At 43.7% G+C, this 102,428-nt stretch overlaps 2 protein-coding genes across 2 annotated transcripts; one reads left to right on the top strand and one right to left on the bottom strand.

Moving 5' to 3' along the window:
• The first annotated feature begins 8,425 nt into the window (after nucleotides 1-8,425).
• Nucleotides 8,426-18,331, top strand: LOC146611147 (uncharacterized). The gene is made up of 4 exons (XM_085345423.1): nucleotides 8,426-8,544; nucleotides 12,910-13,057; nucleotides 16,889-17,412; nucleotides 18,259-18,331. The coding sequence occupies exons 1-4, from the start codon at nucleotides 8,426-8,428 to the stop codon at nucleotides 18,329-18,331; spliced, it is 864 nt and encodes a 287-aa protein (XP_085201549.1).
• Nucleotides 18,332-21,242: 2,911 nt separating this feature from the next.
• On the bottom strand, nucleotides 21,243-73,730 carry LOC146611146 (protein kinase C zeta type-like). Its single transcript, XM_085344379.1, has 15 exons — nucleotides 73,535-73,730; nucleotides 68,281-68,366; nucleotides 57,714-57,845; nucleotides 56,224-56,314; nucleotides 55,251-55,303; nucleotides 54,927-55,121; nucleotides 51,312-51,409; nucleotides 48,841-48,927; nucleotides 46,140-46,275; nucleotides 45,937-46,024; nucleotides 45,386-45,505; nucleotides 40,964-41,043; nucleotides 38,691-38,780; nucleotides 33,226-33,341; nucleotides 21,243-22,105 (listed from the first exon to the last, which is right to left on the bottom strand). Exons 1-15 carry the CDS (start codon nucleotides 73,719-73,721, stop codon nucleotides 22,018-22,020), a joined length of 1,647 nt encoding a protein of 548 aa, XP_085200505.1. The 5' UTR covers nucleotides 73,722-73,730; the 3' UTR covers nucleotides 21,243-22,017.
• Between the last annotated feature and the right edge of the window lie 28,698 nt (nucleotides 73,731-102,428).

Below are 102,428 nucleotides of genomic sequence, written 5' to 3'. Positions count from 1 at the left end.
TATTGCATTTACTTTTTTATTTTGTACTCTGTTCCTTTATTATTACTATATACCTTTATCTGAATGATTTTTAGACTGCTAATAAAATTTTTGCATAATCTTTTGCATAATAACATTTTTTGCATTTTAAAAATTATTATCATTAAGTTATTTAAAACCCAATGAAGCATATCCTGTTACTGCTGCTATATTATAATGTGGGTAAACATCTGGAGCACACAGTTTACACATTGGTGACCAATTTCTCCCCAACTTTTGTCTGCATTTTAACTCAACATGCAGTTTGTTTACAGCAGCGGTGCAGTAATCCACCGACGAAACCCCGACGGGAACGGAATTTTCACGCAAACTAGGAGTGCTCGTATTTACCACATTTCCCGTGTACCCTGAACCTAGCAGAAGAGCTGGGCGTCTATGTGAATCATTTGGTTCACGGCTGCTGTCAAGACAGAGAAAAAAATCGAAAGAGGATGGGTGGTGTTTTGCGAGACAAGACAAATTTAGCTTTGGAAGAGGAAACGCAAATTGCACGGCTGACTGCGGTTTATTTATTTTCCCTTCTGCCTGAATGTGTTAAAACTGTTTGGCAAGAGGCGCCGAGTAAACAAGTTTCATGTGTTGGCGACCTTGAGAAACCATCCTGCTAATGAAATGGCTAGAGTTTTTTTTTTCCACAGACCAGCTATAATAAGTTGTTAGTGGACATTTGAACGTGTACCTGCGCTCTCAGCATCTCAATTGTAGCTACATTTAAAACTTTTCTCATATTTGCTTTAAGTAGCGGGTCGCCTAATATATCAGATCTGTAAATACCAATCATATAAATAGACAGAGGCCGTGCACGGTTGACTTCTTTGTTTTCTCTGAACTTTGCTATAACAAGTGAAGAGGAGAAAAATAAATGGCTGATTCAAACATACAAGCTCAACCTCAGGGGGTCCGAGTCGAAGTTCAACTCCAGTACGAGTTTGCTGTTCCTGTGGCGTCCCCTACCCACACAGTGTTGTAACTGCAACGTTATGGCAGGATCGGGGGTCAAGGATCTCAGTGTGCTGTCTGCAGCAAGACAGAACCTGAGATTTATGACTGCACAGTCATCTGTGCTCTTTGACTGTATGTGTTAATACAGCGAGAGACGGCTTTAAAAGGAATGGGGTGAGTTAATAGACACAGCCCCACCGTTGACTGATTAGGTGTAAAGTTTTAAAATAACCTTTATACAGTGTGCAGCCAGTGGACCTGAGGTGTTGGAGGCACAGGTCTGGGCTCCAGCCCTTACAAATGGCAGATATCTTAACAGCAGGACACCATCCTCTCAGCAGCATACAGCTGTGGCACTGATACTGGCAGACTGTGTTTACTGGCTGTGTGTGGATTTTGTCTTCTCTCTCCAACAGTTTCAAGTGAGATACAAAGCTTTTGTTTCCTTTAGGCTTCTCATTCTATCAAGGCCAAAGCTGTTAGACAGTGCAGAGTGTGTGCCAAGCCTCATTTTCAATGATTCATGTTCTTACCAGCAAGCAGTGCTTGCCCCCCCCCCCCCCCCCCCAAACATCCAGCGAGCTCATCTGTGATTATCATTTACTCATATGTGGTTAGTGAGGTAAGTTCGAATTCAGACCTTCAGTGTCACAACAGTGGCTTGCTTCTTATCAGGGTACATCACCATGGTAACTTGTGCTGTACACTAGCACGCTCTTCAGCAGGTTATTTTTGACAGAGCTGAGACAGTGCTTAGAGCTAATGCTTAAAATCTTTCCTCCCAGGACTAATCCAGAAAACCCCAAAGAACGACGGCAGCCTTTCCTCACACGGTCATGGCTGCAATTCCATGTTTTTGGAACGTAGGCATAACCAATTCCAAAGGCTGCCTCCAGATAAAGTGTCTGGACGACCAATGGTGAAATGGAGCAGATGTGTGGTACAGTGTATATAATGTTACAGTGAATGTTGGAGTAATATGGAACCAGGTTTCAAATAACGAGGTAAGAAAAAAACATGTAAGTGTACATGTTAAAACATACAGACACATAAACCGCAAACACAATCAGCCATAACAACAGACACTGGTTCCAACATGCACACATGCATGCATGCATTGTTGCAAACTATGGCCAAAAATAAAGGGGAGAAGATTAAAGAAAGCCTAACCCATAAAATCCAGCTTTGCTGCTGTGTGCTGCACCAGCTGGAGATGAGCTATGGAGGACTGAGAGATGCATGTGAAAAATCAGTTGCAATAAGACAGAATTGAGCTGTGAGGATCTTCTCCTGTGGAACCAGCTTCCAGTTTGGATTGTGGAGGCAGACATGTCTCTAATTTAAGGATTAGGCTTAAAGCTGTCCTTTTTGATAGAGCATACACCTCATAGACTCTCAACCATCTCTTAGTTATGTTATTATAGTCTGAGGCTGTTGGGGGAACTTCCCACAATGAATCGAGCAACTCTGTTTCTGTTCCACTCTTTCACTCCTCACGGTTATAGTGCCATCACAAAATATCTGCATCCTTCTTCATTTCTTAGTTTTCTGCATATTTGTTGCATAACCAGCAGTTGGGCCACGGAAATAGATCACGGGGGGGGGCAGAGACCATGCAGTTTAGTTTAATATATGAATGTATTTATCTAAATTAATATTAATGGTCCTGGTTCTGTTACCCTGTGTTACCGATTCTCTTTTCTGATCCTTCCAGTTCTGTGTATTATTATATAGCTTGTTTCTTAAGTTTGCTTTTCAGGTATTACTCCAGAACTTTGGTCTTATCTGTTTTATAGGTTACATTTGTTATTTATAGTAACCCTGTAAGTTTGTAATCTGGTTTATGTTCATGGTTGTAGTTTGTTGTTATTTTTGTTTTTCCTGTCTTCCCTGTTTTTAATTAAGTCTCCATCGCTCTGTTATTTTTCCTTGTTTATTACCGTCCATGTTATTTTGATAGTCACATGTCCCTGTGCTTTGTATTTAGTTTATTTCTATGTTTCATTTCATTAGTTACAACTGTATCATGTCCATTTCCCCTGATTGCCTCATTCGTGTATGTGAGGTGTTGGTTTGTCTCCATCCTTTGTTGTGTCGTGCTGTTTGCTCGCTGTGGTTCTTCCTGTCTGTGTCTTCTGGTTTGAGTTTGTTGGATTTTGTTACTTGGTGCTGTCAGACTTTCCATTTGTCTAAATAAAGGTTTGTGTTTTTGTTTTTTTAACTCTGTAAACCAGTCTGTATCTGGGTCCACATCTGCACTCTACATAATACCACATCACTGGAGATGTTGCACTTGCAACATCCATCAACCTCACAGCCCACTTTTTCCTCAAGGCCACAAGACACTCAAAACACATCCACTTGAGACAAAAACATCCACTTGAGACATGCAATCCAGTCTTTCCTAGCGATGAACCCTAGTTTGACATGTAGTAGTGTGACTCTGCCCCTGTGGAACCTGGGGTTCACTACTCAGTGAAGCCAACAGGACCACATCATCTGCTAAACGCAAGCCCAAGTAGCCAGAACTGGATATACTCTTAGCTAAGCCAAGAACTTGTATTCATATGATAAATTACAGACACTAGGCTGGCTCAGTGGCAACAAATTAACTCACTGCTGCCAATGTGAACCAAGCCCTTACTAAGCACTCCCAAAGGATCCCCATAAGAGAGTCTGATGGATGCAGTGATACGCTTCTTCAAGTCCTCAAGTACTTGGGCAAACTCTCACATGAGATCCCCCAATCGAACAAGAAGTATTCCTAGATGTGGAACAGCTAACCCAAAGACTCCAGTGAGCAACTCTTCCTCACATTCAGCAGGGGGAAAGCATGTACGCAGCACACTATTGATCAAACATACTAACAGTGTCTTTTTAGATAGAAATGTTCATAGTCATAGTGTACACTCTGCGCTGTCCCTGGGGCTGCCTCTTAGCAGTTGTCCAGAAGTTGGCAGATTGAGTTTTTTTGTTAAACTGTGACTCCAAAGCTGTTGTTGTGAAGTCCCAGGGAAAAAAAGAGTGAGCTGCAAATGAGGATAATAGAGGAATTGTTACAATTGGCTACAATCGATCAGAAGCTGTGAATAGTTAGTTGTGGAGCGATGTTTTCATCACTCCATAGGAAAACTGCTGGCGGTGTATCCTTCCAAACTATTGGTGCTGCTGCTGAGGCTTCCTCATCGTCTCTATGGAAGCCGAGCACAACACAGCATCATGTGTGAGGAGTGACATAATGTTTCTTTCCAGGCGCCGGGTTACTTCTATGTACCACAGTCCTGGCCCACAGCCCTGCTTTGTGTGTTCCCCCTCTGTGGCTGAGGTAGAAAAAACCATCGTGAAGTCTTTCTGCAATACTCATCTTACAGGGAACCAGTTCAAAAAAAGCTCTCATCTTATTTTAAAGTAGCAAGTTTTCACATAGTTCTGTTTTCCATTATTTTGAATAATGCTGTCTTCTTTCCTTTCTTTGCTTTTCCTTTCATTCAGTCCAGCTTTGCCTCGTCTTTTTCCATTGCATAATTGTTGCCGCTCTCCGTTGGTCCCTGTCCTCTGGCCAAAAGCATAAAAGGCTCAGAAAGTCCCACCACTTCAAGTTTCCACTTTATGTGTGTCCTAGCAAAGGAACAAAGTCTCATGATTACAGTAACATTTCTTATGATGTAATCTTGCACTGAATGAATCCTTGAGCAAGACTGACACAATATTGTTAGTGTATTAAGTGTTGGTGATTAGGTCATGCATTCAAAGGCTGCTTTTCCATTTGATCGATGCTTTAAGTCACATCAGGTCATAATCACATCACACAGTTTGCCTGGATTGTTAAAGCTTACAAACATTTTGTGAAACGAGGATTTTCCTTCCTAAGCGCTGCTGTTTAAGCTTATTTTACAATATCAGTTCAAAAACAGACAAAGTGTAGCACAGAGCTGGGCATGTCCTTACTATGACTAGTGGAGTCTTGCAGTCTTACTGACGACTAATAATAGATTGCAAGTACAGGTGCAGCTTTTTCCAAACGGACATGATGGAGACAACAGATCTGACAGCTGAAGCAACAGCCACCTCTGGACACGACAGTGCAAAAACAGGATGAGTGTAAACAGGTGAGGTATGAAGCCATATAGGGGCCGACCACTGTTCTGGGCTTCCTTCACTGCCTGCCTTCTGCGTCCTGACCGTATGACCATGAAGTGAAGACATAGAATAGGTTATTATAGGCTCACATAATCTGAACGGTTCATTTTGTTCAAGCTGTAAAAATCCAAAGATCCCTTTGATTTTTATCAAGTTCACTTGTCATTTCCAGTGTTCGTTTTTAATAAGCACAGATTAACAGAGCTGACCTTCTGCCAGCTGCATTAAGGACAACAATGCCAACTGACCTTAAAGGAAATGTTCTATCTTGGTTTAAATCATATTTCTCTGAGAGGTCGTTCTCTGTCATGATGGGAAAATATTCCTCTTCTTCTGCCCGTTTTCGCTGTGGTGTGCCCCAGGGCTCGGTATTGGGTCCTGTGTTGTTTTCTCTGTATATGCTGCCCTTGGGCTCCATTTTTGAAAAACATAATGTCTCTTTTCACTGCTATGCTGATGATATTCAAATCTACCTCCACCTGACTGGGGATGTTTCATCTTCACTACATCCTCTGTTTGATTGTCTGAGCGATGTCAAAGACTGGTTATCACGTAACTTTCTTACTTTAAATGAAAAGAAGACAGAAATTATTGTTTTTGATAGAAATATGCCTCTGGGACAACTGACTGGCACATTCGGGCCTGTTGCTAACCACCTCACTGATGCTGCTAGGAATCTTGGAGTTTTCATGGATAGTTCCTTCAAACTAGATAAACAGGTCTCTACTGTGGTAAAAACCAGCTTTCACCAACTACGCCTAATTTCTAAGGCTAAACCTTACATACCACACAGAGATCTGGAGAAACTCATTCATGCTTTCATCACTTCAAGACTGGATTATTGTAATTCTCTCTACTTGGGCCTACAATCTTCTCTTCTTCAGCATTTGCAGCTGGTCCAAAATGCCGCAGCACGTCTCTTGACCGGCACTAGAAAGTACGATTCTATCACCCCTATTCTGGCAAATTTACACTGGCTTCCTATTAAATACCGAATTGATTTTAAAATTTTATTGTTTACTTATAAAATTCAAAACAATATGGCACCTGACTACCTAGCTGATCTCCTCTGTCTGTATAGCCCTCAGAGAGCACTAAGATCATCGGGCCAACTGCTCTTAGTGCAACCTAGGTCTCGGCTGAAGACCAGAGGAGACCGTGCCTTTGCCGTTGCTGCACCCAGGTTATGGAATACTCTTCCTCTTCATATTCGCGCATCAGATTCCATTCAGTCTTTTAAATCACGTTTAAAAACGTATTTGTTTAACCTGGCATTCAAGGCGAATTAGGGTAATTTACATCTGGCTTTGCATTTAGATTATGTAATTATTTTATATTTTATTTATATCTGTAATTTATATTTTATATTGTGATTTTTATCTATATCATGATTTTACTGGAAAGCACTTTGGTGTACTTCGGTCTTTAAAAATGTGCTATATAAATAAATTTTGATTGATTGATTGATTGAACTGACCCGCGTGGATCTGCTCCTGCTGGTTTATTGACAAATACCTTAAAGACTATTATATCTTAAAGAACTCATTGTGTCTTACAGTCACAACAGAGCACTTTTTTATGAGGCCACCACACACCAGCCTATGTGAAGTTTAGTACCCACTGGAAACAAACCCAGTCTGCTGCAGTAAAGCCTGCAGCCCAGGCTCTCACTCTGGTTTACAGGGACTAAAGAGCACGCAATAATGGACCAGATATTCCACTCTCCCCAAGTGGTTAAAGCCTTCTCCATGTAAACAATGAAATGGATAGACTCTCCTCTTCAGTACCCTGCCATTAACCTTACCAGGGAAGCTGAGTGATGTGAGCACCCCCTTATGAAAGATGGGAACCTCCATTTCAGCCTATCCAAAGGCACTGCCCCAGATCGCCATTCAACATTGCACAAGTGTGCCAACTAGGACAGCCCCACAACATCCAAGGCTGAATCTCATTCACCCCAGGGGCCCTGCCAACAAAGAGTTGTTTAACCACCTCAGTGAGCTCGCCCCCCCATTCATGGACGAGTCTTTTTTCTGTCATGCCATGAAATTTGTCCATTTTCTTTCCTGTAGTTTGTGCTTTGCTTCGGTCACGATTAGCAGAGGCAGATCGTGTGAAGTTGAGGTGTGGACCCAAAAGCAGACGCGTGGAACAGAACTTGGTTTTAACAGAAAGCGAGCCGTTTAATAAGGCTGGTAGAAAAAACACAAAACAAAGGGCAAAGGCTAAAAACTGAGTAACCTCAAATTAAACACGAAAACGCCCTGAACATGAAACCTGGAACATAATGACAAGACAGGCGGAAGCAAACTGAACATGTGACACAAGACTGTCAAAGTCAAACAGGAAACACACAGACTTGACATGGTGATGGGGAAATAGAAACGGGTGATGAGACACGGGAACAAATACAGAGAACGTGACAGCTAGGTCGAACACAGCTGACAGACTCGAACACTGAAGGTGCGACACCATAACCAACATAGTGGAGAAGACACAGACCTGGGAGGAACCTAAACAGACCTAAACAGGAAACAGAACTAACTGAAGCCTAAACCAGAACATCGTAACACAAAAAGGCATGAAAGGCATGAGTCGAAATGCTAGCTCAAAAGCCCCAGAACCATGACAGCTCCCATGTTTCTGCACACATCCCTGTCTCCACAGTTAGAATGATGTATGCGAGGATGTGGATAACTTTCCATAAGGTGTGTGAAGGTGCTGAAAAATCAAAAAATCTCACATGTATGTTATTCTTCTCTGGGTCTTACTGAGTCAGAGTACTTCTAAACAACATATCTATTACTACCTGTCTCATTAAGTTTTGTAACTTTTCTTTTTATGCCATTAATATTTGTAAAAACAGTATGCTGGTCCAGTCCACTTAAAACACACATGTTCTACAAGTCCCAGCTTAGCCCAGCCCTAAATAGTTAAGACTACTTAATCCGAGGCCAGTGATGTAAGTGCCACAGCGTCAGTGAAGCTTCAAATCCATATTTTTCCCTCTCTCAGTATCTAAAGTAAAGCCAAAGTAGAACATTTTATTATTATTAAAATTCATAAATCTGTGAAATCCACTAAGAAGAAAAGAAATCTTTGAACGAGCCCTGATATCACTTCTGTATCAGTTCGTGCAGGATTTTCACGTGACTGCTCCGTTATCGTTGTAGAATTCTATTGGTTCGAGTTCTCGTGGGAGACGTAGCTGATTGGATGTACTCGAGTGACGTCAGGTTGCGGGATACGGAAGTCGTTGTTAGAATAACTGGCGGGGAGCTGTGAGTTGTTGTGAAACGCAGATATGGAAGAAAATCACTTGAAGTCCAGACTGAAGCGAAAGAAGTCAACGGTCGAAGCTTCCGGGGGAGCACCGAAGAGGAGCCCGACAACGTCCAGCAACAACCCGGCAAAGAGCGGTGGGTGAGTGTGTTTGCACCGACAACTTTACCTTAAAGGTTGAGAAAACACAATCTGGGCCGTTAACGGTAGTGATGGGCAGATGAAGCTTCATGAAGCACTGAAGCTTTTCATCTAATTGGTTCACCCCAGCGCAAAGCGTCTTGAAGCTTCATTTGCTCTAGTAGGACACCTACTGGACGTGAAAATATTAGTTGGCATGAATTTGAAGAGTGTGGCATTTTTGCACACAGCCTGTAAATGTCAACAACAAAAGGAGTGTGTAAAACATGTATATTGTAGTGATGCAGTATACTGTGTATATTTATACTGGCAGTATGGAACATGATTATTTGGAAATGCTTAAAGTGGAAATGATCATTTACTGTGAGGTGAGGTGTGGTTGGGGTGTGGACAGTGGTTGTGCTTTAGTAACGTTGAGGTATGGACAGCTACACACTGAGGCTTTGAGCCTCAGTCCTGCCTGTTCACATTTTATTCTGTAAAAACTAAATTTTCGATTATGAACTTTTTAGTGGGGAGATTTAATGATTTAACAAATCTTTTAAATCCTTTGTCCTCCACAATGCTAAATGGCTGGGAGTCCTCAATCACCATGCTAACCAGGTCTTCATCTATTTGAGATTGTTCTCCTGAGGAAAGACAATAAAGATAAAGCACAAATATAAATATCACACACGTAACTTATAACAGTTGTATAATATTGTTATATCATTTAGTAACATTACTGCATCCTATATTATCATTGCATTTGATGGCTCACCTGGTCTTGCTCCACGATCGGTGTCCCCCTTATTCTCATGCAAAGCTCTGTAGTGCCTAAGCATGGATGAGGTGTTGTTGTTATATCCCAGCTCCCTGGCACATAGCAAACACTTCACCTTGTACAAAAGTAAAGACAGCTTAACATAAATTGTATTGCACCATCAGTATTATGAAAATACATCTTCTATAGAAATTTACATACCTTGTTGGGAGGAATAAGATCAAATAATAAAGTATCCATTATTATTATTATTATTATTAAATGTTCCCACACAGGGGAGGACATCCTCCTCTTCGTAGCTGGCTCCATTCTCTCCTGACTTTCTCTCCTCACTCTCATAAACCTCCAAACTGTCTCCAAACTCTCACTAACCGCAACTCTCCATCAAACACCCACATTTTGAATGAAGTCTGCGGGGTTTATATCGCTGTCATAGCTCGCGGCAAAGTTTGAACCACTTCCTGAACCAGTCACGTGGTACAGCCGGGCAGCGAGGCTTCGGACGTCATCATTTTCAGCTCCTCCCATAAATGAAGCAACGCAAGCCGAGTAACGCGAATCACTGAACTCTGCTCATTAAAGTATGGAAGCCCGTTTCCGCCACTAAAAAAAAAAAAAAGGATCCATAACTCAAAATTTCGAGTTATTTTCTCGAAATTTCGAGTTATTATCTCGAAATTTCGACATATTAACTCAAAATTTTGAGAAAAGCAACTCGAAATTTCGAGTTAGCGCTGCCAATCAGTAATCTACGTGAATGACGTCATTTCCATGTTACCCGGAAGCTGAAGCCCTCAGCTACAAATGCTACAGCTAAGCTACTGGTATTACATCCAGTCGTGAATGCACAGATTGCTGAGTGTTTTCAGCCTGGCTTCACAAATGATGAAATCCCTGTGTTATTAGCTGAATCACATGGTGTTACTATCAGCAAACATACTTTAATTTGTTGGGATCCGTTTTTGAGTGCGCGGTCCTGCGCCATATGCTTCCGGGTAACAAGAAAGCGACCTCATTCACGTATATTTTTGATTGGCAGAGCTAACTCGAAATTTTGAGAAAAGTAACTCGAAATTTCGAGTTATATTTCTCGAAATTTCGAGATAATAACTCGAAATTTCGAGAAAATAACTCGAAATTTCGAGTTATGGATACTAGCTTTTTTTTTTTTTTTAGTGGCGGAAACGGGCTTCCATATTAAAGAGCAACAAAGGCACATTTTTGTTTATGGTCGAAACGGTTCCTGCTGCCTGGAATAAACTGTATGTAGCTACAACCTGGGCCTGTAGGAGAGTCAAACATAAGATGATAATAATGAGAAATATATGATATATGAAAGCTCTTTGAAGTAACCATGCACCGATCCGACTTTTTGCATTTCCGGTACCATAGCTTGGCTTTAGATATGTGTTGATGATGCTGCCAACCTGTTATCAGACTTCAATGACTGAGCGGTCCTCATGGAGGACAGGACTGAGATCTGTTACTGTAACGACAGCAGGCTCCACTCAAACCTTCTTTTACTAACACTCTCAAATTAAACGGAACTAGTCGGGATCCAAGTTAAATGAATGAGTTTTACTAAACAAACAGGCAACAGAATTCCAGTCAGTAAAACGATCTACTTTTGTTTGATTTTTACAGTAAATGTAAATTTCTCCTTCTGTGTTAAATCAAAGTATTTCATAACCACAGAGCTTAAACTCTGCTGTAACGTGATGTGCACCTCCCTGCACCCGAGACTAGGTTTGCACCCCCTATGTTAAAGAGAAGACCCCAGCAATCCCCTCTGAGCAAGCACTGGGCCCTTATGGGGAGGAAGAGTCTGTCTTTTAATGGGAAGAAACCACAGCAAGGCTTGCAGGGAGGGGGATGTGTTGGGGGACAAGGACAAAACAGAAATAAGAGAAGACAGAAGTTATTGACATTGGGGTGGCTGTGGCTCAGGTGGCAAAGCAGGTCAGCCACTAATCAGAAGGTCAGTTCGATCCCAGGCTGCCTCCTGGCTGCATGCCAAATATCCTTGGGCAAGATACTAACCCCATGTTTGCCTACTGGTGGTGGTCAGAGGGCCCGGTGGCGCCAGTGTCCGGCAGCCTCGCCTCTGTCAGTGCCTCTGTCAGTGTAGCCACAGCTGCCCCAGGGCAGCTGTGGCTACAATGTATCCCATCACTGTGTGTGAATGGGTGGATGACTGAATGTAGTGTGAAGCGCTTTGGGGTCCTTAGGGACTAGAAAAGCGCTATACAAATGCAGGCCATTTACCTGCATTCGTATGGGTGCGAGTGAATGCTCGCACCCTGAGCCCTGCAGCAGAAGGGCTGGCTCAGGGTCACGTCTGAGCTGCAAGCTTTATCCAAAGAAAGCAAGTTTGGGTGTAATCGTAAAAGTAGAGAGAGGCTCTGAAGGCTTTGCTCCCTGATCTACTTTTAGTCTGAGAGAATTTTACATTACATTCAGAATTTAACAGGAAAACAAAGAAGAGAAGCCAGGGTGGGAAAAATCGTCTGTTTTTCTAGCCCCTGTTTCTGCGTCTAATGTAGCATTATTCTCAGACAGGATATTTCTCGTTTCACAAAGATGATAGATATCAGCCCTGCGTGAAGCACATTTCCTGCTCAAAAACTGCTTTAGAAAACGTCAGTGTTAGTGGAGGTCATCCAGATTATCTGGTTCGACACTGAGGCTTTCAGGGCAGAGAACAATAACAACAATAGTACAGTTTTACAGAAGAAAATTATAGGTGTTTAGGACGTGTCTGTAGTTTAACCAGCTGTCATCTGTGGCTCCATAGACAAAGATAACTAAGTATCAGTTTGTATATTATCATTGGTCACGATTCAAGAAAGAGACAACAGCGACACATTAAGTGTCCTCTCACATCCTGAAGAGCCTCAATACTTCCAAAAAGGTTGTGTTAAAAGGTATTTTTGCATGGCGTGGTTGTGATGTCTATGGATGTCATGTGACAGCTCGTATCCATTTAACTGCTCGAGGCTGAGACATCGGAGCGTGTTGATGTCATCCAGGCATCATTAAACCGGACTGTCTGCTCGATTTCACCGCTGCCGCCTTTGGGGAAAATTTATTTCACTGAAAAAAATATGACTTGTTGTCCTTGTTTATGTTTTAGTTTTGCTGAGTGGAATTCTGGTATTTTATTAGTCTGTTGGGGTTTTTTTTAGTGTCTGATGTGATGGCTGGAGTTTGGTAACCAGTAAAAATTCAACATTTTTAATTGAATTTTCTTTCTAATGGAAACAAACAAAGTAAAAAGGCACACTTACAACTATTTACAGTGAGGTGTTTTTAATGCAGTTAATTAAAAACCAGCTGATGTGAAGCTTTGCTGTGTTATTAAATCTGTTTTGTTTCGTTTGCAGTGTGCACCAGATCAAAGAGCAGCTTCAGAAATAATCTGATTGACTAAAAATTCCTACAGATTGATTGATTAATAAATGGAAAAATAACAAATGTGTGTGGAAACATTCGAGTCAAAGTTGTGTCGTATTTGTTTAGTGATGGTTTGTATGGAGATGCATGCATGAGGAGCGATGTGAGGAGAATGCAGCAGTTCACAGTGTGGATGATCTGCTTCACAGGCCGACGCTTCCTGCAGGAGCGTGGTGGAACAGACAGCAGCTGCTTGCTGTGGAGAGCCTGTGGGCATTCACGCTCCAGGCTACTCTGCCATGCCTGGAGGAGCAGCTCTGGGACCAGGTTCCTGATCTTCCACATGCATCTGCAGCGGTATGTTACTGCATTACACAGCTCCTGCAGGGAATATGATGAAGCTCCCAACAAGACACGAGCACACAAAGTGCCAAATGTTCACAGTTCTAATATTCCAGAGTGTTCCTGCTGTGTACTCTGTATGACAGCGTGTCCACTGGCCTCTGACAGGTGGAGTTTCTCTGTCAGACACAGGAGCCTGTGTGCTGTGATGCTCCTGTGCAACTTGGAGACAACAGGGAGAACATAGTGATGTTGCAAGTTCTCAGTAGGCAGTGTGGAGAAGATGGGGTGGGAATTATCCACCTCAGGGGTTCATTTCAATCATTGTGATATTTTATTGTGATGCATTGCACATTATAGAGATGTCACTATGATACAGTACAAACAAAAAGCCATTTGACGTTAACATCTTCTTTGTCTTGTTTTTCGTTTGATAGTCGCCACTGTCAGAAATTTTTTCTTTTCCCGAGATCTGATGTGTTTTCTTAGTGTTGCTTTCATTTTTTGAGCAGTATATTTCTGTATCCATGTCTTGACCCACTCCTAAATACATCTCAAAGGATGCTGTACTAGATAGGATGTAAAATAAGGCCACCATGTATGAATGTATGAACCCCAAACATGTTTCATTGTGTCAGGAGCATAGAAGTTGTCAGAAAAGACTAACAAGCTTGGTAATTAGGCTGCATCCATAAACTGCATTGTATTGTACTGATGTGTGTCTGTATAGATATAATTTATAAATATATGTGGTAATTGGTTTAAACGAACAGGAGGGGAAGAGAGAGAGAGAGAGAGCCAGGAAGCGAGCAGCCTTCATTGCCAACCCGGAAACGGGCAAAGTGATTGGTTGAAGTGTTCCATAGGGGAAGTGATTGGTGTCCTCCTGGACACTTTGAAGGATGCTGAGGAGGTGATCAAGGCAGCTTGCTCAGCATCTGTTCCAGGCATACAGTGGGGCAAAAAAGTATTTAGTCAGCCACCGATTGTGCAAGTTCCCCCACCTAAAATGATGACAGAGGTCAGTAATTTGCACCAGAGGTACACTTCAACTATGAGAGACAGAATGTGAAAAAAAAATAATCCATGAATTCACATGGTAGGATTTGTAAAGAATTTATTCGTAAATCAGGGTGGAAAATAAGTATTTGGTCAATAACAAAAATACAACTCAATACTTTGTAACATAACCTTTGTTGGCAATAACAGAGGTCAAACATTTACTATAGGTCTTTACCAGGTTTGCACACACAGTAGCTGGTATTTTGGCCCATTCCTCCATGCAGCTCTTCTCGAGAGCAGTGATGTTTTGGGGCTGTCGCCAAGCAACACGGACTTTCAACTCCCGCCACAGATTTTCTATGGGGTTGAGGTCTGGAGACTGGCTAGGCCACTCCAGGACTTTCAAATGCTTCTTACGGAGCCACTCCTTTGTTGCCCGGGCGGTGTGTTTTGGATCATTGTCATGTTGGAAGACCCAGCCTCGTTTCATCTTCAAAGTTCTCACTGATGGAAGGAGGTTTTGGCTCAAAATCTCACGATACATGGCCCCATTCATTCTGTCCTTAACACGGATCAGTCGTCCTGTCCCCTTGGCAGAAAAACAGCCCCATAGCATGATGTTTCCACCCCCATGCTTCACAGTAGGTATGGTGTTCTTGGGATGCAACTCAGTATTCTTCTTCCTCCAAACACGACGAGTTGAGTTTATACCAAAAAGTTCTACTTTGGTTTCATCTGACCACATGACATTCTCCCAATCCTCTGCTGTATCATCCATGTGCTCTCTGGCAAACTTCAGACGGGCCTGGACATGCACTGGCTTCAGCAGCGGAACACGTCTGGCACTGCGGGATTTGATTCCCTGCCGTTGTAGTGTGTTACTGATGGTGACCTTTGTTACTTTGGTCCCAGCTCTCTGCAGGTCATTCACCAGGTCCCCCCGTGTGGTTCTGGGATCTTTGCTCACCGTTCTCATCATCATTTTGACCCCACGGGATGAGATCTTGTGTGGAGCCCCAGATCGAGGGAGATTATCAGTGGTCTTGTATGTCTTCCATTTTCTGATGATTGCTCCCACAGTTGATTTTTTCACACCAAGCTGCTTGCCTATTGTAGATTCACTCTTCCCAGTCTGGTGCAGGTCTACAATACTTTTCCTGGTGTCCTTCGAAAGCTCTTTGGTCTTGGCCATGGCGGAGTTTGGAGTCTGACTGTTTGAGGCTGTGGACAGGTGTCTTTTATACAGATGATGAGTTCAAACAGGTGCCATTCATACAGGTAACGAGTGGGGGACAGAAAAGCTTCTTACAGAAGACGTTACAGGTCTGTGAGAGCCAGAGATTTTCCTTGTTTGAGGTGACCAAATACTTATTTTCCACCCTAATTTACGAATAAATTCTTTACAAATCCTACCATGTGGATTCATGGATATTTTTTTTCACATTCTGTCTCTCACAGTTGAAGTGTACCTCTGGTGCAAATTACTGACCTCTGTCATCATTTTAAGTGGGGGAACTTGCACAATCGGTGGCTGACTAAATACTTTTTTGCCCCACTGTATGTTAGGTCTACAAATGTTGCCCAGAGCTTCTTCAGCATGTATGGAAGACCTTAAAGATGACTTGATGGGAAGGTCAGCAACCAGTGGAGGAGGTTTAGATTCCCAAAGAGAGGAACTCATCCAGTTTGGGCAATATTGCTGTTGAGTGTTGGAAGGAGGATGTTTTTAAGCACTGTATTATGAAAACTGAATTTTTCCAAGAACAACTATATCAACCCCTTTATTGAGAAGTGTGGGATTCCTGGTTGTGTATGAAGTTGATTAGGGGGTGGTTCTCGTACACCAAGAGTCAGATTAAAATGCTAAATCTATTCAAATGTTCAAAAGGTCCAATCAGTGAAGTTAAAGGATGGATGATAGCTTATATTAAAGCTGCTGTGCCCCTTCCTTCCAAAGTATAGTAACACTTGTTACCAGGGGGAAACCACACCCCTGACTTTGAGAAACACCAGGCACTAAACATCCTTAGTTCAGCTGTAAAGTTGGACATCAGAAGATGGAGGACCTGCAGAGCTGCTCTCCAGGGTGGCCGTTAGAGCAAGCGTATTTGTTTGGCACTTCTGTCTCATTTTTGAGCCCTTGAGGTTGAACCAACACTTAGTTAAACACTGACACTATAGAATAAAGTCTTTTTTTTCCTTTTTGAAGGGGATATAGGGAAATGTAACTTCTTTTGTAGACGATCGTGGGGCGATCGTGGCTCAAGAGTTAGGAGTTCGTCTTGTAATCGGAAGGTTGCCGGTTCGAGCCCCCGGCTTGGACAGTCTCGGTCGTTGTGTCCTTGGGCAAGACACTTCACCCGTTGCCTACTGGTGGTGGTCAGAGGGCCCGGTGGCGCCAGTGTCCGGCAGCCTCGCCTCTGTCAGTGCGCCCCAGGGTGGCTGTGGCTACAATGTAGCTTGCCATCACCAGTGTGTGAATGTGTGTGTGAATGGGTGGATGACTGATATGTAAAGTGCTTTGGGGTCCTTAGGGACTAGAAAAGCGCTATATAAATACAGGCCATTTACCATTTACCATCATGATGAAACTAATATCTTTGGACTTTTGGTTGGTTAAAACATTCAAAATGACACCTAAACAACTAATTGTAATTTTTTTTTCTATAATGTTAGAGCTGCTGGCCTATTTCCATTGGTGAGGAACATTTACATGACACACACACACCTGTGTATTCATGTAATCATCCAAAGATCAACTGTCCACAGCACGCTCCGCATGACTGGCTGAAGTTCCACACACCCGTTGTCAGACCCTTATTCCTGTTTTCTCCTTGTTTTTAGAGACCTGCGGGACTTTGGGTGGAGGAACAGGGGTGGTGCGACCTCAGCAGTGAGGTTTCTACCTTCCCTGAACCGTCTCATCTTTCTCTGAGACCGTCACAGATCCCAGATCCTGTCGGGCTCAGCTCCTCCCCGGAGGACCCCACAGCACACACCAGCACGGTGCCAGAGCCACCTGTCAGAGGCCCGTGCTCCCACAGCATGGAGAGCTCCACTCACTCTCCTCAAACCCTCAGCAAAACACGGCGGCCGTCCCTGCACAGCTGGGTGGAGGCGCTGCCATCACCAGGATTTTCCAGTGCTGGGAAGGAGGAGGGGAGGAAAGCGACTGGACCAGTCAGTAGGAAGCTTCCAACATACTGGGTGAAGGTATCTGACAGAGTTCCTCTGCAGAATGAGGTCGAAGCTAAAAAGGAAGAGGAGGTGCAGGGGTGCGGCAAAAAAGATGGAGGAAGAGGAGCAGATGGAGGAGCAGGGGGAGGACTGCAGAGTTGTCCCATGTGTCTCCAAGTGTTCCCTGCTGGGTAAGAACTGATTGGGTGTTTTCTTTCTTCATTCACATCAGCATAGGGACTTTTTTCCTTTGTGCGTTGTTGCTGATTTTTATTAATTTATTTTTAATGATTCTTTATGACATCAGCGACCAGCCAGATGGCATCCAGCTGAAGCTGGTCACCAGTTAGATGTTTTCAGTGTGTGTAGCTCTTGTTAGTTAAATGGATAACGACAAGTAAACAAACTAGTTTAAGTTTTAGAGTCGGGGTGTCAAACTCAAATACACAATGGGCCAAAATTCAAAACTGGAACAAAGTCGCGGGCTAACGTTAATATTTATTGAAATATATTTATTCCTTCAGATATAAGAATGAATCTTTTCTTATGGACTCAAACAAGTTTTGCTGAAAAACTGAATATGGAACAAGCAAAGCTTAATACTAGACAATATATATATTAGCTGTATAATACCAGTAGGCCAGCTCTAATAGTAATTTAAATTTTGCCCGCGGGCCAGAGTTTGACACCTATGTTCTAGAGGTTTAAAAGTGACAGCATCACAAAGCTGACTGCCCAGCCTCCAAAGGATCAACATTACCTTACAGCAGAACTTCCATATATGTTTTTATTGTGCAGGTCTTGCATAGCATCATCCCGTGACCTCTGCTTTCATGTCAGAATCAACATGACATAATTACATAAATATAAAAATGTTTATATGCTGTCTGAGGTGCAGTGCAGTTTCAGCACAAGGTCCAAACAAACAGTTGTCCAGATTCTGCTGCATAAGTGGTGCCCACAGATGGAGAGGTCCAGGGTTCAGTCAGGTCCAGTTCACCACATCCAGTACAGTCTAGTTGTTCTTGGTTCTCCAGGTTCACCCAGATGGACTGCGATGGTCACCTGGCCCACTGTCTGTCTGAAATGAATGTGGACATGACCTGGTAAGCTGAATCGATGCCGACGGTCTACAAGGCGCCCGGTTGCTGCTCCGGGGTCGTATCGCACGGAGGACGACGGTGCAGACAGCAGCCTGTGCAGAGAACTCTGCTGACTGAGCTGCAGTGAGATGAGGAAACTTCTTCGGTGCACGAGCACACCATGTTTTCATGGCTGATTAGTCGTACTGAGTGTACACTTTACTTTAAAACTCAGTAACAGACACTGTAACCTGTGTGTCTTTTTTTTCTTGTAAAAGTAACTGTAATCTTTATTAGCTTTGAGTTCAAGATGATCCGGTCGGCTTCATTCATGACGGCACTGCAGTGCACGTACACCCACACAAGTAGAGCTGTGCTCGCAAGGTCACCCACCCTGGTATACTCTGCAGCTATCTAATGCAGTTCTACAATGTCACGTTCTTCATTTCTCTGCATTGATGGTGTGACTGCAGTGTAACACATGAGCCTGACTATTCTCATTCAGTCCTGATTCTTGCTGCCTGGATTTCCAGCTGCTGTATCTATAGTCCCAGGGAGCAGGTGCAAGCAGTGCTTTTACTGGACAAATGTACATGATGTATGATCCTTACTGCTCTTTTTGCATTGTGCATATGTTTTGTGGGGAACATCCAGAGTTCACCACAATAATATAAATATGGCAGTAACAGTGTGTGCAGTCTTTCATTGGTTAGGATGAGCCTTGGTTTTCCCAAAATCCCGACGGTGTTTGCCATCTCGTTACACACCTGTTTGTTATGTGGTTCCCATATAGGAAAGACCTTTTCAGTGGATACCTTATCAACATCTAGTTCCACATTTATATACATTTCTCAATTTAATTTACAAACAACATAAATTTGGTTTGGGATAAATTCAAAGAGAACTTCTTTTTGATCAAACCAACATTTATCAGTTTCTTCACTGACAACCTCCAAGAACGGCTGTATCATGTGCAACACAACAAACCTCAGTATGTCTGTCACTCTACACATGTCAGTGATACACACAGGAAACAGTCTGGGACCCAATACTGAACCTTGTGGGACACCACAGCTAATGTTCAACCACTTATGCAAACCTGCCTTTTCACAAAAGGCAGATCTTAATAAATAAATAATATAATACTCAGATTATTTGTCTAATATTAAATTATTTGTTAAATCAGGAAGGGGCAAATCATTTTTCACCGAGTGTGACTGAGCCCAGTATCGTTAGGTTCAGGGTGACTGTGCTTCTCTGCATGAACAGAGCTGAGGGCTGATCAGAGGAGCTGTATGAGCCCAAGTGTTCACTCGCATAGAAATCTATAGCATCTGCACAGATCTTCCTGCTGTTGTCGGCACAAATAAAGGACGTCAGTGAGAGAAAAAAGGACTCGGTTCACAGAAAACCAGTTTGATTTTTAATAATTACACATATTTACAAAGATGCGATGAAGCTAAATGAAGCAGACCTGGCCAGCATTATGTAAAAGCAGAACTGTAGTTCAATAATCCTTCATGGGGTTTGAGCGGCCTTCATGTTCTGTAAGGTGGAGTCAAGAGCTTCCAGTTTATCCATTGGTCCCTTAAGGGGAAAAACAGCATCACTAATGTATCACCTGTGTGCAGGTAATAAAATACAGTCTGTGAGATGGAGTGTCGGGGTTGGAGGAGGAGGATGCTTCTTTAGATTAGAGGTGTGTATTTTCATTGTGACTGGAACTTCATTACGCCGTCTCCCTGCCTGTACAGGGCCTGCAGCTAATTGAGGCCCTGTGACTGATCAGCTAATTAATCCTATTATGAGGGTATTAAATTAGCGTGGGTCAAGTTTAATCACAAACAGCTAACTGAGAGCTTCTCCTCCCTCAGAAGAACATGTATGCAGATACACACAGCCTGCATCAGAAGCACTGAGTTGTGTTGGAGACATGAATGTGTGCTCACTGATGTCCCAGCATTAAAACATCAAAGCTTCAGTTAGGTACTGATATGTTGCTTGCTGTGTATAAAAGGAGGCAGTATACAGAGTTAAAGTGTCCTGAAAACTTCATTATATAGTAAAGACAAACTCATGGCTTCGTACTGGTTTTATAGCTGTTGTGCACCAGCAGCTGCATGATGGAGGGCATGAATTATAATAGTGACCTAATCCTCCAACCCCTGACTAACACTCATCCACAACATTACAGCTGAGACTGGGAATGACCCACTTTTCTTTCTTTAGCGCCCCAGCAGTTGTCTCAGGGCACTTTTTTACAGTATCTCTAGTACTGTAGGCATAGTCCTCAACAATCAGATGATCCTCTATAAACAGAGCTTGGCAACAGTAGGGAGGAAGAACGCCTGTTTAATGGGAACAGACCTCTGCCAGAACCAGGCTCAGGGAGGGCGGCCTTTGCTGAGATTGACTGGGCGTCGAGACAAACTCCAAAGTAACACACCTGGAATTTAACCCAAAAAAGCTTTGTTCCCCCACACAGGGAAGACCCACTAATGTCTGTGAAAACCACGGAAAAGCTCTCATGGCTTTTCTGCTGTTCTCCCATTTCATTTAGACTTGCAAACAGATTTCCAGCTGTCGTTGCAGCAGGTCACTGTAGACATGGAACCACACAGTGAGCACATAAAGGAAACGGTGACCAGTTTCCCCCAGCAGGTCACACAGATGGTCACGCAGCAGCACCTGGTGAGGAGGAACCCAAAGCTGCATTTACTGTGGAAGCTGAAGCCAACGTCTGACAGCAGGCATGGGCCAAGTCTGTCTGCTGCTCCTCACCTATGTGACGATAACGCGGACCTTCACTGGGAAATATTACAATTACACATGTGTAAGGAAAGAGGTCAGGTCTCCTCCCAGCTGCTTGTGTCAATTACACATTCACAGGAAATGTTGATTATTTGAACGATTCGTTAAAAATAAGAAGGTTTGTTTGTGTGTGGGGACTGAGGCAGCTTAGCGAGCTCCATACGCTGGACGAGAGTTCGGACATACCCTGGCAGAGTTTCAGCTGCGTTACCTGCTGCAGCCGTAACAGGTGAACAGATAGAGGTGCAGTCAGAGACACGGGAAATCATTTGATCTTTGAGGCACTTCTTAAATAAAAAGTTGTCACCCCCTTGTTTGTGAAAACAACAGAACACAAAGAAAAGTTTGTGGTTATGGAGGAACATGTGCCGCTTGCATCAATAAAAGGCATCATCAATTTTGGATTCACTAGCTACATCATAATACACAATAACAACATTTTCTCCTTTGTCATTGTACATTCTTGTGTGTGTGAGGCGTGGCCCCCCTACCAAGATAGAAAAAAAAAAAGAAGAATAAAAAATTGCACGTAAAATTATTTAAAGTTGTTCCGTAGAGCCGTCGTATTCATCCAGGGCGTGAGATGGGCTGAAACGTGTTGATGGTGGCAGGCACAGAATGAAACGCTCACACAGCCAGTCCTGCTCTGACACGAGGATGGACTGACAGGGACAACAGGACCAAACAAAGAAAAGGAGAAGACAGCATAAAGTCAGGGAATGTTCCTGTAGTCTGGCGTCCGGCTCCCCAGGGAAAAACTCTCCCTCCTCCCGTTTGCCTTGTGGACAGGTCCAGGGGGAACTTCCTCCTTGTTGTCGCCTTTCTGAGTTGAGTTGGCTTGCAAGTTTGTTTGTTTGTTTCTGTTTTTGAACAGCAGCTCGGAGGAGGACGCTGGTTTCTCCTTCATACAGACTCTTCTGTGGCTAGCAGCAGGGGGTTGATGTATTCAAATCCCTCAAACTCGGACTGGTCTATTCTCTTGATGACGTCCCTGAGGAGAGAAGGATGGAAAGAACAATTAGAGGACTTGTTTTACCACAGAGCTACTGAGAGTAAACCAGGTTTGCTCCTGGCGTCTCTCAGGTGAGCGTCACCACATCTTTTTCCAGGTTTGGAATCTAAAGGAAGTAAAATGATGTTTTTTGGAGGGGTGGGGGAATGTCCATGTTGAATTGCAGACCATTGTTTAGAACATTTTCAGGCTCTGTACCCACTGAGTTATGGTTCTGTTTTCATTTTCTTGGCAATCAGTGCAGGTATCAGTAGAACGTACCTACTGATACAAATACCACTAAATTTGCTTTAAGAAATGATTGAAATGATAGAATGTAGCAAGGTGATTGACTCAGTAATTCAGAAAGTGTAGCTCTTCTGGGATTTTCCACACAATCATCTTTCTGGTTTTAGAGAATGGTTGAGGGAAAAAAGAAAATATGAGTGAGCGGCGGTTCTCTCAGCACAAATTGTTGATGCCAGAGGTCAGAGCAGAATGCACAGACCACAGTGTATGCCCCCCCTGTCAGCTAAGAACAGGAAACTGAGGCTACAGTTCACATAAGCTCACCAACACTGGACAATAGAAGATTAGAAAAACGCTGCCTAGTCTGCATTCTTGTATTTTGCTCGTTTGTGTTGTTGTGTTTGCACATCTCTGTTGCTTGTGGGGCTCGCACAAAAGAATTTCACTCGCATGTGCTGTGCCAGTGTGCCTGCACATGTGATGTGACAATAAAAGTGATTTGATTTGATTTGATTTGAGTCTCCATTTCTGCTACAATGGTCACAAAATGCTAATCAGCATAAAGCATGGATCCATTCTTCCTTGTAGCAGCACTTGGTGTAATGTGGTGTGGAAGACAGTTTTTTGGCACAGCTCAGATCAGCCTGAACTAGTTTAAACTGGCTTGAACCTTTCAAATGGATTCCACAATGACCAAATTTGAAATGTGTACCATGACGACTCTGTAGCATCTGTGTGATGCTATCATGTAAATATGGACCAACACATCTGAGCAATGCACAAAGAATTAGCAGAGTTGTGAGGATGAAGCGAGGTCCAAGCTGTTAATATCAAGGTTTACCTAATGAAGTGGCCTGAGCCACTTGTTGACCTTGATGCCTAAAGTTTGGCATTTGTCCATGTGCCAGCCTGTCCTATAAGGTGAAGGCTGCAGCAGGGTGGGGAGTGTGTGGACAGAAGAGTGCCCACACCAGCGTAACAGAGATCTGAAACATGCCCTGCTGTTCTTACTCTGATTGGGATAAACGTCGTGCTGCTGAAAATGATTTTAAAGGAAAATGCTGACGTATGACATCAGGTTTGTTTTTGGAGGATTCATTAGAAAGACTGCAGGTCTGTGGATCACACTGTGGATCGCTCTGTGGATCAGTGTGTCCACGGCTCTTTCTGCACTCTCTCCTCTTCGTCTCCATCTGGTAACGCTTTCACGTTTTCCAAGTCAGCAAAAAGAACCATTTACATTGGTTGAACACACTGTTTGTTTTGGTCGTCTCCCAAACCTTCTCCACTCTCCTTTGTGTTTCCCCCTCTGTGGTCTTTCACTCTGCCTCCTCGTTCTCCCTGAAACTTGAAAACAAAAAAGCCCACTTTCTAAATCTAATGGCGTTATTGTTGCTTGACCTACTCCTACAGTGCGAGTCCTTCACATGAGATCAGATGGAGAGAAAATATTTGCTTCATCAATATTCCAGTCTGCACACTCAAAGACACTATAGCGTTTCATTCACTTGTCCTGGTGTTCTCTGTGGGTGGGATCTGCAAGCTATCTGACAAAGCGGTGGCCCTTAAAGTGAGACTCCCACCCACCTGGTGGAGCAGGGAGAGGACCAGTGAACGTGTCTATTGTTTTAACTTCAAAGCCCCCTGCTCCGTGTCTGCAGCGAGAAAACATCTTGGCCTTTCCCAGCAAGAGGCCTCCCCTCGGCAAGAGCTTAACCATGCCCCGCTCCCTTCCATTGGCCAACACAACCACACATGTACACACACACACACACACGCGCACACACACACACGCACGCACACGCACGCACGAGTAAACAGCCTGTTGCTGCAGTAGGGAGAAGGCGGTAGTGTTGCTAAGGGACTGCATTTTTTTTACCCAGCTGCTCCTAATCCACAGTTTATAAAGTTCCACCTGAGATTATTCCTTCGTTAGTGGAAGAAACAAACACATAAAGCATTCAGCCAGCTCCTGATTCATCTGCACAGTGGTTTTTGTTTTTCTGACATCATGTCATGGATATCGTCTTACAAGGATGGAAGGATCAAACGAACCAGCAGTGTGGAGGCTAACACAGCTCAAAAACACATCCTCTGTGGAAACGTGCAGCTGAGCCATCAGCTGATGTGGGCTGAGATCAGTGGTTATTAGGTTACATTAGGTTATTCTTCAATACTCTTCAATTCTTCAATACTAACCTTACTAACCTCAGCTGTGAATTGCATTTTTGTGTGTTTCATTGCAGAACTGATCCAGAAGTTCATATGACTGAATCGAGCCAGATTTACCATCATCACAGCACACAAACAGGTTTCACAGGAACTGAGGAGCCTCTGGGGTTCAGTTTGGCCAAAACTTGAACTCAAAGTTTTGATTAGTGCAGTGGTTCCCAAACTTTTTTTGCTAGGCCCCCCTTTGTTTTACAACAAAAATGTCCCCCCCCCCCGCACAAACACATCTTCCAACCACACACACCCATATTTTGCTCTATTGCGGTTTATTTCACACCTCAAACATTTAGTAAACAATTAAGCAAATACAAGTAATCTGCAATAAATTACAGGTAGTAATAAAATAAACTATGAACTCTTTTACGCTATGTCCACGCCTTAGCTGAGTAAGAATGTGTCGTGTTGACAGTGGTGACTTAGATAGCCACACTTCATTTTAGAAACAGCCAAATACAAACGTGTTGCTCAAGTTTATGTCTGCATCGTTTCCTCAAATTTGTCTCATGTCCATCTCAGTCACAGTTGTAGCTGAGCACTAAGCTAATTCACATACTTACAGGTGTACACTACCAGCTGTAATTCACACAGCTGTCTCCATTAGGGAAATGAAAGCTGCGGTGTGGCCTGGACATGTTTCCCCAACTATAAATGGAGCAGCTGAGCCATCGGTGATGTGGGCTGGCATTCAGATCAGTGGACCGCTCTGTAGTGCAGCTCTGCAAGTGTAGCTCTGTGGTGCAGCTCTGTGGTGCAGCTCTGTAAGTGCAGCTTTGTAGTGCAGCTCTCTAAGTGCAGCTCTCTAAGTGCAGATCAGTGGACCACTCTGTAGTGCAGCTCTGTAAGTGCAGCTCCGTAAGTGCAGCTCCGTAAGTGCAGCTTTGTAGTGCAGCTCTGTAAGTGTAGCTTTGTAGTGCAGCTCTGTAAGTGCAGCTCTGTAAGTGCAGATCAGTGGACCACTCTGTAGTGCAGCTCTAGTGCAGCTCTGTAAGTGCAGATCAGTGGACCGCTCTATAGTGCAGCTCTGTAAGTGCAGCTTTGTAATGCAGCTTTGTAATGCAGCTCTGTAAGTGCAGCTCTGTAAGTGTAGCTCTGCAATTGCAGCTCTGTAAGTGCAGCTCTGTAATTGCAGCTCTGTAGTGCAGCTCTGTAAGTGCAGCTCTGTAAGTGCAGCTCTGTAAGTGCAGATCAGTGGACCACTCCGTAGTGCAGCTCTGTAAGTGCAGCTCTGTAATTGCAGCTCTGTAGTGCAGCTCTGTAGTGCAGCTCTGTAAGTGCAGCTCTGTAGTGCAGCTCTGTAGTGCAGCTCTGTAAGTGCAGCTCTGTAAGTGCTTTTAGCGGAGTAAGAATGTGTCGTGTTGACAGTGGTGACTTAGATAGCCACACTTCATTTTAGAAACAGCCAAAGCAAATATCCCAGTAAATGTCCCAGTAAAAGAGTTTCGTTTTCTCAGATCTAAAGGTATATTACACTATGTGCGACTTCATTATCATCATCCATACCATTATTGAGTTGAATCTCCTCCCACCCTCAGAACCATTTTAATTCTTAACAGTGAACACAGTGGTACATATACACAGCTTTAATACTTTCTTACTATAAGCCTCATAGACACACACAAACACACACACTCTTTCACCCTGACTCTTACACTTGCCCTGGATGCATCTATCACACTGTGTGAGTGTGTGAACAGGTGCTACCCCTCAGCCTCCACGTAGCTGTGCGTACAGTTACATTTGAATGTCCTTGGTGACTTCCTGCTTCAGTTATCACAGTCACAAGAGTTTCAGAAAGCTTGACCTCTGACCTTGAGGCTGAGCTCACTGAAATTCAAACTTTGAGTAGCGGCACCTTTGGTGTGAATTTCAAAACCCTGCATCGTCTTCTCACACTCACAGTCGTGTCAGACACATTTTAATTCAATTCCGTTTTGCTTCTATAGTGCCAATTCACAACAAGGCGCTTTATTGTAATAAGCTAACAGTCGGCAAAGGTAGGAGGGAAAAACAGCCTTTAAACAGGAAGTTGATCAGAACCAGGCTCAGGTGTGGCAGCCATCCAGTGCGACCTGCTGGTAAGTGAGGGAGAGAGCAGAGACAGGACAGAAGAGCCTCACAGTTTGAAATATGACCAGTTTATCCTTATTAAAGGCTTTAAGGTGGTGGTAATGAAACAATTTCAAAGTCTTCCTTTTCGTGGCAGATGGCTGCCCCTGAGTTGAGACAGACAAACCACTCACATTCACACATGTATGCAATTACAATCACCAGTTAACCTCCAATAACTGCTCATCTTGGACTGTGGGAGAAAGCCACATCAGTCGGAAAGAAGCGAGGAAAACATACAAGCTCCACACAGATGGTGGATTCCAACCAGGACCTTCTTGCTGCGAGGCATCAGTGCTGAGCACCTGGTTATTTCTCTGTGTTAGCCCTGTGACAGACTGACAGCCTGTCCACAGTGTACCTGGCTCTCCCCCTGTGGCACTGAATTCAATGCATAGATAGGTGGACTCACCAAGGGCTTGCTGATAGCAGGTTGTCTGATTGTTGGGGTTTTTTAGCTACGATGTGGTGACTGTGAGCTAAGTGAAGATGAAGTGAATATATCAGAGATTTAGTCCATAATGATACAACAGCATCACACAGTTGGGGCTGGATGTACATGCATGATTCAAATTATTCGTGCAATTACTAAAACAATGAAACTAGCTGCAACACCTGCCAGTGAACATCACAGACAGACATGCAGCATCAGTGAATGCAAAGTAACGTAGTGAAGAGTATGACTGCACAAGTCTGGAAAGATCTGTTCATCCAAGAACGGGAAAAAAGGATTTAACGAAAAAAGTGAGCTGCTGCAAACACGTCACCGGCTCTGTGAGGACGTGCCACACTAAAGCAGTACTATAGTCCTAGCTGCTATATATTCAGGCTCTTGAAATCCATCACTAAGGATCAAGGCTAGTGAAGACAAAGGCCTCGTTTCCTAAGCACAGGCAGAGCTTGGCCATTTTCTAAGATAGGGAGCTGGCACAGAAAGCCTCTCCTGCACTCCTCTCACACGCTGCCGAGGGCCCCCAGCCATCCTGGCTTTTAATGTCGCAATGTAAATCTCTAACATGGAGGGTTTACCCTTCTCTCTCCTTTCATGGCTTTCACTTCTCTTTCTTCTTGTGCCAAAGCCATCATGAGTGGGAGAGAGGGGAGACTGGAGAGCTTTTGCATCACCCCCTCCTAGCGAGAGTGGGCAACGTCAGCCCCTCTCCTTGGTAACAGGGAAGAGGAGGGGGTGGGGAGATAAAGTGCGAGACACAGGGAGGAGCCGTGCATCTTATTTTGACGTGCTGCAGTTTTTGATGCCAACTTGCTATCTCTGCTGCTGAACTGGTCACGTGCTCCCCACCCCGTTCTCTCTCTTCTCACCACTGCACCATTTGGACCTCTTCTACGATCGTCTTCCCAAGAGTTAGTCGCAGACTCCCGTCATCAAAGTCTGACACAAACGAGCTGGGATGAACTTCAGAGACATCTCGCTGCAGCCCTTTAATGAGCTGCGAGCCTCAGCCACTCCAAGGCTGGTTTTGAACATTGATATCTGCTGAACAGCACAAACTTCAAACTGGATGCTTCCCAAAGACATCTGCCGTGGGTGCAGATCATGACGGGCATGTAATAAGGCCGCCAAGTGCAGCACAGTCAACAGCTCTGCAGTGATAATACCAATTAGTGACAGCACGAAGGGCGTCATTTATTTTGGAGTGAATTCCAAGTCAAGACACTGCGGAGGTACAGATTATCACAAGCCATGACAGACAGACCCCCGGCAGGCGGACAGCTCCAGGAGTTACACAATCTAGAGGTTTTTCAGCCATACTTTGTAAAATTCTGCTGAATTCCACATAAACTGTATATGAAATATGGAGGGAGCATGAGCTATGTGGTGCTGCAGTGGGCACGCATTGTTCTTAAACACGGTTTAACGCATGTTACAACTTCACTCTGAAAGACCAAAAACAGCCCAAAAAAACCCAGCTGTGTGTAGCACGCCACCAACACCCACATGTCCTTCAGTTTTCAGGCCCCTCTTCTGTGGAACCAGCTGCCAGTTTGGATTCAGGAGACAGACTACAGGGAGTGCAGAATTATTAGGCAAGTTGTATTTTTGAGGAATAATTTTATTATTGAACAACAACCATGTTCTCAATGAACCCAAAAAACTCATTAATATCAAAGCTGAATGTTTTTGGAAGTAGTTTTTAGTTTGTTTTGAGTTTTAGCTATTTTAGGGGGATATCTGTGTGTGCAGGTGACTATTACTGTGCATAATTATTAGGCAACTTAACAAAAAACAAATATATACCCATTTCAATTATTTATTTTTACCAGTGAAACCAATATAACATCTCCACATTCACAAATATACATTTCTGACATTCAAAAACAAAACAAAAACAAATCAGTGACCAATATAGCCACCTTTCTTTGCAAGGACACTCAAAAGCCTGCCATCCATGGATTCTGTCAGTGTTTTGATCTGTTCACCATCAACATTGCGTGCAGCAGCAACCACAGCCTCCCAGACACTGTTCAGAGAGGTGTACTGTTTTCCCTCCTTGTAAATCTCACATTTGATGATGGACCACAGGTTCTCAATGGGGTTCAGATCAGGTGAACAAGGTGGCCATGTCATTAGTTTTTCTTCTTTTATACCCTTTCTTGCAGCCACGCTGTGGAGTACTTGGACGCGTGTGATGGAGCATTGTCCTGCATGGAAATCATGTTTTTCTTGAAGGATGCAGACTTCTTCCTGTACCACTGCTTGAAGAAGGTGTCTTCCAGAAACTGGCAGTAGGACTGGGAGTTGAGCTTGACTCCATCCTCAACCCGAAAAGGCCCCACAAGCTCATCTTTGATGATACCAGCCCAAACCAGTACTCCACCTCCACCTTGCTGGCGTCTGACTGGAGCTCTCTGCCCTTTACCAATCCAGCCACGGGCCCATCCATCTGGCCCATCAAGACTCACTCTCATTTCATCAGTCCATAAAACCTTAGGAAAACCAGTCTTGAGATATTTCTTGGCCCAGTCTTGACGTTTCAGCTTGTGTGTCTTGTTCAGTGGTGGTCGTCTTTCAGCCTTTCTTACCTTGGCCATGTCTCTGAGTATTGCACACCTTGTGCTTTTGGGCACTCCAGTGATGTTGCAGCTCTGAAATATGGCCAAACTGGTGGCAAGTGGCATCTTGGCAGCTGCACGCTTGACTTTTCTCAGTTCATGGGCAGTTATTTTGCGCCTTGGTTTTTCCACACGCTTCTTGCGACCCTGTTGACTATTTTGAATGAAACGCTTGATTGTTCGATGATCACGCTTCAGAAGCTTTGCAATTTTGAGACTGCTGCATCCCTCTGCAAGATATCTCACTATTTTTGACTTTTCTGAGCATGTCAAGTCCTTCTTTTGACCCATTTTGCCAAAGGAAAGGACGTTGCCTAATAATTATGCACACCTGATATAGGGTGTTGATGTCATTAGACCACACCCCTTCTCATTACAGAGATGCACGTCACCTAATATGCTTAATTGGTAGTAGGCTTTCGAGCCTATACAGCTTGGAGTAAGACAGCATGCATGGAGAGGATGATGTGGACAAAATACTCATTTGCCTAATAATTCTGCACTCCCTGTATCTCTACTTTTAAGATTAGGCTTCAAACTTTCCTTTTTGCTAAAGCATATAGTTAGGGCTGGACCAGGTGACCCTGAATCCTCCTTTAGTTATGCTGCAATAGATGTAGGCTGCCGGGGATTCCCATGATGCATTGGGTGTTTCTTCTTCACTCACTATGTGTTAATAGACCTCTCTGCATTGAATCATATCTGTTATTAATCTCTGTCTCTCTTCCACAGCATGTCTTTATCCTGTCTTCCTTCTCTCACCCCAACCGGTCGCAGCAGATGGCCCCACCCCTCCCTGAGCCTGGTTCTGCCAGAGGTTTCTTCCTGTTAAAAGGGAGTTTTTCCTTCCTACTGTCGCCAAAGTGCTTGCTCATAGGGGGTCATGTGATTGTTGGGTTTTCTCTGTATGTAGTATTGTAGGGTCTACTGTACAATATAAAGCTCCTTGAAGCATGAACATGAACCCTGTTATCATGGTTCCGAATAGGTAGATATCTTCAGCGTCCTCGATCGACAGTCCCGCCAGGCACACGGTCCTCCAGTTCTGCCACCCGTCCATCGTGTAACCGGCAGGGAAAGTCCCTCCAGGGCACTCAGGCTCTCCCGAGCCCCGACTTCTCGTTGAGAAAAGGGTGTCAATAGCACTCAGGGACCAGTTGATCAAATCCATAATTCTCTTTTAGGTTTAGAGAACGACAGTGAGAGGCTGTTCCTGGGAAAGTATGTTATTCACATAAAACAAAGACAGATGCCAACAGGAAACAGGGAGGGAAACAGTAATGAAGAGCAGTGCTGTTAGGAGGGAAACAATGCTACCAGTGCACATGCTCCAGGAAAACCGTTCACAGTGTACACCGACGCACGAAACAAGTCACCAAGGCCACTGAAGTGTGGCTCGATCACACGTGCTGACAGGGTTTCCTACTCTGCAGTGACACTTTGTTTAATACTGCACTGTCATATTTTGGTTTTGGTGACCTCGGCTTTTTGTTGCTGCACAAACGTCTTACTCCATCCTGTAAGAGCCTTTAGTCAGTCCACCATGTAACTGTCACAGCCAGACAGTAACACCTCTGTCCGTATTATCAACTCGGACTTATGTGAACCGTTCCATAAAGGCATTGTGTTCCTGCCATCATGATCACAAGCTCCATAAATCCTCAGAAGGGGAAATTCAAGTTTTGGAGCATCGAGAATCAAACCAACATGATGTTTTCTAACATTGGCTGGGATAGATCTGCTGCCAAAGCCTTATGGAATCTATTTAGTGACACAGAGAGGAAAACAGGATGATGTGTTCCTTCAGTGTGTCCGTGGTTGTGTAATATCTTTAAGCCTTTTCTCTTCAAAGTTCAGCCTTAAACAAGGGCTCCACTCAGATCCTGGAGCTGCATGTTTGCATTAATCAAAACAACCCCCCAACATTGGAAACTCACATGGGGGCATTCTTTATTGGATGCAGGAGTCTGTTGGGAAGATGGTCCACCCAGTGTTTGTGTGACGTTACAGAGTGAGCTCTGTTTTTAGGCTCTGTGTGACCAGGACAGGATGGACTGTTGTCTCCACTGAACACCTCTATAGTGGCTGCTGCACATCTGTATGAGAAACACAGGAGCAGCAGTCCTGGGACTTACATCTTTCCTCTTCCTTTCATTTCTAATCCTGTCCATCCCGGTCAATTCCAGTGAATCTCTCCCACCTCCAGCTCATTACCATCTTCTGAATATTTGCTTTCACAAATCACCCATGATACTCATCTGCACCTACTCCACTCTGCCTGCACGCTCTTCTTCTGTCTGTTGTTGGATGGTTGACTACAGGCATTTAAACTCTTCTCTGCTCCTTGTAGCTGCCCGTGCCTCTGTCTCATTCACACTCATTATTCTGTCATATTCTGCTGATTTTCATTCCTCTCTCTCCAGATCTTACCTCCACCTCTCAACGGTCTCATCCACCTGTATTAGAGCGATTAGAGCACGCTGTAGGTATTACAGGTACTGCGCTGCAGTGGTTTGTATCATATCTATCTAATAGACTTCAATTTGTGCATGTAAATGGAGAGTCCTCTTCACACACTGAGGTTAATTATGGTGTTCCACAGGGTTCAGTGCTAGGACACATTCTGTTTACATTATACATGCTTCCCTTTGGCAGTATCATTAGAAGAAATAGCATAAATTTTCACTGCTATGCTGATGACACCCAGCTCTATCTATCTATGAACCCAGATAACACACACCAATTAGTTAAACTGCAGGAATGTCTTAAAGACATAAAGAGCTGCCTTCCCACCCTCATCAAAGTGTTTGCTCATATGACTGATGTATTACTGTAGGGTCTACTGTACAACATAAAGCACCTTGAGGCGACTGTTGTTGTGATTTGGCGCTGTATAAATAAAACTGAATTGAATCTGATTGATCCTGCTCCCTGCTCTGGCAGATCCCACTGTCCTTTGGGAACATCAGTGTCTATGGATAGTTGTGACCTCACTAGCTGTCTATCGCTGCTGCAAACTAGAGGAGCTCAGAGCCGACCCCGATGTAATCCCACCCACACCTTGAACCATATGTTACTCCGTCTATCATATGGTATGATCCACAAAGACACAGGACAACCTGTGTTTAAGCTGTGATATTATTATGTTTTCACTGCTGCACACAGCGCTGAATGCTCCGTATAAGAAAAACAAAGACTTATTCTGAACTGGGAATCATGCAAAGCTACTCTAAGGGAGTCCAAGAACAAAAATATGGAGTTATCTGTGAGAACCCTCCATACAGTTCTTCTGAGTGCTTGATGATGGCAGTAACTGATCACAGTAAAGAGTTATCATCATGTACTGACAAAACAACAGTCATGCTTACGTTAAGACAGACGTGCAGTTCCACACATGAAACTTTATTCACATAAGCTTGACTTTAATAAAGGCTGTGTTTGAGCTGAAAAGCAGTACTTACTCATCGTCTGGTGTTAGCTGCACTGGTTCATTAGTAAACTGCGTGTCAAAGTTTTCTAGGCCGTACTCATCAGAGATTTGAGGTTTGAAGGGCGGCGTCACTTCTTTCTTCTCCAGCTGAGTGAAAACAAACAGAGTGTATTACATATAACAGTTGCTTTTACTCACTGAGAGTGGAGCCATGAAGTCAAATAAAAAAGGCACATTTTCACAAGTGTAGACACCCCCACACCCACATTTCCACAGTGGAGGAGTTTATGTGTCCCCTCTGATCCTGGGAGCTGTGTTATCCAGGGAAACAGCCCCTGGTAGGGTCTGACATGTCCACTTGGTCCCGGGGAGGCAGGGAGGGAGGGGGCGAGGCAAAGAGCAAAACCCAGTGAGTGATTCTGTGTGAATCAAAATCACCAAAAAGACAAAGGACTTAATGGCACATATTTGACATCCATCATCAGTGTGTGATAGCCTGATGTCACTGAATAGGTAACGTGAAAGCACAAACATATTCTAACACATCTGCACCAACATTTGGCCAGATGTGAAACAGAAGCTTGGGCTCGTGTTGCTGTATTTCTGTGTAGCGATGAAGCCAAACAACAGAACGAAGAAGGTTGAGGCAGCAGAATAATTATGCCTGAGTGATTCAGCCAGAGTTTTTGTCTGATTTGTTTCCATGGTTTCACATTCGTCCCTCATCCTGTTCAAATGTGCGCTGAGGACATTTTCTAAGAACACAATGAAGTCAGACGGGCACAGAAAAACCACAGGTACCCAGCTTCGCTCGTCATGCTGCGTTTCACTGTTTTCTCTTTAGAAAGCTGGGTGAAAAGAAGCCCTAAAATAGATGTGACCATCTGGGATTTGGAGGCTGTGCCAGACCACGGGTACCATTTTCTTATAGTTGAACATTAAACAATGACCATATTACGTGATGTCATAGATCAAGGTGTGTGCCCAGCCTCATGCTTCACACAGTGAACATGAGCTCCAGCTATTCTGCCAAAAAAGTTGTATTCTTATTTTAAAGTATTTTAATGTCTACACTGGATCAGTGGGGACGCACAACCCACAGCATCTGTGTTCTGAGACACTGCTGCTGCTCACCTCCACTGAGTCAAAATGGTGATCTTTCAAGTGGGATTTCATTTAAAACAGAGAATCACAGAAGCTAAATGTGGTGTGTAGGAAGGGTGATGAGCGTCAATTGTGTTGGTGTGGTTGAAAAACTCTGAGCAGGTGGACTGTTCGAGGAGGGCTGATTGAGCCTTACCACTGTTCAGATGGTTCCGGCTTACTGTTGGTGGGAGGAGTCTGAATGATGATGATGCTCCTTGTAAAGGCTGAATCATCCAAGACTTTTACACACTGTGTCTGGTGTTATGTACCTACAAGAGAATCTCGATGTTTAACATTTGACACCATGTGAAATCCAGACTTCCAAAAGCCTGCAGGAAACTGCAGCTCCTCTCCAAGAATGAGTCTATTGTCACCTCCACTGCATTAAAAACCATCTTTATGACCTGATACAGGAGCCAAACAAACGGTTTCCCATCATAGGAACTCTGTGGAGGGCATGTTCTCCACACCAGGTGGTGTGAAAAACATTACAGATGAAGAACATTACAGACATTACAGATGTGACAGGCAGCTGTCTGTAGGCCTTACATTCAGGACCTGGACTCACAAAAACCTGGCCCTGATCACAGGGTGGGTCAATCCTGGGAACCAGCCAGCTGTGGTGCTTAGCTGTGATTACTCTGTGTGTGTGTGTGTGTGTGTGTGTGTGTGTGTGTGTGTGTGTGTGTTTGTTTTAGTAGTTGATGCACTTCTCTAATGTTATTGGTTCAAAGTGTTTTCAGCTTCAAACAGATAAACACCAAATAACTCACTTTGTATGTTTTTCTATCCATCAAATTTGCCCACATTCTCCCAAACACACACACACACACACTCTCTCTCTCTCTATTTGTTCATTTCTTTTTCAGGTTTTCGGCGCCTACCTACACACTCTGTCAGTTTCACCCCCTCACATCCTGTCTCCATCTTTCTCCTCTCGCCTCTATCTTTCTTACTCATTCTCCATTCTTTTATCTTGTTACACTGCTCTCCTCTCTCCTCCTACTTTCCCCACTCTTTCTGATGTGTTGCTGGGCAAGCTTAATCACTGTGTGTTGGTAATGAAGTGAAAGCCTGGAGTGAGCCCACACACACACACACACACACACACACACACACACACACACACACACACACACACACACACACACACACACACACACACACACACACACACACACACACAGAGGATCTGAAACATTAGTACTACACACATGTTGAAGTGTGGGAAAAGTGTCCCTGAGACCACAGTGGAAGATAAAAGAGGTCAGTGAACGTCAGGGCTGTGCAGGTGCCTGAGATCACAACACTGACCGTGTGTGTGTGTGTGCAGGCGTTAGTGTCAGTGACGAGCTGTCACACATGTCTCTCTCACATGTGTAAAATGACGGTGTGCCACGCTCGCTGTCTGAGTGCTGCTCTCAGCCTCTCCATCATTCTCCAAAACAAGAAGGACAACATCAGGGAGGCCAGTCACCATTCATTTACTGTTGGTTTGTTTTTTATCAGTGAACGTCCCACAAAGAAACGTCCTGCATTGTTGGTCCACAGCTGGAGACAAAGGGACCCCACGGCTGTGAGACCCTCTGTGTTTCATCGAACCTTTGAAATGTGGGAGGAGCTGTGACAGCAGTAGCTGGGCACCTACCTGGGTCTCGTGTCAGCCTTTGCTGCTCACTACTTCTAACTTCACATTTGGCCTTGGACTAAAATAAAAGAACTGTGGAGAACGGACGTGTTACAGAGAGAAAACTTCCCTCAGGAAACATGTGATGAATATTAATATGTGGTAACACAGTGGTGGTACACCACACCTGTCAGGTCCTGAGACAGGTCTGAGGGCAGAGAGCGTTACCTCTCCAGCTCGCTCAGCTCGCTGTCTCTCTGCTCTGTGTGGACTCTGCTCAGGAGCTCTGCTTCCACACATCACCCACTGTGTCCTTGGTGTGCACACAGACAGACACACAGACTTTAAAAAGTTTAAAAAAATATCCTGATACATAGTTTTTTTTAATGTGATACTTAGAGATCAACATTTCCATATGCACCATCGTGAAACTGACAACACAGCTGTGTTTGCTGTTTGTCATGTATCATCCAATGAAACCGCTGAAAACCGTCAGCCTCCAGTCTGCATGGTAAGGACCTCCGACATCGGGCCTCCGGGGTAGTTCACGTCTCACTACTCCAGGTATCATGTCTTCTAATAGTATGTATAAAGTGCACACATGTAATTTTCATCAGAGTTATGAGAGTAGCCACAAACAGAATGCTTCTATTTGAATCCCAGTTATTGTGCAACACCATTCCTATCTCGAGCCCCGCGTGGACACTCCCTGAAATCACCATTTTCATAGTAGATGTTTGTTAAACCTCAAATTAAGACAACAGAAAAGTGTAATTACCCTCCTAAGAACAGTGGAGAAGAGGAAGCGTGGGTCTGAGACGGAGGTGGGGGGACGGGGAAACATAGCTGTGAAGAAATCTGCAGACATTACATGTGTAGTTCTGTTTGTCAGCACACAGCCATCACCTCTCTTCCTAAGCTCGCTGAAACAGCTCTTTCCCCACACCTTCATGGTATGACTCTGCACATCATCCTTGTTGATCAGAACCACCACTCGCTCCTCCACTGCTCGAGCCTCCTCTGACTGCAGGCTTATGTTAAACAATCCTGTCAAAAGAGCTGCTCTTTCTCCACAGGTGCTTCACCTGGACCAACCACCTGTCTCCATTCATTGGCTTTGTTTTTATAAGTGCTGGATAAAGTGCTGTGGTATGGTACAGTCCACTGTCTCCTGTCTGTAAGTCTTTTTCCTTTTGCCAGCTGTTTGCTGTTCGCCTGGTCTCTTGTTTATTTTGATCTTCCTGACTTTTCCACTTTTCCTTTGCTAACCTCGTCCTTTGAATACTTATACTTCCTTCTGCTTGTCCTCTTTCCTCCACATACACCAAACACCTTCTTAGCAGTTTTCCTAACCATTTCAAATATACATAATATTTTCTTACCACTCTGAGCCTGTCTCCAGTTTTCCTTCTTCAGCTTCCATCATTTAATCATTGGCTTTATCTTCACTTGTTATTCCTCTTCTTGGTTTCATCCTACAGACTGTTCACTGCTGCCTAAGAAGATTTGCTCCTTGCAGTCTCACATCTCTTTCTTAATGCACTTTCAACATAAGATACAGTCTACCTGTGTGCACCTTCCTCCACCCTTATAAGTCATTTATTGTTCCCCCTCTTCTTCAAATGTGTGTTTACTGCAGCTGTTTCTGTCCTTTTTGTCTACTATCATCTGTCTGTCTCCATTTCTCTCCACAAGCAGAAACCTCCTCATCACCTCTGTTTCCTTCACATACATGTAATTCTATTCTATTTTGTTTACACAGCGCCAAATCACAACAACAGTCGCCTCGAGGTACTTTATATTGTACAGTAGATCGTACGATAACACATACAGAGAAAAACCCAACAATCATATGACCCCCTATGAGAAAGCACTTTGGTGACAGTGGGAAGGAAAAACTCCCTTTTAACAGGAAGAAACCTCTGGCAGAATCAGGCACAGGAGGGGCGGGGCCATCTGCTGTGATTGTTTGGGGGTGTCCACTGAAGTCTGCTCCAATCAATTCAAGTCAGTTTTATATAGTGCTTATAGTTAGTTGCTTAAATCACCTCTCTCCACCGTTTCATCCACCCCAGTATTCCTCTTTCTCTTCTGACGCTGAGCTTGAGCACACACACTAACAACACTCAACAAGTCATGGTCGTGTCTGTGTGACACAGTCCCTATCCTCACGTCCATGCTTCTCCCAGCACCACACACAGTTGTTGTTAACTTGGATCCCAAATGATCCGGTAAAGGAATCTCATTCTTCACGGTCCCATATCATCAGACCTTGGCACTCGGAGTACACTGGCTTGTCACCTCCATGTGGCTGGGTGACTGTAGTACTTTTATATAACATTTCACATTACAGCTCTGAGATGGAAGAACAGTATTGATTATATTGATCTTGAGAAAACTGTTTTCTTAACCATCTCAGGAACTGATCTGAAACCAAAGGCAGAGAGTGAGACAAGCTGCAAACCAGTAAAAACATCTTTACCAGCAGTTGTCCAAGAGCTCCATACAATGACTTTATGTAAAATCAGTTAAAAATGCTGATGATAGCCGAAGCAGGAGATTTAATAGAAGACTGCAGTAACCGAGTAGATTTGTTCCCTTACTGCTCCTTTCCAAGCCCATGCATTTGGAAATCATAGTGAGACTGCAGTGTGTATGTTGTGTTTAAGATGAAATAACTTTAATACACAACGATGCGTTTTCACTCAGACTTCAGTTCTTACCTGTTCCCAGTCTATACTGCGGAAAAACGTGTGGGACTTGATGTCTGTGAAGCCTGTCTGGACCTGACAACCCAGCCGCTCCTTGGGATCCTGTTGGAGCCAAAACAGCTGGTCAGGAACATCAACAGAAGCTGCTGTAGTACACATACTGTAAGAACGGCCAGGAGCGTGATGAAAAAGACCAATTATTATGTTTTATTATCATTCAAATGTTGAACTATACATGAAATGACTGTCTTGAGGACAACAACAAGAATTTCATTAAGTACTACAAAGGTATGTGTACATGTGGCACAGCCTCCCTGTGCTCTGCTCATCACAACAATCATGCAGGTGACATACAGAGGTTTAAACAGGACGTGGAAAAATTAAACCACAGGCTCAAATGCAGTAACGGTCATTGTTCTGTAACCTGGTCTTTAACCAAAGACACCTTTGCCTCCTGTGCACGTGGTTTTTCTCGTTGTCTAAATATCCCACAGTAAAGTGATGCATCCATCACGGACACTTTTTATCCAGCTATCCAATCACAGCAGAGGGGGAAACTACAGTCATCAACTCTTACTTGTAGTCCACAGTGCTGCTTGTACCAAATGAAAGTTTCATGTGCTTACAACACATTTATTTCTGCTATTCTGCATCACTGCAACCAAAGCATCTCAGGTTCAAACAATAAATGCTGAGTAGGGATCTTGTCTGGACGTTTGCAGTGGAGCACCTGGCTCTTCAGCTGATTGGTGTGTACACTCCTGACTCTGGTCACAAGAGAATTAGCTTTTATCAAAGATGGTCAAATATGTCAAAATAAACTGTGAGTAACAACATGGCGCTCAGATGAGCTTTTATACAGAGTAGATGATGAATGGTCTGCATTTATAAAGCATGGTCATCCAGGGTTATGCTTGACCAGTTTACCGTGAACTGAATCATGCTTGTTATTAATCTGTCTCTCTTCCACAGCATGCCTTTATCCTGTCTTCCTTCTCTCACCTCAACCAATCGCAGCAGATGGCCCCGCCCCTCCCTGAGCCTGGTTCTGCCGGAGGTTTCTTCCTGTTAAAAGGGAGTTTTTCCTTCCCACTGTCACCAAAGTGCTTGCTCATAGGGGGTCATATGATTGTTGGGTTTTTCTCTGTGTGTATTATTGTAGGTTCTACCTTACAATATAAAGTAAGGCAACTGTTGTTGCAATTTGATGATGTATAAATAAAACTGAATTGAATTTTCCATTGTGAACTAGCACACTCTGCTAACACAATCATTTTAAATATCACTTCTTTAAAAAACAGACAAATTCCTGTATCCATGTTAATATATAAGACCCTGCTGCAGTTATGGTAAGCTAACCCCATCCTAACTTATTAAATAAGGTAAAGCTGTGCTGAAACAGCTGTGGTTTTATCCGAGGCCTTCTTTCCTGCGTGGAGGTTGCACGTGCTGCTGCTGAGTGCTCTGGCTAAAAGGAAAAGGTTAATGGGAGATTCTAAATTGCCTGCAGGTGTGAATGTGAGCGTGACTGTCTGTCACTATGTGTCAGCCTCAGGCCAGACTGCCACTGGGTCTGTGGTGTGCCTGCTTTCACTCCTGGCTTTAGCCTTGTACTTAGTGCACAGACATGATGCTGTTCTTAAAAAGCATGTGAAATTAGGTCACTACATTCAGTTTCACACATGGACGAAAGTTTTCTTGGCCTGACAGAGGTGCCTGCCTTTAAGCAGCAGCAGCAGCAGCAGCCTGGTCCAAAGACGTCGTGTGAATAGTTCAGCTTGTATTTTGGTGCTTTCACTGTTATCGTGTGTGCTGCTTCTGTGGAGGCAGCTCTCTAAATGAAATCATGCTGGAAGTTTCCCTCATCAGAGTGGGTCTGAGGTGAACTAGTTCCTGTCAGTGTTACATGTGAGAAAGTGCTGCTTATCCCAGCAGTAATCTGATTACTGTGTCACTTTCACGCTCTTTATCGTCCACTTTCAATGATAAGAAACAACCAGTCTGCCAGGAGTAGCAGTCTGTGTTGTTGTTCTTCCAAGTCGAGTGATCCAGCACGGTCCTGACCCCGGTGCCAAGAAACCCTCGAGTGGATTACCACATATCCTTTGTTGGGTAACTGAGTTGTACTGTGTAAATACTAAAATAACAGAGGCACAACTGTCCACTCAGAACTAAACACTGAGGCCTACATTGTAACATAGCCCATGCTCTGGGCCATAATCCCACACAGTGAGCAGCAGAGTGCACGCAGGAGGAGAGGGTGCTTATGGGAGGGACTGTCTCACCTTGTTTAGAAAGCCCTTGAGCACGCCGGCAGCTTTCACCGACAGAGACCTTGGGATCCGAATGGGCTTCTCGAGAATAACTGTTGGCAAAAAGAAGGACGGCAACAAAAGAGAGAGCGAGTGAATTAAAAGGACAATCGTGAGGAGGGAGAATGATTCACAGTCCAACCTGCCTGTGGGTGACTGTGTCTGCTGCGTGGGAGGCAGAGAAAGGGCGGAGATGCAGAGGACACTGTTCTATTCTCTCTCTCACACTTTTTGTGGTCTACTAATAGCCTTGAGACTCCCACAGCTAACAAGAACAAAATGCAGTAAAAACAGTTTCTCCCTCAAAACCCAAATCCAGAGATGAAGAACTGCATCACAGCTCCTTTTTAAACATGCTATTCACCCATTTTATTATTATTTTAACCCAGTGTGCGTGAACACTCACCGTCTGAGATCCAGTTTCTCTTAAACCCAAAAGACATCTGCACCCAGGACAAGGCAAACAGAAAAAGAGGAGAGATGTGTTTTGTGACTAGAAAGACGGGTATTTTACTAGCTCGATGTTCCACTTAACTCAAGTTTTATTTATGCAGCACAGAATCACAACAGCAGAGCCTTTAAGGAGCTTATCCTGTGTAGATATTACAGAACTGACAGTAAAGTTGACCTTGAGATGTGCTGATGCTCTGAACTGCAGATCTGATGTGAGAAATGAAAGTTGTCCTGTTGTGCATCTATAAAATAAAGTCTTATTTATCTGATACTGCTGTGTGGTGCTGTGCCTTTGACCAGGTGATTAAAGTTGATGGTCAGCTGTAGTAGAAACAATCAGACAGGTAGTATCAGGTGAGTCATGACACTTAGAGAGAGGAGAACTCCCAGTTGCTAGTGGGAAAACTCATTACAACGCAATCATTATGCCAACGTTAATGACAAAACCTTGGCAAGAATAACGGGCCAGTTTCATTGGCTGCACATTCAGGGGTCGTTGTGAGCATCCTGACCTGAATGCCACTGCAGCCTTTACAGGTGGAGGGTCCATCTGAGCAAATTAGCATGGACCTGATTGGGCCATTTCACCAAAGTCAACATGGGTATCAGTGTGCCGAGCATTCAAAGCCAATAGTAGCACCTACCCACTGGCACACTGCTGGCCAACAGCATCAGCGGCACTCTTTACTCCAGGGATGCAAATGTCATTTCTGATGGCAGACGTGTTTGCTTTGGCAGGGTGCCCTGCCTGATGCAACCCTCCATATTTATCGAGGCTTGGAAACGACACTAGGAGTAAACCAGCTCGTGGTCTCCCTGGCAACCACGGAGCTAAGACAAACAAAACATGTCAGCAAAATCAAATAATTGCTGGTGCTGACCTTTTCATGATTTGTTGAATAACTAGAAAGAATTATAAATGTTACCAACAATAAACATTTCTGGTTTATGTCATTTTTTAAGAAGGAGGCCAATTACATGAAAAGGGAAAGACCATCTCTGAATCGAGGAGGGGTACATCTGTCACCATCTTACAATGCTGTGACTGCAGCCATTCCCCAACTCTGTGTGAATGGGACTCATGGACATTGATCAGTGGGCTTTGATCAATTTGCATATTAATGATCATAAACTGACCTCCCAGCCCATTGTTAATCAGTGGGCTGGTTTCAGTCATTGTGCAAATGTGCTGTTTATAAGGCTGGAAAGCTGCAGTCAGCTGAGACTGAAGAAGTCACCTGATGATGAGGAAACGTTTGTCCCACTGAGAACGTCCAGATGAACAGAATCAAACTTCTGGGAAAATGTTCAATTGCTCCCAGTAACATATCAGAGACACAACAGAGAGATAATCAGTGTTGTTCACCTCATCTGTCAGTGCTCATAATGTTGTGCCTGATTGATCTCTCTGTCACTGTGTTTACATATTAATAATCTTTTAATCTTGGCAGCCGACCTGCTTCAAACATGGACGTGTTTACTTGGTTTTGTTTCTTCAGACAGAAACTGTTGTTATATCATGAAGGTAAACTACATCATTTATCACTTATATATATATATATATTTTATTTTATTTTATTTTTTTTAAATTTATTGTTGCTATCCTGTTGGTATACACAGTTGTCTTTCTGAAGCCAGTCTTAAACCATGACGCCTCCTTTCAGTGTAAAGGAGAAAGCCCAGTAAATTCTCTCTGTTGTCTGCGTTGGTTCTGCTGAAAAAATTTCAGATATTGCTAGAAAACAGTGAGTTGAGACGGCTGATGAATGCCAGCTGGAGCCAAACTGACATGGGGGGTGGCTGCCATTGGCCAGTTTTAACAGACAGATAGTCTGCTGTATTAGCCCATTTTATTTTCACTTCAGCTTTAAAAGTACAGAGCAAGCTTTACGTTACACGTGTCTGAGGTTTAGATTTAACCATTACATTCAGTTCTTGTACATGTTAGCTGTGAATACAGCCTTGTGGCTGATTCCTGAATCAAATGTTTCTGAGTGTCTAAAGCTCCAGGGTTAGCATGAGGTGCACAGATACCCAGAGTAAGGCCTGGCTCAGTCTAGCTCGGCGGCATATGGCTGGGAGCTCCTATAGTGAAGGGTTGGTTTCCATTGGCAGGCATTGATCCAGGAACCTGCTGCTGTACCGGTAAGGCCGCCAGGAGGACGGTGACAGATGCTAGCTGTGGTGCCGCACTATGCTCCTTTGACACAATGTGTAGTATGGAGGAATTTCTGTCACAGAGGACAGTCTGGGTGGCTTCGTGCTATGTAAAGAGACCATATGGCTCGAGGAAACACATGCAAGTAGAAGTTCCTGACGTTTCTCTATTATAAACATGTGATCACACCAAGGTTATTTTCTGCTGACTTCTACTTCTTCTACTTGTCACTGAGTTCAAGATCTGGGACACTGTAAAGATCTGCTAAAACTCCACCATGATGAAGCACTCTGCTCTGTCTGCATGCGAAGATTAATGACCAGACTGACTGTGGATCGCTTCATTACGCACAAAAGTTTAAGTTGTGCACAGTTCAGTAACAAGCAGTGGGTATTCTGAGTGCTGTCATTGTGTGTACTTCAGTTCTACTAATGAGCACTGCAAACATGCTGCAGGCCATGAAGAAGAGTGAAAGCAGCAACGTGATGCTGAGAATGTGAGCAGGTACCAGTGTGAGGAACAGGTTTACGATGTAGTGAGATATATATATATAAATATATACACATATACATATATATGTAAAATGAGGACTCACACGTCTGAAAACGTGCAAAGAACTTGTTGTTTACTCTGTCGGGAATGTGTGTTTGCTACAGCTTTACTGCACTGCTGGATGATGACACTGTGATGTATAGAAGAATGTCGCTCTCTGAATGCTAATCCTTTTGTTCCGCTTGGAAAGGCTGAATTTGTGCATCCTTATCCTTATAGGAAGAGAAATGCAATCAGGTGTGAGCATCGGAGGGAAGTAACTAACACCTCTTCAAGAGATAAAAATCACAACCTGAAACACTGTAAATAAGATTATGATGGATGGAAGATTACTTTAACATGAATGCAGTTCTATCATTTGCATCTAAACTGCATGAAAACATGTCTGACTGCAGCTTCTCTTGGTGTTTTGTGTGTGCTGCACTGGTTTTGATTTGTTACCCAGTGCCAGTTTGAGCACAGCTTGATAGAAACATATAGATCTTCTTCCCTCACACAGTTTCAGTTAGAAATGATTTAGAACGGAGTTTAACGGACGTCAAAACAAAAAGCTGCAGATTTAGACTCAAACTGTAAATGACTGTGAGCAGCTACAGGAGGAAGCTCTCGTGTGCCCTGACTTTTACCAATGAACAGGATGTGCACCTTACTCATTTTCTTCTAACAGATGATGAGATCTTCATTTTCAGATAAAACTGCACCCCCGCTCGTTTTGTTTCATGACGCTTTAAAAGTAACCGCCGTCCATCAGATTTACACCTCCTGATTATGACACAGCGTGTTAGCAAACATGCTCATGAACCTCTACAGTAGCCTCAGTGTGATTGCACACGTTGTGTAAGGGGCGTGGTCTCCGGCCTGCGTCAGTGGAGGAAGCCACGGAGAGAGCCGGCTCCGGGCTACGACACAGCGGCGAACATAAGAGGAGAGCTGGAACCACAACAATGGCTCTCTGTGTGGGTCGTTCACACACATCAGTGCACATGTTTGCAGCAGGGCATCAATCCTGTTCATTTCACTATATTATAATATTCAAACTCACCCAGCCCTTTTTTATTTTGGAGTCATTAAGTCGAAAGAATTCAAAAAGCCAAAGTGCAGATTAGATTTCCTCGACCTGTAAAAGCTCCCTGTAATCTGTAGACTGAGTCATTATTGATGATGATCAGTGATATCTCCTTAAACAACAGGCTTGAGTCTAACAGTCAGTATTGATCATTGGTCTGGCTCACCCTGAAAGAGGTACTCCTCTGTGTTCATGTCAGGATTGTCAGTGATGATGTCGAACGGGGACCTTCCAGCCATCATCTCAAACATCAGCACGCCCAAAGCCCACCAGTCCACGCTGAAGCCTGGGATGAACATGACATCACATTCAGACTGGATGTGACATGTGATCAATAAGCTACAAACCAGAGCTGAGAACAGAGGTCAGGTCTCTGTGGTGTTTGGTACACTACATGGCTCCGCACATGTACAGACACACAACACGACATACTGCAGTGTGGACAGGCTGACACACGGCTAACGTTAGAAAGAGATTTAAAGACACACAGAAAATGTCACACATGCAGGAGTTACTGCTGTATCATATACATACATATATGTTTTTATGATGTTACTTAATAAGGTAGCACAGGAGCACATTTGGACCAATTAAACACATTCACATGTATAACATGAAATGTTGTTAGGCAGCACATATTAGTTTGTAATGGTCTGTGAATGGCTTGATTTAGTAGGACTGTCAAAGTGTAACCCTTTACACTGCTCCTGTACTCACCATAGTCTTCTCCTCTCAGGATCTCAGGCGCTATGTAGTTTGGAGTGCCACAGAAAGTACTGGTGGTATCACCTGGTCTGATCCCCTCCTAAGAAGTAGAAGACAGCAGCGTTTGGAGAGATCAACAAGAGCGCGCTAGACCTTCCAGTCAATACTGACCTAATGCATTATTGATAATGCTACAGCTGCCCGCACTCTGTTACCTTGCACATGCCGTAGTCTGTGAGCTTGATGTGTCCCTCGTGGTCCAAGAGCACGTTGTCCAGCTTCAGATCACGGTAGATGATGCCCTTTTCATGTAGGAAGTTCAAAGCGATGCAGATTTCAGCAGCATAGAATCTGTGACGAGATGAGAGGTGAACATTTCCACTCGCACATGAGAACATGTTCAAATCCTTCCTGCACAGCTGCATGGATTTAGTGACAACGCAAATCGATGTTTACAGACCGTGACTAAGAGTGACTCGTCTCAATCGTTCAGAATCGTTCTCCAGCATCTGCTTGTGATGCTGTCGAGCGTTTGTGTTACATTTACAGAAGCTACCCGTGAACCACGGGGTTGGAGGGCGCATGTAAACGCTCTCCAAAGCCTGATAGCATCCACACATTTACTTTACAAAAATAAGAGACGCAGCAGGAAGGTTGTTAGATTTCTAACCTGTGTGTGTTTTGGGGCCAGGTCAATGCAAAACGGCCCTCAGTGCACTAATGCCTGCGGTGCTATATCTAACCTGACTAAATGACTGTTTCTCTTCCTGTTTCTGATTAGTTGTTGGGATTTTTATTGTTCTCCTTTTTTCTTATAATGTAGGAATTGTGAAGATTTGGCCTTGAAGACACAAACACTCATTAGTTTTGGTTGAAACTTTAAAAAGCTGAAAGACCAACAAAAGTCCAGCAGGTTCAAATCTGCAGCAGGCAGTGTTCACCTCTGCAGAAATGTAAGACATGTCCTCCCAACAGCTGTGGACGTCAGTGGGACTCAGCATCTGCTGCAGGACTCTTTGTTTGTCTTATAGAACTAATGAAAACTGGTTTTTATAGCTCTGGCTAAATGTTGGTGTCATGCTCCAAACAGAGCCTGGGACAGATAAGTACAGTTTACAGTTCCCAGAGAAGGACGTCCCCACGTGGCCTCTGTCCTCGTTCCTTGCATATAATTTACTCAGCTGCTGCCAGAGTTCTTAGAAATCTAAAGAAGCCATCGATAACACCTCCAGCCGTGTTACAGTGGGCTTTGTAAACACTACTGTTTACTACTGATAGCTGTCACTGGGTGAGAGGACACCCTGGACTGGGACGTAACTGAATTTGTGCGTCACATTTGCAAAGTGTGTGTGCGTTTCATGCAAAAGCAAAGCCACTGTGTAGTGGCCGTATCTCCAGCTGTGTGTACATGAAGGCCCACTTCACAGGTGTAGTTTATTCCCTGTCAGACGGAGGTCTGTCAGTACCATCACTCCTCTCTGAGGCCACGGCTCCTAACAGGTCAGCATGTGTCAAAGCACCTGCAATACTCTGATACGCTTTGACTCCTGGGTCCACACAAAGTAACAGACATTAAAGAGACCATGTTCCTCGTGCCAAACATTTCTTCTTCTACTATGGCTATTGTTATGACAGCTAGTCTATAAAGCCTTTGTAGTTTGGGCCATCATTAGATGTACTTGGAGTGCTTCTTCGGTGAGTCAGTCAAATGTTTTCTCTCCATGTGTAGGTTGTGTGTATTCTGTCTCTAGGAGATAAGCCTTCATTAAACCTGACAAGCCTCTCGCTGTCTGCTGCTATAAATCTGTGAAACACTGAGGCAAAAGACTGCAGTGGAGAAATCCCACGTCGCTCCCCCACATTTTCACGGTGACAGCCTCCATTGTACGCTGTTGTTTCTTTGTTGCCATCAGACTGATGGAAGCTATGGCCTATCAGCAGCACAATCCCCTGCCCACCAGCCCGCCTCCCCCACGGCGTGGGGGAATGTGGCAGGGCTCTCTCTCTAAGAGCGCTGCTCATGAATATGTACCATCATTATGAGTAACTAACATGCTGCTTTGCATATATACAGCCACTGCCTCCACAATCCAGATTGCATGAGCTGATAGGGGTCCAACGGTGCCTCTGTAAATTACACAGCCTTTGATCCGCTATTTATCAGAGACGCAGCTGGAGCGCCCCGCGAGTAGACAGCCACAATGAATTATGGGTGCTCATTATATTTTAAAAGGAGGGTAAAAGTGTTGAGACCTGTTAAAGCATCCTATGAAGCATATCTTCAAACATATGTGTTTAAAAGAAGACACACCCAGTATGAATCTGTAGACCGTCCTGAAAACCGCTGATCTGGTGTGGTTCAGGCATGCAGCTCCTACCTGAGGGCTCTGACGTCTAATACTCACAACACTTTTCACAAAAACAGCTGAACATGAGTCTGCCCGCTCTGCACAGCCGTGCGTTGAACCGGCCCAATGCTGCACGTACACATGGCTGTATCGCCAGAGCAGCCCTCATGATTTCCTGCGTGTAAACTGAGGCTACGTGAAAATATAGGTTATGCTGTCCCTGAACTTGCTCCGCTCCAGGGATGCAGATACAATGGTTTGACCCTTCTGGAAGTCGTTTACCCCAAAATTGTTCACAATTGTACAAATGGGTTTTCTGTGTCATGTCAGTGTAACCAAAATCAAGTGTACCCACTTCAGTGTCATCCTGCTATCACAGAGGCCTCATTTACCACCTCAGACTGAATCAGCTGCTGCTCAGTCTTCATTCAAACATGCGACCTGTTCATAATGCACATGTGGGAGTACACCTAAACATCATGTACCCTCTAAAGATTCTCACATTGTGGACAGGGACCATATTTTATGTGGATAATGCCTGGAAGCTGGCGTACATCTGGAGGTTTACCTTGCGTGCTCTTCCGGGAGCTTCCTTTGTCGTTGCATATGAAACATCAAATCCCCACCGTTCACATACTCGATCACTAGAAATAACCTGGAAACAGAGCGAGAACATTTATGAACAGACGTTACATCAAATACTCTCAATATGAACGTTATGCAAATTTTAAAAAAGAGCATTTCTTGCTGGTCTTCATTATATCAAAAGAAAACATGCACCTTGACTCAAAAGCCCCGTTTGATGTTATTTAATCAATAATAAAATATTATTGTGTTATGATAGTATTATGGTAGTATTGTGATAGTATTAAGGTAGTATTGTGATAGTATTAAGGTAGTATTGTGACAGTATTAAGGTAGTATTAAGGTAGTATTGTGATAGTATTAAGGTAGTATTGTGATAGTATTAAGGTAGTATTGTGACAGTAGTATGGTAGAATTGTGACAGTAGTATGGTAGTATTGTGATAGTATTAAGGTAGTATTAAGGTAGTATTGTGATAGTATTAAGGTAGTATTGTGACAGTAGTATGGTAGTATTGTGACAGTAGTATGGTAGAATTGTGACAGTATTAAGGTAGTATTGTGATAGTATTAAGGTAGTATTGTGATAGTATTAAGGTAGTATTGTGACAGTAGTATGGTAGTATTGTGACAGTAGTATGGTAGAATTGTGACAGTATTAAGGTAGTATTAAGGTAGTATTGTGATAGTATTAAGGTAGTATTGTGACAGTAGTATGGTAGAATTGTGACAGTATTAAGGTAGTATTGTGATAGTATTAAGGTAGTATTGTGATAGTATTAAGGTAGTATTGTGACAGTAGTATGGTAGTATTGTGACAGTAGTATGGTAGAATTGTGACAGTATTAAGGTAGTATTGTGACAGTATTAAGATGCTGGAAATACGACGTGGGTGGATCCTGACATAAACTTTTCACAAATGGGAGTCGAGCGATTGAAGCGACTGAAATGTGAGCCAATAATAAGAGGGAGTAGAAAACACATTAGTGGGTTGCCTAGGCAACCGAAGCCTGGGCTATCCTCTGGTGACCAACTGTCGATTAAAGCAATGCACAACGAGTGAATCTCTTCATATGTGCACGAGGTTTAGAGGTGAGACACAAACGACCTGAGCAGTTCCACAGCATGTGCATGTTACATCGTAACCACGTGTTTCCAGCACAGCCACTCTTCACCTGGCTGCCTGTCTTTTCCTCCTCTTCCCCACCGAAAAATTCATGATGGAGAGTCACTGTGGAGGAAATATAGTACAGCTGCAGGTGGTGCCTGGAGGGGTGTTGCTCCACAAAGGAGACTATGCGGAAATGGTTGGATGAGCAAGTCATTCAGCTTCGTTTATGTAATAACACCTAAAGTGTTATTAAGATGATACTGTGGAGGACAAATGTGACACTGCATGTTGTATGCATGTCTTTATCCTGTCTTCCTTCTCTCACCCCAACCAATCACAGCAGATGGCCCCGCCCCTCCCTGAGCCTAGTTCTGCCGGAGGTTTCTTCCTGTTAAAAGGGAGTTTTTCCTTCCCACTGTCGCCAAAGTGCTTGCTCATAGGGGGTCATGTGATTGTTGGGTTTTTCTCTGTATGTATTATTGTAGGATCTACCTTACAATATAAAGCACCTTGAGGCGACTGTTGTTGTGATGTATAAATAAATTGAATGTATGAAAATGTCCTTATATAGATTTTGAACTTTTGGGGAAGTTGTCAGTGTTTATTACAAATCATAACAAAAACAATAGTAAAGTAAAAAAAAGTTCAGCTGTTTGATGTGTCAGCTGTTGGTCACGTGATCTTTATGAAGGGCTGTTATGGGTGCAGCCCTGCTGGGTTCAGCACTGTTTGAGGAAAACAGTAAAGTCCTGAGTGTGAACAGTACCTTTAGTCCTCACATCATGAACAGGTTTTAATAGATCTGCAGAACCATTGAATGGAGCACATTACAAATCTGAGCCGTGGTTATTTCCCAACTACAACAATGACCTCACTGTGAAAACACACCGCAATGTCTAATCTCTTTCAATTCAGTAAATTTAGACACACAATGTAAACCTAGTGACACAAACTACAACTCATTTGAACTTTGACCTCGGTGCATGATGGAGCTCCAGGGCTGCCTTGAGCTGGACGCTGCACAGATCACACAGAGTTGAATCAGTGTCAGAGTGCAGCGGCATTGTTGCTGTGACACAACCCTAACGACCCACAACATTGTGCTCATTTTTATACTTCACAGCCGTGAGCCACAGTTTACAGCTAATGTGCGCATGTAGGAAGACGTACGACTAAATATGTGTCTGTATGCTGGAACATATACTTTGAATCTGTGTGTTAATATGAAGTTAGACGTTAAGCTTACTTCAGCAGACTGAGGTAAGAACGGGCCATCGTCAAAGGAGTATTTAGTGAAAAGCACTGTACCCGACAGCGCTCACAGTGTCAGCTTTATCCTCTTACCGACTTTCTGTCTGGAAACAGGAGTGGAGGCCGACTAAGAAGGGATTGGTCGAGGCCTGCTCAAAAACATGCTTCTCTGTCTGCACCCAGTCAATATCCTGCAGAGATGAGACAGACACAGCATGAGACAGATAATGTGGGAACAATCGGTTTGTCAGTAGGCTTTCTCAGACAGATCGATGGAGATACATCAGGTCACTGGTGTCACTGGTTTGAACAGCCCTCACACACAGAATGGGAGATTAATGGAGTGCAAGCCATGAACTCGGGAAACAGAAGAGCTCTCTATTGTCCTTTAACACGATGGCAGGTTTAAGGCACTTGAACCACAGTGGCTTACATTCACTTCCCAAAGTCCATCTTTTATCTACAGTTTGTAATTTTGGACTAAAATACTGCCAATAGTAAGTGACGTTATTACAGGTATGCAATCTACAGTGTTTGCTGCAAAATTTGACATTATTTTGTGACATCAGCATCTCATCGTATCCAACCCTTTATACTGAATCGCCTTTCTAAATCAGGTGTCACAAAATAACAGCTGAAAGCACTCCAACTCCCAGAAGTCCTTCAGAGTACCCAGGATGTCATGGATGCTGCTCAGTGCTTTGCCTGCAGCGAGGACTCTGAATCTGGAGTTAAAGCATCATTAAACTGTGATCAGGTGTGTGTACACTGTGCCGTGATACAAAATTCCTTTTGGTCAAGTCATTACTGCATCCAGCCATTATTATTATTATTATTATTATTATGCAAAATAAGTCATAGTAACACGTCTGACATTTCAGACTATTTGACTCTCAGTGGAATCACCTTCCTGCTGTCCGTGGATTGTTGTTTGTACAGAAAGTGAAACTTTGTCATGGAATAAAACGTGTCCATGTGGGACAACGTGAGCTGGTCAGATGATGGACGATGCTGTAGTTATAGGATGCTGGTCCTCAGCCTATATGTTGAGCAATATTGCCATCTAGTGGACTTTCATCACACAACCACAGCACAGTCAGTAGGCTTTCTGTATTCAGGCCTATCTCACCTCCTTACCAATCTCTCTCTCTGTCTTTCTTTTAACATATGTTTCAGCTACGATGTTCTAGGACTACCTGATGACTTTTGAGGCAGAGAAGTCACAGAGTCTAAAGAACGTGATCAGAGTCTGTTAACTTAAGCTAAGCTTTGAGTTATCAGACCAGCAAGCCAGACGAGTCGAGAGCAAGAAGTGAAATCAGAGTAACACAGAAAACAGAGCTGACTCAAAGTATTTCAAAGTCACTGAGTCTTATTGTATCCACAATCCACCCACAGAAGTCACGTGTTGTTTCTAAGGTTATGATCAGTCCTGGAGGACAGGGAGCTGTCAGTACTGCTAACGTACCATGCAGACAGACTGTGTCAGAGACACTTTCAAAGAAAGCTGCAGGTGTGGGCATCACTCGTGGAAAACGAAACGACACTTTGGCTCTTGTAATGCTTCTGTTTCTATGAATATAACATGTTTTTGCCTGTGGAACATTATTTATGCAGACTTCATGTTCATCTGGTTATTCATCCCTGCAAAGAGGATGTTATACCCGGATTTCATCTGCTGCTTTCAGTCACCCACTCACTTCTTCCTCCTCAGCAGCTCTGTGCCACCTCCACTCCAAATTTCCCCTTCTTTGTTCCATTTCCTTCCAGTGTCTGGCTCAGTTCCATTCCCTTCCTTTAGCCAATCCCGATTCTCATATTTTCATACCTCCCCACTGTTTCCTCGTCACCCTTCACTTCCAACTTTTACCCTCCACTCTCCTCTGAATATTGACCTGTTACATAGTCTAGTGCTCCTAAATCTCTCCAGAGCCCTGCTGTCTCCATGCAAGGTCAAAACAATGAAACAGACAGCGTGCAAAACCAGCTGCCCTCTGAGTATTCGAGAAAATATAAACAGAAGTATTGAAAATTCCCCACATTCTCAATGAAATGTGTCCTGCTGTCCACCACTGGTCCAGTTCAACCCTACATGTAAGACAGAAAAAAGCGGTCCGTGGCTGGGATGTGCCAACATCACAGATCCTGACATCATCTGTGTATGTGGACTTCAGTGGAAATCACTGGGTGCTGAAGCTGCTGTTTACACACTTTTATACAAGAATTTACTAATGTCTACCAAATCTGTTCCAAAGCATTTCAAAAGGAAAACAGCAACAGCTGTCCCCACGTAGGCTGATTTATAGAGTTATATCCCCTCCTGAAGGCAAACATTACACTTCTCAGTCTTTGTGCTTAGAAATCTTTGAAACCTTCAGTGTTTAATGTTTGTAGTTTTCCTTCTCTTGTTTTTCTTTTACGCTTGCAGCTGTGGTGGTTAATGTTTTCAGTCAGTTGTTCTGGACTGTTACAACACAATGAAGATGGATGAAGCCTCCAGGTCTGAAAACTCACAGCAGTATAAATCCTGCATTCTCTCCAATGTCCAGCAGGGGGTGCATTGCCTGTTGTAAAACTAACTAACCCTAATTTCCTTCGGGATTAATAAAGTATTCTGATTCTGAATAGTACAGAAGTCAGTGAGAAACACTAACTCTGATGTTTTCAATCACTAACTCAGTCTTCTGTATAACACACGGTGGTCACATTGTAAATTCAGGCCTGTCAGTGGGATGCTGCACAAGAAACCTATTGTTGTAAAGCATATATTTTATACTTATTTGATCCTCTACAATAAACCGAGGATTCAGGCTCTCACAGACCAGCTGTGCGCTACATATAATACAACTACTGTTTACAAAGCACACCTGTCCACAGAAACCCATGGGAAGACCAACAAATGTCAACCAATGTCAGCCTCCTTAAGGCTGGAATGCAGCTGGATAGGGTAGTAGTAAGACTACACACCTTTGGAGCAGGAGTCGCAAGTTTGATTTCCACCCAGTATCCAGTAAGGGTCCTGGCTAGACCCCCCATGCTAAAACCAGGCCTAAACTTGTTAATGATCTAAAGGCAGCTGGCACCACAGTCACCAAGAACACCACTGGTAACACAACACACAGCCATGAACTGAAGTCCTGCAGCAAAGTCAACCTTCAGAAGAAGGCACGTGTCATCTTACATTTGTCAGTGAAGATCTCAATGATTCAGAGAAAGCTCAGGAGAGAATGCTGCGGACAGATGAAACAAAGAAATGAGGTTTTTGGCATCAACCCACCCTGCGGTGTTTTGGAGGGAAGAGAAGTGCTGAGTATGAACCAAAGAACACCAACCCCACCCTCAAGCACACAGGTGGAAATATTATGCTTTGGATGAAGCCGTGACCTCCACTGGACACTCAGGACGGGTCATGGATGGGTCTTCTAACAACAAAGAAGTGTCTAAAGGAAACACGCACTAAGGTCATGTATTGGCTTAGCCAGATTCCAGACATTAATTCTTAATTAAAAACCTGTGGAGGGAGGTGAAGCTTCACGCTGCCAAGCGGCAGGATTTCGAGAGTTTCTATAGAGAGGAGTGTGCTAAAATCCCTCCTGACATGTGTGCAAACCTGGTGACCAGCTACAAGAAACCTATTACTGCTAACGAGTACTCATGTGGTTCTAGGGGTTTAAGTACTACAGTCAGAGTTTCTCCGGGTGCTCTCACCTCGTCGTCATGGACCAGCTCCTTTTTCACCACCTTCATGGCGTACATCTGCTCGTTCTTCTTTAGCCGCACCAGCAGAACTTTGGCATAGCTGCCTCGTCCTATTACTCGAATCAGGTCAAAGTCAGCCAGCCCGAGAGCCAGTCCCTGGGATATCTTAATGCCATCGATGCCATCAACTACTGCTTTGATATCCTACAGGGGCAGAGGTCAGAATAGCATCAATAGCATAGTTTATGTAGAAGAATGATCACACAGTCATTTTCAAAGGGAATGGGCAGCTTTTACATTATCAGCGTATTATCCTTAATGAGTCGGTCTTACCTCTGTCTCGTCTTCTGCTTTATTCACTGCACAGTTGTGTGGTAAAAACGGTACTGCAAAACACAGATCCACACCAAACTATGACCATCTGGAGACTGTCGCAAATGCTTTCTTTCCCTCAACCAGCAGAGGGAGGCAGAGCACACAAAATAAAGACCCCTGTTCTTACCAAACTAGGCTAATCCACAAGGGGCCCCAGAGCATCTCATGGGCACAAGTTTACACATAAGCATCTCAGAGTTACATAAGTGATGACAGCGAATGAGAAGTCAAGAGACCAGGCCCACTGGTCCAAGCAGCCACTCTGGTACTCATTTCTTTGGGGACTCGTAAAATGACAGCGGGGGCCACTGAGGGCTCCTCAGTTATAAATTGTACAAGTAGCTGTCGTTTAAGGAAACACTAAAGAAACTGGTGTAGTGGCGCACATCTCTGTAGAGAACAGCACTCTTCTTTATTTTTTATTCACTCTCAAATTTAAAAGAGTTTGTGTACTTTCAAAGAGATGTTGTCACCCTGTTTATCCACAGATATCACAGTTACTCTGAGACAAACTCAAATGCATTCTTATGCTAAATATTTGTAGTCATTTCAAACAAAATTACACTCTATTGTATTTTATTGTAACATTTCTTAGGGCCCACCCAACGGTCAGTTCACCGCCTACGAAGGACCACAGAAGACATCAGAAAGTGTGAAAAGTGTTAAATGTCCTATGTGTTAGAGTCCAAACAGTCCAGGACATGAATGCAGTCAGACTGGGACATGTAGTCCACAGTTTCTAGACGTGCATGGACTGGGTTTGGATGCTGTGTCCAGGATCCCGTCATGCTCTCTGCTGACTTATGTCTCATAAAAAATGCAGCAGAGTTCAGAGTTTCCCTTTTTCATCTGGATCTCAAAGAAACCTGCACTCATACAACGATTAGCTTTCTTAGGTAACTCAGTGGCATATAAAAGAAATGCATCTTACTCCCATCTGTGTCCTCTGTGTCATCCAGTGGAAGGTCCACCTCGGCACTCTGGGCATCTGAAGGGGGCTTCTGTGATGGCATGACTGGATCCTGAAGAAAAGATTTCAGATATTCACCTGCATTTCTTTGCAACATGCCCTATCAGATATCCCGTCATGGCTGTGCAGTCCTGGACGAGTGGATGATGGCTCATGTTTACGCTCAGGGCGAGGTCTGTATTTCAGCTCATGGGCAGAAATGTTGCTGCTCTAATGAAGTGTGGGGGTTTCTCCAGAAAAGGGATTTAATCTTATCCAGGAAAAAAGGCAGTGAAGATAGCAGCACAGTCGCGGAGCACATACTCCATTGACTGCATTGATTTTCTGCTCAGGATTTGGGTGATTGGGGTCAAAATTTTGGATCTTTCTGTTTGGCCAGAAGCTTGCATAGCGCTCTAATGGATTGACTACGTGGAGCACACTGGTCTGTGGTCACGCCGTCCTTGTTTTGTATCAGTTAGGATATCACTATATTGCTGGTCTTTGAAGAAAGACTTGTTTGAAAGACTAGCTTGTTGTTTCTCAGCTGTTTCAAAACCATTTTAATTCCTTTTTATAAACTGCTTCACTGATAAGATAAGACATCACTACTTGATCTTTGAATCTCATGTAAAGCAGCACACACACCAAACACAAGTACATTTTAAAGACATTTGTGACAAACTGTTCTGCTGTGTTTTGTTGTTGCTCCTGTGCAGAACCTGTGTGGTTCCACTTGATGCTGAGGCCTGAAAGGTGCTACTGTGACGCAAGATTAGCACAGTATGCTGAGCCCAAAGCAAGAGGTTTCAGTTTCACTCACTTTATTTACACTGAGAGCTGACTGACTCAGAATGACTCCGGGTAATGAATTAACCCTGAGAGAGTCAAACTTCAGTTTAACATATAGAGTTTGAGAGCTCTAACATATTAACCTGATACTTAAAACAACTACTTGTTACACTGTTTCCAGCGTTGGTCTGACACTGTGTTCACTCTGATGGGAAAGGAGATTGAATGTTCCCAAATAGTGCAATCTGATTGGTTGGGAGGGACTTTGATGCAGTAGCTGTTCAACAATCCCTGCCATGGCCTCCACCTTAATGTTTGACAACAGCTTGAGAACATAATTAGTCCCATCAGTAACACTGACTAGCTAACTTTTGCTCTACATTATTAGCCTACTGCTAACAAATTAAAGAGATTAAACAACAGGGCCAGTGTAACAGCTGCTCTCTATCCACCTATGACCAAAGAAGGGTCAATCACTGAGTGCACCTAAGGTTAAAGATTATTCTTTGCATGTCCACAGTTTACACACACCCCTCACTGATATGAGTGTCATGGTAATTTTGGGCTTTTGATGGTTTCTTTGAACGGTTCTTTGTCCAGGGAGGGAAAAAGCTTTCACAATGATCCATGCAGACAACAGGAGCCTCTGTGCAATTTAATGGGCATAATCACATACTCACCATAAGCCTTTGGCAGGTCTGAGGGATGAGTCTGTGACAGCGCTTATGGACCAGCAGTTTGCAGGTGATACACTTGTAGCCCTGACTGCCCAGCCCCCATATCCTGTCACTACAGTGGGCACAGTAGGCTTTCTGTAAGACAAAAACATGCACCCTTTTTAGCAGAACATATATGTCAAAGTCAAACTTTGCCACTACAGGACGGACAATGAGACTCTTCATCGTTTAAATGAGGAGTCTGATTTTCATAGTTAGCCTTTATGGCTGAATAGCACAAACACAGCTGCAAACATCCACGTTTGTAATCAGTATTTATTTTAATACAATTATTATCACGACAGAATAAATACACATCGTTCATTTATAACAGAGAAAATCAAAAGACATTTTCAACAATAGAACTCTGTCTTCATAAACAACAAGACGGAGACTGTGCTGTCTGCTCGTTCACACTACAAATAAAATGTGACAGCAAACGCGCTCTAGTGTGAATGCTCAAAGCGGCCCGCATGGGTAAAAGATGTCACACAGAACGCGCTCTGTTTACACCCAGACCAACAGTATTGTTTGACTGATGGCCCACTTGTTTTGGACTTTACGTTTCCCAATTTTACTTTAAGTTATAAAGTTATTTTGTTATTTACATATGGCCTAATAATCATCCTTATTGCTGTTTTAGAGAGGAGCAGTGCTTCAAAGGATAGTTGCAGATTTCTGTCAGAATCTGCAGATTATACAATACAAATTAAATGTTCACGTTTCTCCAACGTTGTCTTCCCAACAGTTTCACCGGATGGCCAGGAAGCGTTCACGATATCTTCTCCAGCGCTGATAATTGCCGTCTGTCTTGTGTCGGTGACGTAAAAGACCGATTTAATGCGACATGACCGTTCAAACAGCAGTCGCTTTCTGAAACATCAGATATGTATCGGATTCAGCACCACATACGAAAGTGACCCAGATCGGATTTGAAAATATCGGATGTGTGCTGTTCACACTGTCATACCATGATCGGATATGGGTCGCATAGGGTCAAAAAAAGTCGAATTTGATGCGCTTTTTCCTGCAGTGTGAACGTAGCCTTAGACATGTCATCACCGCCAACCCAGGAGGGTGATGACATCACACCTTTTTATGGCTGAGGTGTAAAAACTGCAGTTTGTGTTTATTCCTGTTTGTCTAATGTTAATATTTGTTTGATAATCTGAAACATGGAAGTGTGACAACATGTATCTAATACTAATGTTTCAAATGCTGCGTGTGTGAGTGTGTGAGAAAAAGGTGATTGACAATGGAAGAGAGACAGACCATCATAACACGTATAAATGTCGGTCTGTCCTACAGAGAAACTGCAAAGAAAGTCAAGGTGTCAGTGAGTCCAGTTTCCTTCAGCATCCAAAGGCTCAGAAACAAACTGACAGGAAGAGGTCTGCAGACCCAAAGACACGACTCAATCAGAGGACAAGTTTCTGAGAGTTAACAGCTGTGTGATAGGCGGCTCACAGGACAACAGCTTCAAGCAGCTTAATAGTGGTCGTAGTAAGAAAGTCTCAGTTTCAGCTGTGAAGAGAAGACTTTGAGCTGCAGGTTTGACAGGACGAGTTGCAGCAAGAATGCCAGACGTCAGAATAAGACAAAGAGGCTTGGCTGGGCCGTGAAACACCACCATTGGACTACTGAAGACTGGAAGAAGGTATTATGGACTGATGGATCAACATTTGAAACCTTGTGTTCATCACACAGGATCTTTGTGGTCGAGTAGGTAAAGGATGGTTCCACAGTGTGTGGTGTCAACCGTCAAACATGGAGGAGGAAGTGTGATGGTCTGGGGCTGTTTGCTGGATCCAGGGTCGGTGACTTGTACAGAGTGAGAGGCTCCCTGAACCAAAACACGTACCACAGCATTGTGCAGCACCATGCAGGACCCTCTGGTATGAGCCTAGTTGGTCAAGGCTTCATCCTACAGCAACATAAAGACCCAAAACATAGATCCAAGCTGTGCCAGAACTACCTCAGGAACAAAGAACAAGGTGGTGAGCTTGAAAACACGGAGTGTCCAGCACAGTCTCCAGACTTAAACCCCATCGAGCTGGTTTGAACTGGACAGAAGAGTGAAAGCAAAGCAACCTACAAGGTCCACGTTTATGGGAACTTCTGCTACAGATATGGGAGAATATTTGATTTCTATTGTAGAAAGAAGCCACGACTGTCTTCAGCTGTTATATCTGCCAAAGAAGGCTACTCTGATGGGTTAAAGGTTAGAATACACTTTGGTCTATAAACTGATTCCATGATTTCTTTTTTAACTCCAATTACTTATTTGTGCTATGCTTTCATTTCAGAGTGCAATGAGACAATAAACTGCATCACTTTCAATAAAAAACTGGAAAATTTTGGGTTTTCTTAAACTTTTGAGCGGTAGTGTGTATTTTTAAGTGGTTGGATATTTTATATATTTACTAATTACCATGATTTTTAAAATGATAATTATAGTATCTTCTTTTTGCTTTCACGAGTTAATGTGAGTTAATGTTTCTATGGTTTGTTCTGGTAGGAGGTGCTTAAGCATGGTGTTGGTCCAATGCTGGACTGCTGGCTAGTCACCATTAGCCATGGAGTTAGCCCCGAGTTTTATTTCAGCCGAGTTCCTGTAGGGTCACAGACACTACTTCATGCTGAAAATATGGATTTGTAATGTTATTAATACGATAGATTTCTAACTGGACTGCACAACCTCAGCCTCACCCTTTATGTACGTGTCTCTAACTCAGACTCGTCCTTCCTCCTCGTGTCCTCGGCCAGGCCAAGGCTTATTGTAAGTTTACTCTGTTACATGACTTGGTGTGGAGTCCTTTCTGTGTAGTTGTACCAAAGCTGCTCGGTGTCTCTGGGCAGGCTGTCACCAAACCGTCTCCCTGGGAAGTGAACACTTGAGATGCAGAGTGTGTGCTCGGCTGTACTGACATCATTGTAAAGAACAAAGTCCCAGTCAGTACTCTATTACCATGGAAATGCTTCAGCAAAGACTTCAAGTCCTTTTCCTCGAACACTAAACAGAGTTAAAGCGCAAACTTTCACCCACACCCAGCCTGACAGCGATGTAAATCTAAGCTTCGGGTTCTTTTTAGGATTTTTTTGGATGATACAAACACCAACATGAGAATAATCACAGGTACAGATGCACCTGTACGCTGACTGGATATCAGCCCTTGACTGACATCAGCATAAAAATACCAAAAAAACTGACCCATATTTACACTGGTTAAATGATTAAATATTACATGGCCATGATGAGTGTACGTACACGTCTGTACATGATAATACACGCAGTCTCCTTGAGACAGAACAGTGAAACACTGTAAAACTGACTAAAGTTGCTCTAGTTTCTCTGGTGCATCAGAACGGCTCACCCCAAACGCTGTCCCTGACTTAGCTGGATCTCACTGCTCTGCGCTGCTGCAGAGCACATACATGTGGCTGTACGGGGAACCCTGCAGTGTCAGGCTCCAGGACATTAGAGGACAGTAAGTGGTGTATTAGTGCACACCACTCTTCTCCAACATACTGACTCTGCAAACCACACCTTGGCCTCTGCCACTGTTAATGTGATGATCAGCAATGTTTATGATGACTCGTGTGTATTCTTGTCATCTACGTGGCAGCATTTGGTGTTTCCAAGACTCAGAGAGGTCACCAGCTTTTAAGAACATGTAATAAACCAGTCAGAATAAGCTGGGATAGAAACCAGCACAGGGGAGAAGCATCTCTCAGAGCTGTGCTTGTCACGTGGAGGTCCAAAGTCCTGCAGCTGCCTGCAGCTTCAGATTAAGGAGCAGAAGGCGCTTTATCGATTGATCCCAGCAGGCAGTGGTACAGATCGTGCGAGTGCCCGCACACTGACGGGCCTAATATTGCTGAGAAATGATGTGCTGTCTGCTTTGCTTTTAAGAAAACTCATCAGAGCAAAATAACTGATAACACCTGCACAGAATCAGGCCGTTACAACAGCAAAGCATCATTTACAGAATATAATGTGCCCCAGAAACCACCATCCTTACTACTGTACTGAACTCCAGCATGGTACAGTTACAGGATGCCACGTGTGCAAACAGTCCAGTCAGAAAGTTTCCTCACTACTAAACACTCCAAAACTGTTAGAGGTATTATAACAAAGAGGAAGTGATTGGGAATGACAGCAACTCAGCGACAGTGATATGGCACGTAAAACCACAGAGTGGGGTCCAAGGATGCAGAGGTCGTGACCTTCATATTAGCTGAAGAACAGCTTCATGGCTGAGCAGCTCCATCCAAGCCTTACACCACCGAGCTCAAAGCAAAGCCTCACATGCATTTCAGCTGGCAGAAGCACAGAGTAACAAATGGGAACTGGTCTGATTCTTACAAAACACTTTTCTACTCTCCCAGAGAGCTCAAAGCACCTCAATACAACATGCTACATTCACCCATCCACTTCCTTCTATGGCTTTAAGTGCTTACTAACCCAAGGGAGACAGGACTCGAACCCCCAACCTCCGATCACTGTATGACCTGCTCTACCTCCTGAGCTACTTCTCCATCTGGCAATTCGATGGGTGAATATGAGTTTGACGGTTGCCATGAGAACGGTGCTGATCTGACTACATGTGCCAGGTTTTAGGTTTGGTGTAGGAGGTATTTTCGTGTGGGGTTGTGTGTCAGCAGTTTCCTTTAAAGAAATGCTTCAGCATACCAAGACATCTGGGACGACTTCATGTTTCCAACTTCGTGGGAACAGTTTGGGGATGGCCTCTAAGACTGCACACCAGTGCACAAAGCAGCTCCATAAAGACATGACTGAGCTGACTGGCCTGCACAGAGTCGTGACCTCAACCCAAGATCTCATCCACCTTTGGGATGAATCAGAGCAGCGACTGCGAGACACTCGTGTGTGCTGTGTCTGACCGCACAGATTCTGGAAGAACACTCAAAAATCCCATAAACACTCCAAAAGCTTCAACATTCCCAGATGAGATGAAACTGTTATAGCTGCCAAGGTTGGGCCACCATCATATATGAAACCCTATGGATTAACAATGGGGTGTGACTCAAGTTCATATGCATGTGAAGGCAGATGAGTGAATACATGTGGCAAACCTGTGTCTGCCTGAAAATGGCTTTGTTTTAAGCCCAGTGCCCAACACCTGCAGGTCCTGTATATGGATGCTGTTCACTGAGGATACAAAGGTCAACCATGAACAACTCTCTGTCCCACTCCTCATTACGCCCAGTGTAACTGACGTCACTGTGGGAAAAAGACCAGGCTAGAAAGCTAAAGATACAATATAATATACTTCATCTGATTCGGTTTACACATCTGTAACCAGCAGTCACAAACATGCTCCTCTCACGTTTGAGCTAGCATGTTTTGTGTTTGCTTGTGTGGATTTTGTTCCATGAGAGGACGCTGTCAGTCATCCTCCAACGCCGTCCTCATCACATGGGAAACAGGAGCTAAAGACAGCCCACGATGTCAGAGGGGAGAGAGCCAGAGAGCAGCTTTGCCTCTGAAAACATCAGACGGAGAGGGAGGGACGCAGATGTAAAGAGAGAGAGTGAGAGAAAGGAGGAGAAATTTGGCCTACTTCTCCTCAGCTCTTATTTATATCCTGAGGACAACACAGTAACCAATCCTGGGAGCTGGCATAGCAACAGTCACACAAGTCCCAGTCTGAGAGCCAGCTGTTTAACAATTCAGGCGCCTGCTGTTATGAATTCATGAAGGAAACAGCAGGAACATCTCCTGACTTGATGTACATTTCCTAATGTGCCCCAATCTATAAATCTAAATATCTATACACAACACTCCTTACATGCCACAGCTGCACAGTCTTTGTATGCTAAATTAGTTAAATGCCTGATTAATATGCACCACAAAGCCCATGAAGGTTCAGTAAAACTAGGAATGTGAAGCTGTGTGTCTCACTGCCTCGTGTGTTGGAAGCCATGACAAGCCGAGCTCACAGAACTGCTCAGGCTGATGCTTTCAATATGCTGTCCAATCAAACTGATTTACCACATGTGGAAAAGACTTGAGTGGTGACAAGCAGTGGGCAGCTGGTGAATACATGTGTGCAGCGTAATGTTTGGCTTCTAATAAAGGTTTAATCGTGTCACCGTGGCAGGATGGGTATTACCTGTAAGAGCTGTGGAGTCACTGAAAGCATTTTAGATTAAAGCTGTGATAGAAGTAAACGTGACTTGGTGTAGTGTGGGTTCTGTATGTTCCCATCTTCACAGCTGTGTGGGTTCTCTGGGGGTACACCAGCTTCCTCTCACAGTGAAAGACACACATGTCAGGTTAACTGGTCATTGTGACACTGGCTGTCGTGAAGAATGGGAGCACGGCTGCTGCTCGCCTACCTAAGGTGGAACCACCTCTGGTCCAGTGATGGGGGGAATGGATCGAGAGATTTGTGCCAGGAATCTGATGAAACCACCTGTACACTATCCCACCCACCTGATTGTGCCTCTCAGTCTACATCCTACCAGCTTTTATCTTACATCCTGGAATTCTGTCCTGGATGGTCTCTGGAAGACCTCTGCACCATATCCCCACTATCACCACCATGGAAACCAGTGAGCTTTTATACACCACTGCCACAGTAATGCCAGAAGCACTTGAGTATAAGATAAAGCTAGAAATGCAGGCAGATGACACCCCCTGTGGAGAAAAGATCGCTGTCAGGCTGTTAGCAGCTGAGTGTTCAGCTGTGGTGAACACTGGGCTATCTTGGAGAAAGTTCAGCAGGATTACGACAGGAAACGACCGTGGATGGAATATTTCCTCCCACGTCACTCTGCCATGGTGGTAGATGTGAGGGGTTTAGGGGAGTGTTCCACATCTGCTTTTCATTCTATGCAGCCAGGCAGGAGACCTGTCTCTGCTCATCCTCTCCTAAACCAGTGGTAGTTGTGCAGTGTCAAATTCATTTACAGTTCTTAGAGTTTGTTTTGTTTTGAGTTTGTTTGTTCTGTCTCTGTGGTGAGTCTGGGTCCCAGGGTTTAGATCCCGTCGTACTGTTTCTACTTCCCTGTGTCAGCACGCTGTGTTCCTCATCTGTTGTTCCTAGTCTGTTACCTACGGGGTTTCCTCAGTGTATTCCTGGAATTCCCAGTGTTTCCCTTGGATGTTGAACTTTGTTTTGCCACTGTTTTGGATATAAAGGTTCTGCCAAGTTTGCCTCACAAATTTACACTTGGGCCCATTTTTTGGTAAATGGTAAAGGGACCGGGTCTTACACAGCGCTTTTCTACTCTGAGCACTCAAAGCACTTTATACAACTTGTTCATTCACCCAATCACATCCATTCACACAAGCACTTGTCTGGGTTTTCAGTGCTACCTAACTAACATTCATACACGTTCACACTCCGATACTCAGACACATAGTATCTTGCCAAAGGATATTTGGCATGCAGACTGGAGCAGACTGGGATCGAACCCGCTCTACTACCTGAGCTACAGCCACCCCGTGCTTTCATGAGGTGCTTTCACACCTTCATGAAAGCACCGCCAAATTAATTCAATAAATATCCTGTCTAAATATAAAATCTAAATCGTGGATATTCACTTTTAAAAAAGATGGGTTGTTCTTGTTCTATATTATACCTAACTATCAGAGCTGCTCAGTGAGTGGGTCATCAGAGGTGTGCAGGTATCTGCACATAGGCAGTAAGGGCTGGGTGCATCTCCCCGCCTCCTCAGCAGTTCCTATTAGGGTAAGATGCATTAGTCCCGGAGACTCTGGGCAACTGGTCCTGTTAAAGCTTCTGTACACTGTGTAGCAAGTCCTACACCTTTATGTCATTCTTAGGACCTCAGTGCAAATATTAAAGGTCCTGAATGGGAACATAATCAACATAATCAAGGCAGGGATTACACTTTCTCCTACATATTTGGTATTTTAAGATGAAAACTGGTCTTATTTGTATAGGCAGCAGTGAAACTGTACACGACAGCAGCATGAAGCGAACAGCAGCTCTCTCACTGTGACGATAGTTGTTGTATGTCACTATTAGAGATGGCACGATACCACTTTTTTATGTCCGATACCGATATCATAAATTTGGATATCTGCCGATACCGATATGAATCCGATATAGTGTTTTTTAATCAACAAAACTGTTTTTTAAATATCTTGCTGCATTTTGTATAAGTTCATACTCAAGTTTAAAACAACAACTACACTAAAGCTATTCTGTTATACCTGTATGCAAAAAAAAATATTTCATAGTTCAGCAATACTGATCAATCTAATAAACTTAAACCTACACCATCCTCCCTATTCTGGTATTTTAAAGAGTACTTAGCATAAATATTAAGCAACCTAACTAATAGGGTTCCAACTCCCAGCAACAACAAAAATAAATAAATAAAAAATAGGGAACCACCCCTCACGCTCCACCTCATGATGCTTAATCGACGTAATCAACCTTAATTTGATGCAGTGTGAAAAAAAATGCACAGAAATCAATTATTTTTCAAGAAATATTAAATAGATTCAACATCTTTCTTCAACAGAATTGCAGACTGCACAGATGGTACCTTCCCAAAGGAAAAAGTACTATAGCTTACTAGGGTATATATATTAGACTTAATAGTTACTATATACAATAATGGACTTCTATTCATTTTGCATCAAATTAAAACTTTGGGTGTAAGATTCGGATAATTATTTATTAAAAGCTAGACATTTTAAATGAGAATAAGAAAGAAAAGTATGTTTTTGTGCCCCCTTTTCCCTGTTAATGCCCTATCGGCCCCCCTGGCTAAACTTTGCTAGATCCGCCCCTGCACAGTTACCAGCCGTCAGCTACGTAGAAAAAGATCCTGGTGTAGAAAGTAATATTAAATACATTCTAACAACAGCTGATCAAGCTTAAACGTGCTGCTGTTGTTCAGCCGCTGGTTTCCTCTTTCTGGTGCAAAGTGGGCCAAAAGCAAACTAGAGACACGGACTCGCGACAGAAAAGCCGATCAGCTGATCGTTAAGCAGTTTCATGATTGAAGTAGCAGCCAGAAGAGGCAGTCGTTTGTTAAGCTTAACGCAGGAATGCTTTACAAACATTCAGAGATGGACTTACACACTTGCTTTACTTCTCTCGGGATAACTTTGTCGGAGATGAAATGCCGGGTTGCTAGCAAAGCTCCAAATGCTATCCAGACCACCGACAGGTCCCGCATGCCACAGCCGCTCTATCACGTGATGCATACTGCTCCGACGTGCTAACGTTCTGAGGTGAGTTACGGCGTGTTGCAAGTTTTGTGAGGTGCTTTCGTGATATTTAATGGATCGGATTACATTTTTTATTTTTCTCCGATATCCGATCCAGTAATTTAGGTCAGTATCGGACCGATACCGATACGTAATATCGGATCGGTCCATCTCTAGTCACTATAGTGTATACCTGCATACAGTTTATTTCTTCATTGAATAAGGCAGAGTGCATCAGTAATACTAACCCCGAGAGCCATAGTGCTGAGCCAGCACGCTGCCTGCACTCAGCTTATCCACTTTCTGGTCCGCACATTAAGACCATCTCACTCCAAGCTGGATTACAAACCAGGAAAACAAGCACACAGCTCTGTCTGTGAAACTGTGTGCACTGATTGGAGGGCGTTTACATTTCCATGATCATGGGCATATTGTCCTGACACAGGAACACCAAATATCATCCTCTAAACCACAGGGCTGGCCTCATTCATCATCATGTTCGCTGAGGCAACATCAAATGGAAAACTATCCCACACAGAGACACCCACTTGTTTCCAGGTCTGAGCTGAGATGAGGGAACCAGCCACAACGAGGACACCGTGAATTATGCACCAGTGTTCAAACAGCTTAGCTGTGAGGTGACTGGGTTACCTGTCATCATTTAAATGCAGGATGTTTATGACACAAACATACCAGTGTAACACACTAAATCATGATATTTATAAATAATTACCACAAAGTAACAGTTTCCCCAACTAAACCTTTTATTTTCACAGTAATAGACAGTCCAGGTCAGAGCCTATATTCACCCTCCTGACACGTCGCTCAGCAGCATCTTGCACTAACACCACTAACTTCAGTAGTTAGCGGTCCTTACTGTGTCTGCTTCAGCTAGGTGCTGTCATTCAGGTGTGTACGTCACACCCTGTAACGCTCAGGGTTAAACACACCTGAACACAGCCTGACCCGTCTGGACGCTCTTTGGACACATGAGGCCAAAAATACAGCAGCACAAACACCAGTGTCAGTATTTGGTGACTAAAACAATCTAATATACTTTTTTCAGACAAGGCAAAGCTGCTAACGGATGCTCTACCAGCTGCAACTACACACACACATCTGTCGCCTCTTACTTGCTTCATATGTTGCAAGTCCAGACTGGCACAGGGCAGATGTTCATACGCACGGCTACAGCAACGGTTAACATTATATATCTCCAGTGGCTCGAATGACCCTGAGCGAGGCAGAGTGCAGCCGTTACCCAGTGTTCTCCTCAGGTGCCAGTGAGCATTAGTAAGACCTGAGGACACTCACCCTGTTAAAGCGTTTGGCCTGGAAGAGATGTCCGTTCACTCGGTAGAGCTTCCTCCATCTTCTGGCCCCCCGTCGGTAGATCGATTCTAGGAGAGAGAGGAAACGGTTGTAGAGCTGTAGCATGATGAGGGACTAATTGAGAGAGGGATGGAGGGGGAGCTAAGATAAAAGAAAAAAGTGATACAATCAGGTAAAAAGTGAGGTAAAGGTCCAGGTTTCATGCACAACATCAGAGTTTGAGCGAGGGGGGAAGATCAGCGTCGGGTTTCTCTACAGCAGTAAAAGCTCACACTGCTCTGCCTTCTCCACGCCCTCCCTCACCACTCTTCAATCTCCTCCCTTCATGTTTCTCCCTCAGCGCCTCCATCACTGCTTGTTTTACCCGATGAATAAACTCATCAGTACCTTATAATTCCTTTTATTCAGACGACACTGTGACGGTGAAGCTATTTATAACAGGACCGTGCAGTCAGCTAAAAATAAACTGCTGCTTCATTTAGATGTGTGAGAGCTGCTGCTGTTGGAAACAATATTTAACATTATTACAAAGGCTTTCCTGGGCTCATCAATAGTGTGACCGTCTGAAACAATCCTATCAGACACACTGTCATTAATATTATCAGGCTCATTGAATGGAATGAAGAAGCACTATAAAGACTTCTGTTTGTGTTTATTCTCTGCAGGATTATTTCATCACATTGCTGTCATGTGTGCTTCCATCCTCACACAATGCTGCTTTGTCAGATGTTGCCTCACCTGCTGCACACAAAGGTGTTGATGGCTTAATACAGAGAAACTCTTCTGGTATCCAAACTGGAGAACAACAACAACAACAACAAGTCCTCACATTTGTAATCAAACCGACCTGCTAACATTTCCAACATAATGCATGAAGCTGAGTCGTGTGGGCAGTTTTCTTATAACATCAACAATACTAAATCCTCTAAACTATGAAAGAATAAAAAAGAAACGTTACAACCAGTTATAAAAGCCCTGTTTATCAGTGCGGTCTCCTACAACCCGAATCCTCTCTGATACACTCACTCAAACCAACACTGTTGATACTGTATGAAAGAGGACTCCAACCCCCAAACATGAAACCGTATTATTGGCCACCACAGACTGCTACTATACCAGCCACCGCAGTGAGAGGGGTTATATGCATATAGCAGCTATGGGTGAGAAGCACCGAGTAGCTCACTGCAATAACAGTAATAATAGAAGACAGCTACAGCACAGTGGGAACAACAGTATGGAGCCAGCCCTGGGAGAACAGAGCAGAAGTGGACTGGTTAATGCACAGTCACCAATGACAGACGGACCTGCTGAGCTGAGGATGAAGATTGTGGTGAGACTCAGGTAAGACCCCAACAAAGAGCACAAAGTCCTCGTGCAGATACTTGCATATGTTGCCTCACAGATCACTCCTAGTACCAGGTGTCCATGAGTGTGGCTCTAGAAGCTGCCAAACACAGGCTCACAGCTCCGGCCAAGAGAATAAATCACCTGTTCTCCAAAGACCCATCCAGGCTGCACCATCATCCAACAAGGGAATAATAGCAGAGTCACCCAGAGACAAAAAAAGTCACCATCCAGTCCTCACACTGACTTCCAAACTGGTGACATCATCGGGATTTAAGCCTTTAGTCAGAAGACGACACCGTTTCCACGGACTGCTACACCACTCAACACGCTGTAGTCATTTTTACTATGGCTGAGTTCACCATGAGTGTCATTAACTCATCAAAATGTATGCTGACAGTTAGCATTACACCAGTGAATATTACCTGTGACCAGTTCATTAAAACAAAAGCAGAAATAAGCATGATGACATCTTACACCCACAAAGCTGATCTGTCCCTGTCAGGTCAGATACCTTCTCACTGAAAAGAACAATACTACTTTTCATTTCATTAAACTCAATCTTCATAAGACTTCATAGAGTTGTTACTAAAGAGCATAGTGCTGAGCAGCAGCATGTTACACAGCCTCAGGCACAGCCTGTGTGTGTCGCCTCCTGCAGTTTACTCCAACAACCCAACACAACCACCTCACCACAGTATGAGCCACAGCCATGTGGCATCACCATCTCCCCTCTCACTAATTATTCATTAGCTGCTCTCCCAGTGTACCCCCCCCCCCAATCCCCATCTGTACTAGGTTTCCAGTCTAGTTAGTTTCTCCAGTGATGGGCGTGGCCTAATAACGTCCTCCACTCACACATCTTTTGCCTCTGTTGCCATGGTAACCCATGCTCATGTTGTCATGAGGATGTCAGAACCTGTCAGTAAAGGTGCAAACAGACGATAAATCTTCTGAAAGCAGACCTCACCGTGGTGCTGAATCTGATTTCTACTCTGCGTCGTGTACACGTCTGTGCATTCTCATGTTCAGCATCACTGTGTGTGTAATATATAAAACAGTATTTGTGTGTTCATCAGGCTAAGGTCCTCTACCACAGGCCAGGCAGTGTGAGGGATCTGTGCAGCTGCTCCAGTTGTTCCTTCAGTCCCTGTTACTCCTCAGATTTTCGGTGTAGATGTTAGCGAGGTGGATCAGTGACTCCTGAATCGATATCCTTATCCACTCTTAGTGCTGAGCTGACGTAGGGGCTGACACCTCTGCAGAGCAGCAGCTGGGACAGTGCATCACCTCCATATACTGCATGCTTGTGCTGTTGCCTTGGAGCTGGCGTGCATGCTGTGCACATAGATAAAATGGGCACGCTGTGGTCACCATGGATGGTCGAGGTCAGCCACACAGAATTCTAATGTTTACTTTGAATTTCTGCAGGTCGTCCATGTTTACAGGCTTAAAGCTATGTGACTGGCTGATTAATGAGCAGCTGGTGTAGCTATCTTGCTTGCACGTCACTTTAAAGCGTGCAGTGTGGTGCGAGCCTCGTCCAAGCCAAAAATGAAGCGCTCGTTTCTATTTGCACATGAGAACCATAGAAACAAGGACTGAAATGCACCAAAGCATGACCAGCTTACTGGGCATTAAAGGCAAAACTGAAGTCACAGAGACCTCGTGTCACTAAAGTAGCCCTGCTGTAGAGTGACTCTGCTATGTTTAATGCACAAACAACAAGAAGCTGTGGCTGCTTTGGGTCTGTGTGAAGCCAGGCTGTGGAGATCTGAAGCACAAACAGGCCTCGCTCTTTACAGTTTTGTCTGTGAACTCCCTTAAATCTTCTTAAGCCCTCCAAAGAAAAAGAGAACCACTGCAGTGTGTTTCCATAGTTACCCACTATTTTCTTCTTACTGGTGGGTGAGGGAGATGGGGATGAGACACCACCACATGCTAATGTGGGGAGACGTGTGAGGAAACCTATGTGTGATTTAACACACAGCACATGCCCACACAATGCTAAATACAGTATGATTAAATCATTAAGTGCAAAGTGGTAAATTGCAACAATTAGCTCAGTGTGTTGATAAAACCATGAGACAGAAGGAGCTTCAACACACGAGTTTCCTCCTTTGTGCCATACAGACTTGTCGGGGGGAACCTTCATAATCAGAGCATTAATAATAAATATGGGGCAGCACGGTGGCACGGTGGTTAGCACTGTTGCCGCACAGCAAGAAGGTCCTGAGTTCAATTCCACCATCAGGCCGGGGTCTTTCTGTGTGGAGTTTGCGTGTTCTCCCCGTGTTTGCGTGGGTTCTCTCCGGGTACTCCGGCTTCCTCCCACCGTCCAAAGACATGCAGCTTGTGGGGATAGGTTAATTGAATAATCCAAATTGCCACTAGGTGTGAATGTGAGTGTGAATGGTTGTCTGTCCCTATGTGTTAGCCCTGCGACAGACTGGCGACCTGTCCAGGGTGTACCCCGCCTTTCGCCCTATGACAGCTGGGATAGGCTCCAGCGCCCCCCGCGACCCTGAAAAGGATAAGCGGAAGCGAATGGATGGATGGATAATAATAAATCAGTAGAAAGACTGATGGTTACAGGCTGCTGCAAACACTGCTCTGGTGTCTGTGCACCACAGCTGCACTGTGGGGGAATGTTTTATCCACTCAGATCCTGTGTGGGCCTGTGTCACTGACACGTGTCCCCTCTGACATGGCCAGGATCATTAGGACACACTCTCAGTTTCAGTGTTTTCATTCTCAGTGCACTGTATTTGATTACTGTGTTAACAGAGTGGCTCTACCACTCAAACTAATACATCACAATCGATCAATATTCAATTGCTGCGAATATGTAAACGGCTTCTTTAAAGGCACTGGCCCCAAAAGAGATGCTTCAAAGAATACACCTGCGTGTAAGCATGTGAAGGCCACCTGTGGAACCAGGTCCTGGTGTGGATTCAGGAGACAGATTAGACTGAAAGCTGTGTGATAAAGCTTATAGTTGGGCTGGATCAGGTGATCCTGAACAACCCCCTACTTATGGTGCAATATGCTTGGGCTGCTGAGGGGCTTCCCATGATACACTGAGCATTTCCTCTTTGCTCCTCTGTGTTTATAAATCGGTTAAAGTATGGCCGTCTCTCCTACAGTTTGTCCCGTCTCTACCCCGACCCTCTGTCCTGAGCCTGCTTCTGCCGCAGGTTTCTTCCTCTTACACGGTAGTTTTTCCTTCCCACTGTCAACAACTGCTTGCTAATGATTTGCTTTCTAATACTGCAGGGTCTTTACCTTACAATATAAAGTGGCTTGAGGCAAGAACTGAGTTGAATTTAAAATGACAGCCTGACTCGACTCCTAGCCTCGGACACAGCAGGAGCACATCTCAGTCAGCCAGTGAAAAGATCATGTGCTTGGTAAAGTAAGAGTATTGTTGAAGGAACTAGTAGATGCATAGTGCTGGAGAACGAGGGTAATGTTAACCTGAGAGTTAGCATGATGCCCCTGTCAGCATCGTGATATTGTGCAGTTTTAACTCAAACATTGGTGTTAACCACAAGATATGGTAAATAGACCAATGGGATTCCCCGGTCTCATCCATGTTCTTTTAGGTGTTAAAATTCAGATGAGCAGCTGTGAAACACAAACAGTCGACTGTGGTTAGAGCTCCATGCCTCCCATTAAAGAACCATCACAGGACCTCTCACAGCCCAAATGTGCTGTAAACTCTGCTACACTTCACTTGCACTGACTGGCAAAGCTTCAAAGAGCTGACCTAGTACAGCATACCCCTGAGGAGAACAAGTGTTGCATTGTCCCACATTTCTGCCAAGGTGATAGTAAGAATGGCCCAAAGTGAATGAGCAAAGCAGAGCAGGCGAATCAAACGATACCATACCTCCAGATGCAAAGGCCAAAGCACACAGTCCCGCCATCTTGTCCACTGGAGGGATGAAGACGAGCAGACAGCCTATCGGAGATATACTGTGACTTACGCAGCGAGCTGTGGAGCAGGAGAGCAGGGTGGTACTACCAAATCTCTCCAGAACAGGACATTTACAAGGGTTTGACTCACTTCCAGACATTGTTCCTCTCACTAACAGGAAAGTAGCAGCATATACGTTACCAACAACACCCACCCCTCCCCTCAGACTCGCGCAGAAAAAAGGAAACAGCGAGCTTTAAGAGTCAAACTGATTGTTTTCACTGACTCTTAAAGGAATTAGCAGCAGCGTTCATCAGCGACACAGCGAGCACGTTCTCAGGAAATACAGACCGACTGGGCCAAGTTACTCTCTGCTGCCAGTTTTTAAGGCTGTTACATAAAGCGAGGCTATTATTGGCTCCCAAAGAAGCTGAAGCAGATCAATAAAACAGCCCCGAGGTATTTTTGACACCGTTAGACCGTCTGTGATAACACAACAGACTTACTGTGCTGGAAGAGAAGGAGACAAAACTACACAACAAAGTCCCATAAAATCTTCATTATTATTATCATTATTATTATGGGATTATTATGGACAACTTTATACGAACTTTCTACGGAATCAAATGAACTGTGACAATATGAACTGTTTATGTATTATTTATGTATGAGCAGTTTTTATTCAGGAGCCACCTTTGAATCTTATCCTGAGATAATCACAGATGCAGGGCGTGTCCTCAGGTTTGTTTGCTGCACCCTCTGCTGTTAAAGCAAACACTCGCCAACATGCTGCCTTAGAAATCTGTGAAAAGTTCTTGTTTCATAAAAGAATATGTGAGCATGGTGTGATTGGGAACTTCAGCCTATGAAACAAATTTAAGCATGTATGAACTTATAAATGCTCATCGTAGTCAACAACACAGATCGTTTCCAGCGGTACCTTCAAAGTGTCTGTTTTAAAGTCGGATGCTCAGTCTGTCGTGCTCAGTGATGCATCTCAGCCGTAACATCTGAATAAATGACTTTCAGCAGGAACACAGCGTGTAGAGCGTGTACGGGAACTTAAGTAAAGCCATCAAGTCAAAAAGCTGAAATACAGACACAGCCTTACTCCTGGTCCCAACTGAGGATAGGGAGACACTGTGGGTTTGACACTGGTTGTACTGGGAACGAGGCTGTCAGAAAGACTCCCATACTCGCGGCAAAACAACACAGGGGAGGCGTTCAATTAAAAATACTTCCTGTTATTCTCTCTAACTGATATAATGAGATGGATCTCGTTCTTGTGTCTTTGCGCTGAAACCAAATGAAGTGTTCAACAATTCCACTAATTCCAGGATTAAAACGCTGAAACATCCAAACAAGCCATTTCCTTTAATGACATCATCATCGCTGGCACCTTCGCTCAGCCCTCGTGCGACCTTTCTCTGCACACGCCTCAGATGACCCGATGTGCTCCACGCTCACCTTACCTTTGACTCGAATGTAGAACAGCAGCAGGAGCAGCATCCCTCCAGCAGAATGTTCCGGCTCCTTCATACTGGGAATCTCATGGTGCTCTCCTGCTGCTGCTTCCCTCACGCTGCCTTTCTCCTCCTACTCCTGCTCTCAGCGAACAGCCCCGCGTTCTCCTCCTCTGTTCCCTCCACAGTCCCCTGTGGCTGCTCCTCTTCAGCCTCCTGTCACCTCAAATGAAGCTCCGTGCCATACAAACACCATTTTTCCTATTCCTTCTTGCCGTTGAGCATCAAATGTTTCTCACTGAGAAAGGATCACATCACATGACTGAGGCTTTTCACCGTCTGCACCCACGCTGCAGTTACAGCTGGCTGCCCACAAGATGGCAGAGCAAGCTCTGACTCCAGCAGCACCACCCTGCTCTGCAGGCAACACGTTTTACCCTAAATATAAAGCTCACCTCTATTTTTAGTGACTGTGCCTATTGCAGCACATCCTGCATGACACTTCCAGCCCTGATTCTGGACACGGCCTGAAGAGCGTATGTGACAATGTTATTTTACTCCATCATAAAAAAGGACTGTGAGATCAAAACTGTGCTGGACAAAGATAATTATTCAGTTATTGAAAGCACAGCGATCATTATATGAAGGTCAGCCAACAGTAATGTTTGTTTCTTTGGACATACGTTGGGTCAGTTCAGCTCTAACGCTTCGTGTTGTTGGTTTGCATCACTGTGTGGACCCCAAACAACTTTTAACTATTATTCTACTGAGACACAGAAGCAGCAGCGCTGCTCACAGAGACCATGAGACCCTTTTCTGTTTAATGCCACACGTTCAAATTCAAGGCTTCTGGTGAAGGTTGAGGCAACAAAATGAGTTACAATAAATGATCTACTTGGTGGCCACATGAAAAATAAATACATGAACAACTTCTCAGAGACGAGAGTAAAAACATTACCAATAGCTAACACTATCCTGCTGCTATATGTGTGTGAATGCCCTGAGCGCTGAGGCCAGCCTATGAGCTCAGCCCTGTTAGTTTTCTGCTCTGGGCCAGTGCAAAAACATTTTTATCAAACACAATGAGACAAAAACAAAGACGATGTCGTCAGATTCCTCAGCTGGGCTTGAGACACGAGAACGATCACTTCCACCTGTAGCATGAAGACAACATACGTGTGTATGCTGATCCAACAGGAAAATAGTGTTCAGAAAGCAACTGTGATGTATCAGGATGTGAGCAATAAACAGAAAACATCTGTGATTTGGCTTCAACACCGTTTATCAGGTAACAGCCTCTCTGTGACTGAACTAAGTCTCTGTTTGAGTCTCTGTGTTTCACATGTGAGCACGATCAAGTCCACCATAAGAACACGCTTGCCTGCCCGTGTTGCAACACCAGGGGAGGCTGAGCAAACATTTTTTGCATTCCTTCACAGTGACGGAGAAAGGTTATACACAGTGTTAGAAAAGCAGCACTGCAGAAGCGGTCAGTGCAATGCTTCCACTCTGAACGAAGACGAGCTGCACAAGAGGCGCTCTGCTGGGATGGGACAGGCTAACATCACCCAGCTTTTGTTCACATGACTTAATACTATTCACTGTCACACAGCTTTATTTATTTCACACTGATGAGAAACAGGATTGTAAAGTAACTTTTAATTTTGGACACCCTGTCAAAGCTAATGAAGCTAATGAAGTTCTTGATTTGAAGGCTGGACTAAAGTTATGGTAAAATCAAAAAGTACACCCTCTTTAAATCCTCGGGTTTTACATATAATGAAATAAAATCATCTAGCTATAAGCTCAAATGGACTACTGCTATAATATCATAACGCCATGCTGCACTAAGTCAAAATGCAGAAGAAGAAAGCACAGCTGTGTTCCACAGCTTTAGGAGCAGCGAGCTGCTGCTAATCAAATGACTTAACTAATCATCAACGAGCATTACAGCCACCATACGATACAATATTACAGTTTGTGGCTTCTTTGTAAGGGTTGCCAGGGGAACGCCTCTGTTCAGTACAGAGAACATGCAGCACAGGTTAGTGTTGCAAAGTGGCAACCCCACAAACAGCACCAACACATCAAACCAGCTATCAAGCACGGCGCTGATGATTTGGGCTTGAATGCAACCACAGGATCTGATCATGAACTCGTCTGTACAACAAAGCATTGTAGAGTCAGATGTGAGGCAATGCAACAGGACACTGATCCAAGCACACCAAGAGTAGTAGTAGAAGAGGGGGTAGTAGAGGGGGGCTAAAACTGATGAAGTCATTAAAAACCATAGGACACTGAATGACTGTTTTACTGTTTGAATGACTGGTGATTTTGAATTTTACAAAGACTCAGTCTGTTTGGACACATATTCATACAAACCTCCATTTGTCTTATACGTAGTCTATACAGTGGTTGAGCTTATTAGATTGCTTATTATTAGGCTGCTGAAACCTCGTAATGTTAAGAGCTGGAACACACGCTGCACATACACAACAATGTACCAGACTACACAAATCTTTGGTCAAATGCTCCTTTGTGTGTGCTTCTTCTGGACCAGATCAGGTGCTGGATGCTGAGTTCAGAACTTCTACAACAACAGAGCAAAGCAAAGTGACCTGATCAGGCATGTGGTGCAATGAACAGAGAAATTAAACATAAATGTGAGTAAAACAGTGATGCAGTGAAGAAAGAGACACTGCAGGGTAGATAATGGGGAAACCCAGAGTGAAGCTTTGGAAACCAGCTTGCTTAGCAGAGCAGCTTAGCCTAGCTCTCTTTGGCCAACGCTAGCTTCAGCAACACTATTGTTGTACAGCTTGTTTGTGCCAGCTGAAGGGGTTGCCCAGTGGGCGCACAGAGACCAGCCTTTTGTGGATTAGCCCTTTGAACAGATGTGCTCCAGGCTAACACTATTTACTGCAGAAGTTCAATAGTGGGACATGCCAACCACTTTAAATGCAGGAGATTCATCAGATCAGATGTTTTCTTCAATTAGATATTTGCAGAATTAAAAGTTAGACACATTTTTATTAAATTACATGGTAAATTGCCTGCATTTGTATAGCGTTTCTACTAGTCCCTAAAGACCTCAAAGCGCTTTACACAACCAGTCATCCACCCATTCACACACTGTGAATGTACAGCTACATTGTAGCCACAGACACCCTGGGGCGCACTGACAGAGGCGAGGCTGCCAGACACTGGCGCCACCGGGCCCTCTGACCACCACCAGTAGTGGTGAAGTGTCTTGCCCAAGGACACAACGACCGAGACTGTCCAAGCTGGGGCTCGAACCGGCAACCTTCCGATTATAAGGCGAACTCCCAACTCTTGAGCCACGATCGCCCCAGCAATTACAGCAAAGTTTTGTTTGGAAGTCAGGGTTATGAGAACAAAATATTGACTTTCAGTTACTCACAATTATGATCAGTTGTGACACCATCAGTATCAACAGTGTTTGTGGTGCTCCAGCTGCAAACCACCTCACCATCACCTGAAGCAGCTGAGCTTCACAACACTTTGTCTCAAGGTGGCAGTAAAGCTGCCTGGCTAGCACACACAGTAATGTTAGCTGCTCAGCTATTAGCAATTACCCAATAGCTATTAGCTAGCTCGGAAAGACACAAGCTAGTGTACTCCCAGTGCTGGTCCCAAGCCCAGATAACTGGGAGGGTTGCACCAGGAAGCACATCCAGCGTCAAAGCTTTGTCAGATGGAAAAAACAGATCCATCTGATCCATCAGACAGGGATGCAGCCAAAGTTATCATTACCCAATATTAGCTATCTGTTAAGCTGTCATTAAGGTAGCATTGAGTGACCATCTGTTAACAGTAATGTGGGTCATCAGTCCTGCCAGTTTGTAACAGTGTATTAGATGGGGTAACAGGATGACAGTTATTTGTGTTTAAATCTGTTGTGTTTCTGACTAAAGCTGAAAAACCAACAACTGAACAAAGAGTCAGCTGTATGTGATGAGCAGGAGCACAGTACCACCTCACACCTAACAACATGTTTCTGGATCTACACAACACAATTATAAAGTAACTGTCAAACAATATTTATAATACGATGTGAAAGAGTAGGAGCAACGGGGTGTGTATTTCATCACATGTCTGTCTGAACGCTCTGTGAATGTAAGGCTATAATTCCTTCACTGTCATCACATACAGACGCACAGCATTAACACTGTGTACCACTCTGCATACTGTGGCTCCTCTCAAATAGAAAACCTCACATCAGAAGTACTGGAATAACTCTCAAACTCACACCTGCGAGCTGGAGAGGAAACAGTGTGTCACTAACTCACAACAACTTCCTTCACAGCACAGCTTTAGTCTGATTACTCTGACTGTGACAACTGGCCTCTGTCAGCGGTATCATACACCACCATCTTTAACAGGTGTGTTTCATCATGTTTGACAATCAATGTTGTAACACTGGATTATTTATTCATTTTTACAGTGAGCAGAATAATAAATGAAGCTTGTTTTTAAATATCAGGCACAGTCAGCAGTAGGCATCATTATTACTGTCAGTCAGATCTACAGGTAGAACTGTTCAGGTGTATCAGGTGTCCTCAAATCCTGTCACACTCAGGTGTGTTCAGTTTGTCAGGCTCCAGTAATTAAAGGCAGTGTTTAATGTGTGTATGGGTGTTGATCTCCAGTTCAAGAGTTCTTTAAAACAATGCAAACTCACTACAGACCTCAGCTGGCAATGCTGTGATTGTGCATCTACAGTCACACTACACACGTTTCACCTGTAGAACAAAACTGCTGCTTACTAGCGGACACAGACAATAACCAGGCCTTGTGGAATAATCCTCCTGCAGAGCTGTGGTCAGTGTCTAACATGGTTGTGTCTATACTGGTTTAAGCGTCTCTTCATTGAAACCTTGGCTTCCAGTGTAGGAACGTTCTTGTCTTTAGACTTGGAAACAGAACCGAGAACAGCGAGTAGAACACAGAGCAAAACACGTGACCAGCAGCGCTGCAGTAAATCAGTAACAAGGTTGGTGTTAGCTGACAGCGATAACCAGTTTATGTAAGACAAACACTTCCTGTTCCTTATTCAGACTGCGTTTCCTTAAAGATTTGGACTTTGCCCACATTATGCCCCTGTGGTAATGATGTACAACAACTGCACAGGTGCAAACCTAACAGGTAACAGGTTCCCATCACTCTGATTCACGCTCCTTGTTTTTAGCACCTAAACTCCTCCCTTTCAGTTTTTTCATGAGCCTCCTAACTCATCAGCTCTACCTGGAGAAACTCATCAGATCTGTCAGAGAGGAAAAAGCTTCAAATATGCATAAATCCAAGCACAACAGAGCCCAGATGGCCCAGTTCTCAAAGCTCTAATCATGTGTTTCCTGCAGAACGGTCAGAGAGGTTCAAAACAGCTTCAATCATCAGCTTTTAATACAACATTTTCTTATCCGAAGGGCGACGTGACCCAAATTCTGGATGGATCAGACAACTGCTGTGTTACTTAAAGGTTTATTTCCAACCCAGTTAGCAAAAATAAAAAGAGCGCTCCTCCCAGAAGACCGTGACCACGGGCTTTTCCACTTACAAAAGATAAAATAGATTATTGATCTGAAGGAGGAGAAGGGTGAGTGTGTGTCCTAGAAAAACCATGTGTCTCTAACAGTGTCTCAGGCTGAGTGAGTCACTGAGCCTCTGTCAGGCTGACGTGAGATTAGAAACATCGGTCATCAAACACGTATCCAACCACGACACAGTGATATCAACTATTCACATTAAATCATTTCTCAATTTTTGTACCTGCGAGTTGTCCAAGCTGAGACTGTCCTCCCATTAAAACCACAGCTGTTTATTTATACCAGTCTATGGCCGTGTACTGGAGCAGCACTCGGAGACAGACAGCCATCCCCACAGGCTCAAAGGAAATGCAAAAAATTGCAACCAGGAAGAAACTAGGAAAGGAAACTACTAAGGAAACATGAGCAGAGGGCGGCTGAGGACACGAACACACTGAGGATAACCAGACCACAGGTGGGAACACGGCTCAAACTAAGGGGAAACGGAGACAGAGACTATCAAAATAAAACAGGAAGTGAGGTTATTGCTTTAGTTTTGACTATAGTTCTCCCTCTACAGTGATTTCACTGACTGACTGTTAAGCCACTGTACACTGACCCTCCTGCGTACACTGACCCTCCTGTGCCAGCCTCAACAGTGATTAGCTACAAGCCAAAATATCATTTATCCCAAACTGGACGAGCTTTTCCAAAAACACAGCTCTGCACAGGGAAACTGATGAATTAACATATCTAATATTTAACCAGTATTAACTCAGTGCATACCATGAAGTCAGCACACTGAGTCCTTAACAAGCTAACTTCAGCCTGCCGTTCGTCTGTTTGCTCCTCGAGGTGGCCGGGCTCTTTTTCTCTGGTCCTCTGCTTCAGGTGGACTGATGGGCGGCCGTCACCTGCTCTGTGCTCCTGGGTGGAGCTGTTCCTCCATCTGCTCGTCTGAATCAGATCACTGTTCATCGTTCCTGATGCTGCTCACTTTCATTCTCACCAGCCTCCTGCTCTCCACCTCTACAGGCCAGTTTCCACTGGACAGCAGCCCACGCCTTCAATAAGCTTTACACAGGTGTCTTCATCCAGAACATAAGTAAGAGATCCACACACCCACACTAACTGGAAACCTGCCTGACTGCCACCGTCGTTCTCTTCACCACGCTCGTCTTAATATCACTGTGTAAACTTTGCATTTCAGTCTGATTCTTGGGTCCAAATAATTCATCAAAGATCATCAAACTCATTCTAATAGTAGACAAACTGAGCTCCATGATGCATGTATCAGCATTTTTCAGTCAGGTTCATGAATCACATCCAGCCTTCGTTATTTCTAAACCAGCTAAATAAATGGTAAATGGTCTGTATTTATATAGCGCTTTACTAGTCCCTAAGGACCCCAAAGCGCTTTACATATCCAGTCATCCACCCATTCACGCACACATTCACACACTGGTGATGGCAAGCTACATTGTAGCCACAGCCACCCTGGGGCGCACTGACAGAGGCGAGGGAAATCACTGACATGTGTTAGCAGGATCACAGAGCTGCATCACTCAGGTTCACTAACTTATATAAACTGCTGTGTGGTTCCAGTTTATCCAGTTTACAGTGGTGGAAATGTGGCCTTGGTTACAGCTACAGCACTCGTTGATTAAAACCAGAATGGCTTTAATCAAGTGAGACAAACGAGTGCATCTGCATAAATACGAAAAGGCTTTTTTATATGAAAGGTGAGCTTCCCTATATTCATTACACTGAATCACACATTTTGTTTTACGTTTGCTGATTGTGACCCTGACGAAACACTGATAACTCCAGTTTCCTCCACTCAGGGGATTCCCATGTGCACCAGTAGGAAACCAGCTCCCCACCACTGAACAACACACAGACCAGCTGATTACATTAGTTCAGCATCCAAGAGCCGGTGTTGAGCCTGCAGTTTGGACCTTAGCACGGTTTAAAAACAGGGATTATTAGTGTGTGTACATACACAGTGACTCGTCCATACTAATAACTGAAGACATTACTGTCCTCCATCTTTTCTTAGCCCGTCTCAGAAGGTTCGCCTAACTCTTGGACTCTGGACATGAGGATCCATCATTATTCCATCAGAGAGTTAGTAGCATCTGCAAGAACGACCAAATCAACCATTCGGTCCAATCTTACCAGAAGTTAACACTCATCAGTTCAGCAGCATTAACAGGACAAAAGGAAGACCACTCAATGGAGACCATCTTTCCCTGGGTTGGCAGAGACAGGTTTACTACATCAGGTTACGAATCAAAGCATACTGCAAAAACATCCAAGACTTTCCAAAGAGATGGAAAGTTCCTCACTTATCTGAGCCCAACAGGGCATCTGTACAGAAGAAACAAAGAATTTTTATGTTCATGGTTTCTGGAGTCGTTAACTACCAAACAAACAAGAACCTACATTGAAAATGATGTTTTCCCATTTTTAGTGTCTGAAAATGGAGTTCTTGTTTATAAAAATGGCTTTAATTCTGAACCCTGAATCCAATACGTTTGTTCTCCTTAAATGAAAGCACTCGACTGCAGACACATGTTGACTGCAGTACTTCAGGACCCAGCAGCACACTGGTCTCTGGTTCCAGTTCCATGGTAACCATGTGAACACCAGTCTGTAGATGCACAGAAGAACAGCCCCTGTTACTGACACTGGCTTCCACACAGGAAATGATGACATATGGCTTTGCTGCTGATGCCTTATCACAGGTAAATCAAAGCAAACATGTTCTTCAGCCCTGCCTTATTATCAGTTAAATTACTTTTCAGTCCATGCATGAAAACCAGTAACACAATTCCATCAGCTCTGGCAGGCTCTGCATGAAAACCCTCCTGGAGACTGGAAGCTCTTATATGAAGAGACTGGTGCATCATAATCAGAGGCAGGCTGTGTGTACAAGCCTCATCTGTCTGCTCTCACAGTGACTCAGGCTCTGCTCTGACTCGATTTACTGCTGAGGGCAGCCAGCAGGAAAACATCAGATGCTAGAACTTCATACCAAAGTACTAAACAATCACACTGGGCTTCACGGCACCCGGGTCATACAGGCTGAGTGGGAAGACGATGGGATGACACCCAGAAGTCCCTGTGGTAGCAGAGGGGTGAAGATTTATTACCACATGAGGGTCTGCAGGTTCTTGTGTCCCACAGCAGGAACCCACAGACAGTCATGTGGACATCAGCAGACACAAAGTCACTGCAAATACTTCTTTACATCAACAGAATCACTGAATCTCTGCTTTTTATTTGTTACGCTTTGTCCAAGTCCCAGGAGACACTGCTGTGTGACCCTCTGTATTCTGTTCTGTTAACAGTCTGGCCATTAGTCTGTATAATACAGACCCTTCCTGTGTCCATCTGCACAGGACGTACCCTTTGCTACTATTTCACCAGAATATGCAGATAACTGTCCATCACATAGTCAAGCTAGGACAGCTGCATGGACACAAGAACACACAAAAGTATCTGACTGCAATTAAGCCTGAGAGCGTTTCTTTACATCTAAAAAACATAAAACAAATCTCCAAACTGAGCTGAGAATAGTTCTGCTACTGTAGGCCGACAGTAGAAGGCTGCCTCAGACGCATCCTGTGGACAGCAGCGATGAGCATGGGAACAACAAGAAGCAGGCAAGCCATCGACTTTTTCTCTGGTGGTTTGTGCACAACCTGCTGCTCTCTGACTGTAAGCTGATGGCAGACCAGCATGCTGTGAGCTCAGTCTGTGCTTCAGAAACACAGCCAGCCTGAGTAAGTGGAGGTTCTTCAGTGATGTGTCAGCGTGACACAGTAACCGCTGGGCAGCGTGTGTGATGCAGAGAAGCTGGAGTTTGATAACGCTGTTATTAACTCATTTAGTACATTAGCAATGACAGCTGACCATGTCCCAGCAACAGTTTGTCTGCACACATCGATAGCCAACTGTCACACTCATGAACAGCTGATTGTACTCTGACACGTTCCTTATGGACGGCTGCTATAAACACAATATAAAGTCTTCAACATGATCTCATCTTTAAACACACGCAGCAGTAAGATTAACCTGCTCAACACTGACAGGGAACATTTTTCTGAAGAAATTTAACTTTGATACACAGTAGTACAGTTTGATGTGTTCTCAGGTGTTTTCATCATGTTTTGTTGCTTCTCTTTCTACAGTGTTGTTTGTCATTTTCAGCTCATAGTAAATAAATAAATAAATATCTACTATAGCAGTAATTAGAGCAGGGTGATATGGCCAAAAATATTTATCACGATATATATTTGAAAATTTGCGATAACGATATAACTGACGATATAATTGATGCGAGACAAAATACAACTCCACAACCTTACTAGCGCAAAAAGACAACCTTCCATTTATTTTCACTTAAACAAGAAACTGGTTTTTATGTACATTAAAGCTTTATAAAAATGTAACAGTGCAAATGCAAATTCCTTGCTGAAAGTTTAACCAAAAGGCATTTCCAGTAGAAATGTGCTGACATATCCTGAGCATAACCATGTATAATATCCACTGAAGTTAAAAAGAGGTGCTTTGCAACATTAAACTGCAGCGTGCAGTACGTATTTTTCGGACCATAAGGTGCACGGGATTATAAGGCACATTAAGCGAAACAAAGCAGTCAGATAAATCAAACTTTATTAAACTCATTCTTCTTGCTTCCTCCACTTCTGTGCCATTGATTCATTAATGTTGAATTCTCTGGCAGCTGCTCTATTCCCATGTTGTTGCAGTATATTAATGACTAACCTCGTATTGTGGATGGATTATCTCAGTTGTTCTCCTGACTGAAGTTTGGTCCGTTTACAGCATCCTGCCATGTGATTGCATTTGTCTCTAACCATGAGGAACCTTCACGTTAACTTTTATAAGTGGAAAAGTGTTAGTGTTCGTCCTCCAGCTTCACTGTTTATGTTATGCTAACATAGCTGTGTCGCTAGCGAGCACGTAGCATATAATTATATACCAGCTAGCCCAACTTCAGTAACCCTACAAACGTCACTGCTGTTTAGTTTCCTGTCTTCATTTATGTTGGAAGTGATAGCAGAGCTGTACGTTTGATTTTTTTCAGAAAACTCTCAGTCAGAACATGCAATATCATGCTTAGGTAACTAGCGAAACTAGCGCGCTAACTTCCGCTAACTTCCTGCTAACTTCTAACTCCGTTAAATGTAATACATTTTGTTTTCATGGATGCCTGGAAGTTAAACTTCATAGTTACACCTGGTAAAGCAGCAATGCTGATCGTTTTATTAAAGATGAAAGAATTTAGACAGTTAACTCTTGGTGATGCTGCAGTGTTCGTTTGACCTGAAGCATACGGAGTTTAGGACCCAGATTACTCCCAGATTTAAGAGCATCTTAGTCCGACAAATACGACAATAACGACAGCCCGCTTGCATGTTCTGCAAAAAAATGTGCTTTGTCGTGTATCTGACGGACAAACACCAAACCAGTTCCACATCACTGAAGTTGCACCATTTTTACAAACCAATTCTGGTTCATCTGTTTCACTCAACAATCGGCCATGTGCGTATGAAAACAAAGGCACTGCGCATGCGCGTTTTACTCCCATTCTATCGCGATATTTCATTTTCCTATCGTTGCCTAACATTATACCGGTATTACCGTGAACGGTATAATATGGCCCAGCCCTAGCAGTAATAATAATTTACAGCTGTTCAGCCAGTGCAGGCTAAACAGGTAAAGGGAGATGTTTTTATTTGGGTGTGTCCTTCTTGTCGATAAGTTACTGCATCACACCATCAGATCACTGCTCACAGTCTATTCTAGACTTGGACGATGCTCAATTGAAAAATAATAACTGAGGTCTCATTTTTAGCTTTTCCAAAGCTTTCAACAAGAGACACAGAAATACAATGTAGCCACATGTAGACACTGTGCATTACCACAGAAGGAACAACAGTACCTCAGTGTCTGCACTGTTTGAAGGCCACCACTGTAAGTAAAGCTCACACTCACAGTGCCAGCTGCTTAAAAACATGGCACAGGGCAGGCAGGTCAACTAGGAAGCTACCAGCCTACAGCAGTGTAGTCCCAGCCTACAGCAGTGTAGTGCCAGCCTACAGCAGTATAGTCCCAGCCTACAGCAGCCACAAGTGGATTTAGGTGATAACAAGGTCCTTATGAAGACCGCAATGCAGCTAAACATACACAGTGCTACACTGACTGTTTCCTAGCTTATTATTTTTAGCCTTACTGAGCTTCTATTTACTGATTTTGCAGCGATTGTATCTGCGGCTCCTGCAGTTGGTTATACATGAGCTGTTTTGTACGTAACAGTTATTTTTTGGAAGAGCTTATTCTCTCTGTGAGCGAGGGTGGCTTCACACAGTGTAACTAATCGTCTCACTGGGACTGACGGGGCCATAAACTGATGCCAAGCCAAAATTAGAATTTGTTTGGTAAAACATCCTGATGTTCTTGTGTACAATAGCACACACTGTAATTCTTTAAGACTGCATCAGAATCAGACTCAGAATACTTTATTGATCCCTAGGGGAAATCATTTTTTGTTACAGTGCTCCATTATAAACAAACATTAACAGAGAGAGACAATAACTAAGAATAGCACAATATATACAGGCATATATATATATATACATATACATAAAAGTCACTTATTAATAGGGATGGGTATCGTTTAGGTTTTATCCGATACCGGTGCCAAATCGGTACTTTTGAAACGGTGCCGGTGCTTAAACGGTGCTCAAACCGGTGCTTAAAGAATGGAGAACACAAACTTTGTCCAAAAACCTCTCTTGTTCAGCTGGGGGGTTTTTTGTAAAAAGATAACAATGTGTGCCTTTTCTGCAGCTATGTGGCATGGTATCACTCTTGGCTGGAAGCAGTGCTTAATCAATGGAAAAAACACAAACTTTGTCCTAAACCTCTCATGTTTAACTGTTTTCCACTTTTTCTTTGGTCATTTTAGCCTTTTTGGCCAGGGTGAAGGGAGTATCTGCCATCAAACAAGAAGACAGCCGCATGTAGCTATGATGATGTTTGCTAGTTCACCTTACATGCATTAATGTAATAACGTGGTTAGCCTACTCAACATAAATTACACACTAACAACATTAAGCTACTCACGCAGAGAAGAACAGCTGCTGCTGCATCATCATCCTCATCATTTCTGCTACACTGGCAGGGCTAGGGCCCAGGACTCTATTCTTCGGGGTTTTGGGGGATGTTGCTCCGGGTCCGATAACTGGCAACCCACCCGACGTGCACGGTGTGAGGTCTCGCAGCAAGCTATCAAATACGGCGCATTTCTCGGCTTTTAAAAAAAACGCTATGCGTCGCCAGCTGTTTAATCGGATTCTTGGTGTTACCTCCTTTGACAGTATCACAGTATCAGCTTAAAGCACTTGTTGCTGCTGAGTTTGCATATTTTGCTGTGAAGTACAGCCAGACTTTTGACCGCTTCGCCTTGGGCATTTTTAATCTGTAGCTCTGCTTTAACAGAACGTACGTACCTGGACCCGCCTACTATCCTCGGAAATGTAAAATGATTGGCTAGAAGTGTATCACAGCTCAGGAAAAAAAAGCACCGAAATAAAGCACCGAAATGTGCGCTGCTTTTCGGTCTGGTTACTACCGTTTATGTCAGAACCGGTGCCATCATGGCACCGGACACCGGTACCCATCCCTACTTATTAATAAATAGCTGAAAAAAATCATAAGATTTACTGTCATCATTGGAATAACTTTATCAGAACAAATGCTTATCCTCAGTGTTTCAGTGAGATGTCCTATTGCCCAGCGCTGTCTCAGCAGACACCACAATGCATCATTCTGATAAGTATAGAAGCTACAGTGTGTTGGAGAGAGAACAATGGTGCTCTGCTGTGCCACAGTCCACGCTAACAAAGCTACCACTGAGAGCGTTTTAGTGTTGATAGATGTAGATCGAGAGATGTCCAGCAAACACACAGGCTTCACCCGCTGTAATCTTTAACATGCTAAATCTGCAGTGTGTCTCTGAAACTGATTCAGAGTCTGTCTTAAACCGGTCCTCACAAAATGAACAAAATTCTCTCAAATCTTTAAAAATCTGTCACTTGAATTTTCCTGAATATGTGTAACTTGAGTAACAGGTTAAGGAGGCAGCATTACACTGATATTGAACATCTGAATAATTCGGTCACAGACTACAAAACAATGGACACAAAGTCCATCTAAAGAAAAGATTCAAACGCTGCTCTTGTTCCTGAGCTGCTGATAATATTTGGGCTCTGGATTAGTCTCAGTCAACATGTGACCAGATGATTAAAGCTGCATGAAATTCAGCTCCATGCACTTAAATAGTAACAAATTATGTCACTTCTGTGCAAATCAAATACATCCAAGCAGATGTGGGGCGCTTCCACATTCAGATCAATGGCAGAAAGCTTCCCAGCTGCTTCGTTAGAACAAGCAGCGAGAACATATGGGTGTGCTGCAGTGCAGCAGGAGGCCTGACACATTACTAAACTACTGTTGCTATTTCTGGAGCTAGAGATGCTTAAAAGTGAAGAGGTGTGCTCAGAGTTGTGGGTGTGGAGCCTGGACATCCAGCTGCCTTATTAGAGAAAACTACAGCAAACTGAGCGACAGCTGAAATAAACGGTGACATATCTGTTAGGTTGCTTCTGCAGCTTACACAGAATGTCCTCCTGAGTGGACGATGAACCTCAGAACAGCCGAGCTTTGTAATCAAATCAAATTTCTAAATCCTGTTAACAAATCAGTTCATACAGAAATCCATCCATTTGATTGGACGGCAGAGAACCAGGTCAGAGTTTAAAACCTGAAGAGAGCATGTGAAGCACCTTCCATGGCCAGGGTTACCTTCATTGATCTGATGCACAGAGACAGATAATACAAAGTACAATTAATAGTTTCATCATGACGAAACTGAACCAGGTTGTTTTAGCCACATCTAAATAGCTGCACTGATAAACATCTGCAGGAGAAGAGATGTTTGCAAACCCATCTATACACACACTTATTAATACAAAAGTATGAGCTCATTCTCTATTTGCTGGCAGCAATACGTCTTTAAAAACAGTTGGGATGTGGCAACTGTGACAGAAAACTGACAGTTTCAGTGTTTGGCTCGTCCTCTATAGTATAACAGCAGGACGCCAGGTGAATGCCTGTGATAGGCGGGTCCTCACTGCATAGAAACAGACGTGAGGTAAGTCACTGCATGAGCTCAGGAACGGTTCCAGAAATCACAGTGTGTGAACATGTGTGATGTAACATCACGTATGACCGTACAAGACACACGTTTAGGTTTGTTACTGGATCAGAGGTCACTGTATTTTATTACAGATAACAGTGAATACTTTTCTGGGCACAACTGTACTTCGTTATCACTCTGCACGTTAAGAAACATAAACCTGAATATTGTTTATTGAGCATTTTAATGATCGGTGTGAGTCTGACCTGAGCAGCTGCTTGGTGTATGACTGACAGAGGTGTAACTGACTGATGTGGTTAACCCTCTCTTTCATGTTCAGCACGTCCCAGACTGAACTAAGTCATCGCCGGCTCCTGCTCTTTGACAGCTGAGCTCTGTGATGTGTGACTGTTACACTCACACACACTTTTCTTTTCAAACAGGGCTTTTAAACTGAACCATGTACAGAACAACTGTTTAACTAGCAAAGACAAAATGACAACGTTACGACCACTCGGACCACAGCAAAGCTCGAGAAGAAGTCCACACCTGGGTCGGGAGATACGATCAAACATCGACTAAACCCCACAGAGTCACGTGCAGAGCAATCACACTGCAATCAATGTACAAAGATCACCTGGTACTTTTGTCCTGAGCTGGAAAAAACTGCAAGATTTCCTTCAGACTTCCCAAACGGGAGCTGATAACAGGTGGAAAGTATTTATTTTCCAGACAGCTGATTACTGTTACTTCCTGATATACGTGCATGTTCTACTCCTTACAGTTTCAAAACTCTTCCTGCTTTAACAATTTAACAGATTTGAGTTTTTATTCCATGTCATTGTGCATCTTCCAACATCAAACATGTGGGCACAGTGACACATCCAACAGCAATCCTACTGATGCCTTCATCACCAGGGAAAGAGGAATAAATGTCCCATTTATGGATCATCTATAGTTCGATACTTGAGGCTTAAAGTGGGCAGCACATTTCAGCAAACACACAAACTGCTTGGATGAAGTTTGTCAGTGTTTGCTAACTGTACGACAATGAGACATAACTGCACTTAGAGTTGGAAAACGTTTACTGAAGGACAAATAAGTTAGTTAGTTGTACTTTGATGAATCTACAGCAAAGCAGTGTGTGGGACTGTTCACAGTGACTGTGGGGTTCATGGTCAAAGTTGGGTTACATCAAGAACACAGATGAATTTGGATTTAAGCCGATGATCCATTCACTGAATAACACACACCAATTAGTTAAACTGCAGGAATGTCTTAAAGACATAAAGACCTGGATGGCCGCTAACTTTCTGCTTCTTAATTCAGATCAAACTGAGGTTATTGTACTCGGCCCTGAAAATCTTAGAAATATGGTATCTAACCAGATTCTTACTCTGGATGGCATGACCTTGGCCTCCAGTAACACTGAGGAACCTTGGAGTCATTTTTGACCAGGACATGTCCTTCAATGCACATATTAAACAAATATGTAACACTGTGTTCTTCCATTTGTGCAACATCTCTAAAATTAGAAACATCCTGTCTCAGAGTGACGCTGAAAAACTAGTTCATGCATTTATTAGTTCCAGGCTGGACTACTGTAATTCATTATTATCAGGAAGTCCTAAAAACTCCCTGAAAGCCTTCAGTTAATCCAGAATGCTGCAGCAAGAGTCCTGACAGGGACTAGAAAGAGAGAGCATATTTCTCCTGTATTGGCTTCCTGTTAAATCCAGAATTCAAAATCCTGCTCCTCACATACAAGGTCTTAAATAATCAGGCCCCATCTTATCTTAATGACCGTTTCACCTCATTAGAGCACATCGCTCTCGCACTACAGGCTTACTTGTGCTTTCTGGATCTTTGAAAGTAGAAGAGGAGGCAGAGCCTTCATCTTCTGATAAACCAGCTCCCACCCTCTCTGGTTTTAAGGTTAGATTTAAAACTTTCTGACAAAGTGTACAGTTAGAGCTGGATCAGGTTGTCCTGTGTGTATCCTGAGTGTTTACACACCACTCTGCATTTAATTATTAGCTGTTATTATTAAGATGAGCTGTGAAATGTATACGTGAGAAATATGCAAAGAAAAGAAGAATCACGAAGCGGCAGCCATGCACCAGGTTTGAACAGCATTCAGCTGCCCTCAGATAAGCACAGTAAAATTCTTGATTTTAGGTCATTAAAACTATCACCATGGATGTGGGGAAAGTGTTCCTTATACTCGCATTATCCGATGAACTGCAGGGGTTGGATAATGTGGTAACTGTACAGGACGGGTCAGTGATTCCTGAGAGCCACCTAAACAGCTAAACTGTGTTTCTGCATTTATTAGTAAAAGCCTGCTTACTTTCTGCCAGGACAAACAAAGCTAGCAGGCTGCACAATGTGTGCCGCTGCAGTTGTTGTTTTTGTTTCCAAGGTACAAAAATTCTTCGATCAAGGTTCCTCAGCTCTGACCTACTGTTGTGGGAAGGAGCTTGAAAAGCATCCTAATCTTTTCAGGATTCCTTCTGCTGCACCAGCGACAGCTCCTCACAACACTCAAGCATTTTAAACCATATTTCTATCTGGTATCAAACCTGTTCACAGTTGTCACCGGCACACCAACAACAAACCATTTGTCCTTTAATATGACAGCATGAAGTCCTGGCCTCATCATTCAGCAGCTGCAGCTTCTAATGAGCGACATTAAAAAGACCAAAGCTTTTAAACCAGGACGTCATGTGACATCAGGCTGGGGCTCTGGCCTAAAGCCTCCTTTAGTTTGTGTCGTTATTATAACTGTTGCTGCAGGTGCAGCTAATGTGCTGGTAGATCAGGCTGCACTGTTGCTCTGAAGTGAAGCAGTTTGTTCAGTACTGCCTATAACACATCACTGACCAACACATGCTACTCTGTGAGGGAAACACTGGAATCCAAGGTGGGTCGGGGCTTTAAGAAGGATTTAAGATCACTCAGTGAATTTTTTAATTAATACAAGCGATAATGATGGTTTCTGTTAAGCCACATTAGACATTAGAGTGGCACAGTCCTGCTACTTAAATGAGGAAACAGCCCACGAGCAAAGCTGATCACAGAAAAGATGATTTGGGGGTTTAGATTGTGATTCATGCAAAACTGATTTGGTTCCAGTTTTGAACTGAACTTAAATGTTTTTAAGCCCTGAGAATTTCATGACCCTGGTTCATGTATTTAAGAAGTTGTCAGGGATGCTAAAAAAGGGAGCAGCGACTGATTCCGCCTATGCTTTGAGTCCACACTCGACTCTTTGAAGAAGTGTGTCAGCGAGCACAGAGGACAGTTTCCTTTCAGTGGAGGTCACGATAATGACCCTGTCACAGCTGAAATACAGTCTGACAGCAGAGGCTCAGACTGGCTGCAAACTTCATCTAAACGATGAGGAGGTAAACATGAAGTACTGCCTTTCCAACTTACTTCTGCTGAAACATTACTCACCTGCCTCTTTAGTTTGATGTGTTCACTGTTGATATTCTTGGACTTTATAAACTCCAGCTGGTAGAATGAAGATGTCAGAAGCATGAAGCATCTTGACTATACATACATGACCTGGATTAGTTGGTCAGATAAAAACACTTGACTTGACTTGAACGACTACCAATATGAGCTATAGCGTAAAAACCAGTCGTTATTTTTGGGTTGCCATGGAGCTACATCAGTTTACAGAAGCAATCAGATTATATCGGTGAGCTGAGGCATCCCACAGGATTACATTAGTGACTTCAACTTAAAGCAAGTAATGAGTATGCTGAAAGTGGATTTTCAAAGCACTGCCTAAGCCAGGGCTGATGAGATGATGTAATCCCCAAGTATGCCAGTACTCAGCCAAATCAATGCATTCCTCATTATAATGTAAATAATACATTGGGACAATAAAGGGCTCAGTTTAAGGGACTATATTACATCAACAGTGAAAGCTGTGCAGACTATCACTCGACACTGTTTGTACATATTAATGCTAATCAGTATATAGAAAGGCTCCAAAGAAAGGCCAACCAGCATGGTGATTAGGACCAGGATGAGTGCTGTGTGCATTTCTAATTGGAGTGTTATCTGAAGTGCTGATGATGGAAACACTGTGGTCTCTGCACAGAACACCTCCCAGCACTGACAGAGCCATCCTTGCCTTTAAGGTTCAGTAATAAGTAACAAAAGGCAGACAGTGACCAATACACAGCCTTTAGCTTGTGGCCTGCTCTGTCACATATCCTCTCACGCTGATCTTTTAACACTTGGAAGTGTGTGCACATGCTGGGACTGCAGTAGCTGCACAATACCATTACACGCCACCAGTGTTGGTCAAGTTACTTGAAAAAAGTAATCAGTAACTAATTACTGATTACTTCCCCAAAAAAGTAATCCCGTTACTTTACTGATTACTTATTTTCAAAAGTAATTAATTACTTAGTTACTTAGTTACTTTTTAAAAAACACGATTTTTAAAAATCGTGTTTTCGTGTCTATTCAGTTTACAACCTGAATAGGTGATAAAGTGATAGAGCTTTCAGCCCAATTCTACTTTTTCTACATAATCCATCATACAAAATGTAATCAAATGGAAACGTCTCTTTTTTTAACTTGTTTTATCAGTTTTAATCTTTTAACTTTATGCATCAAGCAAAAATTTTATTATATGCAACATTCTCTGACTTGAATAAATTAGTTTAACATTTAAACCTATTTTCTGCACATTCCAGCACATAAAATAAAATATTTTTTGTGTTTACACTCACTCTTTCAAATAGATGCAAGTAAAACACAGCAGAAAATAAATAAAGTCAAAGACTCAGCGGTCCTTTTGCTCTATTTTCACCTATAAAGCAGGACTGCGGTAGGCGGAGGTTTACCTTGGTGCAGGTGTGCCGCGGTCAGTTGCGCATTACGTCGTTGCGCACTCGGTGCTTGCTTGGAAGTTTAGGGTTTTTTATCGCTGTAAAAAGAAGTTTTCTTCCCACGCACAATGGACGCTAATGTTTTTGTCACTTTTTATGGAATCAAACTCAAAGTAAGGTCAGTACTTCCACGCTTTAAACGCTGCACGCTCATACTCTCTCCCACAATCGATATGTGATCCACTGTTGATCTGCACACAGCTGTTGTCACTAACGGCGTACTCGCTTACGTCACTGTCGTGAGACATTCTCGCAAAAAGATCTCGGTTTTAGTAACGCAGTAACGCAGCGTTCCAACGGGAAGTAACGGTAATCTAATTACCGTTTTTGCAATAGTAATCCCTTACTTTACTCGTTACTTGAAAAAAGTAATCAGATTACAGTAACGCGTTACAAGTAACGCGTTACTGCCCATCTCTGCACGCCACATGCATCAGCTTCTAACAACAGTGTGGCAACACAAAGACTGGACACAGATGCTGCTCCCTCTTTAAATTAGGGACTCATTGTAGAAGAGTAACATGAAGAGGTTTGCTACTCCACGGTTAGCCTGATATTAAAGCAGCAGTTCACTGGGCCAGTTTAACCAGATTAACCACTTGCAGGCTGACTGGAGCCCCATAATGCAGTATCAATGGGCCCTCCAGAAGAAAACCAGGAGACAGCTGTTGTACATGGTACAGATGATACTGACAGTCACATCACTAACCAGCACATCTGTTATTATGTAGCATTACATATCAGTGGCTACACTGCTGATAGACAAAGCTGTTCAGCTGATCCATAAAGAGCTAATAATAGGTCAGTGTCCAGTCAGCAAAACTGGCACGCATGACAGAAACTTCCAACAAACCTTCTGTGCCACAGTCCCACTCAGTCAGAAATAGTTAGAAAGGATCAATATCCAGCATGACTCACGTTGCATACAGCACAGCCACTATAGGCCCAAGAAGCCCAGAATGTTTCCAGAGCCAGATATAGCCTCTGAGATGTAATACTCCCCCCAGCGCTGCAGAGAACAAGCCAAGGAAGGAGAAGCTGAACGCTGAAGTGCCTCGTCACTTTGGGCAAAGAAACATTCAAAGTACGAGCGACTGATCAAGCACAGGAAGAGCGTGCTGTAGTAACACCCACAGAGCGTGCCTTTAAACCATGAGCACCGCGGTTTGGAGATGCTATCCACATGGACGCTAACCTTTTATCTACATGACATGGATGCACCTTGCTAATCAGCTGCACCACAATCTCCTCAAACATTGACAGGTTTCTCTCCAAGAAACAACCTGGTGGGAAACCAGTGGTAACATCACAGCAGGGTGTCCACAGTGGACACTAAATACCAGGACATGATCACCATGAAGCTGCTTTGGATCCTCATTCTGCCCAGCTGCTCAACCTGGTGACAAATACCATTGTTGCTATATGACTTTAATGCAATGTCTCCAGACAGACTGTGATCCAAGTGTGTGTTTACAACCCGAGATAACCCCGATGATGTCACCAATTTCACTTTCTCAGATTTGATAAAGCTCCTGCACACACAGACAGAGACACTTCCAGTATTGTCATGTAAGCCTTGTATGGCATGTGTGCACGCATTATTTGACAACATACACACAGAGAAAATGGAGATTTGGGGCTTTTTAGGACGTTGATCCTGGAGTGAGCAAACATCCTGTGTAAGGCACAGAGAGAAACACTGACAGGTTTGTGAAGGTCACCCATTGCATCAACAGACTGATCACTGCCCTGTTTTCTATCCTAGCTTTAATTGTTATTGCATTTTATACCAGTGACATTTGTGTCAGACAGAGACACAGTCTCAGTCACAAACGATTAGCTTTCCCAGTCAATCTAGGTTAAGAAATCCCAGTGCATCCAGTGGAACAGAGCTCTGATGTGCCAGTCTGCATCACTGCCATTAAATCACGTTGATGTCACTGAAACACCTCTGAATCGCAGCACTAGCAGACACCATAACAATGCAAGCCCTCACTCACATGTAAAGCAGCACTGTGTCACCCTCGTCGGCAGGTGCAGCCTCTCGTTTAAGTGGCACACAGTCGGCCCTTCGTGGCTGCGATACAAACACTGCCCTGCTAGCGCTGTTAGCAGCTTACATTCAGTCCTTGCCTGCTGTGCGTGGCCCAACCGGCTATAACGCAGACATCAATCACACATCCTTGTTATGGATGAAGATTCACACGCTCGGCACAGATCCATTGTCTCTGTGGTGTGACATGGAAGCACAGACTGATGAAAGATGGATGGGTGGAAGGATGGATAGCTGATAAGATAGCTCACCGCCCGGTGTGCCTTCTCCTCTCTGTCCTCCTCTGTCAGCACATAATCCACGCTCAGTGTTTGTGAGTGTGTGTTCATGTATGTGTGTGTGGCGAGCTGGCGAGGATACACACTGCTACATCCCTCTGACGATCCCTCCCTCTCTCTCTCCTCTCTGGGATTTATTTCATTATTTCCTCGCCCCCCTCCCTCCCTCTGAGATATTCTCCTTGCTCTTCACAAGGCTCTTTGATTCTCTCGCTCTGTCTCTTTCTCCCGTCTGCTTGCGGAGCTCGTCCTTGATGAAGTCACATCTCAGCCATTTTTTTTCTTGGCTTTTGCAGGCAGAACAAAAACCAGAGAAGCAGGGAGGAAAGCGAGTGCCCGTGTTGGAGCCGATGTCTGTACGGTACAATGCACCCGCCCTCGCTCTCGCACCACATCTCATGTCAACCTATGTTGTGATGCAGCAGCACTCGAGGCTCCTCCCTAGCCAGACAGCGGTGCCACGGAGAGAGGGAGGTGCTAGGGTGGTGCGGGGGTTTGTGCTGGGAGGAGGGGAGGGGGGATGGGTAGGGCTTGGTGGTGGTGAGGGGGAATGCTTTATCACAGAATCTGGTGCAAGGCAGGGCAGCCTCCATCCACTGAGCACATCATCCGGGATTTCAGTGCCTCCTCCCACCTTCCATCGCTCTGTGTGCACACAGGGGAGTCTGTTTCCTCACACTCACACACACACACACACACACACACACACACACACACACACACACACACACACAGAAAAAGAAAGCCAGCTGCTTTCAAGCAGAGCCTCATCTGTTGTCAGCACAGAGCTTCACATTAGTAACATGTTGGATTTTCTTGGTATCATTTTGGTGAATTTACCAAAAACCACGGAGTTTTATAAGGAAGTGCGCTGAAAGCCATCTACAGTTTCCAGGTTTGATCTGAGAGGAAACCAAAGGAGAGGTGTATGGGCAGAAATCTGTGCCATCAGAAACTGAAGTTAAATTCATATTTGAATGGCTCAGATTGAATCTGAATTGTAACTTGAATAAATGCTTTTAAAAACTGGATTTGAATTAGCCTAATTTGAAATTCAATTTATTGGTTTGAAAATGATCATCACTAAATTGAAATTGAATTTTATATTTTGAAAATGAATTTATTTGCTTTGAAACTGCATTTTATCCTTTAGAAATTTAGTTCTCGAATAATTTCAGATTCACTTCTCACCATTCAGTTTCAGTTCCAAAATTCAGTTTTTTGGGACTTACATCCTCTGGTTCAAGAGTAATCGAGCGCAGATCAATAGAACTACGTTTTACTAGCGGACCGAAAGTGTTACTGACGGGAATGTACAGCATCTTGAGCTGAATTAAGACTTCAGAAGTCATTCGTCATGTCAAATGACCAGCGGATAAACTCTCAGGTTGGTAATAAATGTATTACATGTATAAGAACAAGCATCATGTTAACAAATGATAGCCGTACAGTAACTTTTATGCTTATTGTAACTGTTAGCTAAAAACGCTAATTTAGCGTAGTTTGCCCCGAATTCAGCTTTGACAAACAAATATGATCGACTGTTTCTAGTAGAATTCCAAAGTTGTTATGTGTTAATGTAGCGGCCACTGGATGGATTTATTTAATCCAAACCAATTCCTTTATCTTACTCAGGCTCCAAACCATAGCAGGACCCATGATATTAGAGGGAAATCCCAACAATCCCCAAGAGCCCCTTCATCTGGAACCTGAAATCTGTGCAGGGAACAATGAATTCTCAAGACGACCAAATGAGCAAAACACACCGAACAAAGTCACAAAGTCAGGCCTCAGGTGTCCACAGAGCTTCTGACAACAGCAGGATTACATGGAGAAGCACGAACACAAACTAGGCACACTTTCATTAACAGCAGTGTTAAATGTAACCTGCTGCAAGGTTTAATTATTCAGTTCAATTCAATTTTATTTACAGTGGCTTGCAAAAGTATTCGGCCCCGTTGAACTTTTCCACATTTTGTCACATTACAGCCACAAACAAGAATCAATTTTATTGGAATTCCTCGTGAAAGACCAACACAAAGTGGTGTACACGTGAGAAGTGGAACGAAAATCATACATGATTCCAAACATTTTTTGCAAATAAATAACTGAAAAGTGGGGTGTGCGTAATTATTCAGCCCCCTGAGTCAATACTTTGTAGAACCACCTTTTGCTGCAATTACAGCTGCCAGTCTTTTAGGATATGTCTCTACCAGCTTTGCACATCTAGAGAGTGAAATCTTTGCCCATTCTTCTTTGCAAAACAGCTCCAGCTCAGTCAGATTAGATGGACAGCTTTTGTGAACAGCAGTTTTCAGATCTTGCCACAGATTCTTGATTGGATTTAGATCTGGACTTTGACTGGGCCATTCTAACACATGGATATGTTTTGTTTTAAACCATCCCATCGTTGCCCTGGCTTTATGTTTAGGGTCGTTGTCCTGCTGGAAGGTGAACCTCCGCCCCAGTCTCAAGTCTTTTGCAGACTCCAAGAGGCTTTCTTCCAAGATTGCCCTGTATTTGGCTCCATCCATCTTCCCATCCACTCTGACCAGCTTCCCTGTCCCTGCTGAAGAGAAGCATGATGCTGCCACCACCATATTTGACAGTGGGGATGGTGTGTTCAGAGTGATGTGCAGTGTTAGTTTTCTGCCACACATAGCGTTTTGCATTTTGGCCAAAAAGTTCCATTTTGGTCTCATCTGACCAGAGCACCTTCTTCCACATGTTTGCTGTGTCCCCCACATGGCTTGTGGCAAACTGCAAATGGGACTTCTTATGGTTTTCTGTTAACAATGGCTTACTTCTTGCCACTCTTCCATATAGGCCAACTTTGTGCAGTGCACGACTAATAGTTGTCCTATGGACAGATTCCCCCACCTGAGCTATAGATCTCTGCAGCTCGTCCAGAGTCACCATGGGCCTCTTGGCTGCATTTCTGATCAGCGCTCTCCTTGTTCGGCCTGTGAGTTTAGGTGGACGGCCTTGTCTTGGTAAGTTTACAGTTGTGCCATACTCCTTCCATTTCTGAATGATCGCTTGAACAGTGCTCCGTGGGATGTTCAAGGCTTGGGAAATCTTTTTGTAGCCTAAGCCTGCTTTAAATTTCTCAATAACTTTATCCCTGACCTGTCTGGTGTGTTCTTTGGACTTTATGGTGTTGTTGCTCCCAATATTCTCTTAGACAACCTCTGAGGCCGTCACAGAGCAGCTGTATTTGTACTGACATTAGATTACACACAGGTGCACTCTATTTAGTCATTAGCACTCATCAGGCAATGTCTATGGGCAACTGACTGCACTCAGACCAAGGGGGCTGAATAATTACGCACACCCCACTTTGCAGTTATTTATTTGTAAAAAATGTTTGGAATCATGTATGATTTTTGTTCCACTTCTCACATGTACACCACTTTGTGTTGGTCTTTCACGTGGAATTCCAATAAAATTGATTCATGTTTGTGGCTGTAATGTGACAAAATGTGGGAAAGTTCAAGGGGGCCGAATACTTTTGCAAGCCACTGTATATAGCACCAAATCTCCAACCACGAGCGATGAGAGGAAGACAGGATAAAGAGTGCTAGAGATTGATAAGAGAGCCAGAAACTGAAAATAGTTATTAATGTAATCACATTACATTACATGTAATAAAGTAATGAAACTACAAACAGCCATCCATTGCTGTGAGCTACTGCACATACAGCATGCTAACACAAAGCTCGTAGCAAACAACCCAAAGCTAAATATGTGGAAACTCCAGCTCAGAAGCCAAAGGATGAACATCAGCAGATAACAAGATGAGCAACACCAGCTGATCCCAGTGATCCTTTCTACCAGTATCCTCATAGTGACAGCTGCTCTCACCTGCTCTTTGTGACAGTTTTCAATGCGAGTTGAGTTGCAGAACAATTACATTACTACTTAAGTATGGCGTTATTTTTGTGCCACTATTCTGAGCGCATAAAAAAAAATAAAAAAATTGAGCGCATGTAAAAAAAAAAAAAATTTGCAGGTGCAAGTGTTGCATTTTGAGGAAAAATTTATTTTGAGCGAAGAAAAGCTAAATTTGAGTGAACAAAATTCATTGCTGCGTGCAAAAGATGTATTTCATTGTTTGCTTTTATCCACACACACACACACACACACACACACACACACACACACACACACACCAGCAGCTCCTCTCGCTCAGTGTTTGCATTTGCGCTTGCTCACAGTTTACACAGCAATATTCTCACATGAAAATCTCTTAAAAGTTTATTTTGTGACCCAGAAAGAGTAATATTTCAAACTCCGCCACTCTGTGTTCCTCCGCCACTACCTCGTTTGAGTAAAATCTGATTGGCCGTTTTGCATCCAAGTCTGTGATTGGCTGGTTTTGTGGCACAAATATAATGGTGTACAGAAAGAGTTGAGCGCTCGCGGGCAGAAATGTTGAGAGCGCAAGCAACACATTGCGAGCAAGCGCAAATGCAAAAACTGAGCAAGAGGGGCTGCTACTGTGTGTGTGTGGATAATAGCAAACACTGAAATACAATTTTGCATGCAGCAATGGATTTTGTTCACTCAAATTTAGCTTTTCTTCACTCAAAATAAAATTCTCCTCAAAATGCAACACTTGCACCTGCAAATTGTTTTACGTGCGATCAGAATAGTGGCACAAAAATAACGCTATACTTAAAAAGTATGAAATAATCTGTGATACCTTTTGAGAATATCTAAACCATAGAACCAATGTAGGCTGGACCAAAGTTAAAGACATGCAGAACAGAACTACACATAATTATAAATCAGACAAACAAGAACAAAGTCCATGGCTCAGTCCCACAACGGAAAACTGGGAATTATTTTAAAGCATTTTATTTGAAGTGAACAAAGCCTTGAAAACTGCTTCAGTACATTCAGTTTAGTAGCTACTAGTGCTGTCAGCGCTGAGTCTGCCTTGAAAAACAGACACAGTCTAAACATTAATGAGTAACAATGTTTCCCTGCTTCCTCATTCTTATTCTGTCCTCCTCCCTTCAGGAGAAAACAGCTCAGTCCTTCAGTCCTTGTTTCCTCCCATCAACACCAGCACTACGTTAAGGAGGGTTAAATGACAAACAGCCAAACAGGAAGCCACAATTAGTACAATGTTAATGTACATTATTACATGTGTCCACAGGGTGTGACCAGCACAGCTTAGAGCACAAGAGTGATCTAACTGAGTGTGTGTGACCCTGATCCAGATCCCTCATTACCTACCTACAGCTGTGTCTTCACACCGGTTCCAGTGGTATGGCACAGGAAAACAGCACAGGGCTCACCTCCCCTCAAACACATACACACAGGCTTTTCTGCACATGCACACTCAGGAGCGTCCAACACAAGCTGCTGAAACATGCT

This window comes from Diplotaxodon limnothrissa, linkage group LG20 (assembly GCF_057381915.1).
Source record: "Diplotaxodon limnothrissa isolate DT_005_m linkage group LG20, D_limnothrissa_male_GT1.1, whole genome shotgun sequence".
Classification (NCBI taxonomy): domain Eukaryota; kingdom Metazoa; phylum Chordata; class Actinopteri; order Cichliformes; family Cichlidae; genus Diplotaxodon; species Diplotaxodon limnothrissa.
The sequence above is the reverse complement of the archived record's forward strand: the minus strand, read 5'-3'. Positions and strand labels throughout refer to the sequence as shown.

Bases quoted from the DNA above. Each gene is read 5' to 3' on its own strand.
- LOC146611147 (XM_085345423.1), top strand. From the start codon at position 8,426: ATGGAAGAAAATCACTTGAAGTCCAGACTGAAGCGAAAGAAGTCAACG. The intron at 8,545-12,909 runs GTGAGTGTGTTT...TCTGCTTCACAG, and splicing joins AACCCGGCAAAGAGCGGTGG to GCCGACGCTTCCTGCAGGAG. The intron at 17,413-18,258 runs GTAAGAACTGAT...TTGGTTCTCCAG, and splicing joins CTCCAAGTGTTCCCTGCTGG to GTTCACCCAGATGGACTGCG.
- LOC146611146 (XM_085344379.1), bottom strand. From the start codon at position 73,721: ATGTCTGGAAGTGAGTCAAACCCTTGTAAATGTCCTGTTCTGGAGAGA. The intron at 45,506-45,936 runs GTGAGTACAGGA...TGTTCATCCCAG, and splicing joins CCTGAGAGGAGAAGACTATG to GCTTCAGCGTGGACTGGTGG. The intron at 22,106-33,225 runs GTAAGTACTGCT...TTCTCTCCTCAG, and splicing joins CAGCTAACACCAGACGATGA to GGACGTCATCAAGAGAATAG.